The sequence below is a fragment of the Eublepharis macularius genome, chromosome 8 (genome assembly GCF_028583425.1).
Source record: "Eublepharis macularius isolate TG4126 chromosome 8, MPM_Emac_v1.0, whole genome shotgun sequence".
Lineage (NCBI taxonomy): Eukaryota > Metazoa > Chordata > Lepidosauria > Squamata > Eublepharidae > Eublepharis > Eublepharis macularius.
This window is the reverse complement of record NC_072797.1, coordinates 26,671,061-26,815,239: the sequence shown is the minus strand read 5'-3', so window position 1 is coordinate 26,815,239 and position 144,179 is coordinate 26,671,061. Positions and strand designations below refer to the sequence as shown.

The 144,179-nt window shown below is 43.0% G+C and overlaps 1 protein-coding gene across 2 annotated transcripts; it reads right to left on the bottom strand.

Annotated features, from left to right (window-relative positions):
• Positions 1-62,547: 62,547 nt before the first annotated feature.
• NNT (nicotinamide nucleotide transhydrogenase) lies at positions 62,548-142,096 on the bottom strand. Of its 2 annotated transcripts, none has more exons than XM_054986797.1 (22): positions 142,008-142,096; positions 135,607-135,810; positions 120,663-120,892; positions 116,547-116,764; positions 114,585-114,672; positions 110,177-110,265; positions 108,911-109,098; positions 107,851-107,984; positions 105,064-105,255; positions 102,811-102,964; positions 98,953-99,114; positions 96,394-96,504; positions 95,665-95,810; positions 93,097-93,292; positions 92,129-92,362; positions 90,460-90,620; positions 86,960-87,139; positions 83,834-83,993; positions 81,809-81,890; positions 69,921-70,039; positions 69,078-69,193; positions 62,548-64,561 (listed from the first exon to the last, which is right to left on the bottom strand). In XM_054986797.1, the coding sequence occupies exons 2-22, from the start codon at positions 135,755-135,757 to the stop codon at positions 64,412-64,414; spliced, it is 3,261 nt and encodes a 1,086-aa protein (XP_054842772.1). In that variant the 5' UTR covers positions 135,758-135,810; positions 142,008-142,096; the 3' UTR covers positions 62,548-64,411. The 2 variants fall into 2 exon arrangements, with proteins under 2 accessions (XP_054842772.1, XP_054842773.1); XM_054986798.1 differs by having other exon boundaries at positions 135,607-135,807.
• Between the last annotated feature and the right edge of the window lie 2,083 nt (positions 142,097-144,179).

Genomic DNA, 144,179 nt, shown 5'->3' with positions numbered 1-144,179 from the left:
GAAGCAGGAGCAATGGCACCCAATATACGCACCAAGACAAGCCTATATGACTTGTGTCCTACCAAGCAAACTGCAGCACTCTCCAGCCATGAAGTGCAAGCCCCCTTTGTTACAGCATCCCAACCTGGCAACAGATTTATCAAACCCCTGGTGGTCTGTGTTCATGGCTGGTAGGCCATGTTCAGCTTGGTGAGTCACAGGTTGTGCAGGTCTGCATGAACACGTCCCCCTCCCTGCCCCCGTCTCACCAGATCGTTGACATTCTTCACCCATTACCATGCCTTTGATGCAGACCTAATCTAGTTAAAATGGAAATGTATTAAGAAAGTCAAACAATTAATTGATCCAAGAAAGATTGTTTCATGTTTTGTGTAAATCACAGCTAAAAATTCATTTGAGGAGCATGGCCCATATGGTAGACTAAACAGAGCCTGGCGTGAGCCGAGGGGCTTGGTGTGGGTGTTAAAAGTTGCTCAGCACTGCACATGGTCAGTAATCCTCAGCAGAAATGTTAACTCAATTTGTCAGTATTATCTTTATGTCAACAGTAATGCTTAAATATTTACAATAGGCACAGTACTCCAAGGGGTTAGTAACGCAAGATAAATTGGAAAAATGCTAACAAAATGGATGGTACTAATAGAAGCCCTTGGCACTCAGTATTTTGCAACTTATTTTATACAAGGAAGATCGCTTGAAAGTTGGATTTTATTATGTTTTGATATTTAGGTTACTGACCTAAAGGTCATTGGTAAAGATAAGACAGAAATTCAACCAATAGTACAGTTTTAGTTTTCTATAACAACACGTGGAACATGTTGCACGTGCTGCATTTTGCATTGTTTGCCAAGGTTGTTTGCATCTGTACCCACGTTATATGGTGTGGTACCCCCAGCTAAATTCTGGCATTCATCCAGCACATTGACTTTGGTCATCACTTATTAGCCAGGATACAACACAGCATTCACAATCAGAAGTAAAATTAATGAACTGTGTGACCTTGCCACAATCAGTCATGCTTTCATCATATCTAGGCAAGATTTCTGCAACAAACTCTCCATGAAACTGTCTTTGAAAGTTACCTTGGAATCTTTCAAGGGATCTAAAATTTCAGCAGGAGGAAAAATTGTGGGAGATGCATGCCAGCTTATAAGATCCAAGAGGAGTGTCTGTCTCTCTCTCTCTCCTGTTGCAGGTATACAAGGCCTTGGTGTAGCCAAAGATGCAACCCCTTGAGTATGAGCTGAAGGACAAAAGCCAAAAGAGTCTTGGCCTTCGAATCTTAGCCTGAGAGTCATAGCCTGGAGCCAGCAGGAAGATCTCTTGGCAGAGAGAGAGAAAGAGAATATCTGCACTGCATTTAGAAGTCTTCCCCTTTTCCAGTTTGTTTCTTCTGTACTGTTGTATTTTATTTTTGTGTTGTGAGCCATTTAAGATCTCCACTGCAAAGAAAGAAAGAAAGAAAGATTAGCAGTACATACTTTAGTGAGCATAATCCTTATATTCAGGATTTACACTTCCTCCTAATTTAATTTAAAGTGCAGTTCAGAGTGCTGGGGTTAACCTATAAAACCCTGAGTGGTCTGGGCTTAGGGTATCTGAAAGCTGTATTCATAGGAACTTTCACAGTGACTGAGATCTTCTGTATTCTTTCTCTGACATCGACACACACACAACACATGTCTTTTATGGTGAAATGACTAGCAACTAAAGGTAAGCACAAACCAAAATACGAACCAAAGATTGTCATGAACCCGGCTGTTTGGGTTTTTTCGGTTCACGAACCGATGGTTCATCGGAGGGCATTTCTGACGAACCGTGACAAACTGCAATGATTTTTAGGTCGGTTTGTTTGGTTAATTTTTTGGTTTGTCACTGCAGACAGCCTGGCACCAATCACTTTCCTAGGCAATGGGGGGGGGCTTTCTGCAGACCTTCTGCTGCCCTGGAAGTGACGTATTTATGAACCAAACAAACCGGTCCGTGAACCGGACAATTTCATGCAGGTTCGTGGTTTGTGCTTCGTGAGACATGACAAACCACGAACTGCAACCAACTGCCATTCTCCCAGTTTGTGCCTATCTCTACTGACAACCTCTTGGTGCCATGCCTTTAGATTCTCTCTACAAAGTGGCCAAGCTGGAGCCTTTGTTAATGGCATATAGGTCCCAGGCAAAGACTTAAAATTCTGCCTTGCTTTCTGTTAACTTTTGGGGGTTAACTTTTTTGGATTAACTTCTTTTTTAATTTGCTGGTATGCTTTTCTTCAGTTTCATTCTGTTAATAAATGACTTAGTAGCTGCTACTTTGTTTTATTCCGTAAAATGCCTTAAAGAAGAACTGCAGGGTACTTCTCTACAGTTCTTCAGGAATTCTACCAGAGCCTCTGTATACAAAGATCTTCTTCACTGAAGTGGATGGGAAAACCTACCCATGCAGCAGTCAAGTATGTGAATTGGAACACACCATTTTTAAAATAAAAATATATTATTACCTGCCCTGAATCCAAATAAATTAATGTATAACCTTTTTACATGATGCAGGCCCATTTGCTCTGTCTCCTTCTTACATTCGACGGCCAGAAGCCTATGTTACTATATAGTTTAGATCTGTTAAATACACACACACACATCCCTGAGTGTTCTTTATGTGCTCAAAAGACCTCTAATCTCAGGTGGTTCTTTTTGTGTTTGAAAAAAAAATAGATATAGCCCGCTACCTTCTTTTTCCCACTTTCAACTTCCAGGGAGAATGTGCTTTATTATTTCATTAAGGAACCCAGCTGGGATTTGAAAGTTTCTTTGAAGGAAGCACAGAAGCAATGTTTGGGAAAGGTATGAAATCCCATCTTGTCTTTGAGCTGTCACTCATGCTTTGAGTCTTTTGCCCCACATTCTATTAGCCATTCTTGCACTGGACCTGTGATATTCGATTCCCGTTTCTGCAGTTCCCATCCTTTGTCTACCACTCTATTCTCTTTACAATAACACTATTCAGATAAGGTATGTCTTTGAATTGTCAACTACTACTCTTTCTCCTCCCCACCCCTTGTAAAGATACCCTTACTGCTTTGGAGCATACAAAGCAGAGGACCTTTTTATTGAAATATTATGACTTACTTTTCTAACACAGTACCACAGAGCATTAGTTGAGAGATTTCTCTCTCTTTTTTTGCATAGTTTACCCTTGCAAATTATGGAAAAACCCCTCTTTGATAAACAAAGGAATGAATAGAGTGAGGCAAAAGATATTTTTTGTATGTTTCTTGTCGATTATAGTACTAAAGAGGAAAATGTGGGAGGCTTATACCTTTTGTGCCTCTTTGCTCACATAAATCCCCATTCAGTTTAATGCTGAAACGTTTTGAAAAGATTTCTAAAGTGAACGTATCAGAAATAAGACCTATGCAATATGTTAGGGATGAGGCATGTATATCCATGCTTTTCTGCTCATAAAGGTGAAATTATGTGTTTTCTGCTGCAGATAAAACCATGTATTCCCTGCTGCAGTGTTTGCAAATGACGGGGGGCTAATATCGATGGGAAGGGATATTTTGCTGCAGTGATTAGCAATACCGCTGTCCTTTTATCTAGTTGGCTGTGCTCTCCAGCAAATAACAATAACAGGATGGCTCTCCCGGTTAAGACAATGTACAATAGGAAAGGAAACCCTTACTGGGAGAAATATAAATACACTATTGAACAATACTTGCAAAGAGCATCATTTATCAAAGTTAAAGTGCCCAAGTGCTAAACTTTTAGAACCATTCATATATTATTATATATGAATCACGCATGTGATTGAAGATACGAGCACCACTTTCTGGGTTGCAAGGAAGAATTCTTAATGAAATGGTAACTGATACTGTGGACTAGATCCATGCCCTGAGGAAGTCTGTTTGGACGAAATCTGCGTGACTTGATAGCTGGCCCCAATTCGGGCTTGGAAGTTTTTGCCATCGTCCACTGGAACAGCTGTGAAAAGGGCTTGGAAGATTTTGCCATTGTCCACTGGAACACCTGTGAAAAGAATAAAAGAAACAATTAAGAATGGTGTAGAAGATTTTCTGCATTAAGAAAGGACTTACCTGTTGGATTTTTTCCGGACACCCTTGGATTTGTTGTGTTGTAAATATACTGTGTACTGTGTGATTTTTGACTAATTTTTGTACTGTGATGAATGTATCAGGATTGAAGATTTGTACTATGATATATAATAATATATAATAATATATGAATGGTTCTAAAAATTTAGCACTTGGGCACTTTAACTTGATAAATGATTCTCTTTGCAAGTATTGTTCAATAGTATATTTACATTTCTCCCGGTAAGGGTTTCCTTTCCTATTACACGTGCTCTCCAGCACAGCAGAGAACAAAAGACAGCCTCCAATTCCTGGTGGGGGTTTTTTTGTTTGTTTTAAATTGGACTGAAGGTTTATAGATAGGACAGTGACAGCAGGAGAAGTAAAGCTATGCTGCTCTCTGGCAATTTATAAAGCTCTATTCTAGTAGCCAGGTTGCATGGCAGAAGAGTGCACAAGCACTGAAGAATAAAAGACAAATTAAAAAATTGCTAGATAGTAGGAGGGGTTGTTTTGCTCACCAATTTTTCTGTGGTTCTCCACATGTTCAGCTGATGGCCAGAAGAAAGTCTACTATCTGCATAAGGATGTATGATGTAGGGTTATAGATCCAGAGGAGTTAGCCATGCTAGTCTATAGTGCAATCAAGAACCCTACTTTTGCAGGCTTCCGAGTTGCATGGAGACCAACATGTGAATGGTTCCATCCATCCATCCATCCATCCATCCATCCATCCATCCATCCATCCATGTTATTTATTGTCTGCCTTTCTCACTGAGACTCAAGGTGCTATGTAAGTCAATACAATTAGCTGCTGGGGCATTCAATAAACAATATAATAGGGTATGGATAGCAGAAATTAGAAAACAAGCATAAACCCAAATACAGGACCCAAACAATTCTAAAATAAAACATAAGCAATTTGACATGACACACTACTTGGTAGGAGCATACCTATAGCAACAGACAGCACGCAGTATTATAATCTACAGTCTCTATCCCTTTACTAAAACATATTTCTGAACCATTTCCTTCCAGCACAGCCTTCTTACCTGTATAAAAAAGCCTTACTGAATAATTCAATTTTGCATCGTTTGCAGAAAGCCTAGGGTTGCCAGCTCCTGGTTGGGAAATTCCTGGAAATGGGGGGGGGGTGCCTGGAGAGGGCAGGGTTTGGGAGGGAGAGGGACTTTGGCTGGCTATAATGCCATACAGTTCACCTTCCAAGATAGCCATTTTCTCCAGGGGAACTGATCTCTTTCACCTGGAGATCAGTTCCAGGAGATCTCCAGCCACCACCTGGAGGCTGGCAACCCTGAGAAAGCCTGAGGAGGTCAGGAGCTTTCCTGACCTCCTTGGGCAGGCCATAAGGTGGGGGCTACAACACAGAATGTATGTATTATTGATTTTGTCCATTTGCAGGATAGCACCTGCAGAAGGCCTTGTTCAGATGAGTGAAGCTGCCATTGCAGAGCATAGGGGGAGAAGCAGCCTTATAGCTACCAGGAGCCTAAACCACGAAGGGATTTGTATGTGACAGCCGATATCTTGAACTGAGCTTGGTAACTGATGGGCAGCCTATGGAGTGACTGTAGAACGGGAGTAATATGCATGTTCAGCCTAGCTCCTGATAATAATCGAGCTGCGATGTCCTGCTCCAAATGGAGTCTCTGTGTTGACTTTGAGAGAAACCTATGAAGAGTGTATTACAGTAGTCTAGTCTGGATGTTACCATGACATTGATCCAGGTAGCTAGATTGGCTATGTTAAGGTACGGGGCCATATTGAGTTAGAAGAAGGCCTTTTTTGCAGCTGTGTTAACTTGCTTCTCTAGTAGCAATGCTGGATCCAGTATAACTCACAGGATCTTTACCAAGTCAGCAAGGGGTAGCTGAAACCCATCAACAGTGGAGAGCACAACATCTTTCAAGGTCTCTGCCTTCCCAACCAGTATTACTTCTGTCTTGTCAAGTTCTGTTTCTATCTGTTTGCTTATAGCCATTTGACTGCAGCTGTCAGTGCATCTCTAGTGCATCTAGTGCCTCTAGTGCATCTCCAGGGGATTTGGATAGTGAGATATTGAGCTGGGCGTCGTTTCTAATGATAAGAGCAACTTCATAGTGCAATTAGTGGCACCTTAGAGACCCACAAGATTTTGGGGGTGTAAGCTTTCAAGAGTCAGAGCTCCCTTATTCAGACACTCAGACTCTTGAAAGCTTATACCTTGAAAATCTTGTGGGTCTCTAAGGTGCCATTAGACTCAAATCCTACTGTTCAACTGCAGACCAACACAGCTACCTGCCTAAAACAATAGTGCAACTAATCACCTATAGCAGGGGTCCTCAGTGTGGTGCCTGTGGGAGCCATAGCACCTGCCAATGTATTGTTAAATTACTCCTCCGAGAGCCAATTTGGTGTAGTGGTTAAGAGCGACAGGACTCTAATCTGGAGAGCCGGGTTTGATTCCTCACTCCTCCACTTGAAGCCAGCTGGGTGACCTTGAGCTAGTCACAGGTCTCTGGAGCTCTCTCAGCCCCACCTACCTCACAGGGTGTTTGTTGTTGTGGGGATAATAACAACATACTTTGTAAACCGCTCTGAATGGGTGTTAAGTCATCCTGAAGGGTGATATATAATCAAATGTTGTTGTTATTAGCATTAGCATTAGCATTAGCATTAGTATGTCCCTGCACCTGGGCTTTCAGGGGGGACTTCACCTCTCATGGTGGTTATTTTGTGGTTGCGTCCACCACACTGTGTTAGAATTCCAAAGGTGCCCACAGGTCCAAAATGGTTGGCCATCCCTGACGTCTTGGTGTTCAAGCAGAGGATGGACAGCTAATGCTCTAGCTTCGGGTTTCTTGCAGTGGGCATGAGGTATGACTGGATAACCTCTAAAACACTTTCCAGCTGTATGGCTCTACAATTCTAACAATTTCAAACAGCATTCACTTCATCCATGGAGGAATCCAAGTTTGTCGCTTTGCCACGGTGTCACTTGAAGACCTCTCAGCAGGTCTGTTAAATCTATTAAAATGCTTCCACGATTTTTGCTCAGCTGGGGACACAGCAGGAAATCAAAATTCTTGGCAACTTTTGTAGCCAATGGCAAAATTCCCATTGACTTCTGTAGGGCAAGGATTTCACCCACAGCAATGTTTACTTGTAGATAAGAAGACCCAGCTGAAAACCTGGCTCACAGGACACATTTTTACTCATTTGTGATAATGGGGAGAATGTGGTGGGAGATTGAAGAATGAGTGCCCTTGGCTTACGCTGTACCGTTCCCCTTGACCTTCTTCAAGATAACTGATCTCAAATCTTATTCACCCAGATGCAAAAATGGAGGAAGTTCCATTTTCTTGACATGGCACTTACTCCCCAGGAGGCGCCAGAAGTAGCTGTTGGCAGCGACTCAATCTTTATGTTCAGATGTGTCACATATTTGGACTGTTATATGATACATCTTTGCTGCTCTGTGCTCCTAAAAACTTTTTCCAGCTTGTGAGCGGCTATGCATTTTTAATATTTGTAAATGAGGTACCATTTGACTCCCCATAAACTTGCAACATAGTTCATTTTCTTATTACAAAAGTGGAGTTTCTTTGCTGTCCTAGCTAGAAAGTGCATACAAATACAAATGGGGGGGTTTAGAAATTCAAACTTTGATTAAACGTGTGGAACGCTTTGTTAGCTACAGAATTAACTGTTTCATATAAACACTAGGCACATAGAAGACATAGGTGTTAACCAGAGCAATCCTAATCAGGTCTACTCAGAAGTGGTGGTGGTGGAGAGTGTCTTCAAGTCATAGCTGATTAATGGCGACCCCTGGTGAGGTTTTCATGGCAAGAGACTAAAAGAGGTGGTTTGCCATTGTCTGTCTCTTCAACCCTGGTCTTCGTCAGAGGTCTCCCATCTAATTACTAACCAAGGCCAACCCTGGCTTAGCTTCTGAGATCTGATGAGATCGTTGCTGCAGTTCCCATGCTTGTGGTCATTCCAGTTGTGCCATCATCGTAATTAAGGCAATCAATAGGCTAAATGCAGTGTAATTCTAATCACGTCTACTCAGAATTCCATTTAAGTCTACTCAGTGGGGCTTACTCCCAGGAAAGTGTCCTTAGGATTGCAGTGATGGTCATCAACAGTTTGTGTGCTGTTTCTTCCACACAAATATGAGCAAGTGTATCTGCAAGCAAGAAATTCCTGTGTAAATGTGCTTGGAAACCCATGGACAACAGTGCAACAGGAAGAGTTCCACACATTCTTGGAAAAACTAGGGGAATAGGCTTTATTTTTTTTAAGCTGGGACATAATTCTGTGTGAATATGTTCTAGTTATTATTTTGTGTGTGTATGTGTGTGTGTCAAGTCACATCTGAATTATGGGCAGTCTTGTAGGGGTTTCAAGGCAAGAGATGTTCAGAGGTGGTTTGTTATTGTCTGACTCTGCATAGCAACCCTGGAATTCCTTGGTGGTCTTCTACCCAAATACTAACCAGGGCTGACCCTGTGCACTGATCCCCCAGTGATGATGTCATATCCTCTGTGATCTGGAAGTGACAGATCATGCCAGGGCCAATTCAGTAAAAATCGATTCCAGGTTGTGCTGGAAATGGTATAATCATTGGAGGACATGGGCACATGTGTGGACAGAGGAGTACCTGGCACGACCTCCACCCTCTTGTTTTGACTTGAGGAGACCTGGCTACCCCGGGAGATGCAGTTCAGTAAGTATGAGGGTCCTAGGCCATGAGGGTCTTTAAGAGCAATGATCAGTGCTCTGAATTTGTCCCAAAGGCAAGTAGGTAGCCAGTGCAGTTGATGCTGCACTGGAGTTATGTGTTCCGAGTGGCTGACCCCACAAAGAAGCTTTTCTGCCCCATTTGATACCAATTGGTGCTTCCAAGATGTCTTCAAGGCATCTACACATACAACACATTACAATAGTCAAATCTGGAGGTTATGGCAGAATGGATAAGCATAGCTAGGTCAACAGAGTGGGGCTGACTTATTAGGGCTAACTTATGATAGCTAGATAAGAGCTAGATAAGAGGCTAGTATATGAGCTAAATGTAGCTGAAAGAAAGTAGCATCAAGCTATTTCTCTATTAACAAGGCCAAGTCCATGAGGTTTGATACTTAGTACTCGTTTCAGTTTCAATATCGTTTACTTGCAATATTCCATTGGGCTATTTTGACCTTATTGTTGGCTTCACATTGCGGTCCCCCTTCTATCTCCACCATGTTCCCACTACCTCTACACCCAGATGCAGCTGGAGGGGTGGCTGGAGGGGTGCAGTTGCACTGTCCTGTGTTACCACATCACCACAGCATCCATGCAACAGCACAGCTCACAGTGTTGTCAAATTTGTGCAATGTAACTGGGAAATCCTGCCAAGAGTAACTAGATATTTTGCATCTGTTGAAAATTATACCACTTCACTTACATTGCTTTTAAGTGTATCACTGTTTTATCAGTTCTAATCACCATAACTTTCAGCTGAGGGGAAATGGAATTGGCTACTAATAATGAACTGCGTGAGTGATAGCACGGACATACCAGATAGTCAATTACAGATAGAGAATGGCTCATCCCTTGCCAGGAAATGAAGAGGAATATATTAATCTGAACAGTAGATTTAGGAAATTACGTTAAGATCAACTCCCCAGGCAAGCTATTCGAGTGTCTCTTGAATGTCTTAAATATCTTATTTGCTCTACTCTGCACAGAAGGATGGAGATAAAGGAAGAGTTTCATTCCTAAAATCTGATAGGCAAGGTGAAAGAAATTAACACCATAACCATATCTGCTAATCATGAGATGTGGGAGTTAAAGGCCAGTATTTTTTTCCTGAGATTGTTGCCCACACATTTTCCTTGCCGGGTCATTCAACATCCATAAAGAGCACATGGTAGTGCATGTTTCAAAGTGTGTTCTGTCCTTGTAAAAAGACTATCTGGACCAGTCAAGCAGTAAGTCTGCTCAGAGGGGGTGGGGGACCCCTGCTCCTAACATCTGCCTCCACTGCCACTCACCTGTCTGGTGAGAAAGGGGCCCAGGAGGCAAAAAACCACTCAGGCCAGCACACAGAAGGCGCACAGCAGGTGTGCTCCTGCCAAGGCAATGATATCACTTCCGGAAGTGACATCATCACACCTGACAGTGGGAGTGCTTCTATGCTTTACAGGGGCCAAAATTGTGATGCACAGCAGCATGCCCACCACTGGGTGCAATGATGTGACCAGCGGAGGAGTTTAGATTGCAGAGGGCAATCTCAACTCCCCTCTGTCTGGAGATCAGGGGGTGGGGCCACCAGCCATGTGACCATTTTCAAGAGGTTCCGGAATTCCGTTCCACCACGTTCCAGCTGAAAAAAAGCCCTGTGTTTTACTAATCTTAGCACAATGGCTACCAAAGTGTTAGATATGTCAGGCTGAAGATTGATTTCCTTCATTTTAGGATGGAAATGTATAAAAGCACAAAATGTTTCATATGAACTTTGATTGTACAATACCTTTTAATTCCTCAGCAACATTACTGGATATAGTGGATGACTCATTTACAGTAGCAGAAAAGAGGTTAGCAAATGTGTTCTGAGCAGATTTTAAAAAATGGGAAATTTACTGGAAAATCGATTCTGTGCCTTCTGTTTTTGCGTGGCTAAGAAAAAAAATGATACAGTTAGTCAAAGTGGAGAAATTAACTGAAACTATACACTGATGAAACTAGACATGGATTAAACTATACATAGATCTATACCATCAAGCTTAGTAATAAAATTGAATGCATTTCTCAGTTATTAGGATTCAAAATCTAAAGGATTACACTAGAATGGCATTTTTGTCACTTAATAATACGTTAGATATGAATGCACATGAATTAGTTTTTCTGGCTATTTTAAAAAAATCTATTACATGCCAACCAAATTGGGAACATGGGGGCTGGGATTTGGGCAGTTTAAAGGGCCCTGCCGCTGTCTGGAGGAGGCTGATGCTGTGAGCAGGTTGCTCCAAGCCCCACACAGATTAGGTACATGTGGTGGTGCCGGAGAGAGCCTGGTCTTCTCCCCCATCCCCCACAGTCATGGCATGGAGCAATTGACTTGGTTGTCTGTTGGTTAAGAGTGCCTCTGGGATTGGGTTTGGGGAAAGACTGTGCTTCTTCTTAGGCCATCAAGGAGAAAAAGTAGCGTTTGAGATAAAAACTGGAATTGAAGAGGCAAGAGGTTTGCTTGAAATATATAAATGATAATTGGGAATTCTTCAGCCAGTCCAAGAAGCTCAACGGATCCATCCTTAGAGCAGCCATTGTCTTTCAGCCTGATCTACCTCTCAGGGTTGTTGTGAATTTAAAAGGGGGAGGGAGATAATCATATAACCAATGTGAGTTCCTCACCAAGGAAGGCTGCTATTAAAATGTAATAAAATAAATAAAATAAATGTGTCCTCTGAACACATCACAGTTGCTTTTTTAAAAAATGGGTGTGAAAATACCCCTATAATTTAATTTTGTTTTTTACATATGTGACAGGTCCTGTATACATTTAAAAAAAATTTTTAAAGACATTTAAAATTTATAAAAATACAAGAGCAACACAATCAGACCCTGGGAATCCTTCAGTAAAACCTGGATTACATCATAAAGCAAACGTCCTGCTCAGATTATCTGTTGTTTGAAAACAGACTTTTTTAACTATGCTATCTATGGCATAAATGCATAAACATTTCAGCTATCAACTCATCAGAATGGCTTGAGCAAGCATGAAATATCTTCTTGGCACCAGATTGTCATCCAATCCCCAGCGGAGCCTCTTTCTCATCAGCTGCAAAACTATGGATTCATCTTCGTGAGATGCATGTTTACATACCCAAAACTGCCTTCTGTTCCATGAAGAGAAATGGTGGCTTTCTAGCTGACAAAACAGTTTGCAAAATACATAAAATACCACCCCCAAAATCAATGCAAGGAAAAATAAATGAAATCAACAATCAGTTGCAGGACATTTCGGCCCTACAACCGTAAATGAAGCACATAATTTAAAGGGTAATCCTCCTAGGCAGGTCTCCAGTCCTCAGCACTAAGTTCGTTCAATTTTTTCAGTTAGGCTTACTCCCAAGAAAATGTCCTTAGGATAGTAGCCATAGTCGCTCATATACAGTGCAATCCTAAGCAAAGTTACTTCAGTCTTCTTAGGACTGCACTGATAATCATCTAAAAATGTGTGCTGCCATGCACCTATAATGAAGGATTATTGGCTGAGTCTCTGTGATGTCACAGAATGTTCACAAATTTTCTAAGCCCAATGGAAACCATTGGCAATATAACATTGACAGAATAGTTTTTTGTGAGGACAATGAAAGTTATTTTGACTGGGAGAAAACAAATTACGAGACCTATGGGGGAAATGCAATGAATGCTGGTTTTAAAGAACTCATTCTATGCTGTGAACACTGGAAGAGAAAAAGAGAGCTCTGAAGTCGAATGGGGAGCAGTACTAGAAGATGCTAATGAACTTGAAGAGATGGAGATAACAAGATGGGGTGACTAAAACATAAAGTTGCCTTATATCTATTGAGATCTGTATTGTCAACTCTGGGCTGGCAATGCTTCTGGGTTTCAAACTGAAATGCCAGCCAAAGACTGAACCTCTGATCTTCTCTGCGCAAAGCAGATGCTGTGAGTCACAGTCTCCTGGTGCTCTGGGCCATCTCCCAGCTATGCCACTTTTCCCTGTTAACTGCCTAACCATGTCACACCGATCCACCCTGGGTCTTATCAACCAGATGGTCACTGGGAGTTCTGGGCTGAAATTTAATTCTCAGTTTGAATTGGGAACATGGCATGCGAGATTAAGCCCCCTCCCCTGCACCATTTTCCCAACTCAAAACTGCCTAGGGAATTGCTATTTAGATAAATTTACTTGTAGCCGATCAAAGGAACTCGGGGATAAGAAAACCTATTTATTTATTTAACGTTTTACAAAGCCTATCGATGCCCAAGGCAGCTTGCAATTAAAATAAAATAGAACAAAACAACTTTCAAGCAGAAAAAAAATCACACAGAACAACAAAAGGATGCATTAAAGCCAGCGAGGGGGGAAAAAAACCCTTACAAACCAAAGCCATGTAAGACCTTTTAACAAGACCAACCAAAACAATACAAAACAGTGAGCAAGCTTTTGAAGTCTCCAGAACTAATAATCTGGCTCAATGTTAGAAAATAGAAAAGGGAAGAAGGAAAAAAGATGTTTCAGATTCTGTATCCATTGGTGCTGCATGGAGTCATTGCACCCCTATTTTTCTGGGAGAAGAAGGGGAAATGGCAGCCTCCAACTGAAAATATAAACCAGTAGTTGCCCAGATGTGTCTCTAGCAGTAAAAGGAGCATGGGGGTTCCTTGAAGGCTAAGAGAGGATGCAAAACAATGGCAGTCTGCTTTAATAAAACTTGTTTAGAGGATAAACTAAATAATTTACTGTGGAATTGAAAATGAATTTACAACTGGGGTGCCAGCTCCAGGCTCGGAAATTCCTGGAGATTTGGGATGTGGAGGCTAGGGAGGGGACGGTTTAGGAAGGGAGAGATCTACCCTCAACAGGAGTCTACACTCCAAAGCAGCCATTTTATCCAGATGAAGTTATCTCTGTAGTCTGGATATCAATTGTAATTCTGAGAGATCTTCAGGCTACACCTGGAGGTTTGGCCGAATCCACATTACCTTCGCGCGTCCCGGTGTTGCGCTAAATGTCCGCGAAACACCCGGAAGTATAGAGTCTTTCAAGCGCGATTTCAGAAATCGCGCTTGAAAGACGCTATACTTCCGGGTGTTTCGCGGACATTTAGCGCCGCGCGGAGGTAATGTGGATTCGGCCTTTGCGACCCTAGTTACATGTTCAAAGTACAGTTAACGGTTAACTGCTTTGGATTGCACTGTTAGAATCACAAAGCGGAGATCAAAAGGAAAAGATCAACATAGTAGTCAAATCAACCAAAAATCTGTGTAAACAACAACAACAAAAGCCTTTATCTAAGCTAAACCCGAGGCAACCTATTCTGAGAAGCGTGTTCCAGTGTCAAGTTACCACCCTATCTCTGGTGGTTACCCACCTCATCTCTGGAGGTGTGAGAACACAAAGTCAGGCTGCTGCAGAAGATCTGAACGGAAAAGCAGATTTGAATGGAAATAAGGGTTAGTAGCAGGTAGAACTTTGAATCGTGCCTGGAAATTAGTGGCCAGCCAGTTAAGTTCTTTCTCAAGTAGAAAAATGTTCACAATCAATCAGCAACCTTGTTGAAGAGTCTTGTACCAATTGAAGCTTCCAAATGTTCTTCAGAGACAGCACCAAAGACTAGAGCACAAGTTCAGTAATACAACTTGGATATAATCAGAATATGGATGAGTACAAGGGTTGGACTAGATGACCTGGCTTGGAGATCCCTTCCAACCCTATGCTTCTATTATTCTGTGAGCAGAACAAATCCTTGTGGTGTTGTTGACAGTGGGAACACAGACAAGGAGTCAAAAGGCTGGGTTAATTGAGTGTGAAAAGGGCCCTGTGGCAGGAGCGCTGGTGGAAATGTGCAGAATCGATAGAAGCAGAGGCAAGAATGAAGGGAAGGCGAGAGTCTGAGAGAGAGACAGAAATGGAAGAGGAAGAGAGCAAGGTGAAACCAAGGAAGAGAAGATGTGGAGACTGCCCTCCCCCCCCACACACACAGAGGGGGGGTTATGTGGTAATGGCTCTACAGGCAAGGGAAACAAGAGTGTATAGAGTATTAAGGTCAGAGTGGGGGGGGATGAAATTTTATATACTGGAGACATGTGGTCAAATTTCTCCAGTATAATATAATAAAACTCCAATGCTTTCCCAAATATTTATTAAATACACTTTAATCTGCCTCATGCTGTCAGGATTTGCGCTTATCCTGGCAGCTTCCATGGCCTACATTAATCTTATATTGATTTTGGCCTTGTTGTATGAAAGCTCGCATTTTTACTCCCTCTATAGACATATTGCCAAAGTGTAACCTCAGAACTGGGCTTCCAGGTGCCTGCAGATTCACCACTGTAGGGAGAGCTTAAAATGTGATTGTGGCAAGGAGTGTGCTAAAGAGGAAAAGTGGTGTAACCTGGCCCACACGTGATAAAGTGCTGAAGGGTACTTCCTCTTGTGCAAGGGGGGTAATTTTCCCCTTCTACTGCAGTCCATCCTCAAGTTATTCTGAAGAATCCTTTGATCATCAGGAATAGCTTGGGGGTGGAAGCCTCAGGGAGCTGCAGTAAGATGTGGGAAGCAGCAAAGATCTGTCATGCCAGTGTGTCTCTGGATCCAAAGCCTTTGTGATTGTGGCTTCGAGTTGCCAATGCTGGTTTGGGAAATTCCTGGAGGTTTGGGGGCAGTACCTGTAGAGGGGGGATTTAGGGAGCGATTTCACCTAGAATCTATGGTATACCATAAGGTTCATCCTCCAAAGGAGCCATTTTCTCCAGGGGAACTAATCTCTGTAGTCTGGAGATCAGTGGTTATTCTGAGAGATCACCAGGCCCCACCTGGAGATTGGCAACTTTATCATGGGACAAGAGACCCCCCCCCCCTTGGGATGAACCACATATCCCATGTCTCATACTCCATGAACCCCATATCTCAACTGATCCTGAATTGTGCTCCTTTCAGCTGAGTAACTTCTTCTGCCACCAAAATTTTTAAAAGATGGCATTCTGGTTGGAAAAGGTAGGAGCAAACACAGTCCCTTGAAGAGCCAGCTGTTGCAGCTAACACCTGCAAAGCACCAACGTCGTTTCTGTGATCCAAAACAGAAACGGGCAAAATAGCAAGTGGGGTGGGGGAGGGGGGGAGGGAATGGCCAGGCACCACTTTCCTCCCAGACAGCAAAAGAATTTGGAGTGGGTGAGATGAAAGAAGGCGTGCGCATTGTTCCTTGGGCACTGCAGCTGGTGGGAGAAGCGCTTAATGAATGCTTTGGCACTGTGCCCACGTTGGCCCAAACCAGCCTTAGCTGTGAAGCGCAGCTTCAGGGAAAGCTCATGTTTTAATTTCAGCTCCGTCAGCACTTCCTTGGCAAGGGATCTTCCCTCATTCCAAGCCCTATTTTTCACACTGTAAGGAACCATTGACTTCCTTTTTTATTACAGTGGGGTGACATACCACAGAGGATTAGAGAGAAACAGTAGAGGAACCCACTCTTTTTCTCGGTTACTTTGGTGAGATAATTCCTTCAGGTTTGTATCATGTTCCATTTAATGCTCTCCATTTTCCAAGTCCTCTTTTTCCTCCCCCCCTCCCCTCCTTTTCTCCCATAGAAGTCCTCTCAACTGACACACCGACAAGACGGCCTTTCTCTGATGTCTCAAAGTGCCTGAACTGACCATGGTATCAGATAAACCCTGGGGATGAGTGACTGGGGTTAACTAATGAAATTGCTAATTAAAGCCCAGTTTTCAACACTCCAGAAAGATTAACTGGACCAGATCTTTAGAAAGCAGGGGGAAGTTTTACTTTCAATGTGGCATATGCTGTTTGGTAAATAAAAGCCTTTAACAGTTTCAAAGGAAATAATACCATGTAACTTGCAAAAAAAGGGGGGGGGACATTTCTATTGCATTTTCAGATATTGTACAAAATGGCACAATTCCCCTGAAGGCATGAAAATTTTGATTTTGCAAGCCTCTCATATGCAAAATGATATACATCTATATCGATAAAAGAGAAAGTGTGTTCCGGATGTCTCATTTCGATTTTCCTGCGCAGGCGCACACTCCCACACCCTAGCAGGGATAAGAAGTGAGTCTCAGCAACAGGGCTGCCGAGGAGGCCGGAGCAGGAGCTCACCCCGCTGCCTGCTCCCTTCCTCCCGCTTCGGCCTCCAGATGAACGGGGCCAGACCGGGCAGCTGGTGGGTGCAAGAGTGCGCCAGGCTGTCTGCTCTGCTCCCCTCACCCCCACTGCATGCTCTGTGCCTGCCAGACTTCTCCTGCCTGTCTTCTTCTTCCCTGCATTCTCCCCTTGCCCACCCCCACCCTGGCTGAGCACCCCACACTTGCCAGCCTTCTCCTGCCTATTTTATCCTTCCCTGCATTCTCCCCTCACCCACCAGCACCCCCAATGCGCTCCACACCTGCCAGCCTTCTCCTGCTTGTCTTCCCTGCAGTCTCCCTCACCCACCCCCACCCCCAGCCTGCATACCTCCCCTCCCCCTGGCAGCGCTCCCATGGCTCCAGCCTAGGGTTGTCGGCTTCCAGGTGGTGGCTGGAGATTTCCAGGAATTGCAGCATATCTTATTTACTGATGTCTGGTGACATCAACTCATCCTTCACTCTTTTGGGCCATCATTCTATTCATTACATACTCTATGATTTTGGTCTAATCAACCAAATAATTCAAAAAATTAATGTTGGAAGGAGGAAAAGGCTGAGCCAGAAGAAACAATAATATGCTGGAACTAAAAATCAAAACTAAAAAAAATGTAATGTATTCCAGTGCTTTTTTATTTTAAAGAGGGCAGTACTCATATAAGATTGTGCCCATTTCCACGAATTCCTTTGTCCAGATCCCCGCTATACTGTTCCTAGGGGTTCACTCTCGCTGTCTCTGCCTAATCGGGGCAGGCCGACACACAAGGATCAAGACTTGGCATCCTGCATAGGTGCCCGTACTCAGTTCTAGCAGCATCACAAAGACCTGATGTAGCCTTAATAAGAATCTCTCATCAGCTCTTTTCTATCATCTCAAATGTACTAAATCATAAGCAGGGCTTTTTTTCTGGGAAAAGAGGTGGTGGAACTCAGTGGGTTGCCCCCGGAGAAAATGGTCACATGGCTGGTGGCCCCGCCCCCTGCTCTCCAGACAGAGGGGAGTTTAGATTGCCCTCCGCGCCACTTGGCAGTGCAGAGGGCAATCTAAACTCCCCTCTGTCTGGAGATCTGGGGGCGGGGCCACCTGCCATGTGATCATTTTCAAGAGGTTCCAGAACTCCATTCCACCGCATTCCAGCTGAAAAAAAGCCCTGATCATAAGTGTTTGAAAACTAGAAGCAGGTTTTCAGCATATCAGAGTGAGAATAGCTATCAGGTGATCCCTTGCTCCAAGGATGTTTGTCTTGCCTTAACCAGAACCAGGGCTTTTTTGGCCCTGGCATCATCCTGGTGGAACTCTCTGTTGGTGGAAACCAGGTCCAAACAGGACTTGTTATTGTTCCACTGGGCCTGTAAGACAGAGATGTTTCACCAGGCTCATGGTGGTTGAGGCAGGTGAATTATTCTGCTGGCCACCTGCTGGGGGGAGTTGTCCCCCCGCCCCAGCTCTGCTCTCCCCTTAACAGCTGTCACCCTACTCCACAGGGTTTGAAGTTTGGGTTATGCAATATGAGAAGCCATGTATTGAGAAGTTGAGTGTGTGTGTGGTGCCCTCAAGTCACAGCTGACTTATGGCAATCCCTGGTGGGGTTTTCATGGCAAGAGGTCTACCTTTGTAACCCTGGTCTTCATTGGAGGTCTCCCATCCAATTACTAACCAAGGCTGACCCTTCTTCTGAGATCTGACAAGATCAGGTTCACCTGGGCTATTTGTTTTATCTGAACCTAAGATGTTAATGGTTTTATTTAATATTATTGTTATTTTTAATCTTCATTTGTTTTGCTTCATGTTACTCGGTCTGAGCCTGCTTTTCGGGAAGAGTGTGCTACAAATTTAATAAAATAAGTAAAAATAAAAAAGGTTCACTGTCTATCAATATTTGTGTTATGCACCCATTCACCTGAATGGCAGAAAGTTCATAGCAGCATTTACCACAGAGGCAGGCAACCCTTCAGCACACGTGCTAAATGACACATGTACTAAATGACACATGTGCTAAATGACAGCACATTTTGCTTGGCTCACAGGGCCAGTTCTCCACCCAGATCACCAAAGGAGCGCCTGAAGTGCTAGCAACGCTACTGCAGCCAGCAGAGGGAAAATGTATTATTTATTTACTTCATTTCTAGTCTGCCTTTCTTTCTGAGAATCAAAGTGGATTATAAAAATTGAAAAGCAGTAAAAATACATACAGCAATGTGCAATAAAGCTGGATTACGAAATTAGAAAATAGTGCAATAAAACAGCCTAATTTTTTTCCACAGAGACAATAAAGCCAATGGGCATGGCTTATGTAAGGTTTCCAGTACAGTTTTGGCAAATGCCAGGAGATTTTGAGGGTAGTGCTTGGGGAGGGCAATGGCATTTCCAGATGGTGCTCTATGGGTTCCCCCTAATCTCTATGGTGAAGTCAATGGGGAAATTTCTAGAATGTCACTATGGAGGCTATTTTCTGGCCATTTTTCCTCCTTTGCCTCGGAGTCCTGAGGAAAGGGGGTTGGGGCTGAGGTTTATCCACCATGACTGGGCAAATGTCAAGCTTAAGCTTATGCCCATCACTGCCTCCCAAACCCAAGCAGCTCCCGGCAGGGTATGAAGCAAGCCTTGAGGAGCTAGCAGGGGTCAGCAGTCTTTTATGATTTGAGCCATATCAAAATTCAGAACAAGAAAGCAACAAAGAGCCATATTTGGCTTCATACTGAACCTCATGGGTCTAGAGTCATGGAATGCAGACCTCTGTGCTAGCACTACCTGGCCTTGGTTTGCTCCCAGTGTGTTTGGCCAACTACAAACCTCCTCTCCCCACTCCTCACCTTTAATTTGTAGCACACCAATATCTTTACAGGTAGACATTGCATTTGGGCCCAAAAGGCTGCCTATCCTTACTTTTGCAGGGTCGTGATGATTTTAACAATCTGATTGTTTGCAGATGTATTGCTTGCACAGCATTATGGGAGTGCAGAAATAAACCTGTGTTGGTTCCACATAAATATAAGACCTGGTTCCCAAATTCAGATCTGCATTCTCCACTCCAATGAAAGCTGCCACCCTTTGAGACTCAAAGCTGAACTACACGAGATGAATTACGCATGAAGAGCATGTGATTTCACTTACACGTGTTTCCCCCGTTACTTTCCTGTTCACTCGCACACTTCAGCCATACGGCAGTAGATCCCATATATGGACTGGAAATAATGGAGATTTGAGGTGACTGGGGCAATTGATCCTGTGTACATGCTAGGCAGTCGATCCCGTGTACAGACTAGAGAATAATGGAGATTGGAGATGGCTGGGGGCATCTTCTCTGGGGGGAATCATAAAATGCCCCCCCCGAACTACAATATGCATAAAACTTGCAGATTTGTTAGAGGATAGTTAGGAGTAGGTCTCCAGAAAATTTGGTACAATTTGGTCCAAAAATGGCCCCCCAGGCCCCCAGAAAGCTCCAAATCATATTTCCCATTGGAAATAATGGCCAAATGCAGAAAGAGACAGTGCATCATGGGATACCATCCTTCATCTCCACCCAAGCCAACCAAAATCGACACTGCACTGATTATACTCACTGATTATGCCCATGTACACTCGCAAATGCAGCTACATGAAGTTACAAGACACATGAGTGGACTGAAGCTACAGGACACATGCTCTGCTTGGGGAAAAGTTGACATGGGCACATTGGAGCACATGTACTTCTAAACACTTGCACAAACTTGTGTAAGTCATCTTGTGTAGTTTGGCCCTCATACAAAGTTGAGGGCTACACAAGATGTGTGACAGTTCCATGTTAACCTGTGTTTAATTTACCTCTGAACATATACAAAGTCAGGGGATAACCTATGATGATGTCATCATGTGGGGTGCAGAAACGTGAATGCAGCCATTTGCCCAGGCTGCTTGCCAATGGTAAGTGATTTATTGGTGGCCTGCCATCTCCTGCCAATCACCAGAGATCACCAGGCAGAGAGGCAAATCACCAGGAGTCTGCCCACCAACAGAGGGCACATAGCAAGCCTAGGATATCCTGATATTAACTCCAAAAGGAACACCCTGGTGAGGGGTGGGCGAGGCAAGCCATTATGCTCATCCTCTATTACCTAAATTCCCAAGAAGGTCATCTGCCACTCTGTTATGTGAAAGCAGAGATCTAGCATCCAATTAGGATTTAATCAGGCCTCTGAGTAGAGCCAGTGCCAGAATTTCTGGCGCCTGAGGCCAGGGGCAGATTCAGGGCTGTTGCTGCCCATGCATACACACATCCAGACTGCTCAGTTGCCCTGGATCTGCCCTGGCCACCTGCTGCGCCTGGCCCGCAGCTGTGTGGTAGTGGTGGTGGAAGCAGTACTGGGCCGATTCCAGACGGCCCTCCCCATGCCGAAACGTCGTGCGTCATCACGCGGAAAACGCGAAATATTGCATTTTCTCGCGTGAGTTTTGCGCGACGTCACGCGACGTCGCGCAAAACTCGCGTGAGAAAACGCAATATTTCACGTTTTCTGCGTGACAACGCGCGACGTTTGGGCATGGGGAGGGCCGTCTGGAATCGGCCCTGGGCAACTTAGAGCCGCACCAAACAAGACGAGGGTCACGCAAGTTTTCTTGGGAAATGTAGGACACGCCTTCCCCTCTCTGCCGCTGCTCACTGCCTTCTCTGAACATGTTTGTGTGTGGGGGTGGAGCCTCAAAGCATTCCCCCCCTATCTCCTGCCTGTTGCCTCACAAACTGGAAAGGAGTGGAGGAAAAGTGATAAATTTCTTTGGGGGGACTGGGGGGGGAGTATGGGACGGAATAATGACAGAAGAAAGCAAAGGGGGAGGGGAAGGAGAAAGCAGGAAGGACCTAGAGAAACAGCTGCGCCTCAGGGTGTGTCCTTTGAATGAGTTGCTGAAGATGCAAATCCTTCCAGGCACAAGCCCCCCTCCCCACCCCGACACAAGGGTGCCCTGGGAGAGAGCAGCAGCAGCCCACCCTGAAACGGTCTTTGGGTGTGCCTGGAAGAAGGTTTTGCGTCTTCAGCAGCTCATTCAAGGTGCACACCCTGAGGCGCAGCTTTTCTCTAGGTCCTTCCCACTTTCTCCTTTCCCTTTCCCTTTGCTTTCTTCTGTCATTATTCCGTCCCACCCATCCCCCCCCCGAGTCCCCCCCAAAAAACATCACTTTTCCTCCTCTCCTTTTCAGTTTGTGAGGCGACAGGCAGGAGATAGGCGGGTATGCTTGGTGTGCGCGTGTCCTCCCAGCCCTCCTGCTCAGCTGCTCCGCAGTGCGTGCCCCCCGCCCCCAACACCCCCTCCGGCGCCTCTGTGCTCGAGGCAGTTGTTGGACTTTCCTCCATTGATGTGCCAGCCCTGCGTCTGAGGAACGGAAGAGGGGGAAACTGGTACTCTTGATCAGGGTCTCATGGCCTATATATGAAATTTTAGATAAAATAGCAATGTTTCTTTCAAGGTTCATGGAACTGTATGAATGGAGTGTGTGTGTGTGTGCGCGTGCGCGCACACACACACATGAATGCACTCACATGTTCAAGCAAGGACTGTTAAAATTTTGTACCAGGCCTAGAGAAATTATACTTGGACTTTGCTTCTGTAATTCTGTGAAAGAAAAAAGAGCACCAGCTCTTATATACCAGCAAATCCAGTACTATGGTATATTTATGGTTTATATGTATGTATGTAATGGAACAGTCTGCTCCTCCCCTTAGTATCTGTGAGATTCAGGGCCAAGCTACACATGATGAAAGACACTTGCCTGGCAAGTGGATTGAGTGGAGGGCAAGTGAACAGGGAGAAATACACTTGCCATTCAAGTGTCATTCGTCACATGTAGCTTGTTTCAGTTTCCAGTGTTGTATGTTAGCTGAAGTTGTCGGTTGCTGGAGTTGTCTCCCTATAAATAAACGGCTGATGTTTTGAGCCAGTTTGTCTCTGCTGAATGGACCTGAGCACAAGTGCCTGTGTGAGTACTCTAACCTGAGAAACCCACAGCCAAAGGGGGACATTACTGAGCCTAAAAGAAACATTGAAAAGAAATAACACAGACAACACTTTGCATCTTTACTTTCAAAGTAACATCCATCTCCCAGTTTCCTGTCAATTTGCCAACCATTTAAAAATGGGCCTGTTTCTCTCTTTTTGAGCTAGCTGCCAGAAAAACAAGGGATGTCTGGGCTTTTCCTCCCCACTCAGACATTTTTTCAAAAAGACAGATTTTTGTGCTGAACATCAATCACCCCTGTATTTGCCAACATCTGCTGTGCTGTGACCTAGCCCGTCCCAAAAATGGTGACTATATCTTCACCCCGAAACTCATAATAGGCTTTAGGTCAGTTCAGACCATGCCCACATACCAGTCACTGTTATTTCACACATTAGCAACTCTGATTCTCCCATTCTTGTCACCTCAGTGTTTTTCCTTCATGTTATTCTTCATTGAATACAAACCTCAAGAAGAAGCATCGAACAGTCAAAAAGAAAGCTCATAATAAAAACGGCAAAGTTCAATACATAACTTCACCTAACTTTAGCGAACAATAAACAGGGCATTTTTTTAAAAAAAATCAAATCACATGAACTTCAGAGGAAATAATATAAATAGCTCTATATTTATCATTTCAGTGCTAAAGGAAGAACACTATCATTATATAAAATTTAGCCAACTGATACATTTATATAAAATTCATCTCAGTGTTATGCAGTATATTCATCTTCTCAGAGCTCTCCACAAATCTTTTACACCATTCACGGCAATGTTCTTTCCTGCTTGACAGATATACCCATTCCATTTGTTGATAGTACAATAAGAATCCCTTTCAAATTCCCTAAAAGAACAATAATCCAATTGTGTATTGCATCTTGTTTCATCTTGGATGGTTTTAATCATTATCCTTTATAATTCTTATATTAACTTAGAACAATTTCAACCAAAATGAGGTAAAATCTTTGAGACAATTGTTGGTTCTGAACATGCCTTGCTGCTTTTCTTTATTTTGGTGGTACTGGAAATCCTTTGGTTCCCATGGTTGTTTTGTACAAGACATGTATGGGTTGTCAGCACCATAGATGTGAGTTTAGTGATTTTAGTGACTGGAAAAGAATAACAGGTCAGCAGCTGTGGAGACAATACACCTTTGCCAAGTTTCTCGTTTCTCATCTCTAACCACAGAGACCACCTGTATGGATAAGAGATCCATCTAATCTGTGTTTTGGTCTCTTTTGTGGAGGCAGCCAACACTTCCAATTAGTGCCAGCTGGAGCTGTTGGCCCAAGTCCACTGCACTCATTTCACATGCACGGTAACCACTTCAGATCGCTGTCAAGCTGGGCTGGCTTTCAGCTAGGAGGTTGACCACAATGAAGGCAATTCCCATGCCTTTCCTTTTCACCCTTTAGCTATAAAGTTGGTGCTTCAATCTGTCAGGCCATCTCATCATATCATCCCTCTACAACAGCGCTACTGTGCCAAGACTGACGCTGGCATAACTGCCTCAGTTTGAAGCATTCTCTGCAGCAACACAGGAAGTACAAGAAGTGTTGTGGGAACAAGGGACAAAGTGACAGTGCCAGAAGACTGCCACAGTTGATATGCCCCTGAAAGTCATATTCCATGGACATATTCCATTTTTGACAGCTGAGATCAGTTGTGATCCAAGCCTTGGCTGTCCTCACCTTGCCATCTTCTGACTCAAACAGGCTGAACAGATTTTCAACTGTTTGATCTGTCTGAGTCAGAGGTTGAACAGATTTTCAGCTGTACAGTAGGTTAAATCAGTTCTCTCCTCCAGCGTCATTGACTGTTGGATAAGGTAATGCAACAATGTAGGGAAAAGACCTGAAACTCCTTATGGCTTTAAGGAAATATGGCTGAACAAATAAGCCCTTTAATGTGGGCACAAACAAATGCCAAAGAGCAAGACTTTTTAAAAAAAAGACTTTAAAAAATTCATAATCACTTGCTGATTGATTTATTCACCCTTTATTTAAATGATTGGCTGCCAAGTGGCATATAACAACTACAGGTTGTGGGGTGGGGTGGGGTAAGAGATATAGGACTATCATTGGGCTATGTGTGAATGTACATGGTTGAAACACTGCTGTTTGAACTGTATTGTGCTGTTTGAATATGTAGAAAGTAACTTGCCAGCAGGCTCAAGTTGCTTATGTACAGCTGAACTGCTTAACAAAAATCAGCTCCCAGATCACCACCAGTGAGCAGAAGGTGAGCCAAACCTGCAGGAGCTTCAGTATCCTATTGAACATCAATCCTCTCTGCCTCACAGACAAACTCAAGGATAGCATTTTGCTGCTAAAATCTTGTGTTTAAGCCGGCAGGTAACCTTGCCAGCTACTGAATCTAGATGAAACATGCATAAAATACATACCAGTCCATAAATTTTATTGCCGAGGGTAAGAGCTGTAGAAATTCATTCCCTCACTTTCAGAATCCAGCTGTCCAGAGCAATCTTCTCTCTCTTTGTTCTACTTCATCAGTTATGAACAATAATGCATAATCTCTTTATGAAATGACTTTGATCAAGTTCTAATTCACCTCACCTCACTTATGTTGTACTGTGCTCAATTGCTCTGAAACTAATAACATTAAACTGTTTCAAAAGTTATCGTCTTACACTGGCATAGACTTAATGAGAACAGAAGGCACTCAAGAAACCATTTAAAAGCTAAACTACATGAGGTGCCTTAATGGAGGCAATTCAGATGATTACAGTAGTCATTGTTAAAGGTCAGTTCCTAGTTTATCATGATTCTTCAAATGAGCAATTTGAAGCATTTGCCATGGCAAGTTAAATCAGGCACAGGATTCAAGGTGGCACATTCATATAACAATTGTTCCATATCACACATTACAAGTAAGTTGCTCCATACCACAGTGTGAATGGAATAAGTAGGCTTCACAATCAACTTGTTGTATTTATCTGTACTGTGAGCAAGATCTGGGTCCAATAGCACCTTGAAGACCAACTAGATTTCCAAGGTATGAGCTTTCAGGAGTTAAAGCTCTTTTCATCAGATATAAGGAGTAGAAAAGGGAAGGAACCATCTGTACTGTGCATTTCAATGTCAGTAGTTCCATAAAATATTCAAAAGGTATTACAGAATGGGCCTTCATACATGGAATAAAGGATACCTGAGTTATCCAAGTGAAGCTACCCAGTGGAGAGGACTCTAGATTTGGCCACTCCTCCCGCTAGGAAATAAACTATTAATGGACCTTTCCAAGCTCCAAGTTGTAGAATTAGGCAAACAGGAATGTAGAATACACTGAAGACCATTTGTCACCTTTAAAGGTTTTGTCCTGCTTCCTTGGACCTCTTTAGTAGGTTTCAGTTGCACCCCATAATGTGCTCCAGTTTACCATCCTCTGGAGCCAATTATGGTTCTCAAGTTGCCACCCATGTAACTTCAGGAGGTGGAGACACCCAGAGCAGAGGCTTACGTAGGTTCATATGGGAGTAGGCCGTCTTTAAGGCATGCTGACCCCAAGCCGTACAGGGCTCAATAGGTCAATGTCAGCAGTTTAGATTGAGCTTAGAAGCAATAAGCTGTGCTGTAAGACAATGGTTCAAAGAGATGCTTTGATAAAGGAACAGGGACTGTAGACTATACTACTGCGCACTGCTTGTTACTATCATTTCTGTCATGTCAAATTGCTTATGTTTTGCTTCAACATTGTTTCAGCTCTGTATCAAATTTCTGCTTGTTTTCAAATTTCTGGAATCTATATTGTATTGTTTATTGACTGACCAATCTGTTGATGGTATTGAATTACACTGTGTAATCCACCTTGAGTCTCAGTGAGAAAGGTAGAGTATAAGTAATACAAAGAAAGAAAGCATAAATGGAATAAGACTAGAGTGAAATAAGATCTTCTGAGAAGCAGTATATGGGTGTATTGAGCAGTTTAGCTTCTAAACACATTTATAACTGCTTTTGTGCACCCAGTTGCATTCACAAAAGGGATATACAGTATTGGGGATATTAGTTTGTGCAGAGTTGCACAGTTAAGAAAGTGTGAAATCACACGTGGTAAAACACTCTCCAAGTCAGTATATGGCAACAGATAAAACTTACTTTTATTCCAGCTGATTCACGTTCACTTGCATTTTTGTAGTAGCAGAAGAAAATTAGACAACTAGTCAAAATAACTCTGTTCCTTATTGTAGCAAAACGGGGCCTTTCCTCCCACTGGTAGACCCTGCTCTGACTACCCTCCCTTTTTGCCTCTGGCCAGGCACCTGAAGGGGCTGTCTCCCTTTCCTGTCTCCAGGTAGTTGCTGCCACCACTGTCCCTGTATGGGGTCCTGGTTAGGCGGGACAGCCTCCTAACCTCCCTCCTCTGCTAGTGGGCCCATGCGGTTGGGGGACTATGTGGAACAGAAGAACTTTCTTCCTTCATAAATTCCAAAACTCATTTATTTAACTTCTATCTATACACAGGCAAATATACAGTGAACGGAAGGAATAATAAAATATAAACAGAACCCCCTACTCTATCTCCTTCATGCCCTAATTAGGTATTGTGTAGGGCAGGCCCAATCCTTTGATACCTGGGGTTACATTAGATCTACATCTCCCCTCAGAGCCATCTCTCCCTCAACTCTCCAGCCACCAACTGTCAACTTCCAACTCCCCTCCACCAACTGACTCACTCTCCTTCCAATCACATTCTACTCCAAAACTGGCCCCTCCCCTCTGCTTTCATAGAAAATTAACTCCACAAACAGAATGGCGTTTCTCCACACTTATTACAAGTTGCCAGGTAATTCGGCTGCATGTGAGTGGGATTATGGATATGCCTCTTGGCATGCTTGTGCAGGAGAACTTTTGCAGAAAATGTTTGGTTTCTTGCAAGACCGGCAGGAGTGAGAGAAGAAAGAGCACAAAGAAAAGGCGGAATCAGACATTTTCCAGGTCAGACAAAGAGAGGCATCACACAAATACACGATCTGCTTCTGATGTAAAGAGGAAAAATAGCCCCCTCTGCCAGTGTCTAGGCAATCTGAGTTGCTTCTGTTCCAACATAAAGAAGTATGTTGGTTGAAAAATCTTACAATGGAATCAGCCCTTAACATCCCCAGACTTTTAGTTCACTTTGGTTCACTCTGTTCTTCATTAGTTAGGAATTCCCTCACTTGTCTATTAATCAAAGCACAGCTTGGTGCAGGGTTGGTTGAGGGCACCAAACAGCTTAATTTAATCACACTCCACATTTAATATATTGTACTGCACACCCGCAGATGGCTCTTGGCAGAGTAAAACACAGCACCCAAAAACCAGAAATGAAAATTAAGGGCAAATTGAAACTTTCAGAGTCACCAGTGATTTATTTTCAGAATTCTTGGAGCACAGAAGCTGTACCAAGTTCCCATGCATACTGAAGTAAATACTGTGTCATACTGTATATAGCACATGACAACACAAACTGTGGAAAAATATGGAGTGGAGAAGAAAATGTGCATCCCTCGTGTTGAATGCTACAGAGCATTTGGAGCCCCAGACAGTCAGCAGGGAAGCTTATTGGCTTCTTTCTCTGTATCAAAATATTGGTAAAAGGAGATTTGTGGCAGAAAACATGTTAGTTATTTACTAACGAGTCTTTAAGAGAGATTCTAGGTGAGAGAAAAAAGAAGGAAACTCGCCCCACCTCCCATTTTTTTTTTTACAAGAGAAGATTATGGAGCTTTTTGCTATAAAATTTGTTAGGGACACCAGAATCAGTGCTTAGTTCTTGTGGACTTTCTTACATGCCCAGGGTAATACCCATCGCCATTTTGGGGTCAGGTAGCAATTTTCCACAGGCCAGTTTGGCTAGGGATCCTGGAGGTGTTTTGTCATCTTCTGGACATGGAGCAGGGGCCACTGGAGCAGGGGGAGAGGGTTTGTGGTAAATTTCCTGCATTGTGCAGGGGGTTGGACTAGATGACCCTAGAGAGCCCTTCCAACCAAATGATTCTATGATTCTGTGATCTAATGACTACTACTTCAAGGGCCAAAACCTGGCTCGTAGGTTAGAGATATTGCAATGTCTGAAAGCAAAACAGACTCATGATGATGATAATGGTAATAATGATAGTGTTGTCGAAGGCTTTCACGGCCGGAGAACGATGTTTGTTCACAAGCATAAGCACAATTTCAACAGGAAAGAAGAGGCTTTAAGAATGAATAGAGTATGGTTTCCAGTCCTGAAAAACACCAGGCTAACAAAATACTCTATACCCTACAATAGCCCCACAGAGAAGACTAGCATATCAAGCACCAATCTATATGCAATCTATATGCAATGGGATTCCCCCCTGCCGCCTGCCAGCTGATAGTTTAAAAGGCCCTTTCCTGCCACGTGCAAGAGGCAGGGCCCTTCAAACACCCCACAAACTGACCTTCCCAATGTCCAATACCCACCAAATTTGCAGGGGACATAATCCTCTCTGTCCTCTGAAGACTTCCCAAGTTTCAGAGAGATTGCACCCCGGGAAAGGCATGATCCACGGGTCTCCCCGTTGGCTGTCATTTTCTCTTCACAACAACGCAAAAACGTTGGCAAAAATGGGACTCTCTACTGGAAGTACTTTGAAGGGTTAAAGCCAGAAGAAAAGCCAGAAGGAGTTCAGACAGAGTTCAGTCCTTCCCTGTCTCCGGTTGCCAAGGGGATTGATTGCAGCAGGTGCCGAAGGCAACCAACTAGGCTTTTAATGACCATGTGTTCGTTTAGGATGGGGCCTCACGAACAGCTTGTTCGAGAACAGCAGATTAGGCTGTTCGTGGGTTTTTTCTGTTTGTAATGATGTTTGGGCCCATGTCTACTGCCAACCCCCGCTGGGAGCATGAGAATCCCCCAGCCTCAGCCCCTGCCCTCCACCTCTGCTTACCTGGCTGGTGGGGGAGCGAACCACCTGGGGGGAGGCATATGTGCAAAGTGCACGTGCACTTTGCATTGCACTGAGAAATGACTTCATTTTCCAGCACAACACAGAAGCTACAAACTTAGTGTTGAGGGGCAATTTATAGCAAATTATCCCCTCCAGCATGAACCATAGTTTCCTTGTTGCACCAGAAAATGATGTCATTTTCCAGCATGATGGCTGGCTGTGGGAGGTAAGTACGCACTGTCCCCCACCCCCCACCCGGCTCCTGGGGGACCTGGAAATCCTACTCTAATTGCCAGGGCTGGCAGCTGCAACAGGGGGAGATTGGGCTGCTGTACTCAGCTTGTCAGACTTCTGGAGGTGACTGGCTGGTGTGAAAAAGAATGCTGGACTGACTCTTGTTGGTTTGATACTTAAAGGTAAAGGTAGTCCCCTGTGCAAGCACCGAGTCATTACTGACCCATGGGGGGATGCCGCATCACGATGGTTTCTTGGCAGACTTTTTGTTACGGGGTGGTTTGCCATTGCGTTCCCCAGTCATCTACATTTGATACTTATATGCTGCTTTTGTGCCAATGGAGTCAGAATCCATCCATCTCAGTAGCTGAAGCTAGTAGCTATTGTTGGTGCATGCTAAAAAAAGTTGAATCCTTTAACCCCCTTTGGACTTCCCATTATTGAAACTGACTTGAGATTTTTTAAAGTGTAAATGTAGAAACCATCAGAGCTACCACTGTCTCACCACCATGAGACTGGCCATGCTGGTAAGTATGGTGGATGAGGCAAGGTATTGTGTAATGCCTTGAAGGAAAAGGATCATCACATAGTGCCGCCTGTCCCCTCATTTACAGCACAATTCACAAGCAGCGGCTGAAGAGCACACATACAAAAATGGAAGCCAATTTACTTAAAACTCTTGATAAAAGTTATCTCTCAGCTGCCAAGTAGTTCTACCTTCTTCTTATCCTTGCACCAGAGAAGTGGGCCTGCAGCTCAATGGTAAAGCATCTACTTTGTGTGTAGAAGGACCCAAGTTCAGTCTCTGACATCTCCAGTTGAAAATTATCAAATAATCTGAAAGACCAAAGAGCCTCTACCAGCCAGAGCAGACAATACTGGCCTTGATAGACCAATGTTCAGTAGAAGGCAGCTTTGTGTATTCATAATTGTTACTCCAGCTGCCACTCAAGTCGTGGCAATTTCACAGCAGTGGACCACCAGTTGTCCACTCCCTTAAAAAAAAATCAGTGCCTAGCTGTTGAAAATGCAGACTCTCAGACTTAACTGGGGGGGATCAGTTGCAGGCTGCATGGGAGGATGGCAGGATGCGGGGCAGCCAGCACATTAGGGGTGGCGTGGGCCAGATTCAAATGCCTGCACACAGTGGGTTTCATGTCAAAATGGGGGTTTGAACCTGGGTCTCTCTCTGCTACCCACTACAGTCACATTGGCACTGCTTGGCTCTTTTATTATCTCTTCAAAAACTTAGGAGACAGACATACCTTTGAGGATTTCTTTATAGGTATGATTATTAAGGATGGAAAGGAATGATCTGACAAGATACATACATTTCTGACAAAAATGTGCAATTACTGAACTTAATGGGTGATTTTTTTTTATCAACTCAGCACAAAACTACCCCAAGTGTCTTCAAAGTGTTAAATATGATAACACCATGTCGGAGATTCTCAATAGCATTTCAGCATTTCACTTACTCAAAATAAATCTGATAAAGAAAGGTGTCAATGGACTTTGTCAGATTGTTTCTGTGCAGTTGATGTAGGAGTACACAATCATCCAGTACTAACACCCCCTTTTCCCTCTCCCCCCCTCTCTCTCACACAAATACCTTTCACGTACAAGCACAGAAATGTGCACATTTTCTTCATTTCACATTCACCTTGGCCAATACTTTCTTCCTATCCCATGTCTGCACTTGTTTCATATATTTCACAGTGACTCCAAGAGTCCATAATTTCTGCTTGCTCTGGGGGGGTGGGAAAGAGCAGGCTGTTGTGTAGGTATCTGTCTACACAGTTATCATGAGGCGGTGGGGGGAGATACCTTTTCCATATTATTGAAACTCATGTACACACAGATTATCCTCTAGAAACAATTGTTGGTCTTTAAGATGCTGTTGGATTCGAACCTTGGTCATCTACATCAAGGAGAGCAGCTGCTGCTCAAAGAGGGTGATTTCACCAGCAGGCTCAGACAGGCCTGCCGCGGTCTGATTATGCTATACAGCCGTCAGTGGCAGGTTCAAGAGAAGACACGACACACCAAGCTTCAGTACAAATGGTGTATTATACAATTTACTGGTGGATATATTACAGATACGTTACGTTGGCTGACAAAGTGCTTCGCCAGCAACCCGCAGAGCTGGAGCTCTTTTCAGTACAAGACTCAGCATCCTTATATATTACTTAGTAGCCTATCCCCACACAGTGCTGACTCACTGTGCCAGCCCAGGTGTCCTTGTCATACCTTGGTAGACTCTGGCAGCTTCCATATATTTCATTTACATTGACAGTTCCATTGTGCAGCCTTTGCCATTTACCTCCACATTTCAGTGTTTATCCCTCTTAAATGCTTCATCCATATCCTCAGTTCTTTCTCATGGTGCTCTGTTCTTGGTAACCTGTTTTAACTCACAGAGGAATTTGAGCTAGATCCGCTGAACATCCAGACCTCTCACTATTAGCTAACAGCAGAATTCCCATCATTTTGATGGGTGAGATATGTACTGATTGGGGCAGGGCAGGGGGGTTGTTGCAAAGACTTTGTCCTCACCTTGGCTTCTAGATGGTTTACATAAACCATGTTCTTTCCCCTATGTATGGAGTCTCAAAATATGTATGCCTGGAATTCATTCCAGAACCAGGTCCATTCTCTTCCCATCCCCTACCCCAGTACTGGTAATTACTGAAAATTCCCCTCAGAACTAGGCATCACATAAAGACGTGATTAAAAATTAGGTTTTATCCTTTCTAGTGACAAACATCTCCCTTGATCCACTCTGCAAGTTCCTGGTGAAGAGAAGAGATACAAGATAGATCTGTATCAGGTAACCATCCACAAGATGAGTTAAATGATATGTCAGACTTACTTGGAAACCACCGAGCGCTTCCTTCCTTGAATTTCCATGAGGTGGAGACCAACAGGATAAAAGTTTGGGGGCCCCAGTGACCCTGAGGGGGTTTATGGAGCTGAGCGAATTACATTATTTGTTTTCATATAATGTTTGAATTGGGTCTTAACAGTATGAGGAGGACCCCTAGGCCCCTTAGTCTGGGGGACTGTGAACACTCTCAGCAGCCTTGCTTCCCCTTTTCTTTGAAAAGCAATAATACCTCACTGGAGACCCCATGGAGAGCAACTTACCAAAGCACCATGGAGAGCAACCTCTAACTTCTTGGATTATTAGCTGACAACGCTCAACAGCGCATGTCCAAAGGTTCTGGCACCAAACTGACACAGGATCTCTAAACCTTGTCGTCTCACTCTCACAGCTTATACATCCCTCTTCAAAGTCTTGCACTAGCAGCAAGCCTTCTGTGATGTCTCTTGCGTGTCCAAAATTTTAGTGGATTGTAGCTTAGCTAGTTTTAAAAAAATGTGTGGAGGGCAGTTTTGTTGTTGGTAATTGTCATGATGACTGAATTGTGTTCCTTTAAAAATATGTGTCATGTTTTTATACTATACCAATCTGTTAGGGTTTTGGTGCAGAAGCAGATGTTGGAAACACTGAACAGTGGAAAGGTCATCACTTTCGTGCCCTACTTGTGATCTTGAAGTGGCATCTGGCTGGCTGTTGTTGGCAACAAAATGCTGGGCTGGAAGGACCTTAGCCAGATACAGCAAGCTATATTCTTATGCTCTCAAGCAGGGCTTTTTTCCAGCAGGAACACAGTGGAATGGAGTTTTGGAACCTCTTGAAAATGGTCACATGGCTGGTGGCCCCGCCCCCTGATCTCCAGACAGAGGGGAGTTTAGATTGTCCTCCACGCCACAGCATGGAGGACAATCTAAACTCCCCTCTGTCTGGAGATCAGGGGGCGGGGCCACCAGCCATGTGACCATTTTCTCCAAGGGCATCCCACTGAGTTCCACCACCTCTTTCCCCAGAAAAAAAGCCCTGCTCTCAAGTATACATGTAGCTGCCTTAGCTCACAATCATGAGGTGCAGTTCTACTCCTCTACACTTCCTTCTCCCTAACCCAGTGTTAGGACCTTGGCGTGGGACCATGTCTCCTAGTTCACGCCATAAATTCCCAAGCACATTGATTATGTTTCAACAAATAATTTCCATCACCATGTTCATCTTGAGCCAAAGTATCCAGATTCTTAAGTGCATGAATACTATCTCAGAGTCTAAAAGAATGCAGTATCTTCCACATTGCTGGGATCAGGCCATGCATGTAAATATCAAAATAGGTAATAAGACAACACAATAGGAGGATGAGACAACAGAGGAATGAAACAACACAATGGACTCAGAGGAAGATAAACTAACCCATATGCAATAGAGATTTTTTTTCTTCTCAGCTCTTCTTGGACTCTTGGTCAGGGCTGGAAAAAACATTCCAGATTCGTAGCCACAAGATTAAGGTTTTTTTGAGAACAGAAATCACTGGTCAGTGTAGGCCTAGCCAAGAAGATCTAAAAAGCCATGGGTTCAGGGACCCAATATTTTTATGGTCATCATTTTTTAATGATTTAATATTTATTTGTTCAAGTATTTTTATGCTACTTTTCCCCCCAAAGGAACCCAACGTAGTTTACAGAAATTCCCAACACAAACTATCATAGAATCATAGAGTTTGAAGAGGCCTTACAGACTATCTAGTCCAATCCCTGCCCAATGCAGGAACAGCCTAAAGCATCCCCGACAATTATTCGTCCAGCCGCTCCTTGAGGACTGCCAATGAGGAGGAACCTACCACATGCCCAGACAAATCAGACAAGCAAGGGCATCCTAAATAGATCCTCTTTTGCTGGCTTGGCTATTGTAGCCCTCAGCCTGCAAGTCATGGACTAAGAGCCTCTGACCTTGCTCAGGCTAAGTGCCTGAAAGCAGGGCGGGGGGAATAACCACAGCCCAGATCAGCTTGCCAACCTCCAGGTGGGGCCTGGCAATCTGGAATTACAACGGATCTGCAGACAACAGAGATCAGTTCCCCTGGAGAAAATGGCTGCTTTGGAGGGTGGGCTCTATGGCATTATGCCCTGCTGAGCTCTCACCACTCCCCATTCCCCACCCTCCTCAGGCTCCACCTCCAAAATCTTCAAGTATTTCCCAAGCCAGAGCTGGCAACTCTAAGCCCAGATGGTATTCAGTTGCTGCTAGCAAACTAGACAATCGCTTTTTTAAAAAAAAGAAAAACAAGATTATTTCAAGCACCATCGGCTACCGCATCTGCTTACCTGATATCTTCCATAAGATGTCAGGGCGTTGTTGTGTGTGTTCACCACTGGAGAGATGGAATGTGTGGCAGGGCTTTTTTATAATAATACTAGGAATATTTTCTCCCCAGGAGAACATTTTTACAAAGGGAAAAGGGTTGTACGGAATGGAATTATCAAAGGATAAAGTTTGTTTCACTGTTTACTTTAATAGCTTGTCTGTACTGCATTATTTTGTCATTTTTGCAACGCAGTTGTTGCATTGCTTTTGGTATGTCTTCTGGCGCTATTCCTTATTGCATTTTGCTTCTAACTTTGTAATCTGCCTAGAGTCTCACTAAGAAAGGTAGACTGTAAATAAAGTAACAAAATAAAATAAATCAACCCTCTCAATGTTCACATTTAGATGAGTGATTTTTAAAAACCTGGCCATTTTAGGAAAGCTTTTGAATATTATCTGGGGGCAGGTTGATTATTTTTTGCCCCATTTCTTCTGTGATTCTAACTTCTTTTCTTTTTTTATGATTTTAAATTTAATTCACTGCTATGGTTTAAACTGATTTTTTAAATTTGCTAATGGTTTAATCAGTTGATGTTTTTACAGCTTGGCCATTTTTATTTCAATTGAAGAGCAGGATATAAACATTTTAATCAATAATCATGCTGTAAGAAAGATGAACATCATACATGTGACAGAATTCAACAGCCCAGTTTTAGAGTTCTGTAAATCATGGGATTTAATTTAATCATAACAGGGTGATAAATCCCCTTGATTCCAATGAGAGAGTTAAACAACTGCGTGAATTTCTGTCATTGAAATGACTTTGGAAGGGCTTAATTTTTGTCTTCCACACACACACACACACACACACACACACACACACACACACACACACACACACACACACACACACACACACACACACACTCTCTCTCTCTCTCTCTCTCTCTCTCTCTCTCTCTCTCTCTCTCTCTCTCTCTCTCTCTACTTCGCATTTCATGCACTGATCGTTTCTTTTGATGCTGCATGGCCCATTTCTGCTGCTACGCATGCCTAATTCTCTTCAACTAATGAATAAGAAAAATATTTGTGGAATTTGCAATGTACAGTGTGCACGTTCCCTTCTCATCTCTCAAGAATTTTTCTTTTAAAAAATAACAGGTCAAACAAAACCAGCAGAGCATAAGTATTGCCATGAATGTACGAAGTGTTGTGTGTGCAACCCACCACACTCAGATTTAGACCAAACACGCCATCCTCATCAAAGGCCCCAAATTCCCAGCTTGAATACTCAGCTCACTTTCCCAAGATGGAACTCTCTCACTCTCAAAACAAAACATGCCATTACTATCTGTAGGTGGGAATAGACCAGCTGAAGCCCCTCCTATAAAGCCCCCTCCTATAAAGCCATATCAAGTACAAGTTGTTGTTCATATTTTCATTGTGACATTATCTGCTAAATCTCAACATGAGCAATCATGCCACCTTTTCAAAAGAATAAGGTGGCATTTTAACCTGCGCTGGATAGTTGTACGTTCTTTCACAATTTTAATGAGACACAATAAAATGATTTGGAGCAGTGAGTTGTTCTAATGTCTAATTGTGGTTTGTGATAGGGTTGCCAGCCCTTGGCTAATCCCTGGGAGCATGGTTGTGGGGGGGGGGGGGTCTACTAGACATTACTTCCCTGTTTTCAAAGTGACGTCTTGATGCTGTAGGAATTTACAAATCTCTATGGTTTCTTAATTCCTAGAGCATTTTGACATCACTTCCTGATCTGAAACAGGGATGTCCTGATGGTTCTCCCTTATTCCCTCCAAAATCCGTTGAGCAAGGGCAGGGGATGGGGAACATTGCCAGGAGGTCGTCCACTGGAACTTGATAAGCGGCAACCCCAGAATTGTTCACAATCTAATATGAACCATGATCTGTAAGACCCCAGTTTAAATCCCCGCTTTGCCATGAACCTTCTTTGGCAGTCGCTGTCTATCTGTCCACCTATCTCACAGGGTTGTTGAATGTTCAGCAGAACCTGATCTATTAGAATTACGACGTCTTGTCTCAGCTGATTTCTTAGGACCAACTCACACATTACAGCCACTGACTACAGCCTAGTTTTAATCTGCCCACATTATGACTGTTATCATGGGATAATCTTTTAGTATGGAGCAGCTTGCCTGGATCAGAGATTGCAAACATCTATAAGAAATGGTGACATGATGAAAATCCCTCATTATTCATGGCAAATTATGGGATTGACATCTAGATTTTAACACATGTATTTGGAAGTCAGGCCTATTGATTTGATAACACAGGTTTCTAAATAAATATGTTTTAAAGAATCACTGATAAAGCCTTCTAAACAACTTCACTTAAGCAGCAGCACAGATCAAATTCAGAATCAGTCCAGCAATAAAAATCTCTTTGTATGACCTTCATTGAACAAGCAAAACTACATCATGTGAAAGTTTAAAAGTTTAAAAAGGAGAAATTCCCATTGTTTTAGTGGCACTGGAGACCTCATACAGTAATAAAACAAGACCACATACCATTAAAAGCATTTATGCTTCACCTGGTAGAAATCAACACAGATCTCAAATTCATGTTAAAAATATGCAAATCTTCAGAGTTTGCATTGGTCACCTGGAGGAAGTATATTGTGAGAATCCACAATAAGACTATTAAATATAGGATCATGGCATACTAATGTAAAAGCAGATTGGGCCCTTTTTACAAATCTGAAATGCGTTTGGCAATTTAGGCCACAATATGTACTGGAATACATTGATGAGTGCATTAATTTATCCCTTAATGCCCTAGTAGAAGGAATCTAGATCAAAATGTGCCCTGAGACGTCTCCAGTAGTGTAGGGTTTTCCTTGGGGTTTCACTCAGAGCCAAGCTACAAGTGACGCGTTACACAGGTTGGACACTTGTCAGCTTACCTCAGTTTTTGATGGGAAATGTAGGAGTCCTGGTTTTACGGCTTGGCTCTGCATTACAGCTGCAAGACCAGGACGCCTACATTTCCCATCAAAACTTGAGGGAAGCTGGCAAGTGTCCAGCCTGTGTCAGGCGTCACTTGTAGCTTGGCTCTCCCTTGAAACACTTTCCTTCTTTTCCCTGCTCTTTCAGAATATCTCCAGACATAACATAGCGCAGCAGGAACAGGAAGTGCATGAGACTTGTTCTGTGTCCATTTTGCTTGCACAGCCATAAATGCAAGCTCACAGTGCAGAAATAACTCTCCCAGTTGACTGCTGGAGAAGATGAAACAGTTCAGCTTTAGACTCTACAAACCATTGTGGAGAACAGGAGGCACACATGGCTTGAACCTCCAGTCATTCACACTTCTTTGTAAGTTGTCCCTGCCATGTGAGTACCCCATTCCTCACACAGGCACTGAATGGAACATCTGAAGAAAATTTTAGTGCTCTGACATGAAAAGGCAGAGAGCCAGTGTGGGGATCCTTGTTCTGCCATGGAATTTTGGTGGCTGTTCTCAAGCCTAACCCACTTCACATGGTTGTTGTGAGGATAAAATGGAGGAGTGGAGAATGACGTAAGCCACTTTTGGTTCCCATTGGGGAGAAAATTAGAATAAAAATGAAGTAAATAAATAAAATAAAAACAGATGCAAACTCAATCACCACTTCATTCTGCCTCAGAAAACATTTCTAATTTGGATCTCTGTGTGTGGTGGTCTTAATTTACAGTACAGTCCCAACTATTTGGAATTTGGTTATTTTTTCACATTTCTTGTTTAGCACCAAGTTCTACATGATGGAGTATCTACCCAGGACGGGTCCTTACGTAACCAATGAGGTGGTAGGGCACTGAACTTTTGTCACTCCAAGTATACTACCTTGTACCAGTTACACTCATCAGACAGTTTTCTTCTAGTGGTTCTCTCACCTAGCAATGGCCTTTTGGCAACAGTTAAGTCTCCAACATTTCCTGTAATAGGATTGCCAGGGATGGCCTGGCAACTGGTGGGAGATGGAGGACGTGGGAACTTCTGGTTTTTGTGTGGGAGGGGTGTGTCTCCAGCACAATAACATCACTTCAGACACGACCCAAAAGTGAAATCTCTGCACCAAGAGTGATGTTTTAGCATTCACTTAAGATAAAGGTTGGCAGCCTCCAAGTAGAACCTGGAGATCTCCCAGAACTACAAGTGATCTCCATTTTCCCTGGAGAAAATGGGCTGTTTCCCACACGGTGTATTGATTTTTAACTAGAGCCAGTTTGGTGTAGGGGTTAAGAGCAGCAGGACTCTAATCTGGAGAACCAGGTTTGGTTCCCCACTCCTCTGCTTGAAGCCAGTTGGGTGACCTTGGGTCAGTCACAGCTCTCTCAGCTCCACCCACCTCACAAGGTGATTCTTATGGGGATATTAATAACATACTTTGTAAACTGCTCTGAGTGGGCGTTAAGTTGTCCTGAAGGGCAGCATATAAATCAAATGTTATTATATTATTGAGCTGCTGTAGCACAGTGGTTAAGTGGTTCAGCTGCGAATCAGCACTCTGCTGTTTCAAATCCCACTACTGCCATGAGCTCAGTACGTGGCCTTGGGTAAGCCACTCCTCCCAACCCCAGCTCCCCAGCTGTATTGTGGAGATAATAATAACACTAACTTGTACACTGCTCTGGGTGGGGCACTAATCTGTCTAGAAGAGTGATATATAAGCGCAGTTGTTGTTGTTGTGTACTGGGTTTTATGTATTGCTATTTTTTTAGTTACCTTTGATTTGTGGTGATAGTGCAGGATATAATATTTTAAACAAATATATACCCGTCCAGCTAGAGATGCTGGAGATTGAAACTGGGACCTTCTGCATGCCAATCTAACTCTGAACCATGGTCCCTATGCTTCTTCTGAGGTTATTAACATCTATGGAAATATCAGGCCTTTGAAAGAGAACATATATGTCATGTATTGTTATTGTCTGTGCTGCAGGTATTTGTAGCTGTTTGCATTTCTATTTTCCCACACTCTTTCTGCTGCCTCGGGGAGTCATTTATGGGGGTTGGGGGGGGGGTCTAATAATGGCATGCAATATTGCAAGTGCCCATAATGACTCCCTATTGTACGAAATGAGCCTGGGAAACTACACAAACTCAACGATACAAATGCAAACATTCCATTTTGAGTTAAAAAAAACAGGGACATATTAATTATAGAGAAAAAAAACACTATTGTTAAAATGTAGACAATGTGATGAAATTTACATAGATTTGACGAAAGGGGAAACATGTTTAATACATCAAAAAGTTGTCCCAGCATTGCAGACAGCTGTGTTCTACTGCTGTGTTTGAAAATACTGCCTGCCTGCCTTTCTCCTGCCAAAGAGAGGCAGAAAAGACAAATGGGATCCATTTAACAACGTGTACAACAGACGGATAAAATGGCAACTTTCAGAGGCATTCATAAGGAGATCTTACAAGCATTAAACCATCTTGAAAGGGGGAACTTTGGGTTAGTGCTTGAGCATATGCTTTGCACCAAGAGGCCAGAAGTTCAATTCCTACAGTTCCCTGCCCTGAGCTCCCATTATCCACCACCACTCCAAGCAGTGGTAAAGGTAGCCCCCTATGCAAGCACCGAATCATTACTGACTCATGGGGGGATTAAAAACTCACATGTAGTGCAAGCATGATAACATCACTTACAGGGAAAACCTGAAAGCCACAGTGGTAGATCTAGGAATTACCAAAAACTCTATAGTAAAACCACAGAGTTTCTGGAGATGCTGTAGTAAAACTGTATGTTTCTAGTGATTCTTAGAGCTACCATTGTTGCTTCCAGGTTTTCCCTAGAAAATGATGTCATTACACTTGTGGTGCTGCCACAACACACATCTGACATGTTCCACCCTTGGGTTGGCAATGGTTTTATCTATGGGTGACTTGAGGAAGTTTGGGTAAGCTGGGCAGCTAATAACAGAAGAATATTAAATCCCTGCTGTATCAGACCCATGTCTCTGTCAGCCCCTTGTTTCCCACAGAGGCCAACCAGGTGCAAATAGAGACGCAGCTGCTAAGGCCTCCGCCTGTTGCTGCTCTCCCCAGTAACTGAATTTGGCATTAAATGTCCACTTGAAGCAGGGTGTATGGTGTTTTAATTAATTTACAATCCATCCTGTGTAAACTTTCGCAGATGCAAGTCTGACCGAGTTCACAATTGCTCCCACAACAGTGCCAATAGACAACCCAAGGACTTGCAAAGGAGGGAATGAACTTTGTGGCTCTTGGGAGGGACAAACTGAATGTTGTCCTGGCCCCTACTATGGTTATGTCCACCCTTCAGCTAAACTGTATTAACTGCTCTTCTGGTTCCTTGGGGAACCTTTGAGACCACATTTTTCAGAGAAGAGTCAAGGATGTCTAATAGAGAATTCCTAGCAGCCTGATCAAACTACGACTCCCATAATTCTTTGAAGGGAAGGCACAACAGATTTTTATAAAGCCAATTTAAGATCGTAGATCACAGAGAGAACCAGGGGTAGTACAGGACAAATAGCCCATAGCGTTGGTTCAGTCCTCCTGACACCAGGCTTTCTCCTCTTGACGTGATAACCAACGTTCTTTGTGGAGGATTCCAGAAATGACATCTCTGAACACTCAAACTGACTCTCGCAATAAACCAAACGCCTCTGTGCTAATCCCAGAAGCAGCAACAGGGAGGAAAAATGCCTGTGTCAGTCGTTTCCCAGTATTTTCATAGCTGCTTGGTACTAGAGGTTATGAATTTCAGATGGAATGTGTTGACTCTGGGCTATGTGAGCGCTAATAGCAGGTGCTCTGGGATTTGTCTGCTCTTGTGGTAAGGAACTCAACGGTGGCTAGTACAGCTCTCCCAAATGTGAGGCTGTCAGCAAGGATCCATGGAGGTTGCTCTCGCTGAGTTTAGTGGATATTTTATAACTCTGATACTTTGTTCAGAAGGGTTCTGATTTGGGCCTGTTTTTTCCTCCTTTTTTCAGGGGGTGGGGGGGATAAGATAAATCAACTGTGCGTCAGAAGCCCCAGAGTCCAGTAAGATACTTTGCTGGTAGGAGGTCCCCATTGCCACTGTGGGGCAATCAGGAGAGCAAGGGACCTTAATCCGTATAAGAAACTAGTGGGAAAGAAAAATGTGTGCCTGTGTTCTTGCTGATTGGCTAGCAGCCCCTGGCAAACTAGAAAACCACCTTGCTTGCCTCTTCTAGAAAAACCAACTGGAAGCCCATTCCAATAACCAAACTGTCCTAGGGTAAGCTTTTGAACTCCAGGGTTTCACTACACATGGCTAACCTGTTCAAACAGCAGGGTTTTTTTCTGGGAAAAGTGGTGACAGAACTCTCAAGAGGGAAATGAGGAAGAAACACACGGGATTTTTTGAAATCATATTATTTTCAAGCACTATTGCCAAGTATTTTCAAGAGGTGCCGGAACTCCATTCCCCCTGAAAAAAAGCCCTGTCAAACAGTAAAGACAATATGGCAAAGTTAAGTGTGGGGGTTATCTGTATCTAGCCAGTGTTAAACTGATTAGCAGCTCTAGCAGAACAACTGAACTAAGCAAGCAAGCTAGAGAGCTGAACTGTCTCTCAAGAGGCTGGAATTTGGTGACCGTTTGCTCTGCAACCAAAGTCCTTTGGTGTATGGTTATTGTGCAAATGGAACCACAAAAACACAAGAGGCTTGTTGGATCAGACTAAGTATCTATCAAATCTAACATCCCATTTTTCAAAACTCATAATGAGGATCCTGTAGCACTCCCTCTGTTGTTTTCCCCCAGCAGGTGGTATTCAAGGTATATTGCCTTTGAACGTGGAAGTTCCCTGTTCCATTTAGCGCTCATGGTGAATAACCCTTAATAATCCTGTCTTCCATTGTTCTGTCTAATCCTTTTTAAATTCATCTAATGGCCAACACAATGTCCTGTGGCATTTTTCTGTTGCTAGGCTGCAAAGTCAATTGTTTGAATGCTCCTCCCACTAAAAAATACCCCCTGCACATACAATAGTACAATGTCGGAAGGATGTATGCTAACTTTTCTCTAACAGAATAGTTATGAATATGCAGAATATATTTATGTAGGTAAGTGCTCCCCCACCAAGAAGAGTGTTATGTTCTCCAGAACAAGCAAATCAGTTGTAACTATTCTAACCAGGTCTAGTATTTTGGAGTTCAGGATTTGTCCGCTTCTATGGTAATAACAATATTGGACTTTTAGCTTTCAATGCTGTTTTCTGTAAGAGAGAGTACAGTGTTATGATCTCCGCTGCTTCTGCTTTATATCTAACTGACATTTCTTATTGCTGGGCTGAGTGCTCTTTAATACTCTACTGAAATATACAGTATGATAGCTGCTTGGCTAGCTATGTAAATTTTAGACACCTATGACTCAGTCTAAAACAGAGTTGCCTGAGTCCAGCAGGACAGATATACCAGCAAAAGCTCATAGATCTTTACTACTGAATACATAAAATGCTACTCCAAGAAAGAAAAGAATCATGCATCTGGGTATCTCACAAACAGAATATTGGCACTGTCTGTTTCCAGTTTAATCACAGTGGTTTACATTAGTCCTTTTTGGATGTTGTAAGTCTTTGAGTGAACATGCAGGCGGGGGAGTGGAGGATTGTAGTGGCCAGTTCTGCCTACAAGCTATACACAAGCATTAGAACTCTTTTTACAATCGAACTTCTCTCTGACAAAGGGAGCTTTGACTCTGGAAATCTGGCTGGTCTTTTAAGTGCCACTTGACCCAAATCTTACTCTTCTACTACAGACCAACATGGCTACCTGCCTGAAACTACATACAAACAATTATTTATGTGTAGATCTGTATGAGCACAAAGGCAATATACCTCATTGCATAAAGAGAGAGAGAGAGAGTGATGCGTACACTGTATCAGAGTAGGCTCTATTCACTTGTTCCATTGAATGTGGCTACAGGGATCTCATCCCTCCCCCCCCCCAAATTCTTCTCCCCACCCACCATAGAATATCTGTAACTCATGCATCCCTCCGAACTGCCAGAAAGACAATGGAATTTGGTCAACCAATGACTTGGGAGGAGCATATACAGGCAACAGGTTATTTTTGTACAAAGGATGTCACAGACAAAAAAGTTTACCATCTTTACCCATGTCACCTCAAATCCCATGCACATTTACTAAGCAGATGTGTAGGTGGACGTAGGATGTTAGCCTTAATAAATAAATATACAGATATGAAACAAGGCAGTCAAGCAGCCAGTATTTCACAGGTCTAATCAGCAATGTAATTATCTCCAGCAGAAATTTTCATATCCTCATGCCAACCAGCCATGAAACAGGACCACCTATGGACAAGATACTTAAGTAGCTTCTTAGACCTTTTATAAAGGTATCCCTTGGTAAAATAAATATTAAATTACAGGTTCTCTCATGTTCTGTTCTGATCCCACACCGCTCAATCAAAATCTATTCTGACTCCAACTTTGAACCACCAAATTCCTTCTCTAACATCATTACGTGGTATGCCATTTTCTGTTCAGCCTGTTCATGATCTCACCTGGGAAAGGACAGCATATTTGAAATTCACAGTTGACAACCTTACTATGAAAATATGAATGCAATATTACGTAACATATGGTGATGTACAGAGTCTGAATCCAAGCGTCTCCGTGATGTCTTTCTTTATTTTCATCTGTTTCACAGTATCAGATTGTTAGTAAATATTATAGTTCAGTTTTATCGATTCCAGGGACTGCTGTTGGGGGCGGGGGGATGGCTAACATCAAGCCAAATAAGGAGTTCATATCTTTGCTCAAGAATTGGATATTATACAAGAATTTCTTAAGGAATTTTCTCCCTTTTGCTGCGAGTTGTTCAAAACCCACAGAACTTCACAACAAAATGTAAACACTCACCCAAATGACATAGCATCGGTTTGTTTAGGAGTGATAAGCTTGTGTACATTTGAGGGATTTGTTTTTTAAAAAGAGAATGTATACAAAATCCAGCCACATCTAAAGTTCTCTTAAGTCCCATTGATTTAAGGTTAAGGATTAAGCATTTTCTTAAAGCTTTCAACAAATTCAATGGGATTTAAAATGAAATCCTTTGTGATTAATGCCAAACATCACAAATTTAAGATTTATTTACTTTATTTAGAATCCACCTTTCTTGTTGAAACTGGAACAGTCACCTGCTTCTATTAATATTTGAAAACTTATGAGTGGACCAAAAACAATCTCCCGGTGAATTCACATCAGAAGCAGGTCTGGGGAGGCTTATCAATAGGCTTCTAGTCCCTAGTGTGTAAAGGTGTGTAGCTTGTTTGACTACATACCTATGTTCCCATTTTTCAATGTGAGCTGCTATTTACTGCACTATTGGAATGGGATCGGAAAGTTGGTCCACTTTAAGCTATGCATACCATTCTTTGGAGCATGCAGTTTTAAGCAGTTAAACCCTTCTAAGCCCATTGACTTCAGTGGGCTTAAAAGGTGTGACTTTGTTTAGGACTGCACTCTCAGCTATCAATTGAAAGCAAATAACGGATGTCATGAACTCCAGACCATCAGCTTCACTAGACAAGAATGTCTCTAGACAGCAATTCTGCCATTTTGGTTGGCTTGTGTATGCTTTCTATTTTAGAAACCAAAGCTATACAGGTTCGAATACAGGGTGAATGTGCAAAGAGTTACAGGGCAAATACAGTGTTGTGTGTGAGTCTGATTGCTGTAAATTGTTCTATCACTATGATTTGGCCTGAAGTTACACCTGATAGAAATTGTGTGTGTGTCTGTGTGTCTATGTTATGTGCCATCAAGTCGCCTCTGACCTATGGCGACCCTACAAATGAAAGGCCTTCCAAACAATCTATCATTAACAGACTTGCTCAGATTTTGCAAACTGGGGGACGTGGCTTCCTTTATCGAGTCACACCGTCTCAATTTAGATTTTCCTTTTTTCCTACTACCTTCAACATATCCTTGCATTATTGACTTTTCCAAGGAGTCTTGTCTTCTCATGATGTGACCAAAGTATGACAGTCTCAGTTTTGTCATTTTAGCTTCTAAGGAGAATTCAGGCTTGATGTTATCTAGAACCCACTTATTTGTCTTTTTGGCCAACTCCAGACCACATTTCAAATGAATCAATTTTCTTCCTGTCAGCTTTCTCCATTGTCCAACTTTCACATCCATATATAGTAATGGGGAATAACATAATTTCAATTATCTTCATCTTAGACCCAAGCTACAAGTGACGCCTGACACAGGTTGGACACTTGTCAGCTTCCCTCAAGTTTTGATGGGAAATGTAGGCATTCTGGTTTTGCAGCTGTAAGGGAGAGCCAAGCCGTAAAACCAGGATGCCTACATTTCCCTTCAAAACTTGAGGGAAGCTGACAAGTGTCCAACCCGTGTCAGACATCACTTGTAGCTTGGCTCTTAGTCCCCAGAAAGACATCTTTATCTTTAAGGATCTTTTCTAGTTGCCTCACAGCTGCTCTTTCAAGTTCCAATCTTCCTCAGATTTCTTGGGTGCAGTCTCCCTTTTGGCTGATGATTGAGTCAAGGAATAGAAAACCTTGAACCATTTCAATTTCCTCATTGTCCACTCATTGTGTAATTCCTCAGTAGTCATTTCAAGTCTTCACTATTTTCTGCCAGTAAAGTAGTGTCATCTGCATATCTCAAATTGTTAGTGTTCCTTCCACCAATTTTCATTCCACCTTCTTCTAAATCTAATCCAGCTTTCCTTATGCTATGCTCTGCATAGAGATTGAACAGGTGAGATAATATATATCCTTGTCTGACACCTTTGCCAATTGGAAACCATTCTGTTTCCCCATATTCTGTCCTAACAATAGTTTCTTGTCCAGAGTACAGATTGTGCATCAAAACAATTAGATGTTGCGGCACCCCCATTTCTTTTCACTCTATCCATAGTTCTTCATGATCCACAGTCAAAAGCACTGCAGAAATCTATAAAATACAGGCTGATTTTCTTCTAAAATTCTCTGGTATGTTCCATTAGCCATCATAAATTTGCAATGAGATCTCTAGTGCTCTTCCTTTTCTGAATCCATCGTGAACATCTGGTATTTCTTGTTTCATATATGGTATGAGTCTTTGCTGTAGAATTTTGAGCATCACTTTTCTTGTATGGGAAATTAACACAACAGTTCAATAGTTGCTACACTCTTTGACATCCTCCTTTTTGGAACTGAAATGTAGACTGAGCATTTCCAGTCTGTGGGCCATCATTTTGTTTTCCGTATTTGTTGACAGATTCTTGTTAAGATTTTGATGGACTCAGTTTCTGTAGCTTGAAATAGCTCTATTCCATCTACTCCAGGTGCTTTGTTTTTCCCAAATGCTTCGAGTGCAGCTTTTACTTCACTTTTTATGATTTCTGGTACTTTGTTGATTCTTTTTCAAAGGTATCTGGCATCCTTCCGTCTCTTCTGTATAGTTCTTCAGTGTATTGTTGCCATCATTCATTTATTTTGTCCAATCAGATACTATATTTCCATGTTGATCTTTCAGCCTACTACTTTCTTCAGCCAGACAGGTGATAGAAGATACAGTACTTGAAGACAGGACCCACAGGTCAGATGGCATTCAGTTGGCTCCTGGGGAAGAGCAGAAACAAGTATGATTGGAGCTGTTCTTAATTATGAAAGGACGTCCAGTTGCGGATGTAAATAGATGCAAAAGGAACATTCAAAGCTTTGCAACACATAATAGGAATATGGAACATGAGAAGTATGAAGGCAAACAGGCGTATGAGTTTGGGAAGAAACAGAAATGCAGACAGAGACTGCTGAGAGTTGGAGTGCATTGGGTCTCTCGCCATTTGGTAAAGTTTCTTCCATGTTTATTTTCAGCAATTGTTCTTTTGCAATGTTAGCTGTCAGAATTCCTTTATGGAGGAGAAGAACAGCATGGAGAGAAGATGTGAACTTTAACCCTTTTATACTCTGCCATTTTCTCCCTGATAATAACAAAAATGACTGAGGATGTCTCCTTATGATAGGCCGGGGGGGGGCAGGATGCAGGTACCTGCTTTTTTCCCCAGTAGGAGTAAAAACAGCTTGAGGGTGCATTTTTCCAGCAAGAAAATGACCTGGGAAGAAAGAGTTAACATTTCCTTCCCCCTCTCTCTTTTCCCTACAGTTCTCCTTCCTGATAAAATACTCCCAGAGACTACACTTGCAAAAGAAAAAAAAAGTAGTTTAAAATAAAATAGAATAACTTATAACATGTTGTTGAGTCTTGAGAACCTGATGTTGGGTAGCAAACATCAGGTGCCTTATAAGGGTGCCCACTTGTACATTTGTAAAGCAAATACAAGATATCACAAGTCTGGAATGCTCTTTCCTCCAAAGGAATTAAACTGGACAGCACTACCCCAGAACTCTTCTATACTTAAGAATGTGCTGTCACCCAAAACAAGTCTAGCCCATCATAAAGAGACGTCCTCAGTCATTTTGGTTATTATCAGAAGCAACCACACAGCAACATGAAAGGTTCTTTGCATCTGAGCAGATGAGTTGCCTTGACCTCAGTAGAAAGTCTGGTCAGACCTACATTACAGCCTTCGTTTCATATCCATGATTTCATCCATGGAATCTTGGGAAACGAAGTGGAGCAAAAACGTTGAGAATTCTGATGCGACAGACATGACTGTCCTCTGCCACATTTTTTCCAATACACAAAGCCCTTTTCGTAATGCATATTGAGTTTTGTTTGGGGTTAGGCCATTAGGGAGAAGCAAGAGAGAGCTAGAATTTGGTCACAAGGGGGAGGGGGGAAGATACCAGCATTGCTTCAGCTTTCCTAGGGGTGGGGGAGTCGTGTCAGCTTTGCATATTTACACAGTGTAAGAGGCCAGTTGTTTCTGCAGCTGGAATGATTATGGTGCAAGACTCCCCCCTTGGCAGATAAACAGACCCAACATGCTGGGAAAATGCATAAACAATGTTTTCTTTTTTCCCCTTCTGTAAAATTAGAAGTAAAACAAGCAGGCCTTTCGAAAGGTTAGAACACTCCCTCTCACTTTCTGCAGCACGCACATCCACCTCTTCCCCGGAAATCCACACTTGACACTTTCGACCTCAGCTGCCCTGGCTTTCATTGTGTAACTGATGGAGTGTGTTGAATGTCAGTGGCAAAACAGGTTGGACAAAAATAACTGCCTATTCAAGTCTCCTCCTCAGCTCCTAAGTACAGGAAAATGGCTTAGTTTCTCCCATTTCCTGCAAAATTTTATTCATTTGAGCAGACATATTTCTTTTCGTTTTTCTTTTTTTTCCCATTAATGTCACATCAAGTAAGAATAATGTAGCCATTCCCGGTTTTGTAACAGAGGAGTTTCTGGGTCAGCAAAATTGCTCAATGTGGTGGAATGCATGGTCATTTTTTAAAAAAACCATTTGCACGGACTGGCTAAAACAATCCTCCATCTTTCCAGCCCTGCCTTACAAATGTCCCAGTGTCAAGAATACCCTTGGCCTATTCAAAAGGTCCTTCTCAGTTTTCACATCAGTCAAGCGGAAAGTTGCTGCTGCAAAATTCTAGGTGACTAGTAAGAACTGCCCTAACCTGAATGGCACAGGATAGCCTGATCTTGTTAGATCCTGGAAGCTAAGTAGGGTCAGCTCTAGTTAGTACTTGGATCGGAGACCACCAAGGAAGCCAAGGCTTGCCATGCAGATGCAAGCAATGGCAAACCACCTATGAACTTCTCTTGCCTGGGAAACCCTGCAGGGTTTGCCATAAATCAGCTGTGACCTGATAGCTCTCTCCACCACCAGTAAGAGCTAGCAAGGTGCCCATCTCTGCAGTGGATGAACTTTCTGTGCAACTAAGGTAGCACACTTCTATATGCACAGAGACATCTGCAGTGCCCCTGGGGAATCTCAGACCACTTCAGATCAGGAATGGAAGATAAGTTTGACTGTCATTGTAGCTGCACAACAGCAAGCGCAAGAACAACTTTATAACTTTCTTCACAACAGCAAACTAATACTTTTCTGACTTGTTGCTTGCTAAAGCAGGTGTACTACCGGCCAATGGTCTTCAATCCAGGGATTGAGAAGCTCAAGTGGGTCACTTTAGAGCCACCATTTATTTTGCAGTTTGGGAGAAGGAGCTACTGCTAATGCACATGGGCAGACAGCAAGTGTGCCATGCATGTGGAAAGTAGCAGCAGGACGATGAGACAAGGTCACTCAACTGTGGAGAGAATTTGTTTGGTACAGGTAGGTTCAGAGACCTCCACAACCCACCTCTTTATCCTTTGGGCTTCGTCCATCCAAAGCCCACTCCTACACTGATCTTCCAATGCACAGTATGCCTGCTTGTGGCGTAAAAACCTTTCCTCCCATAAAAGCTGGTCCTTCACAGGTATCTCTGCACCACAAGCATGGGCAAGGGGCACTGCAGAACTGGTTGGGGTAGGGAGTGGTTGTTCTGGGCATGGAAAGGGGGAGAGAGAAGATGAGGGGCTGCATTTGAGGCGAGGGAAGTGTCTGAACCTACTTGTGTTGTCTGGGTTGCCTGTTACGGTCTCTCTTGGATTGCAGTCTGTGGTCCTGGTCTTGACATGGGTGAACCACAGAAGAGGGAGAGAGGAGAACGCCTCTGAAAAACCAAATGCTGAAAGTAGACCAGAGGTTGTGGAGAGTGCCTTCAAGTCATAGCTGACTTATGGCAACCTCTTCTGGGGCTTTCAAAGCAAGAAACTAACAGAAGTGGTTTGTCATTGGCTGCCTCTGCGGAGCTGCCCTGGTCTTCCTTGAAGGTCTCCCATCCAAGGTCTCCCATCAGCAGGCATTCCTTGAAGGTCTCCCATCCAATTACTAACCAAGGCCAACCCTGCTTAGCTTCTGAGATCTGACAAGATTAGGCTTGCCTGGACTATCCAGGTCAAGGTCAGCACCAAAGGTAACAATGAAAAAAAGAAGAAAAAGTCCTGAACAGTGTGAGAATGAATATTTTTGATAAATGGGAGTGGCTGAAAGAATAATTAGAGGAATAGGAATAAATACCAAGATATAATAAAAACACGCACATCATATGCAAAGCGGTGACGTTCATTAAACAAAGAACTTTATAGTCAGAAAAATGACCCTACAGCTCAATAAGTGCAGTCAGCTATGCAGTCCAAAAAACAAAGAATTAAACATATTCGTATCGTGTGCAGAGCAGTGACATACATGAAACAAAGAATTTAAAGTTAGAAAAATAGCTATGTCGTTTAATGAGCAAGCATTCAGCTCTGCAGTCCAATAATATTTAGTTATGCAAAGGAGCAACGAAAGGACATTAAGTCTTGCAGAATAGGACAAATTATGCATATCAGAGACAGGTGGAAAATTCAACTTTGTAAAATACAGAATTTGGATTGCCTGGACATAGAAGTTTAATTTGTTTTTCTTAGTGCCTTGTACATTGCGTCTTAATTAAACCTTCCTTCTGTGCATATTTCTGGGTGAATGAAAGAAGGCATCGTGACATCTGCAGGAAAATCAGGGAGGAAAATGAATACATAATATCCTAACATTTCCACAGACCACAACTGTGTATGTCTAGCATACTTCTCTTCACATGGCTAATTAAAACAGTCAGACCCAGAAACGGGTTGCATTTCACAGCAAAAGCAGCTTGTAAGCTTTTTGCTGGATCCTGTAGGGCATCATTTACCCAAATCTGGCCAAATACATTTGGCTATTAAAACAAAATTAACATAGGCTTGCGTTTTATACCAGGGTGGTTGTATGTCATTAAGACCGTGAGTCCGGTTTTCCCAGTGGTGTGTAAGATTGCCTCTCATTGTTAACACATGACACAGTTTTGGCCTGGGGTCATTAATATCAGGTCTGAATTAATGAGAAGCAGGAATAACGAAGTGGCCATGAAGGGAAGAGAAAAATCCATGACTACAGGGGACTCTTTGATTTAAAAGCACGAAAGCTTCACCATATGCAAAAACTGGTTCTAATAGATCTTTTAAAGAATCTGGGTTGTTGTTTCTTTACGTTTATTGGGCAGCATGGAATTTTTAAAATTATTTATTTATTTATTTGCAGAGAACTCCTAGGGGCATAGTCTAATCTACTCCGCTACAAAATTGGAAACTAGCTGTAAGTCATCACATTTGGTTGGCTGATTTCTACTTTGCTTCACTCTAAGGGTCTGCACACCATCAAGAAAAATTCAAACTAAACACTGAAAAACTCACACCAAAAAAATTCTACGTATTCCATGAATACCTCTGAAAGAGCAATCGCTCAGTGAACCACTGGTAGCAGTTACACATGTTGTTCTTGCCTGAAGGAATACATGAAATTGCCCTAAACTGAATCAGACCTATTGATCTATGAAGGTCAGCATTCTCTACTCTGATGGGCACCGAAGGCATTCACAGGACTTCTTACCTGATCTTTTTAAATGGAAACACGGGGAATTGAACTCGGATCCTTCTCTGTTCAAAGTAAATGCTCTGTCCTGAAGTCGTAGTCCCTCTTTTGTGGGAAGGATGTGTATGTGCAACCTCACAGTTCCCCTTGGCCAAAGACAGGCCAGGTTGTCCCCCCCCCTTTCCTTTTGTAGCAACTTAAAGCTGTCCATCGTTCTGCCTCCCCAGTGTCCTCTTAGCTATTCATCTCCACTAAGGGGAGTCACTTCCACTGTCTCCAACACCCTCCTCCTCTTTATAATACCGTATCATAGTGGCTGACAGCATGTTATGAAGCCCCCAATCCCAGGGAGTTCAGGGCAGCATCCATTGTCCCTTCCATTACCATTTGATTGTGAAAATCACCCTGTGAAGTTAGATTAGGTTGAGAGTGACTAGCTCAAGATCTCTCAATGAACTTCAGGGCTGAAGGGGGATTGGAAACCAAGTCTCCCTTTTCCTAGTTGGAAACTAACTATTCGATCTTCCCATGCCCATGTTATGTAGCAGCTTAACTAGGAACGAAGCTACAAGTGACACCAGACGTGTTTTTTAACATGTTGGGGAAGCAACTTTACCAGAGAACTATAGTTTTCTAAGACAGAGCCGCACTGGGTCCCCCGCACTGGGGAAGAGGAATTTTGCAGGGGAGGGGAGGGGCTGGTAGTTCATCTCTCCATTGAGATTGCAAGAAAACAATTTATTTTTTATTTATTTTATCCTATTTGTATTCCACCCTCCCCGCAAGCAGGCTCAGGGCAGATAACAGCATTAAGAACATTTAAAACATTCCATATAAAACATTTAAAAGCATCATACAAAAATATAAAAATAGCAGCACTCTATTGCTGCTATTGCAAAGTTCTCTCCCCACAGTGATCCTGCACAGCTCTGTCTTTGAAAACTACAGTTCCCAAGTAAAATTGTGTCCCCGATACATTAAAAAACACGTGAGTGGCATCACTTGTAGCTTAGCTCAGATCATCAAATATTCTTCCACCTCCAATGCTCCATCAGTATTACAAACATAATATTAAGTCCTTTAGTTACATTCGACTTTATTCAGTTTGCTAACATAGAGTACTCCTCAGCTACACTCTGGTCTTTCCAGGCTAGGAGATCCTCAAATCAGGAAACAAGATTTTAGTTGATTTAACTACCAATTACAGTTTGGCGCTGCTCACATCCTTGAACCTCTTGGAATTATTTTATTACAACTACCTCACAACTACAGCATTCAGCCTTTGCATCAGGCCCCTCAAGTGGGTCACAGAGACCTGCCTGCTAGGGCCCTGAGTCCCTACAGAGCCACCATGTTTTTTGCTACCTTTGGAAAGGGCATGCTGCTTGTGTGCATGAAGCAAAAAAGGCACTATGCTTTCTTACTTCTTTTTGTGCAGACACTGAGAAGAGCAGCAGTGCAAGGAGTTCATTCATAGGGACTATTTCTCCTGGTGCTAATGTTTTAGTTCTTCCTCACTATGGTACAATTTGTGGTGTTCAGCTTGTATTTCCTGTCACTGGCTGCCCTGGTCTATTGTCCATAACCTTAACCTTGGCAGTGGCAAAGTTATAACTCTATCTCCTCCTCTTTCTGAGAAGTGACTCTGATACCAAGCAACTTGTCACTTTTTTGCAGCTGGGCCCCAAGCCTGGAAAGGCTGAACAACACTGTCTTAGAAGTTCTTCGAGAATGTTGGTTGTTTTCTGACCCCTCTGTTCATAGCTTCACCTTTCAGGTAGGATGATATTGTGGAGCATTCACAACCCAAACGCACCCCAATTCCAGCTTTTAGTAATGGAGTGTACATTTCTGCCGGATTCACTACACCCTTCCCATTACTTACTGCTGACATTTTTTTAAAAAATATATTATCTTGCTTCAAACTCATTAGAAAAGCAAATTACTAGATTATACAGAGGTCGGGAATACAGAGCTAGATAAGATCCTTAAAGATAAAGATGTCTCTCTGGGAACCAAGATCAAGATAATTCAGACAATGGTATTCCCCATTACGATGTATGGATGTGAAAGTTGGACAATGAAGAAAGCTGACAGGAAGAAAATTGATTCATTTGAAATGTGGTGCTGGAGGAGAGTTCAGCAGACACCATGGACAGCCAAAAGGACAAATAAGTGGGTACTAGATCAAATCGAGCCCGAATTCCCCCTAGAAGCTAAGATCACAAAACAGAGGCTATTGTACTTTGGTCACATCACGAGAAGACAAGATTCTCTGGAAAAGTCTATAATGCTAGGAAAAGTAGAAGGAAGTAGGAAAAGAGAAAAACCTAAAACGAAATGGCTTGACTCAATAAAAAAAGCGATGTCCTTCAGTTTGGAAGATCTGAGCAAGTCTGTTAATGATAGGATGTTTTAGAGGTCTTTCATTCATAGGATCGCCATAGGTCAGAGGCGACTCAACAGCACATAACATACACACAGAGGAATACAGTTGCATTGGCAATGGATAAGGACTAACTGTACTTTAGCGCTGATGAGAAAGCATCCTTTTGCCCATTGGGAAAGATGAACATGCTATCTTCGTGCACACAATTAGACAAAGTTGTTCAAGCCTCTTTGAGTGCTTTAATTCTGCAAATCACAGAATCACAGATCTGGAAGGGGCCATACAGACCTTCTAGTCCAAGCCCCTGCCCAATGCAGGATGAGCCTAAAGCATCCCTGACTAATATTCATCCAGCCTCTTCTTGAAAACTGCCAGTGAAGAAGAGCTCACCACCTCCCTAGGCAGCTGATTCCACCTTTGAACTGCTCTGACCATGAAAAAGTTTTTCCTAATATCCAGCCAGTACCTTTCTGCATGTAATTTAAGCGCATTGCTTTGGGTCCTACCCTCTGCTGCCAACTGGAACAGCTCCTTGCCCTCCACCAAATGACAGCCTTTCAAATATTTAAAGAGAGCAATCATGTCCCCCCCTCAATCTCCTCTTCTCCAAACTAAACATTCCCAAGGCCCTCAGCCTTTCCTCGTAGGGCTCAGTATCCAGACCCCTGATCATCCTCATCGCTCTCTTCTGCACCTTCTCAATTTTGTGTACATCCTTTTTGTAGTGAGGCCTCTAGAACTGCACACAGTACTCCAGGCGTGGCCTGACCAAGGCAGTATGGAAAGGGACTATGACCTCCTGCAATTTTAATGCAATTGCTCTTTTGATAAGACCCAAGACTGAGTTTCACACAAGCATTTCTGTCTCACTCCATCCTGAGGAAGCAAATTGTCTCCAGAGCTACCAGCTATTAACAGCTCCAGATTGGTGCAGAGTAAGTGACATCTAGAGGTCACTGCCATTTATTGCTAGTTCTTAAAAGGTTATTACTGAACCACCAGCATTCCAGTCCAATCAACCATTCATAGCATCCCCTAATAGAGTCTCTCTACACAATACTTTTGACATATGTTCTTCACGTGTTGGGAGACGCAATGTAAGCGCAGAAGCGTAGTTTTAAATGTCAGAGCTGGTGCAGATTGCTCCAGAGGGGACAGATTCTCTCACAGCCCTCTGCTGCCTCTGGTGTCTCTCCTTCCAGAGCTGTTGCCCTGCTGAGGCTTGGTTAATTCAAAGTTTTAAACAGCAAGGGTGGCAGGGTAAAAGCTCTGGGAGACAGTCCAGCACACCAGAGGCAGCAGACGTTGAAAATTATATCCTTGTAACCCAGCACAATTAATCCAGAATTACTATGCCCTGTGACTAGAAGTGATTCCAACTGACTGGAGAAATAACATCCTGCTGCTTTAGTAGGGATTTAATGTGACATTATTTACCAGGAGACATTCCTTACGTCCATGCTGATCTTGCTGGTCTCTAAGGTGCCACCAGACTCAAATCCTGCAGTTCTACTGCCGACCAGCACAGCTACCCACCTAAAACTATCCATGCCATGAAAAGCTTCAGTTGCCCATTTATAATAACATTATGTTTATATACTGCCCTTCAGGACAACTTAACATTCACTACAGCGATTTACAATGTATGTCATTATTATCCCCACAACAATCACCCTGTGAGGTGGGTGGGACTGAGAGAGCTCTGAGAGAGCTGTGATTGACCCAAGGTCTCCCAGCTGGTTTCAAGCAGAGGAGTGGGGAATCAAACCCGGTTTTCCAGATTAGAGTCCTGCCACTCTTAACTGCTACACCAAACGGGCTTTCACACATTAAGTCTCTATGAAAGGGTCAGGGCATTTTCTCCAGAGTTGCTGACATAGTTGCTAATGTGGGTTAGAAAACAAACTGAGAGCCAAGCTACAAGTGACGCCTGACACAGGTTGGACACTTATCAGCTTCCCTCAAGTTCTGATGGGAAAGGTAGGCATCCTGGTCTTGCAGCTGTAATGGAGAGCCAAGCTGTAAAACCAGGACGCCTACACTTCCCATCAAAACTTGAGGGAACCTGTATAAGGCGTCACTTGTAGCTTGGCTCTGAAAAGGCAGCAAGGGTGCATCATTCTCTTTACCTCAGTTGTGTTTTCCATCAGATTTGGTGGTATTAAAAGCTGATTAATCTGCTTTGATTCCAAAGGAGTATTTGGGGTGATTCTTGCTACAAAGGCATCTGTTTTCTTATGCAACAGGTTTATTACTGTTTATTGCAGATTGCAGTTTGTTTATTGCAGATTGTCAAACCATTAACCAATTTTGTATTGAGCTCACTTTTGGGAAGTCTCACAACTGGAGCACCACATGTTCACCCGAGACAGGGAAAAGGGCAGGAACCCAAGTCGAGAGCAGGTTACAGGAGTGCGCAGGAGTCTGGCAAGCAAGAACTTTTCGGGCAGGGTTCTTCAGTTGTCACCTGCCTTGTGCTTTCTTCAGTAAGGGAGAGGGGGGAAGCTAGTTCTGCCCTGCACATGCTCTGCAGAGTCGGCAGCTGTGCAAAAGAACCCATCTAAACACATTGAAAATGTGAAAGTGTTTTCTACTAAGTCTGACAATTGTACTACCAAGGTTAGCATTGTCTACTCTGACCAGCAGCGGCTCTCCAGCATAAGAGGCCTTTTCTTATTACCTACTGCTTGGACCTTTTAACAAGAAATGCCAGGGACTTCTGCATGCAAAACAGGTGCTGCACCACTGAGAGCTAAGCTTCAAGAGACGAATTACACAGCACGTGAAGGGAGACGCAATGTTAGCCAGGAAGCTGAGTTTTAAAAGCGATCCGGAAGGCTTCGTCAATTTCCCCTCTGTGCAGAGCCAGGGAGATGCTGCTCAGAGGGTTTGTTAATTTCCTCTTTGCCTTCTGAAGGCTCTGTCAGTTTCACCTCCCCTTCACCCTCTGAGCAGCCATCTCCCTTGCTCTGTAGAGAGGGGAAATTGACACAGCCTTCAGATCTCTTTTAAAACTCTGCTTCCTTGCTAACATTGTGTCTCCCTTCCCGTGCTGTGTAATTCGTCTCTTGAAGCTTAGCTCTCAGTGGTGCAGCACCTGTTTTGGTGTAGAAAAACACGTGCTCCCTTCACGTGCTCCGCCTTACGTAATTCGTCTCTTGTAGCTTGGCTCTGAGCCACAGACCCCTCCCTTTATCAGCCCCTTCTCCCTGCTAGCATTTTCTATCTGAGGCGAAAGGCAGAAGAGGCTCCATCCATTTATTTATTTAAAAAAATATCCTTCCCTTCTCCATAAGGCATCCAAGATGAGCTACAGAATTAATGCACAGTATTGTGCATAATACAAACTAAAACCAATGCATACTCCTAAACTCAGTAAATATAATTCTGACAGTTCAATCCTAGGCAATTTTACTCCAACCTAAGCCCACTGATCTCAATGGTTTTCGACTGGTGCAACTTCACACAGGATGAACACATGTAGCTGTCTCATACAGAATCAGACCACTGGTCATAAGAACATAAGCAAAGCCATGTTGGATCAGGCCAGTGGCCCATCCAGTCCAACATTCTGTCACACACAGTGGCTAGAAATCCAGTGCCATCTAAAGGACTGTCAGTGAGGCCAGGACACCAGAAGCCCTCCCACTGCCTTCCTTCCAGCACCAAGACAACAGAGCACCACCTCCCCACAAAGAGAATACCATCTATCTCCTGTGGCTAATAGCCACTGATGGACCTCTGCTCCATATATTTGTCCAGTCCCCTCTTGAAGCTGGCAATGCTTGTAGCTGCCACCACCTCCTGTGGCAACGAATTCCATGTGTTTATCACCCTTTGTGTAAAGTAGTATTTTCTTCTATCTGTTCTAACCCGACTGCTCAATAATTTCATAGAGTGCCCACGAGTTCTTGTATTGTGAGAAAGGGAGAAAAACACATCTTTCTCTACCTTCTCTAACCCGTGCATTATCTTGTCAACCTCTATCAAGGTTTACAAGACCTTGGTCTTGTAGACCAAGACCAAGACCAAGACCAAAACTTGATGGACCTTGGTCCATCAAGGTCAGTATTTTCTACTCTCCAGGGTCCCAGTAGATGCCTTCCACATCACTTCCTGCCTGAGCCTTTAATTGGAGATGCCACGGATCTTCTGCATACCCGTGAACCACAGCCCCATTGCGCTAAGACATGTAAGCAACAGATATCCAGCATAGCCACTCAACAGCAGAGATTATTTTAAAAGGCCCTTCACAATAGCTTTGCCGTACAGTGGGGTCAAAATGGAGGCCTTTCTAACATCCTCTGGAAGGTCATTCTATTTTAGTGTCACTCTAGCCTGAGGAGACCATGTTCCTATCTGCTTGTGAGATTGTGTCTGAAGCAGGCCTTGACCCAAACAGAGCTGGAGTTGCCAAACTCTAGGCGGGGCTCGTAGATCTCCCAGGATCACAACTGATCTCCAGATGACAGAGATCAATTCCACTAGAGAAAATGGCTGCTTTGGAGGGCGGACTCCATGGCATTTCAAATTATATACTGCCCCCTTCAGGACAATTTAACACCCACTCAAGTGGTTTACAGTGTGTGTTATTACCCTCCTCAAGACAATCACCTTGTGAGGTGGGTGGTGCTGACAGAGCTTAGAGAAACTGTGACTGACCCAAGATCACCCAGGTGGCTTCAAGCAGAGGAGTGGGGAATCAAACTCAGCTCTCCAGATTAGAGTCCTGCCACTCTTAACCACTATACCAAACTGGCTTATACCCTGCTAAGGGCCCTCCCATCCCCAAATCCCATCCTCCCCAGACTTCACCCCCCCAAGTCTCCAGGAATTTCTCAATCCAGAGGTGACAACCCTAGGCTGCTTTACAGGAGTTTATATTGAGGCAGTCTTGAAGAGATGAGGGCCTTAAGCTATGAAGCGTTTTGAACTGAACCCAGAAATAAGCTGTAAGTAGTGCTCTTGAAGTTGGTATATGTACATTCCACTCTGTTCCTGCTAGTAAACATGCTGTAGTATTCCGCACCAGCAGATGTTTCCAGGTAGCCTTCAAGGGCAGCCCTACATACAGCATGTTACAGTAGTCTAGTTCTGAGGTTAGCATGGCATGGATCAGATAGCAGCTAGGCACCTATTTAAAGGTAAACACACAGTGGGAGCTGGAGACTCACAGCTTTTCTGATACTTTAATCTTTATAAGGTATAGAATGTCTTTTAAGGTGTCACATTAGGCCCACAAAACCATATTCTGAGGTGTACAACTCAACAGTATTCTTACATCTTATTATCCCCGTTCTTTCCAGAAAGGAGGATATAATACAAAGCAATTTACTTTCACAGAAAGATATTAAGAACTTCAGCGTGTAGAATAAAGGGGGAAATTTCCCCATACAAACCATGTTTAAATTAGGGCTGATATCTTGGAACTTGAAATATATCAATGCTACAAAATAATTGCTAAGAGTATAACCACAGGGGAACTGTTTGGTGGGACAGGGGGGATAAGATAGAGACAAATTAGTAGAAATTATTGGTCGGTTTACTTTTCCTTGATTTTTTAAGCCTTCATTTATCACTCTCATTATTCATCCCATGAAGAAAAAAATGCCATTTTAGAAAAGGTTTTGTGATTGTTCGCTTGAAAGGAAAAGCCACCCTCTTTTAAAAGTGCATCTTAGTTACAAGGATATTTTTTGCAATTCAATTATTTGTGGGTACAGGAGTAGTAAAACATTGACCGCTTGTTAGCTTTAGACCCAGCTGTGATAGGGCATTCAGGACCTCTCATTTAGCACTAATCACATGCTTGTAGACCAAAGCTCTAATTAATACAATTATTTGTTTCTTCTAAATGACTTCAGACCAGCTGGATCATGCAAGTCACGGCCATGAGAACAGAAGAATTTGGGCACCGCCAGTCCAGTTGCTGGAACAGCAGCCAGTAAAAACTAGCAGCTTTCAGGAGCTGCATGTTTAAGCTCCCTCCAGTATCAACAAGAGTTCCCATCATTTGAATTCTGACTGTGGTTTTCCTAAAAGGTCTAGGAAGCTGCTCAATGCACGCATATGCGCGCGCACACACAAACAGGTAGTAGCAACAAAAGGACTTCAATTGGGTCATTTGTTGGTTGCATCTGAGGGAATGGAAAAGAACTAGCTGCCATTGTTGCTGTGACCTACATAGTTCCCCTAAAATAAACTAGACCAGTGGAAGTGAAGCACTGTATTACAATTCCTTGGGTGGGGGGGATGACCACAGAATCCAGAAGCAAGTCATGTGGTATTTTTTATTAGGATCAACCAAAACAACTTAACACAATCCAATCAAGTTTCCACAAGCAGCAGGATTTCATACACAAAGTGCAGCTTTTGTGACTCCCCCTTCCTGTTGCAGACCCAAGTACCACCCCTCCCCAATGCTGTATCTGTGGGACAGGGAACCCAAGAGATCATTTCAGGTGGTAATTCTGGCTTGTGGTTGGAAAAGGGGGAAGTTGCATGATGGAAATCGTTCCACCCACAGAAATACTCCACTGGATTCAAGCCACAGTGTACAACCGAAAAGTTCTCCAGAATTCTGGCACTTCAATTAAGAAAGAAGGGGAAGGGAGAGATGTTTGGGGCTATGTTCCCCAAAGGGGAAAATATCTGTCTGAATGCTACAGTGGAACAATAACCAAAGTCCCTTTGTTTAGCCTTCCAGAGCACTTCATACATAGATTTTCCTGCTGTCCCAATGGCACACATGGTATGACCATTTTGGACTTCCACTTTTCCACCATCAAACCCTTACCCTCCAGAGAATGTTTTCTTCTCTCCCATTTTCTTCTCTTTCCAAAATCTAACTCTCCTCATCTTTCTACCCACTCCTCTTCCTCTGGGCTGGTATGCTCCAGACAAGCCAGGAGGAACACAATTTGGGCTAACAGTAACTTTAACTGGGCATTGAGAGCTGCTATAGCACAGTGGTTAAGTAGCTGAGCTGCGAATCAGCATTCTACTGGTTCAAATCCCACTACTGCCATGAGCTCATTAGGCGGCCTTGGGTAAGTCACTTATCTCAGCCCCAGCTCCCCAGCTGTATTGTGGGGATAACTTGTTCACCACTCTGGGTGAAGCACTAGTCTGTCTAGAAGAGTGGTATGTAAGTGCAGTTGTTGTTGTTGTTATTTAGCTTAAAGGTTAACACAAAACAGAGCATTTAATCATGAATGGATTGCTGTACTTTTGCCTTGGTAATAGGGTAATAAAGTTACTTGCTGGTGATCTTGAGAGTTTATTGTGCCAGATTTGAACCCATGTATGCAATGGGCTAAGAAGATCCTTTCTTGAACCTCAGCTTGCTTTTTAGAGTTTTCAGTGTTGGCTCTGTCACAGGGACTGATTCAGGTAACACAGCCACATACAAAAATTTGCAAATCTGATGTCACATGAGTTTCCATTTACATTTTGTAAGGAAGAAAAATCAGATACCAGAAAAATAACCATGAAACAACTTGGGATTTTGTTAGCTTTATTTTTTTTTAATAATTCTCTCTCATTTCATAATATAAACACAATTCTAAAGTTAACAATGGTACTTCTGGTCCACTTACAAAGCACTTGATATCTCCAAACTAAAAGGAAGAGAGCCATTTTAGAACTCGTTGGATGCTGCAGCCATCAATGTTCCAAGACTAACTTAATCGGTGCTCTTCTTCTCAGCCACATTTAACATCCAGGTTGCAGAGAAGAGTATGATAGCAATGCAACCAAATTCAGGTCCCAAGCAGGTCCTACTGAAATATAGCTGCCCAAAGTATTACATTAGAATACTGTGGCTCAAATATTTTTATGCAGCAGAATAACCTATTCAGTGCTTCTTGCCGAACAGCGAGATTTCTAAATACATGCGTGTATCCAATCATACAGTTCCTCCAACAGAATAGCATTTCTGCCTGTGGAAGAGGGGACTGATTCCCCACCAGCGACCGCCTCACATTGACGATGCTCACTTTAACCCCTACGTTTTCCCTGAAGGTCTGCTGACAGACCCTCCAACCCCAGAACAAAATTTCAGGGGGCTCAGTGAGTTGCAGGAGGAGGGGGAAGCTGGAAGTTGTGCTCTGCAAAGTCCACAGATGGCTGGATATGAGCTGTTCAGCACAATCCATCAGAGTGCTGCTTCTGCACAAGTCCCAGTGAAATGGATAGGAACTGAGAAAGCACATATTCCCACTGGTTCAGCGAACTTGGAAAAGCTCATTGCTGGATTTACCCACTAACATTTCCGGGCTTTAAAAGTATGGGATCCTCACCATACAAAAACAGGAGGTAGCTAAAAGGACAGTTTTCATCTGCTATTAACTTAGAAGGTCCTGATAAAGATCAAGATTAACAAACCGTCACATTGGTCTTAGTTTTAATCACGTCATAGTAGTCTGTCTTTCCCAGATGTTACAGCTTTCTAACACAAGCACAGCTATTTATTTTGCATCTGTCATCCCAAACAGTTGCTACATCATTAGGCAAAACATGGACAAGTTCATTTTATTAGTCAAACATCTGAGTTCCACTCAAGTGTACTAAACATAATGAAGGCTGCACTGGAAGCTATAAAACAAACCAATTTACCACTGAAGTGTAGAGTTTCAATATGTATCTTAAACAGATTAAAAAGGAAGACCAGTAATCCCCCCCCTCTCAAAGCATACTGGGTTTCCTTGTCGTCCACATGATTTATTTTTAAAAGTATTCCGGATCAACTCTCTAATTGCATTGCCTTTTCCAGCATCTGAAGTACATTGGACAAATAAGTGCCCATTTCCAGCATCTTATCATTCTCTCATTAGGAAATGTATAAATTCATTTCAAAAGTACCCTTCCCCCTCTTCAAAAAAAAAAAAAAACTTTAAAAGGTTACAAATACAGGCAAAATTTGAAATATCCAGCCAAGGGGTCCAAGATCTGACAATGAAAAACCAAATTAGATCCTACGTTTATTTGAAACCAATGGCAAGAGAAGCCAAAGAACTTTGAGAAATGACGGCAACTTTCTTTTGGTCTCTCATCACGCTAAATGGACAGATCCCCCCCCCCCGCCCCCAATTCCTGAGTGTCCTTGTCTTACACCAAGGAACAATTCCTCTGAAATGCACTGCATTCAAAAACAGAATTATTCCAGGTTGTGGCCCCTTTAAGAGAGTTAGTTTCCACTTTGTTGTTTGATTTCTCACACTCTTGCATACATTTTTACTTTGTTTCTGGACCTTTGTTTCTCTCTAAGCTTTCATTTCACTGTCTTACAAACCTTGATGTATAACAACACTCGGAGAGTTTTTTTGTTCGTACTGGCCAAAGGATAGGCTGCCGCTGCTTTTTTTAAATCTGCAAGGACTCTCTCACTTTGGCCTGCAGGGCATCGCAGGTCTTCTTAGCATCTCCTAGAAGCATGGCAGTATTGGGCTTGTAAAAGATCGGGTTATCCACAGCTGCATAGCCAACACCCAGAGATCTCTTCATAACAATAACCTGGAGACAGAAAAGTTAAGAATGTAAGAAAATCCCTCCTGCATCATACTAGTGGTCCAACATCCTGTTTCACACACAGTGCCTAACTTATTGCGGCAGGATCAACAAACAGGATAGAGACCAAGGCCTTCCGCTGATGTTGTCTCCTAGCAGAGGAACATCGAGGTTTGCTGCCGGGGAATATAGTCAAGTCAAGTCAAGTTAGCCTTTATTGGCATATAACAACAATTCAAGTTATCTACTTACAAAAAGAGAAACAAGGTTAAAAGGATACTACATTACAAATACATAGATACATTTATAGCTTATTTCCGTGATATCTTTTGACGCAACTTCGAAGCAGAATGGAGAAACTTGGCCACCTTCTCGGCGACGTCAGGAAAGGAATCGTTCAATAGTCTATAGACTTTGAGAGAGTCAGAGCAATCCATCATACCAGCTAAAACAGATTTTAAGTATGTTTGACGTATATCAGCGTACAAATGACAATGCAAAAGAACATGTGTAACTGACTCAACACATTTTTGTTCACATAAACAGCATCTAGCTGAATAGGCTATCCTGTTAAATCTGCCATGTAGAATGGCCGAAGGCATAGTATTGCACATGGCCAAAGAAAATGCTCCACGAAGTTGTGGCACCTGCAGGGAAGATAAATATGGAGCCATCCTCCCTACAGTGAGAGGGATTTCAAAGCTCAGGGGAGAGCAGGTTTTAGTAGCCAGGGTATATAACTCCTGGCACTCAATATCTAGCAACCTACTCTTAATTTGATAAAATGTGGCATTTGATGTTAACATAGACATTGAGTCCACAAATATACCCATGCCTTTCATTCTTTCCACGATATACGCTGACCAATTTGACACATTGGACTCTGAAAGCATTTGATATATAAAGCTCGCCTGGGAATATAAAGGTTTCCTTTAGTTGCCATGGCTAGAAGCCATGTCTGATAATGCATAATGTATGAAACCTCTGCAGAGCAGGCCATCTATCTCTGTATGCAATGCAAGCAGAATGGCTCTTACCAAGCAGACCACCCACAGACGAGATGGGGGTTTCTATATACTCAGGGGACTTCCACAGGTATGCAGAAACTATGACTTTGTTAACTAAAATAAAGGAAAAAAGACTAGAGCCTTGCCTCTCAAAAAAAAATGTCCAGAGGAAGACCTGGCAAGCTTCATGAAGCATGGAATATTGAGAGTACAAAGGAAAAAAGGGGGGGTTGGGGGGGAAGATAGCTGACATGCAAGGCCAAAAGTCTCTGATTGTAGAACATGCTCAGCACTGCCAAAGGGTGAGGAAGGAGGCAATACATAGTTCATTAATGGACACCAATCATCATATTACACCATCTGGAAGGAGCAAGAAGATGGGACACAGATTGTGGCTGCTAAGCAATATTATGGAATCACATGGGAACCCTCGTTCCACAAAACTGATGCTGAGAGGGACGGGTCAGGTCCCATCAATTTAAACAGTGATCCACATACAGCAAGTAAGGAGGACAGAAGACAGCCCCACCAGCTTTTTAAAACAAAAAACAAAAGTAGATGCCAGAAACTTTGCTAATATTGACATTAAAGCTTATCAGTAAACATTTTGGGAGGCTAAAGGAAGTGTCGTATCTTTATGTATCATTAGCTCCAGAACACACACAACACACCCTCTCTCTCTCTCTTACACACACACACACACACACACACACACCCTAAATGGTTAAATTTCCTTTTCACTTTCATCATAAGTGACATTTACAATGGCAGGTTAGTAAATGTCCAGAACAAGACATGACCATTCGTTCGATATTTTCCACTAATTCCCAATGATAAACCAAAAGCCTTTGGCCCGTAACTAAAGTTCACCCTTATTTCGATCACCTACTTTACAAGAGTGTAATTTTAAGACTGAGAATGTTACACGTAAGTGAAATTTATCTGTAGTCAAATATAGTTCCCTATACATTTAATCTTTAGAACTCCATGCATTAGTTTAAATAATGTACAACTATACAAATGAAAGTATCAACAATTTACATGGGATACTTTAGTACATAAGGCGCCACCAATTTCTAGATAGTATTGGTGGTGGAGAGTGCCCTCTAGTCAGAGTTAACTTACGGTAACTCCTGGTGGGGTTTTCATGGCAAGAGACTAACAGAGGTGGTTTGCCATTGCCTGCCTCTGCAACCCTTGGAGGGCTCCCTTCAAATTACTAGCCAAGGCCAACCCGGTTTAGCTTCTGAGATCTGACAAGATCAGGCTCGCCTGGGCTATCCAGGTAAGATAGTATTAGCAATATAAAAAACACTTGGTACAGGGGAATGTGTGTGAAATAACTGTGCTTTTTGCTGACTCTCTTGTTCTGAGAACTGTTACGATGGGAATTGCTGCCCATTCTGTTAGTATGAGATATGTTGGTTGCTAAGCTTCCGTATCGATCAAAGAAAGTGGTGTGGACCAAAGCAATTGCTGCTTAAATCATAAAATCATAGATGACTCCTCTAAAACTGGGTAAAACAGTAGTTCCTCTATTTAGTTGTGGGCAGAATTGGGAGGGCTCATGTCCAGGTGGTGATGTAAGCGATCAACTCTTGCCTCCACCATATTTAATAGTTGTTCAATAGCTATCTGTGATATAAAAATCACAGGACCCCTGGATTAATGCAGCCTGATTTGCAACAGGGGATTTCAGCCAGCATTGCTAAATCCCGCCCAGGAGATGCAGGCATGAAAGGAATGTTCGTGAAGAATGCAGAGGACCGGGGTGATTTGATTTACTGCCTTCCCAGCTACGGGTGTGAGCTGTGATAAGACAGGGTCTCGCTGAGTCACCCCACTTAGCACATTCCGATACCCTCCTTCCATGATGAAATCCCCACTCTAAGATCGAAGATCAATCAACCAGCACCAGTAAGTTTATTTTTCTCTGGGAACCTGTATTTCTAAATTCATCAACTTAGCTCCATTGGCATTCATTAACAAACTTCCCCTTTTGTGAGGCAGCAGGAGAGATTTTGCATTTCCTTTCACACACACCCCGGCAGCAAGTAATCAAAGTAATCAAGCCTTTGTAGTTCCCAGAGACTGACCTTTACAGTCTTTTGTTTTGCTGGCTGAGGGGGCTCCCCTCAGCCCTGTAAGAACCAGGGATTTTGCCCCATTCAAACTGTGTACTCTGCACCTTTAGATCTGAGTGTTGTACCCTTGGGGACACTTCTCTATCCTCTAGCTGAGAATGCGGGACGTTTGAAGCTACTCTTTTCCTCCATGGACCGCTCTGCACTTCCAATCGGTATATATAGTTCCCCTCCCTTCACTCTGTTCCACCTTCTGCCTAGCGTCCTAGGACTCTGTATGCGTGTGCAACCATTTATTATTGCTCCTGTGTGTGTGTGCATTTTCCTCTTCTAATAAAACATTAGTCTTTGAACCTAAAAGCACCAGTCTCATCTGCTACCTTGAGGAAAGAGCCTTGTAAACATTGGTGAGGTTTATCCTGCAGTTACCCCTCACGTATAGCCACCTTCCTTGCCGCTCATCCCCCCCCACTCTCTTACTCGCAAGGAGAACAATTCAGGCAATAGTGAAAGGCAACAGGTTCGACAAGAGTGGTATTCACTCCACAGCCACATTCGCTATTACTGTTGACCAAAACAGCCACGACTACTGTCTGCCCGGTGTACCACTCCAAGCACACACACATACAGTATTAAGATGTTAATATTAATATTACATATACACCTATAACCTTTTTAATTACCAGAGAACCTCTGCATGTGTAGGGCCAGGTATCTCCACACCACAGCTGAAACTTGGAGCAAGGGGAAGGGCTTCCTTCTCTGCCCTTGCCTCTCTTTGTTAAGCATGAGGCACAGAAGTACAGCGGAGGAGACTGCCAAGGCACCTGCTTGCTGGAGAGAAAGGGAAGTAAAAGCATCGCCACCTCACCGCAGCCAGCCTGCTCTTTTCCCAGATGGCTGTTGGCCAGCTTGTTCTCCTTTCTGCCCAGCTTGTTCTCCTCCTTGCAGCCGCCCAGATGCTAGGACGAGTGCATGGAGGCTATGGATAAGGCTGTGGGGGAGTCAAAGTAAAAGATGGGCCCTTCACTTCCATCTTTAGTTCAAGCCCTGCAGCTAAGGGAGGCAGCTTACCTGTTTTCCTGTCCTTCTGGCAGCAATGTTTTAAGGTGTTAACCACAAGCCCTACTGGCCAATGGTCTTGCCCATTCTCCTAGAACATGGGGCATGCGCAACATTTGGGATCACAGCTGAACACAGCCACATGTGGCATATCAAAGAACCACGTTTGGCTCCTGAGCCACTGATTATCACTATGAATCTGGAAATTTCTGCCTTCCATTTTTGCTAGCTGTACCTACCCTAGGAAAACACTTCAGGAGTAGAAGCTGAGAAAAGGCAGACTGAGACATATGGAGACAGTACTCTCAAATGATTTAACGTGCATAGAAAAGACCACAGAATTCCTACCATGCTATTTTGTTAACCCACCTGCTTTGCCTTCCAAACTTCTAGCACAGGCATTCCTGCAATGATAGAGTTTGGATCTTCCTGGGCAGCTGAATTAACTGTGTCATTGGCTCCGATAACAAGGGCCAGGTCTGTTTCTGCAATTAAAGAAAATTAAAAGGTAAAAAAAGGGACGTAAAAAAACATTAGGAACTACACAACTAAAATTCCATCTATTAGCAGCTGCTTGCTTGTGGCAATATCGAACAGTCCTAATTAATTTCTTTTAGGGACTAAAAACCTGCAAACGAGGGCCCTTCCTTAAACTAATTCTTAACCCTAACCCTCACATCTTAAAAACCAAATGCATAACAATTAACAAACAGCAGCATAGAAAATCTCAACACAGGTATTTAGCAAAGCAACTGCCAGAATGATTTTAGAGTCTGTGCTAGAGAAGAACAGTGTGCTTAAGAAGAACGGCGTAATTTGGACTGGTGGGTTTAAAAAATATATATTATGGTCAAATATATACTATGCCAACATGTTTTGCAGGGGGCCTTGCTTATGATAGAAAAGACAAGACAACACACAATCAAATATTTTAGGAAAAACTTGGGAAAGATTGTTGCTCAGTGGCTGAGCATCTGCTTGGTATACAGAAGGTCCCAGGTTCAATCCCCCGTATCTCCAGTTGAAAGGATCAGATACTAAGTGATGTGAAGGACCTCTGCCTGAGACCCCAGAGAGCTGCTGCCAGTCTGAGCTGATAATATTGATCTTAATGGACCAAAAGGTCTGATTCAGTATAAAGCAGCTTCATGTGTTCAACTTAAAGCCAAACGAACGGCAGCAAAAACAGAGCAGTTTATCCCGCTCTCTTACCTGGAAAGTCGTGGTTGATCTCATCCATTTCTAGGACAATATCATATGGGACTCCGGCTTCTGCAAGGAGCACGTTGAGCTGCCCAGGCATCCGACCAGCCACAGGATGAATGCCAAATCTAAGGGTGTGGGAGGGAAAGGTGGTGAATTTGCATATGCAGAACACAGTGTTCCGGAGCTTTAAAGTCTACTCATTAACAAAGCTGTTGTTGCTAGGACTTTAGAGATAGAAATCCAATATGGAGGGATCTGTAATTCTCACTCAGTGGCTAAGGAGCCACCTTTGGCTCCTTCTAAGCATCATTCCCCAACATAACACCTACCCCATGTTTCAGCAATACCGCTGGAATGAAAAAAAATCTCACTAAAAGGACATTCACATCTTCCAGTTGGTTAGCCGCGTTAGTCTGTCTGTAGCAGTGGAAAACAGCAAGAGTCCAGTAGTGCCTGTAAGACTAACAACATTTGTGGCAGAGTATTTTATTTATTTATTTATTTATTTATTTATTCAATTTATATACCGCCCATCCCCAGGGGCTCTGGGCGGTGAACAGTTAAAATCGATAAAAACAAAAACTAAAATCAATATACAAATAAAATAAATTAACAAGGTGCAGTGGTGGGCAGAACCTTCCCCACCCCAAAGGTGGGAGGCCGACAAGTATGAGCTTTCCTGAGTCACAGCTCACTTCTTCATCTGAAGAAAGCTCATACTCTATCACAAATTTCATTAATCTTATGAGAGCTACTGGACTCTTGCTCTTTTCCACTGCTAGCTCTTACATAATATCTGTAACATTTCCAAAGCCGTCTATCAACCCAGAAATATTGTTTATTTTTCTCTGAATACACCTCAGATTAATATGACAACAACGATGTTTGCTGTTTTACTTTTAAGTTCCTCACATCATAACTCCCAATGCTTCATTCACCTTTTCCCCCAGTCATTAATCTGTCACTCACATTTTTACACTCATATTGGCACAGATGGTCCATCGCGCCACCATTTCCCCCCTCACAGCAATCCCGTCATGCAGGTTAGGCCAAAGCAGGACAGCTGGCCCAAGGTCAGACAGTGAACTTCAGCAGAGTGGGGATATGGACCGAGCTTCCCCAGTCCAAATCCAGCCTTCTAACCATTGTATCACATTAACGCTCTAACACACCAAACTTCACTATGACCATAAAAACCTTCTTTACACTGCATATCAATCCCAGAAGTTGATGAGTCTGTAGTGTTATGTAAGAACAGCAGGTATAAATCACTTATGCACTAGCAGTCATACAAAAACTGGTTTTGCAATTTAAGACAATACAAAGAAGAAAAGAGGAAGGGACACAAAAAGGATTTTAACTAAAAAGTTCCAGAAAAGAGGTACATTTTCCAAAATTGTTAAACAACTGTAATGATATATGGATATTGACAAGCAGGGAGTTCCAGACTGCAATCTAAAGTTCTCTTTATGAATAATATTTTTATCACACTCTTCCCACAGTGCAGAGCATCTTACTAAGTAAATCTGTTCCCAAGGCTTTGGAAGTTCTTCAGAGCTAATTTTTTTGGTGATGGTGAAAAAGACGATGGGGAACAAATAGGCCCAGCACAAATAGTAGCTTTCCTAACAGAACAGGTCACTGGCTGCATGCTTTTTGCTCTCATTTTTTTGGAGCCTATCAAGGTGCAACATTAGATCTGAAACTAGCGCTACGTCCAACTATGGTGGCTTCAAACAGAATGTACATAGCAGCTTCAAACCTTGGTTGCAGACTCCCGTTTGCAGCGAAGCATGATTAATATTATTACCAGTGCAGATTCATCACTGCACTATGGTTACGTCCAAGAAGAGCGCTCGTAATAGGTTATATAGGGAGTCTTGCAGACTCTCTCAACTTATTGCGTAAAAGCATCCAAGTAACTTCCTGCCACACTGAAAGCCAATATGAATATTAGGCTCTCTGCTTGCAAAGTGTATCTACAGACAATTCACAGTTCCAAGAACGCTCAAGGGATCTCACTGCAATCCTTCTAACAAAGGCCAGTTGTAGAACCCAGTGCAGAATAGCAAAACAGATAGGTAACAATATTATGAAGCTCAAGATTTCAGAGCCAGCCAGCCACTCAGTAATTTAAGCCTCGTGGACATGCCTTTTCCCTTCCAGAAGCCCCATTGAAATGCCGTCTGTTTTTAGGAGATATTAGACCTCTTATGCTGAACCCCACATTAAAAAGAAAGTTTGCCTTTATTTCTAACATAAATGACATTTAAGCAGTTCTTATCACAAAGCTGATTTGCATCCTCCCCAACTATGCTCAAAGTATTTAATACACACATGTGTAGACTACTGCAATTTCTGGACTTCACCCGAAAGAGAAGCTGAGAATAGGATTTTATTTCTAATATCATTACTGCTTGTAAACAGAGTAGGAAGAGAAGACAACTGAGAGTATCTCTTACAAGCACCTCTGTGCACACATTCACATACTCACTAGGTTTTTCTGCCCAAACTTCTTAATTAATCAAGCACAGCCTCTCTGTGTTAGACTATCCATAGGTTACTGGTGGTTACTGGAGCCTGTGTCCTACCACCCCATTAGAGCTCATCAAGGGAACTGCAAGCAACCCAGGCAAGGAAGCCCTAAATAATAGGCCAGAGTAGACTATGCAGTATCAACAATCCTCTAATAAAAGCTTCCAAGTCAGATTTGCTCACTGCAACCTGATAAGAACAATTTGATTACAAATCTCTTCTTTCCCAGTAGAAACGAGCAAGAGTCCAGCAGCACCTATAAGCCTAACAAAATTTGGGGTAGGGTATGAGCTTTTGTAAATCACAGCTTACTTCTTCAGAGACGGTATCTGAAGAAGTGAGCTGCGGCTCACAAAAGCTCATACCCTACCACAAATTTTGTCTTATAGGTGCTACTGGATTCTTGCTCTTTTTCTACTGCTACAGACAGACTAACATGGCTACCCATCTTGATCTCTCTCTTCTTTCCCGTAATAGTTTCCTAGATTTTCCACTGGGTCCCCTGAACTTTGATTCTCACATCAAAACAACCACAAGCACCAAGTGTGTTCATATGCGTCCACTGATATTGTAATCCCGGTGAAGAAGAGTATTTTCTAGGAAGCCTGTCAACTGAGTGCATACCAGGAACGGAGCAAGACTGCGTGCACTAGAATAACCAGAGGCAGAATTGTCAGTGGAGAAAGTTATGCAGCAAATTTGCAACATCTAACAAGGCTCAGAAGCGTCACTGAGCACAGAGAGAGGCATCAAGCGGATGCGACTCAGGAGGATCACCTATGTCCCAGTAACTTGGACACAAGCTACAAGATTGTCATTTGTGGATCCTCAAGTAACCTGAAACAAACAAATTATGTGACAAGCTGGGTGTGCGAGCTTTGATTACAGTAGTGTAGCAAAAGCATATTCCTTCCAGCTTTATGCAATAAAATAGCCGGCGGCACACATCTGGGCAGCCAGCAGAAGTGGGGGCTCCTCTGCTCCTGAATATGAAAAGAGTGGGGGGAGAAGAGCCCTATAAGATGGCTAGATTCAGGACCAGCTTGGCAGCCATGTCAAACGGCGAGACAAAAGTAAGCCTAAACTAAAGAAATAGATGAAACCACAAAACCAGGGTGCTTTCCCACTCGTGTGGTCAGTCATGACTGGCACACTGTTCAAAACTCTCAGTTTTAACTCCAGCTTGCAGCTCAAGATCTACTTTTAATCTTTTTCCTGCATGGTCATCCTTCCTCATTCCACTCCTCCCTTTCTTGTCTTTCCATCTTTTTAAAAAAACAAGTGTTGTCAAAGGTGTAGTCTACCTGTGTGCGCGCGCATGTATGCGCACGCGTGTGCATGCGTGGGGGGGGGGGAAGTGCCCTCAAGTTGCATCTGATTTATGGCAGCCCCAGCAAGGGGGCTTTCAAGGTTAAGTGAGAAGCAGAGATGGTTTGCCATTGGTTTCATCTGCACAGCATTCCTTCGTGGTCTCCCATCCAAGTACTGACCCTGTTTAGCTTCCGAAATGTAATGAGAGCAGGCTATCCCATGCTGCCTTCCCTAAAAGGACACACACACCCATGAAATAAGATAGCATCTGCATTTGTGGATAATTTCCTAATAAAAACCAGTCATTCATCAAGCAGAAACATCAGAAACTACTAGAATAGCAGCTGTGGGAAGGCGACAAGGGAAAAAGAATGCACAGTGTGTAATTAGTTAAGGACTGACTTCCCTGTGTCCTAAACACAATGGCTTCAACTGACCTTTGTGCAATGCCACGTGAGTAGCAAAATCACGTGGATACTGTTGTTGCTGGACTTCAGAGGAGCCTTAGATGCTTTGATGGCCCTCATGTCAAAAACATAAAATCCAGGAGTCCACCTCTCACATTTCTATATTACAAGGATAATTTTTTTTAATGTAGAGGAGCATTTCAAGCATGCAATCCTCCAACAGAAAAGGCACTATCCAGCAACAGCTGTGACACATGATCCCTTGCGTTAACTCCACATGGTCCTCAAAACCCTTTTGTCTATACGACTGGTTATTTGCACCAGTTTAAAGAAACTTACATCAATTTAAACAACATCAGTTTAAAGAAAGAATAAAAATAACTGAGCTAAGTTGGGCAGCACGAGAGTTGTTATCAGTATAAAATGCCAATGTTTGTTTTGGAGAGGCAAGAGAAGAGACTCCTCTTCTGTGCCTTGGCCGCAGAACCAATGCACCCAGTCAGAAGAACCTGTACAGATGGGTGCCAAGGTCCCTTAAGATCGTAGCTAGGAGGATATGCATATTTTGCTGATCTATACAAGCACCGATAAGGGTCTTGGGAAACAGGATATCAGCCATATCCAGCCACCAAGCATCTAGCCCTTCCAAGCGACAATAAGGTTGGAAACTTGCCATGCTTGGTGAAATCTTAAGTACCAGGGTAAGGGACCAGGTAGATTTCTTGGTTGACTGCATGGCCTCAATACTGTTTTCTGTTCTGGCAAGCTGAGAACCTGAGAAGTGCAGAAGAACATCTGGGTGAAACAGACAACACAGGAGTCCAACAACAGGTATCCAGGAGACTATGATTGATCCAGGCAAAGAGAACCTGGGACAGCTCCCAGTGGAAGCTCCCAGAAGTAACTCACATTATGTCAGAGTGAGTCTGAGCTCCAATGAGCCATTAAATAGCAAAGCACTTCTACTAATTCCCAAAGTCCCCCCTGCAACTGTGACTAGGCATTAATTAAAAAGGAAAACACACGAAGGGAAAGCATGCTCAATCTTCTCTGCTGAGAGCTGACAGAAGAGTGAGGGTCCTTGCCATTATGATAAAGCTGTGGATTCTGGTTCCTCGTTTTAAGGAGTCCGAGGGCTGGTTCACACATGCCAAAAAACACAGCGGTAGGATGGAATGTGCCATTCTGGATACAGGTGAATGTTTTACAATTCTGAATGTTTCACAAAACTCCATGTGTCGAGAAATCTACTGCTTTTCTTTGCTGGCTGTGCTGATTCCTTATTTTCAGGGAGTTAAACGGCTGTGTTAAAAGTTTTCCAAAATATGAACCTCTGAGCTTCTTTAATCTGCAATATGAAAAGGTAAAACCCACTCTACCACCTCAGTATTCAGTCACCTTATTGCCATCTGAGTCTCCCAGACGTGTAAATCAGGCCTAAATCTCTGGTCTCAAAATCCCCTCTCCTCAAGTAGCTTGAAGAGTGGTCCTCTTTAGACTAGAGTCTGTGGGATCTCTGAGCCAGAATCTTGCCGTTCCATCTTCATAGAGGTCACCTGTGAATTAGAGTCCCTGTTGGAGGCAACTGGAGCCTTGGACATGACAACCTGCAAAGCTTTGGATCCCAACATCACTAAGGGAACGAACTAAAATTCTGCAAAACAAGCAAATCTAAACATGCTTACTTTAAAAAAAAAGAACGTGTACAGCCTGCAGAGTCCATCTTGTCTTGGTACAGAACTTTAGAACATAAAAACCTCGTAATTGCCTTCATCTAACCAAACAGCAGAGATTTGCAACATCTTGGATCCAACATGTGGACAGGCAAAAAGGAAAATTGGAAAAGGGTTTTCAGCTCCTTCCAGATCTCTGTGACGGCCCTAGAAAACGATTGTTGCAATGCATTACAGTATCCAAACAGAAATACATATTTTTAGGGTGCAGGGGCTTAGCAATAAAGGGAGTGGTACAAACAGTTGTTAATTATGTTGTGTTCTGGGGCTGTGAGCCATTAAACCTTTGACTTGCAAGGTTTGTGATGTTTACTTTACGCCTTTGTTGAACTGAGCCTATTTTTTTAATGTTTACATTCTACAGTTAAGCACTCAAGGGAAAATATTGAGGATACTTGACCCTGTAATATCACAACCGCTACATGGATTCTAAATTTAAGTGGCATTTCTAAGGTTGCATTACTGGAACATCTCTGTTTCTCAAACAAGCCATATAACATTTTGTGCAGGACATTAAAATGAGCATGAGTAGTTTACACAGAGTGTTCTCAAAACAAACACACACAACCCACTCAGGATTAGATCTACCTCAAAAAGGAAACCCAAAACCTAAGAAAGCTGTCAGTGATCTAAGCCTATGAAGGCTGCGCAAACGAACCAAGGCCCATTTAATGGAGTGTTTTGGAACCAAGCTAGAGAGGTCAGGATTCACATTCAAACTTGTGCAACTCCTCCACATAGGACGGCTGTGGAAGATGTTATTGTTCTTCTGCTCAACTCCCAGAAAAAAAGGGAAGAGCAGGACAACCCTGAAGAAAACAAAATGAAGAGCAGCTCCCCGTGCAGGGCTCAGATCCTGTTTTAACGAGGACAGAAAAGAATGTCTTCGAATACGTTTTCCATATTAGTGCATCAGGCCAATTTAGGATTTAAGTTTCTGGGTTCAACTGTGAGCTCAATCAAGCACCTCTCTGTTAACAATTAGTCAGTGGGGCCATGGCTCACTGTCAAAGCCTCTGCTTCGCACGCACAAGGTCCCAGGTTCAATCCCCAGCATCTCCTTTTAAAAGGATCAGTAAGTAGTTGATATGAAAGACCTCCAGCTGAGACCCAGGACAGCTGCTGCCGGAGCAGATAATACTGACCTTTATAGACCAATGGTCAGACTCAATATAAAGCAGCTTCATATAGCCACACACACCACTAAGACCAAAACAGAATGCAGAACATAAATGATTTTGAGAGATAAGATTAATTTCCTAGGATCCAATTCATTTTCAGGCTGAAGTCAGAGGTAGTCCACCTTAGCAGACTTACAGAATGAGCCTACAATAAGAGGGATAGGCTCTTCACTTGACCTCTTCCCATCCTTGTTTTAAGGCAAATTTCAGCTTTGGACCATTCAGCAATGAGACATTAGGTGTGACTCAGTCCTACAGAAGGGTTTGAAAGTATTTATGTGCCACATCTGGTTTTGTTGATGATAATGCTACATATCCAAAAACAAAAACCGGTAGGAAGGCAATGTAACAGGTATTTTCTTTGCACGAGCTTATCAAAGCACTGATGATGTAACCTACGGCAAAGGTTTACCTTATGGCAGAGGGCAAAGTTAATACAGGTTACTCCACATGCTTAGTCAGGCTAGGTTTGCAGAAGGTCTCCCACATTCAAAAGTCTGCTGCAGAAGCATTAATATGGCACACTACACAATCTGTGTCCTCTTTGGGAGCAGGCTATGGCCACAGGCAAGTTTCATCAGAACAGACAGGGTCTCAGAACCAGACATCAGGCGTGCTGTCGGGATGACAGAACGACACATGCAATTTTTCTTGGCACAACACAGGTACAATAAACTGATGACAATCACATGTCAGGGTTGGCACTTATCCACTGCAGATGTGCACGTGTCACATTTGGATGCAGAGTAAGCGCTGGTGCCCTGAGGGTCCGTGGGCCAACAGGAAGCTGAGGGCGAGCAGCTGCTCTCAATGAACACCGGGGGCACGCTACAGAGTGATGAAAGACCAAACTTTCCACAAATGGTAAATATTTATTTCATTAAAACCTTCTAGGTAACCACAGTAGCAAAGTCCTGCAGAAAAGACTTCAAGGTCTAATGCAGAGCCTTCAAAAGAGCTCAACTGGCATTTCTTCCAGGCAAAACAGGCACACAAACCCAAAAACCTTTAACATTGTGTCTCAGCATGTTTTAAAAAGGTGAAGCTACTCCACTCAGCTCAACACACACACACACACACACACACACACACACCAGCTCTTACTTGGTTTAGTCAAAAAGATGGGGGTCTACAACATTCCTGGAATAACAACAAACAGGGTTAACATCCTATGTTGTAGTGTGAACTAGACTCACACAGAACCAAACTACATGTGATGCCGGAGATCCCAGCCTGGATCTCAAAATGTGCAATTTAAGCTCAAAATGAGCCGCCAGAGAGGAGGGATGACCCAAATTCAGGGGAGGACAGCGTAAGTTTCTACTTATGGTTGTCCATAAGCAGAAACACTTTCCCAGGACAGTTTTCAGTCCACTATTGGAGGAAAAAACACAGGCTCGATATGAGTCTTTCCCCTTGCCCCATATTCAAGCTATAAGCAACTTGAGAGAGCCGTTTCTGATAAGGTACACAACACCAAAGGAAGGGAATAGAGATGTGAGGGCCCAGAAAAATATTTGGGGGGGGGGGGGATTGGTTCCCGCTGTCGTCCTTTCTGCACCTAGAAGTGTGAAAGAGTAGAGAAGTTTTTTTCAATTCAAACAAACCACAAGATTTCCAAAGAACTACACGAAGATAAAAATGAAGCCTCAGAATTAGAAGTTTCAGAAAATGATTCTGATTAGAGACTTGAGGTACTGATATAATATTTAATGGGAATTTTTAAATGGGACTAATTATGTACATAATTAAAATGCTATAATGTGTACACTGCTGAATAGTTCAATGCTTCAATGTTCTAAAATTTAACTACATATCAAAATATGCTATTAGTTTTATTGGGAGTGTTTAATTCGTTTTTCTGACCAAATAATATACTTCATTATTTACCACAAGTCTTGTTTTTTCTGTTTAACTCTTTTTTTCTGCTTTTTAGATAGACATTTACGATACATGTGCTAAGGTAGCATAGGGTGTATCAGCCTGTAGTTCTCTCTCAAGTATCGATATATTTGCAATTTTGCTTGTAGAAAACTAAGGGATTTATAACTTTTAAATTCCATAAAGGTGTCAAATATTTCAATTTTATATGCAAAGTTAGTTATAAATGACACATTTCTATGTTGTTAAAACAGTAAAATTAGTTTAGGTTTGATGGGACAGTAAGTACTGCATACATTTCCCCCCAAATTTCCAGGGTTTTTTTTCTAGGAGGAACAATCTCCCACCTACACTTACGGCATCAAAAATGCTGGAAACTTTACATCTCTATAAAGGGAGTTAAACCCCCTTGATCCTTGAAGCCACCAATGAGCTGTCAACTCCATGGACAGAGCAGGTTAAAACAGTCCTGGAGCAAGCCAAGCTGAACCCTAAAAGTCAGCATCACAAGGTCTGCTTTGTTTAGTGCCCCCAAAAGGGGCACTGGCTCACCCTTTGCCTCCTCCAACAAGAAGGCAGCAGAGTCGAAAGAGGTAATTAACAAATTGACCCCAATCACCAACATTCTAGGACAGTTAATGGCCTGCTGAGAAATTTCCCTGTAAGTTATATGGCCAGCACACTCAGCCTCACATATACCCTTGACAGCTGCTTTCTGAAGCAAAACTACACACCTGAGAATCCAATCATGGATCCTGGCCATCTTACGCAGCGCAGCACTAGGAGTCAAACACTGCAATTATCCCTGTATTATCCTGCAACACTAGCGCTCGCACTTCTCCAGGAGCAGTTAAACCCAACAGAAGTTCCAAGGGGACAGTGTGAATCATTCTGGCAGTTGAAATAACCACTTGTGTTCAGGCTGACAGACACAGGAAGCCATGAACTGCGACCCCCCGTTTCCCCTTCCCCACTGCAAGCAGAACACAGAACACACATTTCTGGCACTGAAGGCTGGGGACAGAGAGCCAAGCTGGACGATGTGGACAAAACTAAAGGCAAAGAAACAAGGCACAACACTAGTAATTACTGGAGAGCCAAACAAGCCTAAGCTTGTTTTAATGCCTTTTGATCAGGAAAGCCACTTCAAGGATAGCCAACACCCATTTCAGCAGCCTTATACTCTCAGAGCAAAACAACCTTATATGGTAGCAGACTGAAAGTGCGTGGTGCACAACTATGGTTCAGGCAGGCAGGACGCAACCATGAGTTTGCACATCCCTTGTCAGTACATCAGACTGAGGCCGAATGGAGAAGGGCTTGGATTAGGATGATGCCACAGAAGGACCACAACTCACTCAGTGAGCACACGTGTCACTCATACAAAAGGTTCCAGATAGCATGGGAGAAGGCCGGGTTTTTTCGTTTGTGCAAAATCCCAAGTTCCCATGTTGTACCGATCTAGATCTGCCCTTCTCTCCTCCCCCTTCTCTGTCTCAGTTATTACCCCCCACCCATAACAGGATGGTTGTGATATTATTTGGCACCCAACACAACTGGTTGCCGCAACCCACCAGCTGAAAAATATGACAGGAGGACCAAACTCTTTTGACCCTGTGGGCACCTCTGCAATTCTGATACAGGGAAGTGGGTGCAGCCACAAAATGGCTGCCACAGGGGGCAGAGTCTCACACACACACAGAGGAAGCCAAAGTGCAAAGGGGAAGAGGGATTTCACTCCAGCGATCCCTTAGAGAACACCAAGATTTTCAGGGTATAAGCTTTCAAGAGTCAGAGCTCCCTTCTTCAGACACTAGACTCCCACCTAAAACTATCCTCCTGGGAAGAGTACTTTAAAAAATACATTGGGAAGAGGAGTGAGACAATCCGCACATGTTGGATAATGCACTTCCAATCCTCTTTATAGATCATTTGGAATGGATTTTGTTGTGTGCGGAACAAAAAATCCACCTCAAACGATTGATAAAGTGCATTGAAAGTGCATTATCCAACGTGTGCAGAATCAGCCAATAACACAAACACTGAGGTGACAACTGCTGCTGAAACAACATTATTTTAATCCACACAGCCAATCAGATTTCCAGTAGCCAACTATTTCTAAAAACGTTTGTCAGCAGGTACCACGGGACCCTGCAGCGCCATACTGGGGATAGGATTCAAATTTTGTTAGTAGAGAAGACACTGTTCAGCAACAGATCACATCTGGAAGGTGTTCGAATCAAATCCTGACACCTCCCATTTGAGAAAAAATACCTTTGGAGATGTGTAGGAGTGAGAGCAGACAGTGCAGGGCTACATGGAATGGGCTTGACCATGAACAAGACAATTCCTTGGGTGTTTTTAAAGGTATACCTTGTTTCACACTGCAGAGAACATTACAGATTTATTTTATAATCACTGGAAATGAAAAGAAACTAAAACCAGGAGTCTTCTGCTTAATATCTTTTAAAACTGTTCCCATATCTCAAAACCTGATACTATAACTACACTGTTGTTCTATTAGAGTATGTCGTCTTAAACATTTTTGCAGAAAGTTAATATACCAAACCACAGTTAAAGACTTGGCAGGGAGATTTCTAAAAATTTCAACAGGCTTGGCATACCTACCTCTGAAGGAAATTCCGTAAAAGGAATGCCACCACAGGAAAAACTCAACTGTTAATCTATGTATTGCCATAATTACGTTTCTAGAATATTTCCTTACACATATGTCACCATGCCAGGTCAAAGAGAAGGGCATAACTATCAATGGTATGCACAACAAGCAGTCACAGACAACAACATGTTCCCTTCTTCATCATTTCCCTCCCGCCTTACGCACTTACCTCACATTCTTGCCTTTTTCAATCAGCATTTTTACTAAGTCAGCAATTGGGTACTGAGCTTTTGCAGCACACAGACCGTAACCTGTGGAGGGGAAACAGAATTTGACATGTGCAGTGTGCTTGGGCAACAACTTTCCCATTCCCCTTTTTGAAAGATTTGGAATGCTGGGAAGTTGGTGGAAGGGAGCAACAAAACCAATTTTTAAGAACGATGGAGCACAAATTATTTGATACTATCCCATGTTCTACATATGTACACTCCAATGCATGCACTTAAAATTCAGATTTTATTCTTAAACATGCACTGAAAAGGACAGAAAAAACACATCTGCTCTTAAAAATCTCAACTGTGAGCGCTAAGTATGTTAAGATATCCAGAATGTGAATATTAGCAATTTAGCATTTGTGTGTAAAGCCCTTGGCATATCACTGCAGAAATCCCAACTGCAGTACCCAAATGCACCCTTCACTATCTTTTCTCTTACAAAATGCAACTTGTGACCAAGGCTGCAGAAGTTCTGCCCATTACACAAGGACAAGGAATTTGGAGCAGAAGCCAGTCGACTGCATAAACCCTCTCATCCTTTTAGAGAAAAGCAGTGGCAATTGTTGCCAGTCTTTAGCTTTTGCAGCCCTTTCAGAAAGGAAAAAGGCAAAATGAGACTGCAGAGGACTTCTACCAGTAAAGGGTTCAAGCTTTCCTAACCAAAACAATCGCCACCTCTGTCTCCAAATACTATTGACTAATCTTTCATTGAATTTGTTCATAATAGGTTAGTGTTCATACAGAAAATACATCTGTAGGTTTCTCCTTATGTAACAGAAGGAATTATGGCCTTATTTTAAGCCCCCGCCCCTTCCCCAAGCTGGGAATTCAGAGGAACTATTGTATATAGATTATGATGATGTTATAATGCTATAATGCATGTGAAGGTTTTATTTTTATTTTATACAACTTATACCCCATAAGGGCTGAGGCAAGGAAATGTGACATCATAGCATCAATATCACTCCGGATCAACATAATCAAAACACTACGATGATGAGTGTCAATAGTGAAATAATATGTCACTACCAGAGAAGCTAAGACCACTAATGTAGCTCCCAGAATGGATACATCTATTCTTGTATTTTCTTAATTTGGTCTCCACTGAGGGTAGAAATTAAGACATGCAATTCTGTCCTGCAGGAAACTATAGGGAAATCATCACTCCAATAGACTTCCTTGCATACTAAAGACCTACAGGTACTTCAAAAACACCTGCCTGGGAATGGACACATCAACCTACTTCTCCCACAGCCCCAGCCTTAAGCATCATTGTGGATTGTTTGATATCTTGGTGGCCCTATATGCATAAAAGGATCTGTCTTACCTTTTATATACACATACCTACTTCTTAGGATACAAACTTAACTTTGATGCCCCCTCTTCTATGCTTCCTTCCCTTATTGTACCATAATACCAAACACCAGTAGTTATTCCTGTTGTGTCACTCTCTGATAATCAATCCTTATCAAGGAATCTCGAATTTCATCAATCTATACCAGTCTATACCTATGTCACTACCTGTCATCTTTGACATCTCCTAATATCCATCAACCTCCTCCTCCCAGGAAGGTACTTCCCGCCAATCACAAACTTCCAATCAAGTTTACTGTTCCCTAACAAGACACATCCTCAGTATCCACCTTAATGCGCTCCTTTTTTCTATCTCACATGCCCTTTTAAGGTATAAGTGAAGAATCTTTTCAAGTAAGGTTGAGAAGTACATTCAAATGGGATCCAAACCACTGGAAACAAGATGCGGTAGAGGGGGATAAGGGCATGAGCTGACTAGCCACACACTCTACAGAGATTTAGGCAGTTTTCCTTCTAGTTTTCACTTCTAGATTTGCACTATAATACTGTTCTACCTTACAGGGCAAAGGTTCTTAGCTTACCAATATTAAGCATAGCACAGAATGTGGCTGTTTTATCAGAGAGTGCACAAGCACTTTCCATGGTACCCCCCACACCCATCGTACCTGGGGTGATGATAATGTTATTGGCCTCCTTGATCATGTCAACTGCATTGTCCAGATTCACTTCTGTGTGAGTGCCAGAGATTTCCATCGGCTTCCCACCAGCTGTTGAAGTAGTGCCGTATCCTCCAAGGATCACATTAGCAAGAGAACGATTCATGGCCTGAGGGATCACGCACAAAATAATAAACTTGTCAAAGTACAATTTCTTTTTAAAAATCTAGCACAGTGGATACAGCTCAAGATGGGTAGCTGTGTTAGTCTGTCTGTAGTAGTAGAAAAGAGCAAGAGACTAGTAGGCCCTCTAAGACTAACAACATTTATTACAAAACAATAAATTTGTCAAAGTACAAGTCAGTTTCTTTTCTAGTGGTAGAAAAGAGCAAGCGACCAGTAGCACCTATAAGACTAACAACATTTATTGCAGGGTATGAGCTTTCACAAGACACAGCTCACTTCTTCAGATATGTGAGCTGTGTCTCATGAAAGCTTATACCCTACAATAAATTTTGTTAGTCTTATAGGTGCTACTGGTCTCTTGCTCTTTTTTACTACAATGGATACAGTTTCACAAAGGAAGATGTCACCCACGTTTTTAAACATTTTCTCTCCGAGTTTCTCCTACTCTCTCCCAGTTTGGGGTCAGCTTCAAGAGGCTACAGTTATGCCCAAATATGATGGAAGATAAAAAGTTTGAATCGCTGGAACTTAAGAGAAGAGAGAAAGTTGCAGCAAAGACTTGGAAAGATTAAAAAAAGATTAGAGAAGGATGAACCGGAAAGGATATGATGCCATGTGCTAACTGTTGATACTTATTCTTTATTTCCTCCCCCTTCCTCTCTTTTAAAAATGGAGGTAAGGAAGGATTGTTTGTCATCTTGATGATCTATGCGATCTCTACAAGGAATCCCTGGGAGTTTTTCATGGCCGCTCATTCATGCATACTTGCTGCCACCCAGCGGCTATCCAAAAATTACACAATGAATCAAAGTTTTGTTTTGTTTTTTAAAAAATGTGAATTGCAAGCTGAGCCAATTTAAGTGAACATGTTGTCAAATGAGAGCCCAAGAAGAGCCCAGAGTGTCACCACAGTTAAAATTACAAGCCTTTGTATGAAACTTGCAGTCTGACCGTCTTATTTTGATTTTAATCTCCTCCTAAGGAGCAAATAAAAAACAAGGAAATATAAACATGTTTGCTTGTAGCAGCAACATTAATAAAGCAGTCCAATAGGTCTATCAACTGATGCACAGCTTCAAAAGGTACCATATGTGTATTGTGGTACATGAAAGGAGATGATGGTTTCTAAAACAGACCCTGGTTAAGTTACATGTGCTCCAATGCCATTAGTATCTGACACCATGATTTGAGCTTGGGAGCCAACATGGTGTAGTGGTTAGGATCTAGGAGACCCAGGTTATAACCCCCACTCTGCCATGAAAGCTTTCATGGTGGCCTTGGGCCAGTCACACTCTCTCAGTCTAACCTACCTCACAGGGTCATTGTATGGAAAAAGTGGAAGAGAGGAGAACAATGTATGCTGCTTCAGGTCCCTACTGGGGGAAAAGGCAGGGTACAAATAAATAAATAAATTTCAGCTGGTCATAGAGGGTAACAACTTATGACAATCCCTCCGTGAGCAATTCATGCTATCCAAATATTCACTTTTGCCCCTCTCGTTGTCTTTAAGCAGACTTAAACTACATGCGTTTAAAACAGTGGTCCTCACACTTCTTGAAATGGAGACCCCCCACTTCTCAGCTTAACTCTTTTCAGGACCCATCTGCAAAGTAACTTCATGCTACCATCCTCCTCCTCCACATAAAATGCAAGAATCTCGTATCAGTTAACACTGAAGAAGAGTGTATTTAATTTTTTTCTCTTTTGTAACAGACAGCTGATCTAGCCCCCAGATTCATGCCATGGAAACATCGAGACTAGACTATTGTAATGCACTCTACGTAGGTCTCTCTCCTCAAAGTCCACTTGGATACTTCAGATGGTGTAGAATGCCGTAGCTCAACTGATATTGGAATTAGGCGAAGGACACCTATTGCTCCGATTCTGCAGTTACTCCACTGACTACCCATCAGGTACCAGGCTGAATTCAGGGTTTTGGCCATCACTTACAAAGCCCTTCATGGACTTGGCCCCGCATATCTGCAGGACCACCTTGCTCCCTGTGCTCCCCCACAGCAGTTTTGCTCATTTGAGCAGGACCTTCTGCAGATACCAACTTACACATGGGCAAAATTGATAGCTGTGCATACACATGCAGTCCCTGTGGTGAAATGACCTACCTGAAGAGGTCAAGAAAGCTCCACCTCTCTTGGCTTTCTGAAAACTTTGCAAAACTGAATTCTTCAGGAGGGCTTTTTCACTCAGGTTGTGCTGTGCTTTAAGAAATGGCTCAGATCCTTTGATAAAGGGACAAAGACTGTAGACTATACAACTGGGTACTGTCTGCTGATGTAGATATGATCCTACTGAGAAGTTTCCATGCTGTTTAATATGTAATATCAAATTACTTATGTTTTGTTTCAGCAATGGTTCATCGATGTGTTCGGAATTATGCTTGTTTTCAAATTTTTGGAATCCATAGCCTATTGTATTGCTTATTTAATGTCACGGTGTACACTGTGTAGTCTGCCTTGAGTTCACTGAGAAAGGTGGACTACAAATAATAAATAGCATTACAGAGCAGCAGGCTTATTTTGTAGTCATTTTGCATATTTATGCAGAGGCAATCCCAGATTTGCCATCCAGAGTCCCCTTCCAGCTTACCCTGATTTTTCTGTTCTGGCCTCTCAACCCACCTGAGAGAAATTCACACTCAACTCTGCGGCCCTCATCCAGTTTGAGAACCACTGATCTAAAAAGGTTCACTCTCAGTATTGCCAGCATTTTCTTTTTCCCTTCTCCCCATCATTTTATTGACGTACACTTGCTTGAGCACTCCGTGTTGTTGCATTTTGCATTACATCTACCAGAAATTTGGGGGAAAGTCTGAAGTTTAAAAGTCTGAAGTAAAAAAACCCAACTATATAAAACCTTTATCAACGTATGCAAAGCAAACAGAGGAAACATACACAAAAGAGTGGGAGAAGGACACTTGGATAGTCTTCTTACCACACACATGATGTAGGAGAGGATAGCACCAGAGGAACCAATCAGAGCGCCCACGATTGTTAGCAAGTTGTTATTCAGCAGGAACCCTTCGGCACACAGTGCCCACCCAGAATAGCTGTTCAGTACAGTAATGACGACCGGCATATCTGCCCCTCCTATGGCTGCTGTCAGAGTTACGCCCTAAAGAATGGAAACATGAGGGACACTGAAAGTTCAAACTCTCTGCCAGGCACGTTTGCTTTGCTCATGACAAACCGGGCCTCTGCTTTTTCTTCATTCAGAGTACTAAATTTAGAAACCAAGGTAATCCAAATTCTGCATCTGGGAAACCCATATTCGGCAACCTGTACCTATATTAGACACCAGTTCCTTTTTCTTTTCTTTTTTAAATAATAAATTTATCAACAGACTGTAAACATATGCAAAAGAAAAAACATACATACGGCAAAAATACAGGATACAAATAAAAATACTGGTATCTACCGACCATGTCACTAATCCAAAACCTCCTATCCCAACTGAACCAATACGTAAACTCATTCATCAACAGCTCATATCATCAATACCTCCTCTAGTTACATAATTACAGATTCCATTCTTTGTATTACTCTTGACCATAAAAGATCTATGTAACCAGTACTCTGTTTTTTCTGATATGCAGTTAATTTCACTAAATTATATATCTCTTTTATTTTCAACAACCAATCTTGTAGTTTTGGGGTGTGCTTTTTTTTATCCATTGTCTGGCAAAAACCAACCTGGCAACTGTAATGTAGGGCAATTATCTGCTGATTTCTAAGTTCTTTTTTCTAATAATTCTGCCCCTGCTAATCACTGGGGGAGGGTGCAACAAGTTATGCAGTTACCATGCCCCCAACACACACACACACACACACACACACACACCCTGCATTATCAAATGGGATTGCACCATTATGGCTTCCTAAATGTCACTGAGCTTTGCACAGGCACTTGCAAGAACAAAATTGGCAGCCAGCTCAAATTAGAAACACTGCACATCTTTGATAGCCGTGAAAAATGTCTTAATTAAAAAACCACCACCCTACTTCCTTAGTACTTATTATTCCCTGAAAGAAAGTGCATGTTGGCACCAATGGCATTGGGAAATATCGTTCTGTGGTCCTGGAGGAAAAATGTAGGTTACTAGGCAGAAAGGTAAAGACCAGGACCGCAACAATAGCATTCTCACAACTGCTGGCAGCTCCACATGCAGGGCCATCTAGACAGGCACAGGCGTCAGGAAGTGGTGACAGGAGGAAGGGTTTTGATTTGTTAGGCACTGCATCACTTTCTGGGACAAGCTGAACTTGTACGAAGGAGCTGGGTTTCACTTGATCCAAAGGGGAACGACCCAGTAAACATTATATACTTGGACAGTCAAAAGGCTTTCGAGATGATACCTCACCAAAGGCAAGTAAGCTAAGCAGTCATGGGATAAGAGGATGGGTCCCCTTATGGATTAAAAATTGGCTATACAAAAGGAAGTAGAGAGTAAGAATAAATGAACAGTTCTCACAATGGGGAGAAGTAATGGGGACCCACAGGGCTGGTATGGGGGCTGGGGCTATTTAATTTGTTCATAAATGTTCTGGAGCCAGGGGTGAGCAGAGCAGGGGCCAAGTTTGCAGGTGACATAAAATTATTCAGGATAGTGAAAACCAAAGCAAAACTGAAGAGCTCCAGAAGAATCTTCACAATTTGAGTGAGTGGGCGACACTGTGGCAAATGATGTTTAATGGAGGCAAATGTCAGGTGATGCACACTGGAACAAAAATCCCAACTTCAAGTATATGCTAAGGGGGTCTGAACTTGTTGAGACTGAGAGGGAAAGAGATCTTGGGGTTGTAGTGGACAGCTCAATAAAAATGTCAACTCACTTTGCTATAACAGTGAAGATTATTAAGAAAGGGATAGCAAATAAAACAGCCTATATTATAATGCCCATCCACAGACCTATGGTGTGTCCTCATCTGGAAATTCTACAGTTCTGGCCATAATATTGCAAAAAGGACAATGCAGAGCTGAGAAAGGCCATTTCCACAAGTCTTTAAAATAGCACAATACTCACAGGAGACTGCCGGCTTCCTCACATTTTTGACACCATCCATTTACAAAACAGAGGCAGGCAGTCACGAAAGTGCCATCAACACTGCCTGCCTCCGTTTTGGAAAGGGAAGGTGTCAAAAATTGCAGAGGAAGCCGGCAGCCCTCCTTGAGTATCCTGCTTTTTTAAAGACGTGTGGAAACGGCTAAAAATACAGAAGTCAACCAAGATGGTTAAGGAGCTGGAGCTCCTTTTCTGGGACTCTGGGCCTTTTCAGTTTATAAAAGTATGCATGATGTAGAGAGAGTGGAAAGAAAGAACTTTTTCTCCTTCTCTCAAAATAACAGAACTCAACGGCATCCAATGACATTGTTGAGCCGTAGATTCAAGACAGACCAAAGGAAAAATGTCTTTACTCAACAAGAGATTAAAATGTAGAATTCGTTGCCTGAGGATGTAGTGAAGGCCACAGACATAGACAACTTTGAAAGGGGATTAGACAGAGTCACGGAGGATCGGTCCATCAGTGGCTATTAGTTAGGGTGACTAAAGGGAACCTCCATGCTCAGAGGCAGTAAACCTCAAACATCAATGTCAGAAGGCAAGCTCAGGGGAAGGCCTTGGCCTCTGTGCCCTTTTGTTTGCCCTCTGGAGTAACAGGCTGTCCACTGCACGAGACAGAATGCTGGACTAGATAGACCACTAGTCTGATCCAGAAGGCCTCTTCTTATGTTCTTAATCTACCCTTGAATTCTCCACAGGAGAAGAAAATGTCGTGGTCCATAACATAATAAGGATGGCAGGCTAAAAAGGACCGTAGACCCTGTAAATATCCAAAGTTTGCTGTAAATCTTATAACACTTTTCTTCTTTCTCTTGAAAGATGAACGTCATAAGGATAGCAGGCTAAAAAGGACCGTACGCCCATCCTTATTATGTTCATCTATCAAGAGAAATAAGAAAAGTGTTATAAGATTTACAGCAAACTTTGGATATTTACACTGAATGATACAGTACTTATTGTCGAGGTCGGACAGGTCCCTTGATCGGTCTTAGCTTCTTCGCACCCTCACTTTGAAGAACTCCGTATTCAGGAAGAGATATTTTTAGAAACTTTATTTGGCTGGTTGCTTTTGAATGTTATGGTTTTGGCTTTGAATATTATCTATGTATTTTGTAATATGAGAGTTTATTACACTGAATCACTTTAAGTATTACTAATATTTAGAGAAAATACAAAAATATTCATATTTTTTCTTTGGCTGTATTTATGGTTGCTTTAGTCCCCTAGGTGTGGTTTTCCACAGTGTTCTTCGGCTGTTGCTACTGAGGGAGCTTCTCTGTTTTGTTCTGTGTTCTAACATCAATACAAAGCTATCTGCATTAATAATCATGCTTTTCCATTTTTTGCAAGCGTAGCATGCACACACACCTACCATGACAGCAGACAGAGCCGACACAGACCCTAAACATGTCAGCCCTGTCGTGTAGCTCGGATCAATCATGTACGGAACCATACCGCCTACACTTGCCGCTAGCAAACCAGCATTCAGTAAATGTCGACCAGGCAAGAGGAGCGGAGCAGAATTCAGGATACCTGCAAATGTAAAAACATGATGTCCACACTCTAGAAACAGCCAATTAAAGAAAAATTAAGAAGAGAGAAGATTCAGCCCCTTCTCCATCTTTATCTGGTCCCTTGCTCACTCACTCATTTTACTGATTTAGCTCTAACCTGACTCCTGCCCCAAAAAGCACCTCATTCTTTGTGGCAACTACTGGCTAGTTCAATATGATTTTTCTGGCTCATTTTGGAGAAATTTCTTTAGGGTTGAGGAATAACATTCCCTCCCCCTGTGTCTTTATTTCATTAGTTCATAAGTACCTGCACATTTTGCCCTGACCTGGATAAAACAGGTGAGCCTGATCTCGTCAGATCTCAGAAGCTAAGCAGGGTCGGCCTTGTTTAGTATTTGGATGGGAGACCTCCAATAAAGACCAGCGTTGCAGAGGTAGGTAATGGCAAACCACCTCTGATAGTCCCTTGCCATGAAAACCCCACCAGGGGTCACCATACGTCAGCTATGATTTGAGAGCACTCTCCACCACCACAGCTGCACATTTAGAGAGAGAGTATGTTTACCCGTCACAACACAGGGCCTGCAAACCTACTCTTATTAAAATGAAAGCTGGCATTACATACAAGCTATTTTGCATTAGGATCTGAATTCTACACATGTTCTCATCATAGTTGATTTGAATGAGATTTTCATTTGAATCAAATGCAAACACAGTTCAAAGAAACTCTTTAGGAAGCAGCCAGGGCTCAGTTGCATGCAAAAAGTCCCAGGCTCAATCTAAAAAATAAAAAATAACTTAAGTAAATAATAGTAACAAAAACATTTGATTTATATACCGACCTTCAGGACAACTTAATGCCCACTCAGAGTGGTTTACAAAGTATGTTATTATTATCCCCACAACAAGACACCCTGTGAGGTGGGTGGGGCTGAGAGAGCTCTGGAAGAGCTGTGACTAACCCAAGTTCACCTAGCTGGCTTCAAGTGGAGGAGTGGGGAATCAAACCTGGCTCTCCAGATTGGAGTCCTGCCGCTTTTAACCACTACACCAAACTGGCTCCCTGGCTTACCCAGTGGATAAGATCTCAGGTAGCTGCTGCTGGGAAAGATGCCTGTCTGAGACCCTGAAAAGCTGCTGCCCATTAGAGTAGATAATGTGAGTAAGATGGTCTAATCTATCAGGCTCGTCATATGTTCTCAGCTTACTTCCCACTGAAATGGTTAACCTGTATCAGGGCTCCATCAGAGTGAATTACCTCCATGAATACACTCTTCCACACAAAAGATACCCTTTGCTTAGAAAAGCAGAAGCCAGGGAGAAGAATTCTAGCTTAGTCTGCTCCCCGACTCACTAGTTTTGTGGGTACAGGAGAATGAGTGCATGCACACAACAAAGCATGCATTCATGCAATTATGGCATTAGCATTTTGTAGGTGCATGCACATACGAGAAAGACTGACCGAGACGGACCAAGCGCATGCATTAGTCCTCCACTCTTACCCGAAGCAAAGAAACTGTACGTTACCTTGTAACTTTCCGTAAGCAACAAGAGAACCACTGAAGGTTACACCTCCAATATACGTGCCAAGATAAGCAACAATCTTGGTGAGGTTGGCTGCTTCGTTGGTAGCAAAATGGGGATATTCAATCATGTACTCCGCTACGCAGGTCAGCACCGCAGCCAGGCCAACCAAGCTATGAAAAGCAGCCACTAACTGAGGTAAGTCTGAAATCTGGATACGTTTAGCGATCGTCAGACCTGTGAAGACAAAACGGAGCAAATATTACATGTAGTTAAGTCTTAAGTGCAACTATCCTTCCTCTGAAGAGAGGTACGGTCATTGTTTAGGCTTACTCAGTTCCTGAACAGCACACGGTCTGTCTTTGCATTAGACTGTCAAAGATGTCTACAGCGAAGGGGGGGAAATCCTAAGGCTTTGCAGACAAGCAAGCTGCTTATTATAATCCGATTTGGCTTAGCAAATTATACCTGCCAGGGGCCTCTGAAACAGATCAGGAGAGAGGTGGAAGTATCTTTCATCCATTTCACTTCCAGTTCCTCAGATCTCTTCTGCTTCTAGCTGATTTTGTTGACAAGGTAGTTAGGATGATCACAGGAAGAACAGCATGTGAGAAAAAAAGATCAGGCTTATGACTGGACTGGCTCATTAGCATAAAGGCAACGTGGATGAAGAATGAGATCGAATTGTCAAATTTTGAAAGAATGCAAGTGGGAGAGTTTTTAAAGACCTAAAGGTATAAGGTATAAAAAGCTTCTTGAGACAAATCCAAGACAAGCACTTTCTGCACATGTGGAATGGACAAAACGGAAATGTTAGTTGAACCGTGTGAGCAGGACACCCAACGGTCCACGAAGTCAGTGCAGGACCAGTGAGCCTTACGGAGGCGGTAAGTTTGTGAACCGGAAACAAATCGGTGTTCAGGTTCCCTCTACGCCAGGTTATGCTTGAACTCTACTCGCCCCGCACTCACCTATGGTGCCGCCAAGGGCCATTGCGCCTGACATCTGAGCCAGCAATTCAGGCTGTGGTTTCAGACCTCCAAGGGTAGCAGCCAAACCTCCAGCCACACCTATCATGCCCAAAGCATTGCCGAGCCGCGCTGTTCCTTGGGTGGACAGCCCAGCGAGGGCACCGACGCAGCACAAGCCTGAGCCCAGGTACATCATCTTTTTAAAAATATGAAAGAGAGGAAGTATATTTTATACATATTACTAACAGGACTATGTATATTCAAAACCTCACATTTTATGCCAAGCAGCATATATTGTGCATAGAACAAGGAGAAGGGACTGCGGCTCAGTGGCAGAGCATTTCTGTATAGAAGAACTCAGGGCTGATCCCTGGCACCTCCAGTTGAAATGATACGGTGGCAGGAAATGTGAAAAGCCTCTGCCCGAGACCCTGGAGAGCTGCTGCCAATCGAAGCAGAAAAGACTGCTCTCTCAACAGACCACCAATGCTCTGACAGTATAGGGCAGCTTCCTGCATTCCTAAAATTACACTGGCTAAGAATGTGTTTTATTGTAACTGCACAGGCTTTTACAGGTTTTTGAATATTTTGGCAGATCTGGGGATGAGAGCTCTGTTGAGATTGGTTCGTGGTGGTTCACAGCTGAGATAGTCCATATCAACGTATGGATTATTATTATTATTTTTTAAAGTGAACGGCAAAACTGTCCGGCACTACCAGCTGAAATTAAAGTCATACTTCAGCCGCCAGGGCTTCTTTAAGAGGTGCAAGAAGTTTGAACAGCCTGCTTATGCATGTACACTCCATGCAAATGCTGTGAGAATATATCACATTTTTATCCTGCCGTTCCTCTCAAGCCAGGGTACCCGTTTCTGCTGCCTCTCCTTCATTTTGCCTTACAACAATATTCTGAGGTACCTTAAGCTGCCTAAGTATCCCCATTGAACTTCATGGCCACGCCACAGCATTTGAACCCAGGTCCAACATTTTAAGCACTATACCAGATAAAATAAACAGCTATTTGTCTGGCAGATTAAAAAAAACCCATACTAAATCCATTCTTATATGTAATAACAGTCAATTGATACAACATTCGATTTATTTACTGCCCTTCTAGAAAACTTAACATTCACTCAGAGCGGTTTACAAAGTATGTTATTATTATCCCCACAACAAAACACCCTGTGAAGTTGGTGGTGCTGAGAGAACTCCGAGAAGCTGTAACTGACTCAAGGTCACCCAGCTGGCTTCAAGTGGAGGAGTGGGGAATCAAACCCGGTTCTCTAGATTAGAGTCCCACGCTCCTGGCCACTACAACACCAAACTGGCTCTCTCCATTATGTAAACATAACACAAACATATTCTTATTTTCTGCTCATTTTCTGCTCATAAATGGTATTGCCTTCAAGGTAACGATTAAAGCTTGATCAAAGCTAATGTATGATCGGTATGATCAAAGCTAATCTAATTGAGTAAATGTTTGATCTGGTAGATAGTTTTTCTTCCTGGGTCACTGCAGGCACAGATGTTAGACATGGTTAACAAATTAAGAACCAGGGTTACGTGCGCACTGTCTCTGCTGCATTTTCCAAGTGAATAACAGCCATCCCATCTTCACTGCAGTTCAGTCATATGTCAGCACCAATATTAAGATTAAAAAATTTACCAGAACTCCTTTTTAATCAAGTTCAAAAACCACAACTGGAAGTGCATTTCAAACCTTACGTTAGCATGTAACCATGGTTAATGCTGCCACCACATTTTAAATGCTATTATTATTGAATAATCTTTTGTGATTCTTTTCATCAGGGCTCTAAAAAAAACGTAACATGAGTGTTGGATTAGGTCTGGGAGACCTACATTCAAATCTCCTTTCTGCCATGGAAGCTAACCTACCTCAAAGAATTATTGCAAAAGTAAACAAGGATCAGAGAACCATGTAAACAGAATAAAAGTGTACAGGGAAATCCAGTCCTAGTGGTGGCCACTCTCTCTCTCTCTGCACTAGATTGCCTCCTATTCCCCAAATTCTCTGCAGACTCAAAACAATTGTGACGGGAGAGGTTTTTCACTGTGTTGGACACAAGAACAAACTACCTCAGAGTATTCTGGTACACACAAAGAACTTGGGTGACGAAAGCGGCCAGTCTCTTTATTTGTATCAGACTCTGGAAAAAAAAGAAGCTGTACAAGTTGTATTTGTTCCATTCTGTCTACTTCCGACACCTAGAGAGAATTTTTTTCCTTCCTCTTATTTTTCTGTGCATACTAGAGGACTTGTTAGGGTGGGGGGGGGCTGGTAAAATGAGGATTCAGTAAAGACAAGACTAATATCTGGACTGGTACCAAATAAAAACCAAAATTTGTGGAGAAAATTCCCTTTTAGAATAAGCATGTCACTTCCAGTCACATGCTTAGTGGGTCACACGATGACATTTGGAGTTAAATTCAGGTCCCAGGGGTGGACTATACTTGGGACTCCTCACTTCTTAAAGGTTCTGTAACTCTGTGTACTTTTAACATTCAGAAAGGAAACGGGACTACAGAATCTTGAGAGATCTTTTTTACCTGTTCGATGTTATAACCGCTTTGGAGAGCTATTCCATACCCCCCTACAAATGCACCAGTAGGCAACAGGTATAAATAATTGTACTCCGGAGGATCGGTGGGGCGCTTGAACATATCCAGCATTCTCTGTGTGACCAGGAAGCCACCTTTCCAAGAGGGAAGAAAACAACATTAGTTTAGTTTGAAACCCGGCTGATGGCATATTGAAGCATATGATACAAAGCACAGATGCGTTACACTGAAGGTCAGTAGCCGACTCCCCTCGGGAGCGCCCTCATGCCACTGTGCAACAATCGAAGCCGGGGTGGGAGAGGGACACAAGACCTGGAAAGACATTAAAAACTAGGGAACACTGAATACATTCATGGCATGGTGACAGTACATACCAAAAAAGTGTGGTAGAAATCCCAAGAGGACCTCTGTACTTTATACTCTACTGCTGTACTTTACACCATGGATCCAATGTTGGATAGCGATATTAGGACAAGCGAGGGCTGGAACAGAAAGACCTTCCAATACCAGTAAGGGATTTGCCATCATAATTGGCAACCAGCATCATCATCTCTCCTGCAGCCATTGCCCAGGCAGGCTGGTCACATTCAACATTCTTCTGGAGGAAGGCTTCCTCTCTCACGCACATTTTGCATTTAACATGTCATTACAGATTGCAACACCCATGTTTTGGTTCTGCAATATGAACAGAAGCTCAACAAGAAAGCCAGTCAGTACCTGCAATGTTGATGGAAGACACAAAAGCAGCAAGAACAGCAAGGCTTTGAGGCATATTTTCAGGGAGGTATTTTCCCCCCATCAGTGCTAATCCGCCAACTGCAGTCAACCCTGTTAGAGTAAGAGAGAGAGAGTCAGACAGACAGAGACAGAAGTATTCAAATGCTTGTAAGAGAGCAGACTGTTACTGTCTGTTGCATATAAACCCAATTCAAGGACCAACACAAAGCTCAGTATAACCATCACTACTCAGTAAGGCCTCAAGATTTGAATTATTCTATTTTTTCATACGCACATTACTTTTTAAATAAAAACCTCTCCAAACAATTTACAGAATGTAAGCAAACATTACTAATTTTTAGAATCTCAGGGGAATGGCTGCCTAAACAGTGAGGAAGCTCCAGACCTCATGGCACCTCTGGAAGAAACCAAGGTGCCAATTTTAGCAATTATAGTTATAAGCTTTCATTTGGGCCTTTCCACAAACCCTGCAGAAGCAAGATGAAGCTTTCACACTTGAAAGGGAGCTGTAAGCCAACCCTGGCTCTCCACTGGACCGCATACATTTCCAACACTGTGTCTCCCTTCACACATTAGGTTTTAACACTTAGGTGCATACTAAAAACAGTATCATGTCTGAATTAGCCCAGAATGAAAAACTGAATTTAGTGTGAGGGTTTCTTCTCTTCAGGGGAATGGAAGGTATTCCGAAGTGGATAATGCAGCCTATTCACTCCGCAGGCAGGGCTATGCGAATTACTTGTGCGAAGCTTCCACATCCAGCTAGGAGGCGAGCCCCAGTTCATGCTTGCCAAGCTTCAAGTCAAGAGGAATTCCTCAGCTCTTCCAGGCAAACCTCAAGTCTCCCCCTCTAAGTTAACTCACAGACTCCAGCTGGGGCACAATGCTGCAGCTTGATTGTTATCAGGAGTTAGGAGGAGCATGATTATTATTCCCATTCTGCACTCACTCCATTGGCTACTTAGCAGTTACTGGGTTTAGTTCAAGGGTTTGGGTTCTGAAGGAACTCCTCTGTCCAAAGAACCATTGCTCTAGCCAAGACTGAAGCTGAAGAGGTGGTTCAGATGGCCTTCTTAAGGGAGAGATCACTCCTGTCAGGAAGGTCCTTGAGGGCACCGTTTCCATCCTTGGAGAGTACAGCCCCTGAGAGAAGAGCAGTAGCAGGAGCATCCACTAGGAGAACCTGAAGAAGATTCATAATGGCAGCCGGAAGAGAATAAATGTTCTTGATAAATGCAAGTTCTTTCCTCCTCCGGGCACAGCCCATTCGCCTCTCAGAATCTCTTCAAAGGAGTCTTGGAAGGGCACGATAGACGGGGTCAGAGCAGGTTGGCAAAAAACCCTCGAGTCCCCTTCGTTAGAGACAGACTGTGAGGTCTGAGGCAGTGTCTCAGTAGAGAATTTCACCCCCACAGTCACTGTGGCTAGGAGACGAGGAAAATCCTCCTGTTGAAAAAGCCTGGTGGAGGCTGACACTGCAATGGAGGACTCCTCACGTCCTGGAGGAGCTCCTAGTGTCTCTGCTCCTGGAAGCATGTTGAGGGTCTGGAGAACAGGAATTGGCTTCATCAGAGATGTGTCTAAGGTGGGCTCTAGAGCTCCTTCTGTGTCTTTTAGAGCACTGGGGAGAGGGATGATGAGGGAGTGCAGCCACTGTTGTCCACACTTTTGTTTCCCCCTCCTGCTCATCAGAAGCTCCTCCTAGATGTTTTTAACAATCTTATTGGTGCTTCAAGAGCAAATATCAAAGTGTAGGGCCGTTCCATCAAAAATACTTGGTAGGGAGGAAAAGAGGGATCCAGACCCCTGGGATCACTGTATCTCCCCTCCCCTTTGCAGATTATTCATTGTGTAAGAAGTCTCATTGCCACCAATAAGTATGAGCTCCAAGCCTTGGAGGTGCCCCTGCCTGCCTATTTCAAATGTGGCTCCCTCATGCTCCAACTGCTTTTCAGCTCCGGCCAGTAGGGTGAGCTGGTAGCAGTTAAACCATTAGGAAGGCTCCCGTCTCAGCCCAGGCCTCAGTGAGGGGGGAGCTCCCAGGGGGCTTTTTGGGTGGTTGAGCACCAGCCGCTCCCATGATGTGGGGAGGTGGTATAGACGAGATACCTGCAGGAGAGGAGAACGCTCCTTTGACCAGAGGAGCCAGCACAGCCATGGTATCTGCCCCTGATGTGACAGTCTGCCATGTGCTCCTGACTCTGAGTGATGAGGCATCCCCGCTGAGCAACAAGGTGTCCCCGCTAAACACGCTGGGGAGTTTAAAGTTAAAAGTATCTTGATGATTTTTGAGCCTTGTTAAATCTAAAAGCTTGTTAGTCTAGCCCTTGCTCGCTAGGCTACTGTCACTTTTGAAGAGCTGTAGAAGTAGGGCCTCCTAGCCAGATGTGGAAGTGATACAAAAGTAATTTGCACAGCTTTGCTTGTGGAGTAAGCAGGGGGCATAACCCACTTCTGGACATCTCCCACCACTAATGGACATGACAACTTTAGACAGAAAGCATCAGCGTCCAAAATCATGAGCAGTCATCACCTTACCTGAAATGGCATTGGTCACAGACATGAGTGGTGAGTGGAGCGCCGGAGTCACGCCCCACACAGTGTGGTACCCAACAATCCCAGCCAAGCCAAACGTGGTCACCATCTGAGTAAAAGCTGAATTGGGAGCGGCGATGCCCAACCCGAGCACGCTGCCAAGACCTGCAAAGCAACCCTGCCGTTAGCGCCTAGGAGAATGCATGACTGCAGATTACAAGAGGGAGAAAAAGTTACAACCCGCCATTTATTTATTTATTTATTTATTTATTTATGCATGCCTCCTTTCTTCTATCATGGCATTCAAGGCGGCTTATACAGGATTCCCCAGGAGGTCCCCCATCCAAACACAAACTGGACCCCCGGCCTGGCCTGCTCAGCTCACCAGGCTGCAGTATGACACTAGCAAAACTTTTATTTCACTCTCTCTCTCTCTTTCTGTGATCCCTGTAAGCTATTCAAAACTCATACAGAGACGAACGAGTAATTTGCTTTTCTTATTTGTAAGACATGGCTACCCCAGCAAGGCATAGCATTCAACAGGTCTCATGTTAACCTAGCCCATCTTTTCTCCCTAACCCTTCCCCATTCATATAGAATGAGTGTAGAGACTGAGCTGTTGCCTGAACTTCAAGCCCCGCCCCTAGCAAGCACCTACATCAAGTCCTCAACTGTGCTATTTCAAGGCTCAAAGGAGTTCTGGCAACACACAACTTTCTCAAAAATGTATACAGGGACTGAGCTTTGATCTGAAAGTGAAACGTGGACTGCTCTCCGCAAAGCGCACACTAACACTTTCAATCCCATCCTCCAAGTTTTCTAAGCCGGTATTATGCTGAACAGCTTTCATGGGTTAATTTAAAAACAGGACGGGAAGCCGAGGCACAGTATAATGCAGAATAGAGTTTTTAATACATGCACCAGATTTCATTCCAAAGAATGAAAAACTGTGTCCTAACTGGGATCTGAAATCTTGTGCGGGACATCTTGAAAATGGGTCAACTTCACCCCTAAAATGCAGAAACGTACTCCATACTGAATTCAGTTCTGGTCTCTCCACATTCAACAGTTACTGAATTAACAGAAAGCCAATAAGCCCGACAAACCGAATGCCACACAAGCAAATTAACTCATAGGCTTTATTTGGCTTTGCCAACTAATTCAATGTAAACACAATAAAAGGATGATATGTGAAAGGCCTCTGGCTCTCTGAAAATCGGTACAGAGTCAACTATACACCTGTACACACAACACTGCCGATTTAGTGTACACAAATACACTGCCAATATCTACAGCTGCTTTCACAGATGTCATATCATGCACTTTCAATGCACTTTAGTGTGTTTGCAAGTGGATTTTCCTAAGCAAAACAGGAAAATATGCTTGCAAATAATCACTAAAGTGCATTATCCAACGTGTGTGTAAGCAGCTATGATAGACTGAATAATGTATCAAACACAAGAACAACAGCACAAAACCCCAAGGCCTACTATAGTTTAGTGCAACAGTCTTCCCTGCCTTCCTGAAAACGACAAAACAGAACTGGACCAGGCAAATCTTTCCAAGAAGGGAATAAAGCATCACTATGCTTTAGACTCGGAATTAGGCGCATGGAGTCAGGGACCCCATGAACACCTTAGCAAGCACAAGAGCTTGTACTATATTTTGTGCTGCAGCAGCCAAGAACTATAATCACTTAATGAGGCTTCCTGCTTACCTCATATTGAAAGGCTCTGAGGATAACTGTGCAAGAATCCCAAACTTGATTAAGATAACTCCATGTAAGTGTAGTGTAAAGGTTAATTCTGGACATTTCAGTCAACAGTCCCTACAAAAACTACCACGCCACAAGACTTTGCATGTAGTTCCCACTCTCTAGCCATCCTCCTTGAACAAAAAGCATCACTCTCCATCTTTATTTGGACTTTTAAATCTGGGAACTATATGCTTGGCACCAAAAGTCCTATAACAACCTAACAAAACTAAACATCACAAATGAAGTTACCACTAACAGAATGACAACAGCTGAGAATTTTTTAAAAATCTTGCAAAACTTCCAAGTCTTCTGCTTCAGCACTTTGGATTTGGCTCATACGTCATCTCAGCTACGCTCACCAGGACCCTTTCTATGCATGTGAAGAGGAACTTGTAATAATAACATAACATTTGATTTACACACCTCCCCCTTCAGGACAACTTAATGCACACTCAGGGTGTTTTACAAAGTATGTTATTATTATCTCCACAACAATCACCCTGTGAGGTGAGTGGAGCTGAGAGAGCTCTGAGAGAGCTGTGACTGACCCAAGGTCACCCGGCTGGCTCCAAGCGGAGGAGTGGGGAATCAAACCCGGCTCTCCAGATTAGAGTCCTGCCGCTCTTAACCACTACACCAAATATTCTTCAAATCAATAAAAGGAATCACTGAAACAGCTTTGTGTTTTTCCTACTATGGCCCCTATACAGGCTGTATCATCCGTTTGCTGCCTCTATAACCCTGATGTTGTTTCTATGTTTTCTACTGATGTAGATTTATATTCAAACTTGCTATCACACCCAATACGCTATGCTCATGTAGATTTCGCTAATCCTCGACCTAGTACATTGCTCATGTGAAGCCTCCTCCTATTGCCCTTATCAAAGTACACTGTGCTTATCAGATGTCTCTTTGTATGGACTGCTATCGATTTACACTGTGTAATCTGCTTTGAGTCTCACTGAGAAGGGCGGACTATAAATACAGTAAATAATACTAATAATGATTTCATCTGGATCTCAACTAAGGCAATTCTCCCCTCCTCCCTTTTTGTACTCTGCTACGCAGACATGAGTACACAGTATTTATTTACTTCATTTATATTCCACCTTTCTCCCCAATAGGGACCCAAAGCAGGTTACTTGTTCTCCATTTTATTCAGACACGATACCACACTGGCTCTGCACCACATAACACAAACACCCTACACTGTATGTAAAGTGCAGGCACGTGTGTGCGTAGATGGACAGGCAGACAGATAGAAGATGCTGATGTGTCACAGCTGATTCATGGCAACCCCCATCCAGAGGAATTCCAGGCAAAAGATGAGCAGAGCTGGTTTGCCATCACCCTCCTCTGCAGAGCAACCCGAGTTTTGCTGGTGGTTTCCCATCCAAGTACTGACCATGGCCAACCCTGACTCATTTCCAAGCTCTGAGGTGCCCAGGCTAAGGTGGGCTATTCAGGCCAGTCCATTTATATAAATAAATAAATGGAGTGGCCAGTATATCTTTGGGACCGCCTCTCCCTGTATGTTCCCCGGAGACCACTTTGATCAGAGGATAAATGTTTACTGGTGGTCCCCGGCCCTAAGGAGGCCCGCCTTGCTTCAACCAGGGCCAGGGCCTTTTCAGTCCTGGCCCCAGCCTGGTGGAACAATCTGTCAATGGAGACCCGGGCCCAGCAGGACATTTTATCGTTCTGCCGGGCCTATAAGACAGTTGTTCCGCCAGGCGTTTGGTGGCTGAAGGGGGCGGTGCCATGTCGGCCTCCCACCTTTGGGGTGGGGGTTTCTCCCCACCACTGCACTGTAATGTACTTGGTTAATTTATTTTATTATTGTTTATTGTATGTTGATTTTAGAATTATAGTTTTCTTGTTCTTATTGATTTTAACTGCTGTTCACCACCCAGAGCCCCTGAGGATGGGCGGTTTATAAATCGAAACAATAAAAAAATAAAATAAATAAATGAGTTGCAATCAGAAAGCTCCCTCTGCCCATACAGTCTGTATAGTATATTCCACAGCAGGACTCTTCTCCTTAAACTGGAGTGTTTGGGGCAGAGGGTCTATAGGTGGCCCGGAACTGTGCACCTGCTTCTCACCTGCTGTGTATACAGATGCAGAAGTCATGGTTTTCTGGAAAGGTGTAATGGTGGCTGCTTTTTCAGCCTCCAGCTCTGCTACTGTCTTCCGCTTCACAGGTGCTGCCTGAGGAACTTTCTTTGGAGGTGGTGCTGGGAAAATCACTTTTCCATCCTACAAAAAAGCAGTTATAAGTTCACCCAAAGCTGTTTACAGCAGAGATCAGCAACGGGGCCACACCAGGAAACTCTTGGGGGATATCAAGGCCAGGAAACGTGCTATTAAAGGCAACCAGCTTCCCCCAACCAGAGGCCAATAAACACTCATACGTTTTGTTCCATTAAAGATGCTTGAGCAGAATAGTGTCCATGACAGACTTCTCTTTAAAGAAAAAAAAGTATAACATCATAAAGTGGGAATGATAATTTTGAGCTTGTCGAGGCAGGTGCAGGCAAGGAGTGTGTGGCACACCTCTTGAGTGCTGGAGGGGATTAGAGCAGAGGAAGTGTTTAGAAACCATGAATTCTGCTTGCCCTGCTCCCAAAGAAGGGAGTGAAACAGCCTTGAAGGGGACGAAGAGAGAGATCTGATTATTAAGGTTCATTTCTGTACCACTGGCGGCTAGCAAGAAACAGCCCAGTCCTACTGCATCAAATAGGACAAAACATGACTAGAGTTTTACTATTGCAGGGAACCAGATAATTACAGGACCAAAATGGAGACAGTTATATAAATGTGGAATCACCACTATAATTCCATTTGCAAGGGACTGTGGAATAGTAATTTACCAGCAACATAAAATGACACTTGTCTGGATCTTCCAGTTGCCGATCTGCGGGTTACGCTAGAGGGAGCTGTTTACAAAGCTAACAAGGATCAATGAAAGAAATATTCATGGCCATTATGTTTTCATCATAAAGTGAAGATTATTTTTTCCCCTCTAAATAGTGTATGCTTTGCAAGATAGACAAAGTTGTGTTAACAGAGGTGAGATTCTTTCCTCCTAAATCCTAAAAAAATAAGGGGCCTGTACAAGGGAGATACGAGATCATAGACTCATAGGGCTGGAAGGGACCTCCAGGGTCATCTAGTCCAACCTCCTGCACAATTCAGGAAATTCACAACTACCTCCCCCTACATACCCCTAGTGACCCTTGCTCCATGCCCAGAAAATAGCAAAACACCATCAGGATCCCTAGCCAAACTGACCCGGGGATACAGATGCCAGGATAGTGATATGCATGAGGGCAGAAACAAAAATCTTCCCTTAGTCCTAGTAAGAACCTGGAAAGGGACAGAAGCTGTGGCTCAGTGGAAGAGCCTCTGCTTTGCATGCAAAAGGTCCCACTTAAAAGGAACAGGTAAGAGGTGATGTGAAGGACCTGGGTCTGAAACCAGGAGAGTCCCTGTCAGTCTGAGTGGACAAATACTGACCTTAATAGACTGATGGCCTCAGCTTCATGCATGTTCAACCACTGGATTAATGCCACACTGCCTCTAACATTTTGTTTCCTCCTCAGCTAAACTGGCTTGGTTCTTCTTAAGCAATACAACCCGAAGAACCCAACTAGTTCTAAGAGACCCAAATAAATATGGAATATGCTTTTTATTTTTAACAAAGTGCAAGTGCTGTATGCGCAAGAACTTTTAACATTATATTACTACCGTTTCAAACACTGCAGATTCTCCTGTATGTACCAATGCTATAAATATAGTGATAGAAATTCATCAATCCATCTATACATTCAAGAAGTCTATTTGAATCCTAACAAAAGGAAAGTATCCATGTCCCAAATGCAGAATGATAGCAGCTTGTTTTTTCTTCTCCTTTACAGGCAGAACGTTCCAGGAGGAAAGTGATGGAGGCAAAATCTCCCGGGCAGTTGGCAACGGATGCGCCAGCCTTGGTTATATCCCGTTTCGTGTTGCTTTTTCAAGCCGAATTATTTACTGCGCGATCCTTCTTAATAAATCCTAACAAGCATTGGTGAGTATCTTCCTATGGTCTTCTTAAGCCAACAGGACTAGACTGATGCAAACTCAAGGTTAAAGGGTATATAATAAACTCAATGTTAATCTAACAAAACAAGGCTACCGGCCTTGCACATGTGCTTCAAAACACCATGGCTTAGATCATTGCCTCTGCAATGGACAAAGAGGTGCACAATTGGAAAGGTGGCTTAAGTTTCAAGCCCATGAAGGCAGTCTAGCAGGCCAGGAGCAAATCAGATTATATATAAAAGGCATCTTGAGCTCCCAATATGCTCACTCACCGTCATTACTACTGTGCCTCTAACAACATGGTCCAGGGTACCATAATCAAATTCGTCCTTCAGGTCGAAGTAGAACATCTCTTTATCTGGACTGATGGCCTTTAGTAGCTTGGTGATGTTGTTGGAATAGAGTGAGCTGGCTTGGGTAGCCATTCTGCTGGGGAGATCGGTATAACCTATGTGGGTAATTCCCTGTAGAAACCAAGGTTAGAGATTTTAGACAAAGGAAGCAGAGAGGTAATCTCTGAAAATGAAAAACTCCAGTGCCACTCCTGTTAAGGCTTGGATCCAACATAGTGTTTTCATGAGCAGCTGCATTTCCACATACAGAGCATGGCTTCCTTGCTCTCCCCGCCCACTGTAGTCCAAAACAGCCTCTAAAATGCTGCTTCTTGGGTCACCCGTCCCCCAGGAGCACCATTTGGGGAGGCATATTGGAGTACAGTGGGCGGGGGAAATGCTCCGGCGAATCCACATCATTTTAATAAGCACTGAAGTATCAGAAGTACACGATTCTTTTTTTTTTTGCAATTTTGTTCAACATATGAAGCCTCTTTTATTAGACTTCCACTTTTTAGAAATCTAGGACTCACCAAAGTAATTACATAACTTGCCCATCTTGAAGACAGCTAAACCCAAATACTTTAAAGAAGGGTCTGAACTCATTTCCTATGGTCATATAAAACTGACATACCACAAAGCTTACAATTCTTTAAAGAAGGCCCTTGACATTTTTACAACATAATCATGCTGATTTTTTTAAAGGTAGCATTATTCTATAAATTTCTCTTAATATTTTACACTTGGTTTGGTGGGCTACGTGGCAACGACCCACGTGGCAGGGCAGGGCGCACCCCTGTGGCCAGCAGAAAAACTTCCGTGGGTGGAGCAGGGAGGGATCAAGGGCAGGAGAGCACAGCCAGGGTAGCCTCAGCAACAGGGCAGCTCTGGCAGGCTCAGAAGGCATGCAGGCAGTGGGCAAGCTGGGCCAGGGCACAATGGCTCCCTGTGCCCAGGTGGGTTATGGTGGAGAGGAGGGGCTGGCTGAAGCCCAGAGAACAGAAAAGAGGAGGGTGGCGCTTAGCACAAGGACCAGGTGTAGGGCTGGAGCTATAAAAATGGTCCCCTACTTTGACACAGCCGATCTGGCCACCTGGATTCATGCCACAGTAACATCAAGACTAGACTACTACAATGCTCTCTCTTATGGTCTACCCTCAATTCAGAGACTTCAGCTGGTGCAGAAGGCTGCAGCTCATTTACTCTCAGGTGCGAGATGGAGAATGCCTATCACTCCCATTCTGCAGTCACTCCATTGGCTTCTCCTCATCAACACCCTCCATAGCCTTGGCCCCTCATATCTGAGTGACTATGGCAGCTTCGCTCCTCTGGAAAAGGCCTTCTGCACACACCACCCTGAAGCTGGACAAAATCAGCAGCTGCCTGCACATGTGCTTTCTCTGTGATAGCCCCCACTTTACGGAATGACCTGCCTGAGAAGGTCAGGAAAGCCCCCCACTCTCCTCGCTTTTCGCAAACTATGCAAAACTGAATTATTCAGGAAGGTTTTCTACCCAGATTACAGGACTGTGTCATAAGAAATAGTTCAGAGAGATGCCTTGGAAGGGATGGGGACTAAACACTATGCTATTGGGTACTGTCTGCTGATGTAGGTAAGTACCTACTAGCAACTTTCCATGTTACTGAACATGCCATGGAAATTAATTATGTTTTGTTTCGGAGATTTCATCTCTGTACTCAACTTAATGCTTGTTTAAAATTTTTCTGCTACCATTCCCTATTGTTATCTGTTTCCCTGAATATCCTGTCATTCATTATTGTACTTTGCTCAGTGAATGTTCTAGCTGTCGATTATATTTTCATTTGCACTGCAGTAATCCGCTTTGGATCTCAGTGAGAAAGGCGGACAATGAATGAATGAATGAATGAATGAATGAATGAATGAATGAATGAATGATAGGAGGAGGCTGGCTGAAAAGAGAAGGTGCAGGAGCAGAGGCAGAAAGGGATAACCAAGGTGTACAGAAGGAAAAGAAGAGGAGAGAGGAAGAAGCCAATGAGAGGCAGAAGTGCTGTCTCAAGGAGATTCCTAGGCAAGGAGACCAATTAAAGTTTTGTGGCTCTTCTTCCTTGCAATGCATTGTAACCCTGAGGTGGGCAAAGCGGACTACATGGTCAGGTGCTTGGATTAATTAATATCCAATAAAACAACCTGTGCAAGCAAGTGGTGACTGGGCGGGTGCTTTCAAGAGCATAGTGGTTAAGTGGTTGGGTTGCAAATCAGCACTCTGCTGGTTCGAATCCCGCTACTGCCATCAGTTCAGTAGGAGGCCTTGCAGCCCCAGCTCCCCAGCTGCATTGTGGGGATAACAACAACAACAACTTTGTCCACCACGATCTGTCCAGAAAACTGGTATACAAATGAACTATCATTATTATTCAAGACCCCATGGACCCAAGTATGATGCTCCCCTGCCCCTGGAAGGCGCCACACTTGGGTAGAAGCAGTTCCTACCAAGCTAAGGAGATGTAAATAATTCAACCACATTCTTAGTGCAACTTCATGTCTCTCAGCCTAGCCTACTTCATGGGGCTTGTGCAAGGATACAATGAAATAGCCCTATGTATGGCATCCACAGCAGAACGAGAGAGATCATAGGAGGATAAGAAGGAACAGAGCTAGGTAAGATCCATAACTCGATGGTACGTGCTATTCACTCTACAAATGCCAATCTAATTAGATGCAGCTACTAGGAAGGCCCGTACCTTGTAAACATAGAGCTCTCCAGGCTTAATAGTTTCAATGTTTCCCCCTGCTTCAGCCGCTAGATCTACAACAACTGAGCCTTCCTTCATCAACTCAATCATATCTTTCCTAAACAGGATCGGAGCTTTTTTACCTGGAAAAGAAGGAAAATACTATAATACGATAAGAAGCAGTAACACCTCATAGATACAATCAGCGGTCACACTTCCATTTATTGTCACACATCCCTCTAATCAAACAAATTTTCTCTTTATATACAAATTAATATAGACTTTCTGCCATACTATCAAGGTCAGTCTTATCTGCTATGACTTGAAATGGCTCTCCAGAGTCTCAGACTGAAGTTTTTGACATCACCGAGTACACCTGATACTTTAATGGTAGACACGACACCAGAGACTGGAGCTGGGGCCTTCTGCGTGCAAAGAAGATGCAATGGCCCCATCCTAGTTGATTGTTGTGTTAAGGAATAAAGTTAACCGCAACACTCAAAATATTTTAAAGGAAGCTATGCCAAAGCACTACAGCATCAAGGGAATTGATAAAGTGGTACTGGCAGAATTTTTAGAAGGCTGAATGGTTTAACATAACACTAAGCAAAATTCTCTAAAAGGACCAAAAATGTCTGCAGAATGAAGCAGGGCATCCAATACTGTTTGGGGAAGAAGAAGAATCAAGTCATCCAAGCACCAGACCGGGAAAGAATCCCTCTAACAGGATCCAAATTGGCTGATCAGACCTTTTGCGGGATAAAAGTCTGACGTTTGCATGAAACATGAGACACGAGTGATGTTTGCATGAAAGGGGCAAACACATTTTTTTTTAAATCATGAAATCACCATTTAAACAACAAATCTACTCCAGTAAAATGGGAAGATTTTGGGAAGCGATCCCAATCAGCAGCGGTTCCAGCCCAAAGTTGCTGAAGTCTGGCTAAGTGAAGCATGGCCTCATTTTTTTGAAAAAGGAAGCTAGTTCAAAATTCACTGCCAATCTAGCCAAGTCAACCCATTCTACTTTGCGAGGGGAAAGCATGCCTCTGTTCTTCCAGAGACTTACCGGGAATGAGTGCTGTTGTGATGATAATGTCGACATCCTGGCACTGTTTGGCAAACAGTTCCATTTCAGCCTCAATGAACTCTTTGGACATCTCTTTTGCATAACCTCCCTGTCCTTCCCCAGATTCTTTGAGGTCCACCTCCAAAGGTTCGGCGCCAAGCGATTTGAATTGTTCCAATGCTGCAGCTCTATAATGAGGAATAAAACATAAGGAACCAATAAAGGGGAAAGGGCAAAAAGCAAAGCAAAGACAGAAGATAGGAAATATTTTGCTTTATAGGTGTTCAGAATATTAAAACACATCATGCCCTAAAAATAAGCTCTGCAAAAAATTAAATTGTCCAGTAGAGTGTTTAAGATGCCTGCACTGATATGTATCATGCATAAATTTCCTTCAACAATGGGAGATACTTATTGCATGCATTTAGTTAGGTTACTACCAAAGTAGATAAGCATGCCATGAAGTTTTCAGGCAGACAAAACCACGTGCAAAAAGTATAGAAGTTATCCTGTGGGGAAAAAACCAAGATGAACTTCAGCTTTGCACTGGAGACTTTTCCGTTTCCACATAGTCCCAAACTGAGCAAAGGTTTGCATCAGTGCCTGTACTACAATCAGCCCCAGAACATTTCATATTGGTCATGCAAATGTATTCTTATGCTGTGCCATCCTAAGCAGCTAGTTTCAGGTGGATAGCCATGTTGATCTGCAGTAGAAGAGCAAGATTTAGGGCCAGTAGCACCTTAAAGACCAACCAGATTTCCAGGGTATGAGCTTTTGAGAGTCAAAGCTCCATCATGTCTCAGTGTTTGGGACTGCCCTCCACTGTCCCTCAACATTTCTCCTAAGCAGAGTTATAGGCTTCAAAGCCTGTTGTCTTCAGTGGACTTACACCCTTCTAAGAGTTTCTTTGGGGGACTGCCATGGATAAGAAACCAATCTGGAGTTAAAAATAAACCGGGCAAAATGGTGATGTAAATTAACTGTTAAATGGCACCCCAAATCTTTTTTTGAAGTAACTGGGTATAATTCAGAGAAACTCAAAGCAACATTACTTCCTCTGGAAGATACTTCACATATACTGAAAAGGTAGAGAACCAACATAGTGTTGTATTTTCATCTGCAACCGTCACTCATAGCTGGACCGACCCATACAAGGGAGATAGTAGGATAAAATGGAGAAATCCCTATGTATGCAGTTTGAGGAAGGGCAGGGAACTTCTGAAACAATGTTGTGAGTAACAATTTTAAATGTTACACTCTTACCTGGTATCAAACCCACGGACTACAGCTCCCATCGACTTAGCTGCTCCTGCTGATGCTAATCCGGCAACTCCACCTCCAATGATCAGAACCTAAAGCCACGCAATGTATTACAATGGAGCCACGTACGAAACCATGTCTGTTTAATCAATACGGAATACAGGCTGGCTTTGTGATCCTGCCTATTTTGAAACTAGCTAGCATAGGAGAAGAGTCTAACTTTGGCACAGGAAACTAAGGGTTTCTCAAGATGGAAAGCCTGAACCCTTGGTGCAAGAAGCTGGTTGAAGGCCAAGATGAACAGACAGGACTCCGGGTATCGATCTACAATAATACCCACCAGTTCTTTGGGCCCGTGCTCACAATCCACATTACAGATTAAAAAAACACAAGTCACCCCACAACAGCATGCCCTAAGAAAAATAAAAACGTCCTCAACGTACCAGGTTGGTTAGCTGGCGTTAATGGGTCTTTAATCAGTACTGGCCTTGACTACACACTCTGCATTAGAAACAGGCACTCTTTATAGTCTACTTGCTTGTTGCATGTGCAAGCTTGCACAATCAACAAATCAAGCTGCTTGCTTAGATCTATTTTATAGAAAAGTGCTCCATGGGGGGAAGGGGACAGTCTTCTAGACAGATATAGATATTGGCTGAAGAAGCAGGGAGATGAGGTAGGCACACATGCCCCTTCATCCACACACCCGGAGAAGAAACAGAATCCTGCACCCCTGCTTTTCCTTTGGTAATCAATGGAGCACGCCCTCTATTTTTCCTTATTTTTTTTTACGCCCTGATTTCTCTCCTACAGGGAACCTAAAGCAATATGTGGGAAATACTCAATGATATTGGGAAAGAACTCCCAAGGTGTCAACAGCTCTTTATTACTGAAAGCTGCTGGCCTGACTGAACTGACGTAGGAGAGGAATGAAGCATTTAGAGGCATTAAAATACACCAAATTAACATCAGTGTGATATTCCTTGTTATGACTGGCTGGTCTATTTAGCTTGTTCACAATCCAAGCAGAAAGCATTTTATCAAGCTAGGTTTGCAGCACCAGATGACTTCACTATGTGGACAAACAGGAAAGCTCCTGCTCCAGAGGGACCCCCACCCGGTATTTTTCATCCTTGCGCTCTCATCCCTTGAGACTCTGCTCTTGTGCCAGTAACAGGGCAGCTTCTCTGTGACCCATGCACTGCCCTGGAATGAAATCCCAGAACTGTTCTGTTCTGCATCTGGTTGCATTTCTCTCGCTCAAACTTTCATTTAGTTATTAGCATTGTCAGTACAGCAAATAGTACCCTGCAAAGATAACCAAAGCTGAACGAACAAGATAGAGGGGTCTCTCTATACGACTGTGAGACTCCCCAACTATGCAGAAAAATACCTGAGAGAAAAATCCTTTTTAAAAACGGCCTGAATATGCTCCAGAAGTAATCATATGTTGACAGCAGCCGAGACCCAAAACCAGACGCGACCCGAGATCCAAGTCAGATCAGCAATGCTATACAGTCTCTACATTGCCCATCTGCTGTCTCTGAAATCTTTACAATTAGCCCGGGTGGATTAAAAAAACTAAGAGGCACGTAGCCTGTACAGCCTGTAGTGTGAACAAGGCAGCGAGTTCTGACTCAATCCTTCGCAGTCCCCCATGAACTCCTGGAAGTGGAGTGGTGGATAGAGCTGGGCTTGTTTACGGGCCACTATCAGCATAAGTGGCACCTTACCAAAGTATATAGGCGAAACTAAGCAGGTCTCTGCCGTAAAAGATTATAATCCTAAACAGAAAATGGGGAAACTACAGAGGATGGGGAAGGAGGCATAAGGGTAAAAAGCAATGCATACGGGTAAGTGCCTTTGTGCTTTGAAGTCACTGAGGGCCAAAGTACACCATTCGTTTTTAAACTGCCCGACTTGTTTTTCCCAGAGCCACAGAGCAAGCCTGCGGGAGCCCAACTCCGCTCAGGATCACAGCATGGGGAAAAGAGGATCCGACAAAATGGCCCCAGTAGGGAGTTATTTGCATAACTTTAGAACTGCATTTATTTGTACTACTCCATGTGCAGCTCCAACCTGGACCCAACTTTTTTTTAAAAAAAATATCATGTGGCTTTGTCCCGAGACCACCAGAAATAAGGATTGGGGGGAAAATGCCAAAGACTACAAGATTGGAGACCACAAATGACCACCTCTCCATGCAGTACATGTGCAGGACTATATATTTATGTGATTCCTTGCAAGCATTATTGGATGTAAAATTCAGTATCTTGGCAATTCATCTTTTTTTTTCCAAAGAAACTTTTAACAGGTTTCCAGATGTGCAGGCACAAGGCCTGCTGAGACCTCTGATGGTCGAAGGAGGAGTTTTTCTTCATCAGGGCCCTCCTGAGGTCCAGAAACAGAATTATAAACTGTGCCAAGTGAGGAAATATGTGCAAGCTTGCTTAAATTGAGTAAGTTTATACAGTCATGGAGTTCAGTTTTCCTTTGCTCACAATGACTGGCTAGCACCGAGTACCCATAGTTGCAGCAGTAAATTTTTATGCAATTGGCCATGCAAATCCTAGGCATCTGAATCCATTTTCCCTCAAGGGCAAAAGCCGGCTTATCATTTTGTACAGCCACAAAGATCATCAAGTACAATGCATCAATTGTGAATACACACAGAACACATCATGTGCACCACATTATTATCTGCTTTCTGTTAAAAAGATACTAAACCGAAGGCCTCATTCTCCCGGTTACCACTGCCATGTATTTTAAAACACAAGCAGCAAGCACATGCATGCATCCTTCACAACTACTGCAGTAATATTTACTTTGCACTCCAGTATCTGTTCCTAAGTACAAAACACTGCATAATAAAGCCACCCATTACATGTATAAAGAAGGGAAAAAATGACAGGACGTCAGACATCATAATGCTAGGACACGGGGGAAATTGTGCATCTATTGAATGGTGCTCTGCTTCAAAGCTCTTAAAGGAACAGAAATCCTCCTCCGGCAGTATATGCACCTTACACCACAGTATCCAATCTTTCTCACACTGCTTTCTAAGAACACAAGACAGCTTTGATATATCAGATCAGGGATTCATATTTATTTCAGGATCTTGATTCCAACAGGAGCCAGACAGATGCTTACGGGAAACAATGGTCTTCTCCCCACCACTGCACTGATATTCAAGGTACACTGCCTCTGAACATGGAGGTTCCCATTTAGCTATTATCACTCACGGTTGTCAACAGACCTATCCTCCTTGAATTCTCTTTTAAAGCTAGTGGTCACCCTCTATATCCTGCAAGAGCAAATTCTACAATTTAATGATAAATTGATGAAAAGCACTGAATCCTAAATCTACTGCCAATTTCACTAGTGACCCTGAGTTCTCATCTGAGAGAGGGAGAGGAAGTTTTCTAACCATTTTAAGCTCACCACTCCCTTTAGAATCTGCTGTTATGTTTCCCTTTAGCCATTTAAAGGGCACCAAACATTTTTGAGCCTTTTTCAGCTCTATGACATCCTTTCAGAAAGGGAAATCAGAACTGCAAACCATATTCCACATGCAATAACATTATTCATTCCTAACACTAAATCTACTGTTCTTCCATTAGTGCTCCACAGTAACTGACATTTTCATCAATCAGGACCTCAAGATCTTTCTCTGGATAGTCACAACCCATTCAGATTCTACCAGTTTGATGTATGCAGCCAGGATTTTTGCCACAAGCAAGCATGTCCATACAAATACATTGTACCTCATTGCCATTTGGCTCCTTAATCACACATTTTGGAGAAATCATCCGGGAGTTCTTCGCAATCCTATTTGGATTTCACCACTAAACAATTTGCTATGATAATCAAATTTTGTGGATGGTACTGTTCATCCCCGAAGTTTAATAGCACCAGTCCCAATACAGATCCAGGGGGGGGGGGGTGGAGTTCACACAAGAGTCCCAAAGAAGCATACAACCAGATAATCCTAAAATCTGCACCAGCAATGTCAGGCTAAAAAAAAAAACCCACACCAACTGTAATTGCAGATAATATGCAAGTTAAAAGAACAGGGAATGTGAGCAGTTGTGCGCAAAAGGCTGCATTTCTAGTTCTCCCATCAACAAATGATCCAAATTTTGTATTTAAGTCTGCAATTTTACTACCTCAAGGTTCACTTTGGAAGGCACTAATTAATAAGGTACTTGACGCAGCTTGCTCGCCTGAAGATGGCATCAGAAGAAGCCACATTTGGCTAGCTGAGAGTCCCTAATTTTGGAGATCTGAAACCCTGCCAACAACGGTTGCAATTAAAATGCAAAGCCACAAAGAACACACAGAGACACATTTGGTTATTAGGCCATGATGCCTGCCAATTTACCTGCAACATCACACAGTTTTTCCCACTTACCTTAGCTGGAGGGACTTTGCCAGCTGCTGTGATTTGGCCTGTGAAAAAACGGCCAAAATTATTGGCTGCTAGCACAACCGCCTTGTAGCTAAGAGGGAAAGAGAGGGAGAACAGAAGTATTAGTACTATTTCCCAACCTTAGGTTTCCCCAAAAGAGAAATTATACCGCCCGTAGTGATGCTTACAGGACAAACCGCGCATCTATAGGCAGCCACAACACTCACTCCTGCAATCCTACTCTTCCAAGCCTCTGTTCTCATCTGCTAACCCCTAACAGAATGGCACCATGGCTGATTTAAGCAGGCCCGATTGATGAACACAGCTAACCTCTCTGCACATTTTCAAAGTCATTCTTTCTGTAAAGAGTTCACGGCAGCGTGTGCTGCTTTCCACTCAACCATTTCATCCTAAAAAACCCTACGAGACAGGTCAGAGTAATAGCGTGTGACCAGCCCAGCCCTGCTCCATGAGGTGGTGGCTGCTTCTTTCCTCTCAGCCAAAATGGTGGCAGCTGAGGGAAGAGAAGACTGTTGCTGAAGAGGGTCACACTTTCTTCCTTCCCTTCGTCCCTTCAGATCCCATCAATACTCACCTTGTTACCCTGTGTGGAGATGAAGTACACATTTTGTATTCAGGGACAGTGTAGTAGAGCACTTTTGTGAAAGAAAAAAATAACTTCAATTATCTCTGCTCCATGAGCCTTCATGGCAGAGTGGAGATCTGGATCTCTCAGGTCCTTATCCCAACACACTGGACTGCCACGCCACATCGGCTCTCTACCAAGAGCCACTGGGGGCATGACGCAAGTAGGAGTGGTAGGAAGAGACAGAGAAACAGATTCAAACTTCCCCTCTCTGCATATTTCTATCTTTAAAAAAAGTTACCTCCCACTCCCTCCCCTGAAAAATGCCTTGAGCCAAAAGGAAAGACAGTTTTAAAAGGTTTCAAATAAATAAATAAGCTCCCAATGGACAGCCTATTTCAGTCGTCAAATATTAAAATTTCAGTGGGATTGCTCACAAAAAATTTATGGTGGAATAAAAATATATTAATCTTTATGGTGCCACAAGACACCCATTTAAGCTTCAAGTACGAATGGTTTGGGATAAACTGGAAGGAGCTCATAAGCTCCTAATGATATGGAAAATGCCATTTCAGCCTCGTAACAGCCTCTCTGGTTTTCTGAATTTTCACTGAAACTGCAAGTCAATCTGATATTTTTGAGCTCTCAAGTTCTCAAGGGCCAACTGGGCTTCAGATACCCAAGACCAGGGCTTTTTTTCAGCTGGAACATGGTGGAACAGAGTTCCGGAACCTCTTGAAAATGGTCACATGGCTGGTGGCCCCGCCCCCTGATCTCCAGACAGAGGGGAGTTTAGATTGCCCTCTGCGCCGCTTGGCAGCGCGGAAGGCAATCTAAACTCCCCTCTGTCTGGAGATCAGGGGGCGGGGCCACCAGCCATGTGACCATTTTCTCCGAGGGCAACCCACCACCTCTTTTCACAGAAAAACAGCCCTGCCCAAGACCATCATTGAACTCCAACAAGACATGGCTTCTTACAAAGTTCCCTGATTAGGCATCTTGTCTCTTACAACCTGCCTTGCTCACAGTTTGGTGCACTGTTTAAAATCCAGATTCTGCCACGAAGCTCACTGACTGATCATGGGCCAGTCACTCCTGCCCAGCCTAACCTACCTCACAGAGTTGTTATGAGCATAAAATGGAGGAAAGAAAGCTTGATACAAGCTACCATGAGCTGCTTAGAGGAATGGCAGGGTGAAAATGTACTAAATACATATCACACCAGAGCAGAGCCAAGCTCACAACCTTTCAGGCTCAAAGAAACAAAAAATACACACTTATTTGGAATACAAATTCTGCCCTGTGCCAGGCTGCTCACCAGCATTATGCAGAGATAGTAAAAGACTTGATTTTTTAAAAAGTCACTTTTGGTTTCATACCCAGCAATGTTAGCCATGGAGCTGAGAGCATCGTATCCTTGAGCGATGGTCACACGCGGAACCTGATCCATAGCCAAGACGGTCGTCTTTCTTTCTGCTAGCTTGTCCAGAAGGTCCAGGTTTTGAGCGGGGTAGATAAAACTGATCAGGGTACCAGATGGCTTAAATAGGTCTACTTCGTGTATACCAAGTGTAGGATTAAACATCGGAGCCCTCACCTGAAAGCAAAGCATAAAAAAAGACATCCAAAGCAATGAATAAGTTCTGCCACAAGAGGTTCCTGGTTCTAATTGCCATTCCACCACGAATGTAAAGGGTGGCCTTAGACAAGTCATTCCATTGGCCTCAGCACTAATAAGATTAATTATACTGGCCTAGTTTACAGGTCTGTTGTAAGGATTAAAAGAAAATGGATGTGAATCACTTTGAATACTAGAAGTTTTCTTATTACAATAAGTAATAAACATTGCCTAGCATTTAGACGACACTTCCTCCCGAAAAATTAGTATTAATGTAGTACTTTAATGTGTTCAAAGTATTTCACAGATGGGAAGGCCTCCACAGTTCTTTCATTCCACAAAATGTGCCAGACAGAATTGTTCAGGAGAGAATTTCTATAAAGGGAAAAAAGCTATTATACTTTAAGGGAACAGAGGGGCACTTTTACAAAGGGAACAGGATTGCAGTCTATTCCACTGTTTATTGTATGTATTATCTTGTTCTTACTGCATTGTTTTTTACCTTTGTAATTCTATTTTTTCAACACTGCTGATGTATGTCTGACACTTTTTTTTTGCACTGTTTCTGATTTTTATGATCCTAGTTCTATTGCACCTGAGCGGGATGGTTTTATCTAATAACCATTTCTATTTTGATATCTTGCTTTATTGAAAGGACTAGAGTTTATTTTAATAAAAGGATAAATATTAAACTCTAAAGAGGAGTCTTTGTGTCTTGGTGGGGAAAGTACTGCAAGAAGAACCTTATAAATCATTTTGTACTGAGAAGCAGACTCTCTTAAAGGTCTCCATTCAAGGACTGAGCGCTGCTCAGAGTTTCAAAAAAAAATCTTTACACTAAACAGTGGGAAAGTTTAATGAGACACAGATAAGCTTGCCGTTACAACAGCCTGCACATCAGTGCTGCAATCCACCAGAAAGGTCTCCCTAGGGAACGCGGGAAGGCCCCATACTCTCTCAGCCTCCAGATGAAAGAGCCTTTTTAAGAGGTTTCAGTTAAGGGCTGTATTAGTTTAAAAGGCTAGATTGGAAAAAAACAGTTTTACTGTATCCAGAGGAGTTAGCCGTGTTAGTCTGTAGTAGCAAAATCAAAAAGAGTCCAGTAGCACCTTTAAGACTAACCAACTTTATTGTAGCATAAGCTTTCGAGAATCACAGTTCTCACCACGCATCTGACGAAGAGAACTGTGATTCTCGAAAGCTTATGCTACAATAAAGTTGGTTAGTCTTAAAGGTGCTACTGGACTCTTTTCAGTCTTACTGTAAACTGCCTTGAGCTTTAGGTTATATGCAAACAGAGTATCACGATTAAGAGCTTATCAAAGGAAAAACAACAATCATGAAAGCTTACAAAAATGTCTAAATCAATGCCACTGAACCTTCAACAAAATAATTACTATAAAAGTATGTCTATTTTGTGGGTACACATAAAAGACACATTTGTGAAAACACACTCTAAGTCAACCTCCAAATCAGTATGCAACTCACTTTACAATGAATCCCTCTGAAACAATAAAGTGCAAGTGCTTGACATACAATCAATACCTTTCATAAATACAATTCCTAAATATATCAATAAATAATTTAATATTGCACTAGTCCATACACTGTTGCAGTCCCCAAATCCAAAATAGCATGCTAGGAAATATATGTAACTAAGGATTTATATTTCCCTCAGAATATTCCGCGGATCATAACAAAGTCCAGTTTCAGGCCCCTAGCCGCTGTTGTATATTTTTTGTCAGTTTTCCTTCTTTCTTTGTAGAGCCCAAAAAACAACCAGCTGTGACTAGCTAACGGATCGTCCAATGCATTTGTCCCGTTTCATTGTTTTTTTCAAAGCAGTCACAATATGGAATAATATTCATGCAGCTCAAACTCCTAGAGAAACATTGGTGCAAAGCTCCTGCATGAGGCTGAAAGGAAGACCAAGTACAAGGCAGAGGCCAGATTTGAACTGAGTCACAGATCAGACTACTAGCCACTATGGTTCTTGATATATATCCTGTCTCTAGTCCTTATGTTAACCATGTAAACGATTATGCTCATATTATGAATACAGAGGAGCGAGCAGACAGTACTCTACTTGAAGCTGCTAGCAAACTCATGGATGAAAAAAATATTTGTACTGGGTCTTCTTAGCTCATGCTCTCAACCAGGGGTTTTTTTTCTAGGAAAAGAAGTGGTGGAACTCAGGATCACACAACGTCATTACTTTGGGTCAGCTGGAACAAGGGGGGGTAGTTTTTTTAAAGTTTAAATAGCCCTCGGCGAAAATGGTCACATGGCCGGTGGCCCCGCCCCCATTTTCAAGAGGTGCCAGAACTCCGTTCCACCGCATCCCAGCTGAAAAAAAGCCCTGCTCTCAACCATTTCACAGCCCCAAATAAGACTCCGCTGATCACCAAGTTTATCATACACTCATGCATGACTGGACTTTACTCAGTGGGTAATACCCTTCGAGATTAATGCATTTGCACTACAGCAGTTGAAGTTTACTTTCTGTCTGAGCACTTGCCTACACAATAAGTGTGTCATAACACTCCCAAAGAAACCCTGCTGTTTCTCTGAGGTATTTATGACATTGCACATGTTTAAATAACATTAGACTGTTCAAGATTATTTTGGTTAATAAAACGTAGCGAAACCTGAACCTTGTCACAAGAGATTCAGTGGCTCATGTTCATAGTCAGTACACATGAATGTATTAGAAAATCTAACCACAGATCAAAAGAGAACAATATTTGAAAGAAACAACCGCCTTTAGGGGAAAGTGTAGAGGCTAAGGATATGTCTATATGGGTTGCAACTGTCACAGAAGCAGGAATGGCTACACAATTAGGAGCCAGATGCCGAGAGACCCTCCATACGATGCTGGTAAGCCACATCAGAAATTATCCTATACATTGCAGCTCCTGGAATGAATATAGAGCAGTCGCGATGTACGGACTAAAGAGGATACCTTATGCCAACCTAGCAGTCATATGCTACAGCGGTAAGTAGGGCACACTACTGGTTCACAAAGAATCCACCTGGCATTCTGCAAAGGATGCAGATTAAGAGCGGAACTACAAGTGACAAAAGGCACAGGTTGGACACTTGTCAGCTTCCCTCAAGTTGTGATGGGAAATGTAGGCAGCTTGGCGGAATGTTGGACAAGTGACAGTTGAAAAGTCCATTGGACAGCAGTCGGAGAGCTAAGCTGCGAGACCAGGATGCCTACATTTCCCATCAAAACTTGAGGGAAGCTGACAAGTGTCCAACCTGTGCCTTTTGTAACTTGTAGTTTTAAGATCAGAGCTTGAGACATCTGCTTTTCTCCACCACCAATTCTTTTTAAACATGTCCAGCCCAATGCCGAGTTCTAGAGAAGGCAACAACTTGCACATTGTTGAGCATAATTTTAAGTTGGTGCTAATAAAATCTGTTTTATGGCTTTGTTTTCTTGGATCTTGTTTTGGACCCTTACAGCTACTTAAAATCTCTCTATATCCCGAGTTACAAAATGAGCTATTTTTAATATAACTATGATTTAATCCTCCTTGCAGAAAATAAAGTCTTCTTTGTACTGTTTACACTAAGAACCTGGTTTCCTTCTAGAAAACGCCAATTTCCTTTTGAAGAATTAAGCTTTACCTGGTGCTACTTTAAAAACTGAGATTATATTGCAGATAGCAGCTTCCTGATTTCTTTGCCCTAGGATCATAAATGAATGCCAAAAGAAACACTAATCAATTTACAAAATGTCCCAAATTTGTACAGAAAAGAAAGCTACCTTTATTAAGTGAGAAAAAGAGAAGACTGTAAAATATTTCTTTTGGAAGGCTACGCTCACACAACTGGGTAATACTGGTGGGAAAAAATGAATAGTAATTACTTTGACAACTAAATCAGAAGCCAACACTTGCTTGGTTCCTTGGATCTGAGCTCCTGCTTCTCTGTAATGGTCATCAGAGAATTTGGACGCTTCGCCTGCACTTGCTTCCACCACAACATTAAAGCCTTGCTTAACCAGCGCTTGAACGCCTGCAGGCGTCACGGCAACTCTCTTTTCATTCTGAAAGATCTCCTTGGGAACTCCCACTGTCAGCTGCTTGTATGGGATACCTGTAAACATAGAGAAAGAGGTAGCAATTATTTTGTCACAGGTTTTTTAAAAAAATATTCTACTGAAAGTTATGACCTTCTATGGAATGGAGTCTTTCTGGACATGCTAAAAACAGCTACAGAGATGATTTTATTGTGTGTGTGTTAACTCATTAATTGCTCACTTCTCAGCTATCATTTTTTTAATACAATCAATGTAAAAAATAAAGTGTCCAATTCACCCACCTTTACTTGAGTGTGAGCCCCGCTGCTGAGCAACCATACACTGGACTAAGCTGCAAGTCTGCATAAATTAGTATAACCATGAATGTACTGGCAAGCATAGTAGTTTATGAACTTTGTCACAGAAAAACAGTTTATATACAACTTCTGATGCTTTATAACCTTACTTCTTCATTTTCACAAATCTTGTGATAATTGCTTTCATTTTGCAGATGAAAAACACCAACAAAGAGAACAATGTGCTTGAAGTCAGTCAGCAAGTATGGCTAGGTTGAACTGAACTGGGACTTGAATCCTGATCTGAATTAGGATTTGAATCCAACTTAATAACAACAACAACATTCAATTTATATACCACCCTTCATGACAACTTAACACCACTCAGCGCAATTTACAAAGCATGTTATCATCATCCTCAAGATCACCCTGTGAGGTGGGTGGGACTGAGAGAGCTCTGGGAGAGCTGTGACTGACCCCCCAAGGTCACCCAGCTGCCTTCAGGCAGAGGAGTGGGGGAAGCAAACCCGGTTCTCCAGATTAGAGTCCTGCTGCTCTTAACTACTACACCAAGCTGGCTTAGAGCACGAACAGTGCAATCCTAAACAGAGTTACTCCAATCTAAGCCCATTGAAATCAATGGGCTGAGACTGGAGTAACTATGCTGATGACTGCACTATAAATTGATCAAGCTACTTAACCACACAGGTTTTCATTCCAAAATCATTTATATAATTGCATTGTTATTCTGAAACACCATGACAGGAATCCTCACTTATAGTGGTACTACATACCAAGGGCTAGGAAGCATTCCCCTTTCCCGATATGCACAAAGATACTTACAGGAGATGGCACAGGTAAGGACTTAACAACTTTTTTCTACAAAACAAACATTAGCAGGGGGTTCCAAAGAAAAGTGCTGTAAGAATATTCTGAAACCACACAGCTCTGATAAGCTCTCATCTCCCTGTCGGGTTAGGAGCACAGGAACTCAAGGCTGTGGCCAAACCTCCTCACCTCTTGGCACCACTGACTAAACATCCCCATCAGCTCTACCCTTTGTTATCGGGGGCAAAGCCAAAATATACATCACAGATCAAACAATGACTCAAGACACACAATTCACTTCATCAAGAAGGTAAGTACAACATTCTCCGAATGCTTCTCCCAGCAGGTGAATCCTTGAATGAACTCTGGAGCGGGCAAGAACAAGCTCAAAGAGAAAGGCAGAGGCAGTCTAGGGTATGGCATGCAAATACATGCACCTTGCAAGCGAGCACACGGTCCCAAGCATTACTGGGCTCAATTGCTACCATGCATTCTCTTCAGAGCAGCTCAGTTTTCCACCCAATCATAGAATCATAAGGTTGGAAGATACCTCCAGAGTCATCTAGTCCATCCCCCTGCACAATGCAGGAAATTCACAACTACCCCCCCCCAAACTGCCCCAGTGGCCCCTGCTCCATGCCCAGAAGATGGCAAAACACCTCCAGGATCCCTAGCCAAAATGGCCTGTGGAAAATTACTATCTGACCCCAAGGTGGCAATTGGCATTACCCTGGGTATGTACAAAGGGCCACAAGAACTAAGCACTGCTGTGACCCTTCCTGCCCTCCCCCTCATGATCTGCCTAGGTTCACAGAATCAGCATTGCTGTCAGATGGCCATCTAGCCTCTGCTTAAAAACCTCCAAAGGAGGAGACCCCACCTCCTCCCAAGGAAACCTGTTCCACTGAGGGACTGCTCTAACTGTCAGGAAGTTCTTCCTAATGTTTAGCCGAAAACTCTTTTGATTTAACTTCAAATCAATGCCTACAGCATTAAGGCACCTGTCATCCAAACACACATACTATGCAAGAGTCTTTATTAACTCCATTAGCATGGAGGAACTCAATGTTGCTAGACAGCAAAGCCAAATGGAACAAAACAAAAAGGAGTACCTTTGGGTGCCCCCCCCCCAGCAACCACCACTGTGTGAGGCAAATTGGGCTGATAGAACTGCCCGATGCCTCCACCAAGTTGCATGATAGAGTGGGGATTTAAACCTGGGGTTGCCTGGTTCTGGTTCAGTACTCTAGCTACATCCTCACAAACCACAAAGAAAATCATTCAGGTTCTTTGATTTCAATTTAATTCCCAAGCTGCAATCAAGTGCACCAAACCCAACTGAACTCTATGGAATTTAGTTCCAAGTAAACCACATTTAAAATAACACAGCATGTTATGATTTACAGATGGATAAGTTGCACTACCTTACAGCAATTTCCCTGAAAGAGTAAATAAGTCTTACAGCAGAGCAGGGCGGATAAAAATCAATGATTCAAAAAAATCAGATTTTTTTTATTTAAATCGGATTTTTTTGATTTAAATCAGATTTTTTTTAATAAAATGCTTTTTGAGGAAAATATATTACCATCCAAAGGTTATTCCATCATGAAATAAAGATTAGTTTTTAATTATGTAGAATAAGGCTGTATATGTTTAATTTTTTTGGTAAATAAATTCCATTAATCCATTCACAATGTCATGCTCTTCCAGAGGTTTTTGTAAGATTATTGGGCAGTTTCTCTGCCTACAAGATATTATCACAGATGCTTGGTTTTGCAGTTCTCAAAACTGAATTTGTGTCAGCTCAGCAGAGATCACATGCCTCTTCTTCACAGCAAAAATGTTATAACATGAACAGAGTTGAGAAAAAGACCTTAATCCTATTGTTCTACAAACCTATGAAGACAGAATCAACCCCTCCAGTGCTAAGTTTCAAGAAGTTCAGTGAATAGAAACAATATTTTTCTGATTGTTTGGAGTGGAATAGATCTGCACAAGAAGAAACTAAGTGTGAGGAGGGAGGGGCAAGCAGTACAAAATGAAAGTGAAACTTTTTGAGCGCAATACTGTACAAGTCTTTGGATCTTTTGTGTGTATGACCTGAGGTTTATTTCTTTCCTTGGAGGAAAAAACCTATAATGGCAGCAGGCCGTAAAAGAGACCCAGTTTGGGAATACTTTAATGAAGTTCCTTTACCTATCGGTAAGGCAGGCATGCGTGCAAAATACAAACACTGCAACAAAGAAATGCAAGGCAATGCAATGCAAGAAATGCAAAGAAATGCAAAGAAACACATTTGAACAGGCAGGATCTTCAGGTTGGTAAACATTTTTATTGAATCCTGTTTCTAAAGACTGCCTTGAACTGTCATGTTTGAGCAAAATTATATTTCTTATTATTACTGCATGTTACTGTCATTTGGTACAGTTATGAAGAAAAGCAAATATTCCTTTTGGGGCAGTGCTGTACAATAAGCAGAAATTGTATAAACAATAAAATAACAGCATTGACTTTTTTGTTTAGGGGAATTCATTGTCAACATTAAGGATTCTGGAAACTATCCACCTTCAAGATCACCATCCTCCTGTTCTACAGTTTCAGAGTTATCCATCCCGGATAGTGCTTCATTTGCATCATCATCAGACACCCACAGTATATCACCTAAAAGAAAGAAAAAACCCTTCCCTCCTGGAACCACCATAGATAAGTTTGTGATAAAAACTAGCAGATTAGAAAAAGAGTTAATTGATGAAAAAATTGCCCAGTTTGTTTATGCAACGAACTCTTCTTTCCGTCTGACTGAGAACCCACATTTCATTAATATGGTTCAGTCACTGAGACCAGGATACAGTCCACCCTGCAGAGCAGATGTTGCAGGGAAACTGCTGGATAAAGTGTATGACAGAGAAATGGAGCAATGTGCAACAGCTCTGGAGGGTAGAATTGTTAACCCAAGTATTGATGGGTGGAATTATGTCCACAATGATCCTGTTGTATGTGCTTGTATAACAACAGAAGAAGGGAAAGTCTTCCTTGCACAAACAATTGATACGTCAGGAAATGCACACACAGCAGAATACTTACAAGAAGTGGCAGTAAAAGCTATAATAACATGTAAACAAAAATTCAAATGTCTAGTACGCAGTTTGGTCACAGACAATGCTGCAAATGTATCCAAGATGAGAAGAAATTTAGAAGAGCAGGAAGGGAATACAAAGCTAATAACATATGGTTGCAGTGCTCATTTGCTGCACCTCTTAGCCAAAGACTTAAGTGTTCCAGAAATAAAGACTTAATGTTGTTGAAATTGCTAAATACTTCCGTAACAATCATTTTGCTGCAGCAGCTCTGAAAAGGATGGGTGGAACCAAGCTAATGCTCCCACAAGATGTTAGATGGAACTCTGTGGTGGACTGTTTTGAGCAGTATATCAAGAACTGGCCTATTCTGATGACAGTTTGTGAACAAAATCGAGATAAAATAGATGGCACTGTCACGGCCAAAATCCTCAACATTGGGCTTAAGAGAAATGTTGAACATATGCTGAGCATCCTGAAACCCATCTCTGAAGCTTTAAACAAAATACAGAAAAATAGCTGTTTTATTGCTGATGCTGTTGAAATTTGGAAGGAACTGAGTGAACACTTAAAAACAGAACTACACATGGACAGAATTAAATTACAAGCATTAAAAAACCGAATGGGACAAGCACTGTCTCCAGCTCATTTTTTGGCAAATATTGTCAATATCCAGTACCAGGGTCAAAACTTAAGTGCTGAGGAAGAGGAGTTAGCTATGACATGGGTATCCAGCAATCATCCATCTGTAATGCCAACTATAATAAACTTCAGAGCTAAGGGGGAACCATTCAAGAAATATATGTTTGCTGAAGATATTTTAAAGAAAGTCACACCAGTGAACTGGTGGAAGTCACTTAAGCACTTGGATTTAGAGACTGTTCAAGTAATGATTTCACTTTTAACAGCAGTAGCTTCTTCTGCAGGCGTTGAAAGAATATTCTCTTCCTTTGGACTCATTCATTCTAAATTGAGAAATAGTTTGGGACCCGATAAAGCAGGAAAGCTTGTTTTTCTTTTCCAGATTATGAACAAAGAAGAAGATGAAGATGACGAGTGAGCTACAGAGGACAGTATTTAAGTTTTTCATGTGTAGGCTGGGCTGACAGTCTAAGTTTCTTAAAATATATATATTTTGTTTAGCCAAATTAGTTAACAAACATGGATGTTTGTTTAAGCAAATAACATATGCTGTAATGTTATTGTTTCAGTTGAATAAATAAAACTATTTAAATTGTTATTATTAAGGTAATGATTATTTTTCTCCTTCCAATAAAGTACAACAGAAAAGTTGTCCAAATATGAATGATTAACCTAAACTGGGGATAATTCATCTCACAATAAATTAACTATAATGTGTTTCTAATAGTATTAAAATCAATATTTTATACAACTGTAAAACTAATATGAAAAGTTGTTATTCTAAAAATCTTCATCTACTTGCATATTAAAGTTTTACCAGCAAGAATTAGTCTTTATGTAGAAAACTATGATTTAAATCAAGCCTTACTAACTAGTGATTTAAATCGTGATTTAAATCAGTTTGATTTAAATCAAATCCACCCTGCAGCAGAGTAAACAAGTCTTACAAGACCATGCCAAATAGATTAGGTTTCTAAATAACGATATCAGTCAATCAAGATTTTTATCAGAGGTTATATCACAACCTTGCAAACAAGTCAAAACAGAAGTTCCAAAATAAAATAAGGGAGGCAAAATAAAAGTGGAGTACTGAATAAAAGCAAATGATACCCCCCCAAAATGAGATTCTAATGAAAAATACAAAAGAAAAAAAATCACTAGAAATTCAATATCTGACTGTTCATATATCTATTTTATTACTTCACTAGTAACAAAGCCCGTTGTGGGAAAAAATACAACAGGCTCTAGAAAGTGGAGGGTGGGCAGGAGGGCTTGCCGCCGCCGCCTCCTCTATGACTGATCCCAGCCAGGTGAAGGGGAGCAGGTGTTGCCTCCAGCTACGGGCCTGATTCCGGCTGGGTGAAGGGGGGGGTGGCATCGCCGCCTGCTACATGCCTGAATCTGGCTGGGTGAAGGGGGGCAGGCACTGCAACCTGCTCCATGCCTGATTCCAGCAGGGTAAAGGGGGGCGGGCATTGCCACCTGCTATGCTCCTGATCCTGGGCGGGTGAAAGGAGCGCAGGTGTTGCCAACGGCTCCGTGCCTGATCCCAGCCAGGTGAGGGGGTAGCATTGCTTCCTGCTCCGTACCTCATCCTAGCTGGTGAAGGGGTGTGGGCATTGCCATCTGCTCCACTCCTGATCCCAACCGGGGAAAGGCAGTGGACAAGCATTGTCACCTGCTCCATGCCTGATCTTGGCCATGTGAAGGGGGGGCAGACATTGGCACCTGCTCTGCTCCTGATCCTGGCTGGGTGAAAGGGGGCAGGCATTGTCTCCTCCCCTGTACCTTATTCCATCTGGGTAAAGGGGGGGCAGGCATTGCTGCCTGCTCTGCGTCTGTTCCCAACGGGTTGAAGAGGGGGCAGACATTGCCACTTGCTCCACACCTGATTCTGGAGGGTTGAAGGGGGAGTGGGCATTGCTACCTGCTTCGATCCTGATCCAGGCTGGGTGAAGGAGGAAGAGGCATTGCCACGTGCTCCACGCCTGAACCCGGTTGGATGAAGGGGGTGGGCATTGCCTCCTGCTCTGCACCCGATTCCATCCGAGTGAAGGGGAGGCGGGCATTACCACCTGCTCCACTCCTGATCCCAGCTGGGTGAAAGCAGGGGCAGGCAGTGCCACCTGCTCCACTCTTGATCCCAGACAGGTGTAGGGGAAGGCAGGCATTGCCACCCGCTGCTGATCCCAGCTGGGTAATGGCTGGGGAGGCATCGCCACCTGCTCCGCTTCTAATCCCAGCTGGGGGAAGGGCATTGTCCCCTGCTCTGCGCCTTATCTCACCTGGGTGAAGGCAGGGGATGGGCATTGCCACCTGCTGTGCACCTGATCCCAGCTGGGTGAAGGGGAGGCTGGCATTGCCAACTGCTCTGCATCTGAACCTAGCTGGGTGAAGGTGGAGGGTGGGCACTGCCACCAGCTCTGCTCCGGATCCCAACTGTGTGAAGGGCTTCCTTTTGCAGCAGCGCCCTCTGGAGGCGCACCAGGGTAGGAAGTGAGTTGTCTGGAACATGGTTAGCCTTGTACATAGTAGGATGTCTACCCCATCATTCTCCTCAACGGGGACCTAAAGTGGCTGACATGATATCATTCTCCTCTCCTTCAATTTATTCTCACAACAACCCAGTGAGGTAGGTTAAGCTGAGAGTGTGAGACTAGACCAATGTTACCCAGCAAGCTTCCATGTCAGAAACAGTATTCAAATGTGGTCTCTCAGATCCTAGCACAATAATGTAGCCACTACACCTTGTTGGCTCTCTCAAAATGAAAAAAATATATCAAAGGATATAAGCACAACAGCATCTGTAAACATCTGCAATAAGACCATAAACAGGAAGAATGGAATAAAATGGAATGATGTCTGCTAGCAAGTCATTCCAATAATCTTCCTCAGATCCAGAAAATATTCTTCTTTTTATATCCTTATTTTTACCAAACCCATGTGTAGAAAAACTTTATAATGGGAACACCAGTAAATACATGACTCTTAATATTCCATTCCACACTCCCTTTCAAGCAATTCAAAGTCTGAGACTACTTCCAGCCGCATCCATTTTTGATCTTAAGCATTCCATCATAGGCAGGCTAGAATGTTTGCTAGATCAATTCCAATGTTCCTCTGGAAAAAGGAAATCCCTCCTAGCATACCAGAGAGAATTGAAAATAAACAACATGCAAAAAGGGGGTTGTTGTTTTTTTAAGGTTGTTAAACATCACAAAATCCTCCCGTTCTTTTTCAAAGGGTTTGCTTAAATTCAAATCTTAATTCAGTTTTATTACAGCCTGTTAAAATACAACCAATAGCCTTCTAAACATTGAGCGAAAGGTTGCTTTTCTAACCATGGACAAAACACATCTGAAGTCCGGCATGAAAAATATGACACAACAGGCCATGCACTGTAATTCTGTACAGTTATTGTGGGCTTGACATTTGGGGGCCACAGATCAGCAAGTCACCACTAGCAATGGGCCATAGCTGAGAGATAGACAAGAAGGCATTGTTAGGAGGCATGTCCGCTGTGCCCTCCTGTCTTCTTATCTTGTACAATCCTATTTTTATGCTTGGCAGTTTGCAATTTACTCAAGAAACAAAGAACGTTCCTGTCTTACACAAATAAACTGCTCTGCCCAGTAACTATCTGGCTCTTCCTTTTAGAAAGCTCTGCCCTCTACTGGGTCACCAAATGAAGATACTTATGCAAACATACAAGGACTGTAGTAAGCAAATATTTGGGGCAGTCATCTTTGCATTGCTGGCATGGGGGAGAAATTGGGTTAAGTCTGGGAGATTATGCAATATGAGACAAGGAACAGAGGAGAAACTAAACAGAAATAACTCTAGAATTAAGGGAGGCCAAACTTGTTCACAGTACAGCTCTATTTCCACAGTAACAGACGAAAACAGTCACAGAGACCAACAATTTCAAGAAAGGGCCTATTATACAAAGTACACCCCACTTAAGTAAATCATTTACACTATTTAGTTCTAAATTGAACATGCTTTAGTGGCTAGATTAACTAAATAATGTGTCACTGCTGAGAAAATATGAAGTATCTTTGGGAAACTTGACTTTAAAACCCAAAGCTTTCCTTGAGGGTCCAAAAGCTATCTTGATTTAAAAACAATCCACTCTGCCTCTGATTTTTGCTTACAATATATTTCTCCCAGAATTTTCACAGAGCTAATCTTAGTCATGCCGAGCCACCACCACTCTGTCACTTGCCTGTGTGCCAAGCTATACAGAAGTAAGTCTCCAAACATGCCCTGCACAAGTATAAACATGCCTTGCAGTGATTCAACAGAGAAAAATCCTGCTCATTTTTGCTCAGATTGTTAGACTTCAGGGCTCTCTAAGGAAAAGAGAATTCCCTTTACAGAGCAGAGGGCTCCCATATCACAAACTATAATTATAGCTATAAAACTTCATTCCGTTGCAAAAATGTAAACTTGAGGTGGTAGAATGTACTGCAATATTTTATACTGCAGGCAGGATGCCATTTTTTTAATTCTCTTTTCTGCTGTTACAAAAAAATTGCTTCTCAAAAGAAAACTTAATAGATCGAGCCTCATCAGCCTACACCATGGGCTAGTTTCAAGCAGGTAGACACATTGGTCTGTAGTAGAAGAGCAAGATTTGGGTCTAGTAGCACCTTAGAGACCGACTAGATTTCCAGGGTATGAGCTTTTGAGAGTCAGTTTTGACTCTTTAAAGCTCACACCCTGGAAATCTAGCTGGTCTCTAAATTGCTACTGGACCCAAATCTTGCACCTTGGGTTAATCTACTGGCAGGGAATCCTGCATTCCCTGTTCAAAGAGGGTTCAAGGTAAAATTGTTGTTGTGTTTCATTGTTAAGCCATCATCCTTCACTGGCAGTCTGAATCTGTACAATCCTCTCCACCACTTCATTCAGTCACAGCAATGAATGCAGATTACATGTTTTCCAAGTTCTCCGTTGCTGTCTTGTAGTATAATCGTGACTATGCAAAACCATGTGGAAGCTTGGGCCTCCAATATCCCAAGTACTGAAAGCAGTTCCACCAGGCAAGACTGTCAGGCGACATGTACTCAAGGAAACAAGATTGCATTTTGGCAGACTGATGTCAGGCTTACTCATAAGGTTTCTCCCCAAATTTACAACTTTCCATCAAGAGGTCACGATGGGCACACTGCTTTCTAACCCATCATGATCCCCAATGTTTCTAAGAACCCTTCAATGAGAAGTGTATCATTTCTATGACACATGCATTGTGCCCGGTGCACTCTGTCCACCTCTTGTTACTCACTGTGAAACAGAGAGAATGTGACTGGTTGACTTCACTGAGCAAGGATTTGCCCTTGGGTCTCCCAGAATCCAGGCTTCTCTCACGAATGGGCCTCCGGCCACGCTAGATCAGAAACACAGTGGACAGCACCCTGCCACTCTGAACACAGGCCGCCCCAATTTCTTTTATTCCTCTGTTTTTGCAGCCCCTTCTAACCACTGGAAAGATCATTCTCAGGGTTGAAGCACCACACAGAGGAATGGCTGTGGGGGTTGGAGAGGGCTGATGAGAGAAAGACACGGCAGTGAATCTGCTCCTCCTTCCTCTTCAGCAAGTGCCGTTCCACTCAGGAAATGGGTTGATTTCATCCCCATGTCCTTCCTCACGCCAACCCACTGCTCCTCACAGCTGTTCCTCTACAGGGATCCTGCAGCCCTGGGAACGGCCATTCTTGGGGGTTGGAAAGAACTGCAGGAAAGGAGAGGATCATCAGGAGACTCCGTGTGTCTTCTGCCCATGGGCAGTAGGATACTGCCCAGTCTTGTTAATTCCTAGTCAATATTTCTGCCAGACAAGTCAAAAGAAGTCAACTTCGGCAACCAAAATGTTTTACAATATGCTTCTTGCTCCCCACTGTGAAACAAAGAGAATGTGATGAGTTGAGTTCATCACTGAGCAAGACTTTGACGCAGCAAGCAAGGAAGAATGGAAAACAGCATATGACCATGACAAATATGGAGCGGACAGTGTGAGACGAGATGTGGCATGAGATGAGATTTATTGATACTGAAGGGTTGTGCAATATGTGAAGCTGCTGTTTAAGTTAATTTTATACTGATGTTTTTATGTTTCACGCAACGCTGTTTGATTTTATATCCTCTGGTTGTAATCTGCTCTGAGCCCACCAGAGGGGCAAGCGGAGTATGAATCCAATTAAATAAATAAATAAAATATTGCCATCAGAAAAAAATATTCAAGTCACTGACTAGAACAAGCCAGTTTTAAACCCAGAATTTTTGAATGCTTCATATATAAAACCACAATAATAATTAGCTCTCAGATAGCAAGTATGCAGAGCACAACTTCAGAGGAAATCGATTCATCATCATGCATCTGACGAAGAGAACTTGATTCTCGAAAACTTATGCTACAATAAAATTGGTTAGTCTTAACGGTGCTACTGGACTCTTTTTGATTATGTTACTTTAAACTCCCAAAGCCAAAGCAAACTGAACAAAGCAGTGGAAATGTTTGCCCTTCTCTTGCCCTTCATGTTTTTATTGAGTGGCAATCTTGTATTGTCAAAGAGAAAGCAAACAGTGAATTGGTGTAGCTGAATCAGCAAAAGGGCTTTGCCAGTTTTTGGAACACTTTGCATTCTAGTTGAGATCTGGCAAATTCATGCAGGAGAAAACTGCATTTTCTGTGGAGCTCCTACAATAACATATCTACAAAATGCATAAGTGAAAAATGCTCTGGGCTGGAACAGTTATAATCACTGAGGCATTTAGGCTATACATTGTGGAATATAAACAAGCAGGAAGTTTTAATAGCCAATGGCTAAACGCTGCACTTGACAGTACCACTGCAAAGTTCCCAATACTTACTACAATTGAAGAGTTCTCTGGTTAGAAGGGGAAATATACAGGAAGGTCCTATGGCACCTTAAAGACTAACAGATATATTGATGCATGAGCTTTTGTAGAGTACAGCCCAACTTGCCAGATGCATGAAATGAACCCTCAAGAAGCATAATTATATATTCAGCAGAAGGAATGCTACACTCAAAAGTAAACATGGCAAGTTTATCTTGGATACTTTTGCACAGAACTGTCAAAAGCCATACCTCTTGCATTTTACAGCTGCCGCATTCGCCCTTCACAAATTTTCCCCCCTGCTGTGAATATATTTCTGCTGAATGAGGTTTCATTTTATTAATCTCATGAAGCTGTTTCTACTTCACAAAAGCTTATACTTCGATAAATGTTAAGTCCTGAAGGCATCACAAGATGGCTTTTTCATTTTTACTGCAACTGACTATTACGGCTATCCCTTTGGAAGCATTCAGAAAAAATATCAATATGAGCACGGTAATTATATGCATACACAAGCACGCCCATCTGGAGAACATTCTCCGATGTATCTTGAATACGTACATATCGTTTTGACCAGATAACGCTATAACACACTGAACCACTAACTGCATGTTAAGAGCTGTACAAACCCAAGAAGAGATACCAGTTCCAGAGGGCTTAGTATCTAATAGACTAATCAAGACAGAAGCAGGGGAAAAGTCAAAGAGTAGCAGGGACGCATAAAGGGTGGTAATGAATAGTTGTATTCCCCTTTATACAGGTATACATTGGATATTAGTTATAGCTTCCTGTTCAATAAACAGGTGTGCATGTCTGGAGTAGTGCTTGTTGCAATGGAAGCTTCAAAGAAAGTCAGACAGGAGAGTTAATTAAGACAGATGAATTGTACAGGTGATCTTTTGGAGTGGCATAATTTTTCAATGAGTTGGAACCTTCTGGAGGGAGGAAGATTCCCAATTTTTGTCCCCGCTTTTTAAAAATACTTTCTGCTACTGTGCATGCGCAACAAGGGCACTATGCAGTAGGATGATAAGATGAGATTGATCAGCAGCAGATTCTTTTTTTAAGCACAGGCAGACTCAGAGACCCCTCCCCACAAAAGCTCTCCTTTGCCTTCTCTCTCTTGTCCCAGACCAGTCACTCTCCACTAAGTCAAAAAACGCTTACTGCACTTGACCTGCCCATCCCGTCAGTGGAGTCATAACTATGACTCCTCTACTTCCTGTCACATGCTTGCAGCCCCACACTGCTGCCTGAGCATTAAAGGTGGGTCAGGAAACCACTGGTCTAGTGTGTATTTGTGAAATGCGCATTACTGTGAAATGTCTGTTAATCATGGCGGGTGGCTACACTCATTAAGAGTGACTTCCAGTCAACGGTTGGATAACTTAACAATTTCCAGGCCCCAAACTGGGCAGGCCACTAAAAAATAAAAAAGAGAAGTCACGTCGAACACGCTCCATGAAGACTGCACCTTAATAGAGTTAACCGAAGCCATAAGCTGATCATGAAGGGCACAGAAGCACTAATCCATCTGAATCAGCTCAACTGCACCAAAGTATTTGCTAGCCAAAGTATTTTACTTGCCTTTCCATCTTCAACTATCCAATTAGTCACAGAAAAGCTGAAGCAAGAGGTTCAGAGACCTACTCACCAGGAAAGTCCTGTCACTTATCTTGGACAAACGATTACCTGAAAGGGCGGATACACCCTTTCAATACGTATACACATATACTTACCTATTCTGAGTGCACTGGTTCAGGCTCCTAAATTCTTGAAGGCCTATTTCTACTTGGTGTGCTTGGGGGAAAGGGAGTCTTGCCATAGCCTAGCAACATGGAGAGCAAAGTGGCCCCTGACTGGCTGACAGTGTGAGGGAAGTTGGCTCCTCAGGGCAGTAAAAAAGGAGGGAAATGTAGGCTACTGGAGTGGGATGAACACTCAAGCCACTTCTGAGGAGAGGCAAGTTAGCTTATTCTATGTTTAGTTAGCTAGTTTTAGCAAGAAACAGTTGTTTGTTATTTTGTTGCCTTTGCTTGTGCCTTCTGAGTGGTTCCTGTGACTTCACATACCCTCTGCTAAGTTAATAAACAACAACATATGTAAGCCGGCGTCTTGAGTTTCTGACCAGCTGTGTGCAAATTCACCCGGTGAAAAAAGGGAACCTGGAGACAGGAAAAAGTCTCATACAAACTCGGTGGTTCGCTCTCCCTAGGGAAAGCTACTAGGGGTCTGAGTGGCTGTGAGCAGCACTCGGGATGGCAGCCAGGGAGTTGAACACCTAGATATCAAGTCTGCATGCCTTCAAGCATAACTCTATAAATCACTACCAAGGTGCCCATCATTATAATGAGTATGTATTAGAAAAAAAATACTGTATATTACAAGAACTGTATCTACACTAGTTCAACCCCCTCACACGATCCCTGCCATTGAGGGCTGGACTCTCTAGCATCAGGATCCAGGGCAGACTTTACTCTCAACACAACTATCTCAAAATGCAAAATGCAATGCACTCAGCCACTCGTTCTTTTAGGAGAAAGATACACCTGAAGCTGCCATTAGAACAGAGAACAAGGATGGCATCATCAGCACAGTTACCGAGTAAGTCCCATTGAACTCAATGGGATTTATTTCTGAGTATACAAGCTTAGGACTGCACTGCAAGTTTACTGCTCTCCAGGGCTTTTTTTCTGGGCAAAAAGGTGGTGGAACTCGATGGATTGCCCTAGGAGAAAATGGCCACATGGCTGGTGGCCCCACCCCCTGATCTCCAGACAGAGGGGAGTTTAGAGCAGCGCAGAGGGCAATCTAAACTCCCCTCTGTCTGGAGATCAGGGGGCGGGGCCACCAGCCATGTGACCATTTTCAAGAGGTTCCAGAACTCCGTTCCACCGCGTTCCAGCTGAAAAAAAGCCCTACTGCTCTCCCCTGATGAGTCTAGACCAAGCCTGTCCTTGTCTGCATAGCCGCATTCTGGGCTTTCTTTCTTTCCAGCAGTGCAACAGTGAGTTGGAACTCGGTTTCAGACAGGCAAACACCAATCCTGTTAGTTTGAAGTGATGCATTTCTATTGTGATTGCATACCTGGTTTGACAGGGGCTTCGCACCAGAGGATCTGGTGGGTGCGGAACATCCGTACGCATGGGGTCTTGACCGTCTTCACCTTGTGACACATCACGTTGTTGAAGAGAGGACTGGAGCAGCTGGTGACAATGGTGCGCAAAAGGCCAGCCATGTTGCTTCGAAGTCCAGGTCACACCCTTTACAAAGCTGCACTGCTGTTTCCTGCTGTACACAAAATCACCAGAAGCCTGTTTACCAAATTAGAGACTTAGAAAATTTGACTTAGGAAAAAAAAAAGGACAGACAAGAATCAAAGAAAGAAAATAACGGGGAGGCCCAATTTAAAGAAACACAAGGAGGACATGACAGAGCTCTTAAGAAACAGTTAAGATGTTGGCAAGCACTGCTTCTGTTCAGCCACTGTGTCACAGAGTTTGGGAAGTGTTCCACCCGAAGGTCAGCACATTTAATGGTCTGCTACAGTAACTTAAGGGAACAAATCTTGATGAAACTGCAACAACATTACAGGCCATTGCAGAGGCATGATGAAGTCTGTCTGAAATCTTTCTTAGCTTTTGTCTCATGGGGTGTGTGTGTAAAGTGCCATTAAGTCATAGCTGACTTATGGCAATCCCTTGTGTGGTTTTCAAGGCAAGAGACTAATAGTGTTTTGCCATTGCCTGTCTCTGCAATCTTGGTCTTTACTGGAGATCTCCCATCCAATTACTTGGGAGACCTCCAAGGGGTTGCCATAAGTCAGCTATGACTTGAGGGCACTCTCCACCACCACTACATCCAACTACTAACCCTGCTTAGTTTCCGAGATCCAACAAGATCGGGTTTGCCTGGGCTATCTAGGCCAGGGCACTGTTGTGTTCAACACTTTAATTTCAGAATGCTCACCCCTCCCCCAACATCCGTGAGAAGAAAATGTCTGTGCCAGAGTTGCATAGTGGTTAGAGTGTTAGACTAGGATCCTGGGAGACCCTGGTTTGAAGCCCCAGTTCTACCACGGAAGCCCACTGGGAGACCTCGGGCCCATCATATACTCTGCCTGATCTACCTCACAGGGTTGTTGTGGAGAGAAAATCGAGGAGGGAAGAACAATGTTCTAAGCCGCTTTGAGCCCCAACTGGAGAGAAAAGTGGGATACAAATAACTAACTGCGTTTATCACTAGTCGCTGTAGTAATTCCTTTGCCAGAGGTGAACACTTTCATTAAAATGAACAACAAACTCTCTCTCTACACCTGTTTGAAGAAGAAAAAAGCCCTCTGACGACTTGAACAAAACATTTTTCAACATTTTGTGAATAAATATCAATACACTCCATACTGTGTAATAGAATGTAGACTGTCGTCAGATTTAAAAAACAGTTTGACACAGTTCACAATCTTTCCTCTCTAAATAAGCACTGAGTAATATTTTTAGGATTACAGCATTTTCTAATAATTGTCAGAGAACTATTTTTAGGTAACACACAATAACTAGATCTGGATAAGGTTTATAATGTTTTCTAGTCTAACCCTTGACACATTTACTTGGGAGTCGTGTCTTATTTCAGAGCAAATTTTATGAGGTTAAGATTGCGGGCCCCTGTGTTTAAGCTACTTTGAACTTTCCTTCAGATGAAAATTATGAACCATAACTTACACAGAACTGTCATATCCACAAAGCCCGATTTTCAAGAATACTCAACGGCAACAGTTCAAATATTTTGATGCAGTGTTTTGCCAAGGTAGTTTGCCAATGTTTTCAGTGGGATCTAGATGTCCTTGTTGCCAACAATCAGGTTAAATCCAGCTACACCATTTACAATGTCCTTCTCATAAAAACATAGATAAGATTACTAAGTACCCTGCAGCCTTCAACCATGAAGGACAGCGAAGCAAGCAAAAAGGAAAAAAACACAAGTTGTATACAATGTTTTACATTGTTCTCTCTTTCATTTTATTCTTACAACAACCCTGTGAGGTAGGTTAGGATGAGAGAATGTGACCAGCCAAAATCAGCAAGAAAGCTTCACTGGTAGAGTGGACAGACATTCAAACGTGGCTCTCCCAGAATCTATCAGCTATGCCATGCTACCTCTCATTCAGTTAAAAAAGAATTTAAAAGACTCACGTAGGGCATTATAAAGAGAAATGAATTAATTATACCATCAGTTTCCTGAGCCAGAAGTCCATCTCTTCACACATCCAACAAAACAAGCTCTGTCTCACAAAGACTTAAGCCACAATAAATCTGTGTCTTTAAGGTGTCACAAGACTAATTTTTTGGTGACTACAGCCGACTAACACAACAGACTAACACAGCTGCCTATCTGGAAGTGGTTGATATGGCAGGCTGTATAGTAACACTGATGCTATCCAATGAATACATCACCCAGGAAAAGATGACTTTTCCTTAACTTGTTTTAGCGTAATGGTCGTAACATCAAAAGACTGATAAAACAACCTGACAGCGGAGTACATGTAACTTCAATGCTGGCCAGCCCCATCTTCAACATATTTGCTGTTCTACGGAATTCAGAGTGGCTTACTTCTGAATAACTATGTTTGGGACTGCAGTTTGCAAGTTCTCACTAGAACTAAGATGATGATAATGATAGCAATAATAGAACCAGTGTGATGTAGTGGTTAGCGTGCTAGACAAGGATGTGTGGAACTCCAGGTCTGAATGCTTACTTTGCCATAGGAGCTTGCTAGGTGCCCTTGGGCCAGTCACTCACTCCCAGCCTATATCCAACCTCACAGGGTTATTGTGAGGATAAAATGAAGGAGAGGAGAATGACATAAGGCCCTTTGGACGCCCACTAGGGAGAAAGACGGGGGATAAATAAAGTGCCCAGTATAGCAAGAGATCAGTATTCTTTTATTTATTTATGGGAACCGATTCAGCAACAACTGAGCCTGTGACACACAAAGAATTCAGGGCAGCTCTCTAATGAGCAACCTGTAATTGCTTCATCTTCACCCATTGAAACACTCATTTGAACAACTGGGGTGGGGGGAGAGAACCAGGAAAAAAATTAATTCTGAATTTGCACAATACATTGTGCTAGAAGCAACATCTTAAAGACATTGAACATATTTAAAATATTACACTGAAAACTGATCACCATTATAAGCACAACAGCAGTGCAGCTCTAGCATTTTAAGACAACATTCTTCCCCAGCTTGATGTACAAGTTCAACGTTTCCAGCTGGTGGAGTTTCAATGGCAAGTTCTATATATAGAAACAAAAACACACAGGCAGACTCTTGCCACGTACTCAGCTATTCAGAACACTTTAAGAATACTCCCTCCAAAAGAAAGAAAATCAGAATCATTTGCACACACACACACACCCCAAGATTACTGTAAGACGAAAGTATTCCCTAGAAGGAATAAATCACATTATTGGCCCCCTCCCTGTGCTCCCAGGCATTACCTCGTCTGCAAGAAATCCAAGAAACTGGAATCCCCATTCATTAGGAAGTTCTGATTGGCTGCTTGCTAAAAGCAACGCAATGCATAATTTGCACCAGACCTATGATTGGAGGCAGCTCCTTATCAGCCTCCAACTAGAGTCAAGTTCATTCATTGAAACAGCTTCCACAATTCCTTTCTACAGACTCAGACATTTAATTAACGCAGCCTGCTGCCACCACCCAATCGACTATTAAAGAATCTGTCTGTAAGCAACTGCATATGTTAACTGCTGAAGCTTGAAGCTGGAGGTCAAAACTCCCGTGTTTTATTTCTAACCTCACCTGTGACTTTCTTTTTGCCCTTGACTATATCACACCTTAAGTGATACTTTTTGTCCCCTACTCACGCTTGAAAACAAAGCTCTTTATCAGAAGTGTTAATGCATTTCTACCATATAATTTCTGTCTTCCTAGGATTCTTTTTTTTTTAATGGAAGTGGCAAAACTGGACACATGAACTCCTGGATACATGCAGCTGCCTTATCAGGCCATTTGTCCATTAATATCTATATTGTCTACTCAGACCAGCAACAGCTGCCTGTCAGATGAGACACATCACCCATTATCTCATCCTTTAAACAGGAGATGGTGGGGATTGAACCCAAGACCTTCTTCATTCTGAGCAGATGCTCTACCACTAAGCCACAGCCCCTCCCCATGCAGTCCCAAAAGCCTGGATTCCCATACACAAACACATCCATAAAATGCTTTTTACTATTATAGTGAATGTAAAGCTCTAAAACCACACCTTTCACCCATCATGCTTGAATCTTGTTCAAAATAAAGTCCTGTAACAATTTCCACAAAAATTTAAAGACTTCTAGATCTCCATTCCTTCGGAGACTTTCTCCAGTTGCAGAAAAATTGCTGGCAGTATACTTTTCTACAGGCTGCTGCTCAAACCTGGCAGGTTGCTGATATATTCAAGAGGACTAATCTAAAGATTGAAATGGGAGATAAGGAAGGAGACAAGCCACACCAAAACATTGGTGATATCTGGTGAGGATACATCAGGGAACTGTAGATCAACTGGCACTTCCTGGCCTATCTCAGACATGCAGATTAAATTTCATTTTTCCCTGCTTTTAGCTCTGCAGACACCACTACAAACAGCCCCTCAATTACATCAAGTTCAGAATGTAAAGAATGATTTACAGGTGAAAAACACAGCACCTTGAATTGTGCCAAGAAAACTACACCAAACCGCCACAAACTGTATCGCTTCAATCTATTCCAACATTCCACCAGTAAGAGAAGTTTTACAGTAACAACCTTCCAAGGAGAGTTCAAGGAGAGTATGAAGCCACACCTAGGCAGTAACGGTGGCTAAAGCTAACACTACCCGTGTCAAAAGGGAAGATGAGTTAACTCTGGAACAGCTTCGCTGAGGCCTTAGAGGAGTTCTTGCCTTCAAAGAGTGCCATGTATATCTGCCTGCAGCTATTACACACCTTCATATCTTTTAAGATAACAGTGTGGCTCCACCAAATAGACTCACATAGCTTTTAAAGCAACCCTAATTGCTTAGATCATTAACCTCAAAGGCTTCCCCCCCCTCCCCAAGTGTTTCCCCTTTGCCCTCTCCCTGTCCTTCCAAGCTGAAAGGCCCCCTGGAACCATGAAGGACAAGAGTCTAAAACAAGGTCATTTACTTTGTCCCCCATGCACATTTGACCTCCACGTAGACAGACGGACAGCACTGTTGACTTTGGCAACTGTCAGAGGAGCAGCAGACGCCATCTCTTGCTGGGTCTGGCACACAGTTGACCCTTCCCAGTTTATGTAGGGCATCAAAAGCATTGCTCGCTTAACTGCCAGGTGCCGGTGAAATACATTCTGCTCTGCAAGAAGTGGGTCCAGTGGCACCTTACAAACCAACTAGATTTTCAGGGTGCGAGCTTCCCAGAACCAAAGCTCCCTTTGTCAGATACATTTAGAAGTGGAAGTATGTAGGGTTTATTTCCATTTTCAAACGCCTGTGAAGAAGTGGGCTTTGACTCTGGAAAGCTCATACCCTGGAAATCTAGTTGGTCTTTATGGTGCCACTGGACCCGGATTTTGCTCTTCTACTGCAGACCAACAGGGCTACCCACCTGACACTACATTCTGGTCTAACAGGCACGTCATTTTTCACATCACTTCCTACTAAGGCCAAGTCCTACTTCCATCACGCTGTAGCAGCAGTTATCCAGACACAAGGGCAAAGAAACCCTTGATTCGCCTATGATAGCGAATCCCGCCGACTCCACTAGATCGGAGGGGGAAGATCTCTGGAGCAAAGATGCTGCCCGGGTCTAGACGTCACCAAGCACGTTTTCCTGCACTCCCAGTGCAATCCTAGGCAGAGTTACTCCGTCTAAAGCCACCGTGGGTTTAAACCGGTGTAACTCTGCATCAGGTCGGGCTGCAAGAGACACCTCCTTTGCAAGTAACCGATCCCAGTGCCATCTGCTGCCCTCGGAACAATAAAGGCAGGGGAGGAAACAGCTGTTTCGCCTCCCTCTTCTCCCCACTCCACCCGTCATTTCAGTGGGCCCAAAATAGTCATCTGTGTTTTCACTCCTGGGTTGCCAAAGGATTCCCTGCGGCTTATGCGTGGCAAAGAAAAAACCGGGATCGCGGCTTGGCTTTAACTTTTGTGTTTCCCGTAAAAGAGGAAGAAGGGCGCGTGCTGGCGATTCAGCGTTAGAGTCCAGTCTTCGCTGCTCCACCACCAACCCCCTCCCCAACCCAGTTTCCTTGGATCCTTCCTGCAACTGTAATAGAAAAGATAAAATGCTCTAATCCCGTACTGCACAGCTGCAACAGATAAATGAAAAGGGGGGAAATGCAACTGTAATGCAAATTTTAATCCCTGAGCCACAGCGGTGAGTAAAAGGAATGCATCAACCTCCTCCCCAAACCCTGCAGTAAAAGAAAGACAGAGAGAGAACCGCGGCAATGCACTTACCGCCCTTTGCGCCCTGCCGGCTCTTCCCGCTTGCAATTGCTGCGTTGACCTTCCCCGGCTCGCCGGAGCCGGCGCGAGACGGGAAGCGGCTCGAGCGCCAGGGCCCAGCCAAAGGGGCGGGGCGCGCGCGCGCGATGCTGTCGCAACCCAGAATTGGAGCGAGGGAGAGAGAGAGAGAGAGAGAGACCCCGCCGCAGGCAGAGCACAGACGAGGTGGTCACGTGAGGCTCTGTTGGCGCTGCAAAGGAGGGGGCGGCAGAGGGTCCGCTACCGAGCACGTGATGTGGGGGGGGGGCTTCCCGCTTCTTTTGTCTCCCCCCCCCCCAGGAATGGAGTTAGCAAAACGCCCGTGAAGAAGGAGCCCTAAAGAGGAAGATGCAGAGGAGTTAGCCGTGTTAGTCTGTAGTAGCAAAATCAAAAAGAGTCCAGTAGCACCTTTAAGACTAACCAATTTTATTGCAGCATAAGCTTTCGAGAATCAAGTTCTCTTCGTCAGATGCATGATACAAACTGGTCAAATACAGAAGAGGAGGGGGGAGAGGGAGAGAAACCAGAAAGATGGGCAAGGAGCGTGGTTTGTCCTCGTCCTGTGTTTTTGTCAAGTGTAGAGGGGGTGTTAAACAGGTCGTGTGGACGCATCGTGGGCAAATAGCAAAAACCCCTCTCTTATTCTGAGAAGGGAAAATAAAGATTGCTTGCTGCCTTGGCCTCTTTTGGTCACCTCCAAGATGTGCATGAACAAGATTTAATATAATTTTTTCTTCGTATATCTCGCCTTTCTCCCCAGTGGGGACCCAAAGTGGCTTACGTCAGTCTCCATTTTTCTTCTCACAACAACCTTGTGAGGTGGGTTTGGCTGAAAGTGTACAGCTTTCACCCAGCAAGCTTCCATGGCAGAGCAGGGAATTGAACCTGACTTGCTCAGATCCTAGTCCACCGCTCTAGTCACTACACCACACTGGCTTGTTTCTCATTCACAAGAATTGAGACATTCTGAAAACAGTAGATTTAACTCTGATATAGTGCTTTGCATTTATTACCTATCACATTTTTATCTCACTCTTCCTGCAAAGCAATGTGGCATATGAGGTTTTCGTCTCCATTTTATCCTAATAACAACCCTGCAAGGTAGGCTACACTGAGACATTTTATTTTTGCTCACTTATACTCCACCTTTCCAATGGAAACTCAAAGTGGTTTACATCATTCTCCATTCCCCCCCCCCCACACACACACAAACATTCCTGTGAGGTAGGTTAGGCTGAGAGTGTCATCCAGCAAGTTTCCATGGCAGAGCCTTAAGTGACAGGCCCAAGGTCACCAAAATGACCTTCATGACTGATTGGGGATTTTAACCCTGCTCTCCCCACTTCTAATACTGCAGTCATATTGCAACATAACACTACGGGTCACTTAGAACACTTACTAGCAAGTGAACTTCTGTTCTTTGTTACAAACAAGTGATGACTTCCTATTCCAGGTTTCTTCCAGGGTCAGACTAACAAGATCAGCCAATTTGCACCACAGAAGCAAACAGTGATATACTGTCACATAAAGTTGCAGTATTACACATACTTATCAACAAAAACTCCCAGCACAACCTCTTTCCAGGTTTGAGGTGAAAATATATAGTCTGATGCCAGCTACTGTGGTCCCCATTTCCTGGTTTCTGCCTCTAGTAAACGTCCCTATTTTTTAAAATGCGCTTGTGTGAGTTGCTAGAGTTATATCATTCTGGGAAGAATCCAGCTGTCTCCACAAAGTGCTTAGAATTTAAATGCAGCTTGTCTCCAGTGCACTAGCATGTAAATACATGCAAACGTTAAGATATCACATGTAGTGCACAACGTGCTGTTTCACATTTTTAAGTGAAGGCCCATTTTGAAGTGCTGTTAAATACAGGTTATGGGACAATTAACATATCATTAACCTATATTATCAAAAATGAGTAGCCTTGTTTGTCTGTAGCAGTAGAAAAGGGCAGGAGTCCAGTAGCACCTGTAAGACTAACAAAATTTGTGGTAGGGTTTGAGCTATCTGAAAAAGTGAGCTGTGTCTTACGAAAGCTCATACCCTACCACAAATTTTGTTAGTCTTACAGGTGCTACTGGACTCTTCCTCTTTTCTACTATATATCAAAGATGCTCTTAGGTGTTTAAAACAGCACAAGAT

Bases quoted from the DNA above. Each gene is read 5' to 3' on its own strand.
- NNT (XM_054986797.1), bottom strand. From the start codon at position 135,757: ATGGCTGGCCTTTTGCGCACCATTGTCACCAGCTGCTCCAGTCCTCTC. The intron at 102,965-105,063 runs GTGAGTGAGCAT...GCTTTTTTGTAG, and splicing joins GAGGCACAGTAGTAATGACG to GATGGAAAAGTGATTTTCCC. The intron at 83,994-86,959 runs GTAAGAAGACTA...GTGATCCCTCAG, and splicing joins TCTCCTACATCATGTGTGTG to GCCATGAATCGTTCTCTTGC.